At 41.2% G+C, this 144,179-nt stretch overlaps 3 protein-coding genes across 9 annotated transcripts; 1 reads left to right on the top strand and 2 right to left on the bottom strand.

Annotated features, from left to right (window-relative positions):
- The first annotated feature begins 27,361 nt into the window (after window positions 1–27,361).
- Window positions 27,362–91,152, top strand: PAFAH1B1 (platelet activating factor acetylhydrolase 1b regulatory subunit 1). 5 transcript variants are annotated; one of them, XM_031685408.2, is made up of 12 exons: window positions 27,362–27,740; window positions 43,833–43,990; window positions 60,184–60,404; window positions 76,220–76,304; window positions 76,499–76,573; window positions 77,376–77,582; window positions 83,166–83,334; window positions 85,062–85,164; window positions 85,889–86,117; window positions 87,449–87,550; window positions 89,646–89,802; window positions 90,778–91,152. In XM_031685408.2, the coding sequence occupies exons 3-12, from the start codon at window positions 60,373–60,375 to the stop codon at window positions 90,849–90,851; spliced, it is 1,233 nt and encodes a 410-aa protein (XP_031541268.1). In that variant the 5' UTR covers window positions 27,362–27,740; window positions 43,833–43,990; window positions 60,184–60,372; the 3' UTR covers window positions 90,852–91,152. The 5 variants fall into 5 exon arrangements, with proteins under 5 accessions (XP_031541268.1, XP_006219126.1, XP_072795124.1 ...); XM_006219064.3 differs by lacking the exon at window positions 43,833–43,990; XM_072939023.1 differs by lacking the exons at window positions 27,362–27,740; window positions 43,833–43,990 and adding an exon at window positions 27,916–28,569.
- An 11,805-nt stretch (window positions 91,153–102,957) lies between these two features.
- CLUH (clustered mitochondria homolog) lies at window positions 102,958–122,893 on the bottom strand. 3 transcript variants are annotated; one of them, XM_072939020.1, is made up of 26 exons: window positions 122,664–122,893; window positions 115,790–115,992; window positions 114,788–114,959; window positions 113,635–113,778; window positions 113,322–113,446; window positions 113,081–113,235; window positions 112,874–112,999; window positions 112,460–112,607; window positions 112,191–112,283; window positions 110,793–111,487; window positions 109,863–110,086; window positions 109,652–109,756; window positions 109,435–109,535; window positions 108,536–108,688; window positions 108,385–108,447; window positions 108,058–108,302; window positions 107,742–107,826; window positions 107,475–107,628; window positions 107,259–107,398; window positions 106,391–106,471; window positions 106,186–106,311; window positions 105,982–106,103; window positions 105,663–105,756; window positions 105,447–105,581; window positions 105,297–105,370; window positions 102,958–104,448 (listed from the first exon to the last, which is right to left on the bottom strand). In XM_072939020.1, exons 1-26 carry the CDS (start codon window positions 122,761–122,763, stop codon window positions 104,265–104,267), a joined length of 4,047 nt encoding a protein of 1,348 aa, XP_072795121.1. In that variant the 5' UTR covers window positions 122,764–122,893; the 3' UTR covers window positions 102,958–104,264. The 3 variants fall into 3 exon arrangements, with proteins under 3 accessions (XP_072795121.1, XP_072795122.1, XP_072795123.1); XM_072939021.1 differs by having other exon boundaries at window positions 109,652–109,753; XM_072939022.1 differs by lacking the exon at window positions 122,664–122,893 and adding an exon at window positions 120,206–120,339.
- Window positions 122,894–129,109: 6,216 nt separating this feature from the next.
- Window positions 129,110–139,602, bottom strand: CCDC92B (coiled-coil domain containing 92B). The gene is made up of 3 exons (XM_072940045.1): window positions 139,473–139,602; window positions 135,330–135,377; window positions 129,110–132,972 (listed from the first exon to the last, which is right to left on the bottom strand). The coding sequence occupies exons 1-3, from the start codon at window positions 139,600–139,602 to the stop codon at window positions 132,380–132,382; spliced, it is 771 nt and encodes a 256-aa protein (XP_072796146.1). The 3' UTR covers window positions 129,110–132,379.
- Window positions 139,603–144,179: the final 4,577 nt, after the last annotated feature.

Genomic DNA, 144,179 nt, shown 5'->3' with positions numbered 1-144,179 from the left:
CAAGCCTTATGCTTACAGAGTTTCTGATGACCTTTTCTCTGCCTCACTCTTAGAAATAAATGGATAGATAAGGATCAGACATTTGATGGAGCTCAGGTGAAACAGAGACAACGCAGAGAAGATACTAAGGAAAAAAAACCCCCCAAAACCCAACTCTGATTAATATTCCCAGAGTACTTGGAGAGGCATCACATTTATGAAATAAGAACAGGATGATTTTTTATAAGAACATTTAGCAATAAGAAGTATCCCTTTGAAATTAAAAATATGTAAACAAAAAGCAATGGAAGGTAAGGTTAAAGAAATCTCCTAAAATGGAAGAGAGGAGGAGGAGAGAGAGAAAAGATTGCTTGTTTAGAGGGTCTAACAACTAAATAATAGGAGTTTCAGGAAATAAGAGAACAGAGGAAAATAATTGGGAGGAAAGCATTAAAGAACAAGATAATTTCCCAGAATTAAGGGATGAGTTTTCAAATAGAAAGGACCCACCAGTTGCCCAGCATGGTTATTAAGGAAAGACTTGCACCCAAGCCAATCTCTGTGACATTTTAGAACACTGGAAACAATGGAAATCTGAAGAGAAATAAAGCAGGTCACGCATAAAGAGCCAGGAATCAGAATAATGCTGGATTTATCACCATAAATATTGGCAGTTAGAAGGCAATGGAGAAATGCCTTCAAAATTCTGAGGAAAAATTAATTTCCAACCTAAAAGTCTAGTCAAACCATAATTCAAATGTGAAGTGATAATAAATACATATTTTAACATGCATAGTCTCCAAAAATCTTATGTCCCATGCATAGTAAATTTCCCCATAAGCTCCAGAAGGATGATCTCCACCACAACGAGGGTAACACAGGTCCACGTAACAAGGAGTTCCAACATAAAGTGGGGATCAAGGATGGACATGCAAGGAAGTCTAGTTTTTCAGTGGAGCTTAGGAGTGACTAATCTATTTTGGAGCAGGAGGATGGAAAGCTTCCGAGGCAACATCCCCAAGGCAGCTGGGTCTGACTATGCTGAGAGCAGTTTTGGAAGTGATGCTGCAGACTTTGAGCATGTGATAGGTACAAAGAAAACCAACCAATGAACAAAAGCAAGGTCGTTCTCAATGTCAGGGAAAACGGTTGTTGTTAAAGAAAGGACATATAAACGTGGCATATGACTACATGACTCAGCTGTGAACGATATTACAGGGTTAGAACAAGTTAAGCACTGAGTATCAATTTTTAAAAATTGTAATGAAACTATATTGGGAGGATGAAAAAGAATGTGTCTGTAGGTCTACATCTGCTGTAAAATAGAGCAAAATCCTCTTTCTATAGTGAGAAGTCAATGGATAATATCTAAAATAGGAACATTTAAAAATGATAGAGTAAGTGTCTTGTTTAGAGATATGGAGAGAAATGCCTGAAAGAAGAGCTAAGAGGTAGCTTCTGGGGAGTGGGGCTTGGGATCAGAGGATGGAGCAAGGGATTGCTGAACTTTATTATAAGCCTCATAGTTCTATTTTATTTTTAAATTTATGCACGTATATTACTTTAAAAAGTCAATTCTCCCCAACATCTATCTATAAATTAAATGCAATTCCAGCCAAAATGCCATCAGGATTTTTTGAGAAATTGGACAAATTTATTCTTCTTAGAATAACTAAATTTATTTTGGAAACAGAGGAACAAGAGGGGATTAGCTACATCAGATTTTATACTAGAATTTAAAGCCATAGTCATAAAACCGGAATGGTGTTGCTGCAGGAATAGACACATAAACCAGAGGAACAGAACAGAGCTCAGAAATAGACCCATACATCTACGGGAACTTGATACAAGATGAAGATGACACCACAAGTCAATATGGAAAGGACGAATTATTCAATAGATGATGTCAGGGAACTTGTCTCACTATTTAGAGAAAAATAAAGTATGATTCTTATCACCTCCTATACACTAATCTGCACTCCAGGGGAATCAAATACTTCTATGTGAAAGATTAAAAGACCACAGGAAAAAAGACAAGAAACAAACTAGAAAAATGGGCAAAGGCTGTCAATAGGTAATTCCCAGAACGGGAAATGCAAATGACTCACAAGGGAAAAAAAGAGATGTTCAAGCTCACTGGTAATCAATGAAATACAAATTAAAGCAATGAGATACCATTTTATACCTATCAGAGGACAAAAATGAGAGTTAGAAAATAGCAAGTGATTATGAGAATCAGAGAAATGAAAATCCTTTGGTCGTTATGGGGGTGCAAACTGGTACAGATGTTCTGGAAAGAAATCTGGCATAAGTGGGGACATCGAGGATGCAAAGACTCAACAACCAGCAATCCTAATCTAGGGTAGGTACTCTAGAGAGTTTTCAGGTCCATAAGGAACCAGGTACAAGGATGTTACTGCAGCTCTGTTGTGAAAATGTGGAGTTGGGAACATTCGTGGTATCCATCACTAGTGGAATATTTAGGAGTAGCCTGTTTAATACTCCTCAGCAGGTGGACCTCTGAGCTAGATGTACATGCAGCAGCATATGTTGAGTACAGAAACAAAAGAAGCAGAAAAGGATCCTTAGACCAATACAATTATGTAAATTTAAGACACACGAACAGAGCACCATTTTTTACAAGCATATGTTACAAGAATACATACATATCCAAGGGCACATTTCAAACAGATAACAGTGGGTGTTTCTGTGGGAGGGGAAGGAGAATGTTTACCAAAGATAAGGGAGGAGTTAAAAATAAGCAAAGGTCCTTATACAGAAGTTCACACATGTTCACTCTGAACTGAGGAATCTAAGGAACTCAATAACTCATTAGACTGTTGCAAGGCATCCTCAGCCCCCAACGTTTCAGCAAAAATCTCAGTGGAAAGTTTTGGGGACTTTGCTACATAATTCTAAGTTTTTCTGGAGGAATAAATAATGAAGGACAGATAAGAAAACTTTGAAAACGAAGAGCATCTAGAGATGACTTGACCTACCAGATAACAGAATGTATAAATAATGCAGCAGTCACAAGAACAGTATGTTACTGGCAGAGGAACAGACAGAAGAATCAATAGAACAGAAAAGGAAGGGCAGAAATAGACTCAAAACTTAGAAAAAACTACTAGATGGTAAGAATAGTATTTCAGTCAGTGAGGGAAATGCTCGACTTTATAATAAATGCTATTCAAAAATTGACTAATGATTTTTGGAGGAAGTGAGAAATACACACAGCAATAATTAAGACCTCTGAAAGTAAATAGACAGGGCTTGAATGCCAGTTTTGCCACTGATTACCTGTGTAACTGCAGGTAAGATACTTAACCTCCCTAAGCCTCATTTCTCCCATATTTAAAAATGAACTAATAAAAGCGATTACTTCATATGATTATGAGGATTAAAAGGGATAATAGGTGTTAAAAAATAAAAACATGGTGCCTATCACACAACACGTGGCTCATAAATGTTAGCTATTATTATTTCTACCCTACAACACATGCAAAGTAATGTACAAAATGAAACCATAAACATTCCATGAAGAAAACAAATGAGTATTATTAAAATCTTGGGGAGCAGAAGGACTTTCTAAATATGACCCTAAGGGTGGAAAACATAAGGGAAAAGGTAACAGTTGTGACTACACAAAGAAAAAAGCAACAAAAATTTCTTTATGCCAAATTCCACCACAAAATTAAAACACGACTGGGGCAAACTGGGGGAAATAGTTGCAATATACGTAATTAGACAAATGGTTAATAGTCTTACTAATCAACAAGGGAAGGATGGGAACAGCAATTTAAGAATACACTAAGGACATTAAAAATCAACAAGCAAAAAGATTGCAAATGCATAAATAGAAGGGAAAATGTTCAATCATCCTAATAAAAATGCAAATGAAAATGGAATCTGATTTTTCATATATCAAATTAACATGATAGATTTTCATGATAATATTCATTTTGACCAACCAGGAAATGTGAGGGACTGAGATTGGTCAAGGGATAGACACCTAATCTGAAAGGAGCCAATCCACCAATACATCAGCTATTTGTGATTTACGTGGCTAAGATGGAAAAGACGAGCTTGACCTAACATAGTCTTCCCTCAGGAATTAACACAGAGGGAAGTTGTTCATCCAAGGTAGCCAATTGAATGGAAACGCCATGTAGAATCAAAGATGGAGCAGCATGTTTGCGGGCACGTGTGAGCCAGAGTCGGGAAGAAACAGGACCCAGAGGAAGACGGTTCCCAGGGAGCTGTAAGAAGCCTGAGCATATGCACCCATGGCAGCAGATTAACCATCACAGCGGGGTTGAGAGGGTCACTGGTCTCCAAATGACTGCCTCCTCCCCTTCCTGAGGCTCCTGGCTCATTTTTGCTTTTCTCCGATTTATTTTTACGTGAAACCTTCATTTACCTTGAGCTGTTTCTTTTTCTTACCACCAAAAGAGCTCTGACTGGAACCCAGCACCGGCAAGATAGAGGAAAACAGTTGCTTTCATACACACAGAAGTCAATATCAGATGTCTTGAAAAGCAGATCCAGTAATTCCACATCTTGTTCTTGATCCTCAGGATAAAATCAGGGAACTGGATGGACCATAACACTTTCTTAAAAAATTTAGATATAATTGACATATAACACTGTATAAGTTTAAGGTGTACGGCATATTGATCTCATGTTTATATTGCAATTCGATTGCCATTGTTAGCTAACACCTCTATTGCATCACATAATTGTCATTTCTTCTAGTGGCGGGAACAATTAAGCTCTAGTCTCTTAGCAAGTTCAATGTTTATAGTACAGCTTTGTTGTCTATAATTCTCATATTGTGTATTAGATCACTAGAACTTATGTATCTACCTGATATAAGTATGTACCTTTAAACAACATCTTTCCCGTTTTCCTACCTCCCAGCCTTTGGTAACTATCATTTCACTCTCTGTTTTTTCAAGTTTGTTGGGGTTTTTGTGTGTATGTGTGTGTTTTTAAGATTCCACATACAAGGGATATCATACAGTATTTGTCTTTCACTGTCTGATTTATCTCATTTAGCATAGCGTCCTCAAGGTCCATCCATGTTTTGCAAATAGCAAGACTTCCTTTTTTCTCCTGGCTGTATATTATTTTGTTGTGTGTATGCACCACATCTTCTTGATCCATTCATCCACTGATGGACACCTAGGTTGTTTCCTTATCTTGGTTATTGTGAATAATGCTGCAGTAAACATGGGAGTGCAGATATCTCTTCAATAACTTCTTTTCATTTCCTTTGGATATATACCCAGAAATGGGACTGCTGGATCATATGGTAGTACTATTTTTAATTTTTTGAAACATCACACTTCATCAAGTGTTCACTATGTGTCCTAAATGCTTTGCTTATATCATTTTATCCTTATAACAACCAGAGATTTAAAATTTCCTATGCTTATTTTTAAAAATTTATTCTTTTTTTGTTTCTGTTTTTGAGGGGGGTAGGTAATTAGGTTTGTTTGCTTGTTTGTTTGTTTAAATTGAAGTACTGAGGATTGAACCCAGGACCTCGTACATGTTAAGCATGCACTCTACCATTGAGCTACACCCTCCCCCACCTCATGCTTATTTTCTAGATGAAGACATTGAGTCATTGAGAAGTATGGCAGAGTGCGTGTTGCTCCAACATCCCAATTGCAGTTGGGTGGGGCCAGATGTGCTGGCAGAATAAAGCCTCTGCATAATTCTCCAGCTCTTCTCTTTCCCAGCATGTTGCCCAGAAGAGCGATGTCCAGATGGGTGGTGGAGCCAGCATCAGTCTTGTACTTTGAGTGTCTTTTGGAGCAGAGCCCTCCACTTCTTTCACCAACCCATACTGCATGTCAGATATTCACTGTAAATAAGCCATAAATCTTTGTTTGCTGTGCTACCAGGATTTCAGTGTTTGTTCTGTTGTTTGGTTTTAACTGCAGCACAACTTAGCCACTCTAACATATCCAAGAGGGTCTGGGTAACTTACCCAAGGGCACGCAGCTAGTAAACAGCAGAGCCAGGATGCAAACCCAAGTCCGCTTGTGTTATTTTTTAAAACTCATGGTAAAATACACATAACATAAAATTTACCATTTAAAGCATTTTGGGGGAGAGGTAATTATGTTCATTTATTTATTATTGTTATTATTATTTTTTCTTTATTTTATTTTACTTTGTAGCTTTATTTTTTAACACTTTTTATTGATTTGTAATCATTTTACAATGTTGTGTCAAATTCCAGTGTATAGCACAATTTTTCAGTTATACATGAACATATATATATATATTCATTGTCACATTTTTTTCTCTGTGAGCTAACATAAGATCTTGTGTATATTTCCCTGTGCTATACAGTATAATCTTGTTTATCTATTCTACAATTTTGAAATCCCGTCTATCCCCTCCCACCCTCCGCACCCTTGGCAACCACAAGTTTGTATTCTATGTCTATGAGTCTGTTTTCGTTTTGTATTTATGCTTTGTTTTGGGTTTTTTTTTTTTTAGATTCCACATATGAGTGATCTCATATGGTATTTTTCTCTCTCCTTCTAGCTTACTTCTCTTAGAATGACATTCTCCAGGAGCATCCATGTTGCTGCAAATGGCATTATGTTGTTGGTTTTTATGGCTGAGTAGTATTCCATTGTATAAATATACCACACCTTCTTTATCCACTCATCTGTCGATGGACATTTAGGCTGTCTCCATGTCTTGGCTACTGTAAATAGTGCTGCTGTGAACATTGGGGTGCAGGTGTCATCCTGAAGTAGGGTTCCTTCTGGATATATGCCCAGGAGTGGGATTCCTGGGTCATATGGTAAGTCTATTCCTACTCTTTTGAGGAATCTCCATACTGTTTTCCACAGTGGCTGCACCAAACTGCATTCCCACCAGCAGTGTAGGAGGGTTCCCCTTTCTCCACAGCCTCTCCAGCATTTGTCATTTGTGGACTTTTGAATGATGGCCATTCTGACTGGTGTGAAGTGATACCTCATTGTAGTTTTGATTTGCATTTCTCTGTTAATTAGTGATACTGAGCATTTTTTCATGTGCCTATTGATCATTTGTATTTCTTCCTCAGAGAATTGCTTGTTTAGGTCTTTTGCCCATTTTTGGATTGGGTTGTTTATTTTTTCTTATTAAGTCATATGAGCTGCTTATATATTCTGGAGATCAAGCCTTTGTCAGTTTCATTTGCAAAGATTTTCTCCCATTCTGTAGGTTGTCTTTTTGTTTTATTTATGGTTTCCTTTGCTGTGCAGAAGCTTGTAAGTTTCATTAGGTCCCATTTGTAATTATGTTCATTTATTTATTATTGTTATTATTATTTTTTAATGGAAGTACCAGGAATTGAATCTAGGACCTTGTGCAAGCTAAGTACTGCACTCTACCACTGAGCTATACCCTCTCCCCTAAGGCATTTTTAAGTGTACAATTTTAAGTGGCATTAAGTACATTCAGAATATTGTGCAGTCATCACGACTTTCCATATCCAGAATTTTTTCATTGCTCCAAGCAGAAATTCTGTACCCAGTAAATAATACCTCCTCGTTCTTTTTTCCCTCATCTCCGAGAGACGACTCTTCTACTTCCTGTCTCTGTGTATTTTGCCTTCATGTAAGTGGAATTATACAACATTTGTTCTTGTGTGTGTGGCTTACTTCACTTAGCATAATGTTTTCAAGGTTCATTCATGGTTGGAACATGGATCAGAATTTCATTCCTTTTTATGGTGAAATAAGATTCCATTGTTAGTATATACCACGTTTTGTTTATTTGTTCATCTCTTGATGGACATTTGGGTTGTCTCCACTTTTTGGCTATTGTGAATAATGCTGCTATGTCCGTTTTAGTCCCTGCTTTCATTTCTTTTGGGTATATACTTAGGGGTGGAATTGCTGGCTCACATACTAATTCTATGTTTAGCTTTTTGAGGCGCTGACAAACTTTTTTTTTCTTAAGTCAGGTTTATTAAGGAATACTTTACATAACTCACTTTTTAGGTGTACAGTTCTATGAGTTTTGTCCAACACATGCAGTCATGTAACTATCACCACAATCAAGATATAGAGCAGTTCCATCACCCCAAAAAGTCCCCTTGTGCTCCTTTGCAGTCCATCAAAACCCTTACCCCAGCCCTTGGCAACTGATGATCTGATTTCTGTCCCTATAGTTTTGACTTTTCCAGAACATCATACAAATGGAATCACTGGAGTCTGGCTTCTTTCTGTCAGCACAATTTATTCAGAATTCATCCATGTCAGCATGTTGGTAATTTGCTCCTTTTTATTGCTGAATAGTATTCCATTGATTGGCTGTATCACATGTATTTATCCATCAGGCTGTACCACATGTATTTATCCAGCACCAGTTGATGGACATTTGGTTTGTTTTCAGTTTGGGCCCATTATAAATAATACTGGTATAGGCATTTGCATATAGGTCATTATGCAGACCTGTGCTTTTATTTCTCTGGGTAGATACCTAAGAGTGGGCTTTCTAAGTTATATGGTAACTGTATGTCTAACTACTTTAAATTGCTTATCTGTTTTCCAAAGAAGCTATACCACTTTTGCATTTCCACCAGCATGCAAGAGAGCTCAGGCTGTTCTGTATCCTCTATAACACATGGTATTGTCAATTTGTTTATTTTTATTTTAGCTAGTTTAGTAAGTATGTGGTGTGGTATCTTATTATAGTTTTAATTTTCATATCTCTAATGGTTAATAATGTTGAACTTTTTTCCATATGCTACTTACCATCTTTTTCTCCTACCTGGTAAAGTGTTCAAATCTTTTGACCATTTTAAAATTGGGTTGAGGGGGAGGATACAGCTTATCTTTTCATTTTTTTAATAGTGTCTCTTTAAGAGCAGAAGTTTTCATTTTAATGTCTCAATTTATCAATTTTTTTCTTTCATAGTTTATGCTTTTGGGGTTTTATCTATGAAATTTTTACCTAACTTTAACTCACAAATATTTTCTCTATTTTATTCAAGAAGTTTTATAGTTTTAGGTTTACATTTGGTTCTCTGGTACATTTCAAGTTCACTTTTGCACATGGTTCAAGGTTCTTTTTCTTTGCATATCGATATCCAATTTTTCCAGCACCATTTGTTGAAACCACCCTGTTCTCAACTTAACTTCTGTATTATATTGTAATATAGCAGCTATTGTCTCATTTACACCAATGTCTCATGAGGCTTGGGGTTATATGTGACACCGTGGTACTATTTTTTTTATAGTTTACAAAGTGCTTTTGATTGTATAATCTCATTTGACCCCCAATCAACCCTGTGATGTAGGAATAAAAATATTATTACTCCTGTTTTACAGATGAAGAGACCCAGAGAAGCTAAGCATTTGGCAAAGATGACAAAGCTTTCAGTGCTATTTTCAATACATTATTGACCTTCAGTAAACACTGAGCTGCCTTTTCCAAGATCCAAGTTATTCCCATAAATCTGCCCAGTACTCTCTCAGGAGCACTGCAAGCAAAAGTGAATATGCACTACTTAATTTTGAGCTTACTGATCCTTGAAAACTGGAAAGACTAAGAGATTTGGTACAAGGAGGACCCAAGAGGAGAGTCATTTGGATTACCCATGAGAAGTGGTCAGATGTCTCAACCCTAATGTGTGAACTGGCCTTGGTCTTGCAAATTTCATTCTATAAAAATATAATTAGCAATCTATTCTTTAGATTATTCCTGTTTCTATAAGGAAAAATAAATCTATTACCCAAGAATCCTATATCAATGCAATAAACTGAGTTGGTTTATATTTTTGTTCATTTCTTCAGCCCTCTGGCCACCTACCCTTTTTTCCCTAGGAAGCATATCTATATACCACATCATTGAAGTGGGCCCTTAGGAACCATTTTGCTATTACCTGACTCTGTCTCCCTGGCCATGGCTGTTTGTACCAGAGAGGGACAAGCAACCCTTGTTGATGATTAGATTGTTTCTTTGGGGAATTTATGATTGGACTGGAGCAGATCATCAGTCTGCTATTGGCTGGAATTTCAACATGTAAACTGGGAGCAATACAGCAGCCATATTCTGCATGTCAAGTGGATCAGAGGAGAAAGAATAGGAGATATGCAGAGAGAAAAGGAATGAAGCAGGGAGGGAGAGATAGGGATTCAAGATTGCTTTACTGTTCTTGGTTTCACAGCCTTTCAGTGGCCTCACTGCCTATCTGTCCTTTGGTGCTGTGAAAGCACCTCTCTATCCCTGAAAACTTACCCTTTTCCCCTTAAACTAGCTCAAATGGGCTTCTGTGACTCACAACCAAGAAGTCCTAAAATGAATACAGTAGAGGTAAGTTGAGTTATCACAAGGTATAAAGACATGCCTTGAACTGTTTTATGGGGATTTTAAAAGAGAGCTGACTTTTGGGGCAATGGGTGCTAGAACCTGGAGACAAAAATATTTCTCCTTTTATTCTTTATAAAATAAATCGAATGAAAGGGTTTGGCTGACTGAGTGAACATCAGCTTATACAATGGGAACAAGGAAGAGTATTACCCAGCTTAAACCATTGTTTGTTTCCAACTAGGAAGGAGCAGGGAGGAGGAGGGAGGAAAGAAACTGGGTAGAAAGGAAGCCAATGGAGGAAGGAATGAAAAATCTGACACAGCATGATGCCCAGAAAATTTTTATACATTCACGTTTGGAAACACCTTCCCCTTTGGATGAAAAAAATACCGATGAACTGCCAAGTATTATTTCATAAATTAGATATCCTCTGTGAAATTAGCCTTTTGACAAATTTCCAGCCATTTCTCTGAAGCAGCCCCTGTGAAATCCTGACACTCTTTACAAGCAGAATTCAATACTGAGGCTTCGTGTTCTCTTTGCCCAGAGTCTCATTTTCTTTGCCATGTTCCTGCTTTTACCATGAGCTGTGATGAACAGAATGAGTGATGCACAGAGATGGGGTGGGACAATGGGGCTGATTCATGGTTTGGGAAAACAGGGAATCGTCACAGAGCAAACACTGGCCCTCCTTTTTGCTGGGGACATTGCAGTGTTTAGCTGAAAGCATCTTGTTTGGATTCTTCCAACCAGTGGATAAGCTTCTAAATGACAGGCGCAGTGTCGGGTCCCCAGGGTCCCCAGGGGTGCTTTAAACAATCCTGAGATATGCTGGCAGAGCTTGTGCTCTTTGTAAACAAACAGAGAGAGGTTATTCAAACAGCTGTTAATTTCATTAAGAAGCCTCATTTTAAGGTCCCAGAACAGGCATTTCTTTTCATGTCAGGATTATCTGTGAGTTTTATATTTGCATCCACTCCTGGTAGCTTAGCTGGAATGTCAGGTGCTAAGCTTTCATTTGGATTGGTGTTTCGGCTTGAGCTTCAAAGGAGTTTACCTTTAGAGCAGAGTAAATGTGAGCAAAATTAATTTGGTAGGTAATACAGAACTATATATATATACACATGTTTATTGGTATCATACTGTACATTTTGTTTTGTGATCTTTTTCATTAAGCACTATAACATGAAAATATTAATTTGTCAACACATTTTAATCTACAGTATCATTTTTAATGGATGTGTTGTGTGTGATTGTATGAATGAACCATCATTTATTTAATCTGTCCCTTGTTGGACATTTAGGCTGCTTTCAATTTTTCATAGCTATAAACCATGCTTCATTAAAAATTATTGTTGCTAAGTCTTCATATATTTCCTTATTTCCCTAGGAAAAAAAAATCCTGGATTTTGATTACTGGGTCAGAAGAGATACACATTTTTAATATTTTTTACTCATACTGAGAAATTGCCCTCCAGAGTACAATTTATACTTCCTCCAGGTATGAAGTACTTTCCTTTACAAATATCTGGCTCTCTAGTCTAAATTTTATTTAGTTAATTTTCTTGGTTTTTCCAGGTAAAGGTTCATCTAATCTGTAAATAATAACTTTGAGGGGTTTCATTTACCAGATGGGCAAAAGGGACAAGAATTATAATATTTCATTGTTGATGAGAATGTGGATAAATGGTTGTTTTCAAACCCTATGAGTGTAAGTTGATAAATATTTTGAAGGATAATTTGAGAGTATCTCTGAAAGTTTTAAAATTGCATATCCTTCGACTTAGCAATTTCAATTCTGAAAGACTATCCTTCACAAATGAACAAAGACATGTGCGTAAAGGTATTCACTGAAGCATTTTTTAATAGCAAAAAATTTCACATCTTAAAATTCATCAGTAGGGTATGGTTAAGTAAATTGTACATTTATACTATGAAATACTGTGAAGCTGTCTCTCCAATAAGTGTGATGGGAAAATTAGAAAGCTACCTGTAAGAGAATGAAATTAGAACATTCTCTAACACCATATACAAAAATAAACTCAAAATGGATTAAAAACCTAAATGTAAGACCAGATACTCTCAAACTCCTAGAGAAAAACATAGGCAGACACCCCTTGACATAAATCACAGCAATATTTTTTTGGATCCATCTCCTACAATAATGGAAATAAAAGCAAAAATAAACAAATGGGACCTAATTAAACTTAAAAGCTTTCGCACAGCAAAGGAAACCATAAACAAAATGAAAAGACAATCTACAGAAGGGGAGAAAATATTTGCAAACAATGAGACTGATGAGGGATTAACTTCTCAAATATGGGGGGAAGGGTATATATAGCTCAGTGGTAAGCACATACCTATCATGCATGATGTCCTGGGTTCAATCCCCAGTACCTCCATCAAAGATAAATGAAAACCTTACTACTTCCCCACCAAATTAAAAAATATATATATACAAACAGCTTATACAGCTTAATAACAACAACAAAAACCAAACAAACCAATCCAAAAACGGGCAAAGAACCTAAATAGACATTTCTCCAAAGAAGACATACAAGTGGCCAACAGGCCCATGAAAAGATGCTCAACATCACTACGTATTAGAGAAATGCAAATCAAAACTACAATGAGTTATCACCTCACACCAGTCAGAATGACCATCGTCAAAAAGTCTACAAATAATAAATGCTGGGGAGGGTGTGGAAAAAAGGAACCTTCCTACACTGTTGGTGGGGATGTAAATTGGTGCAGCCACTATGGAAAACAGTATGAAGATTCCCTAAAAAACTAACAATAGAGTTACCATATGATCCAGCAACCCTACTCCTGGGCATGTATCCAAAGAAAATTCTATTTTGAAAAGATACATGCACCCAATGCTCATAGCAGCACTATTTACAACAGCCAAAACATGGAAGCAACCTAAATGTCCATTGACAGATGACTGGATAAAGAAGCTGTGATATATATGAATAAACAATGGAATATTACTCAGCCATAAAAAGAATGAAATAATATCATTTGCAGCAACAATGATGGACCTAGAGATTATCATTCTAAGTGAAGTAAGTCAGAAAGAGAAGGACAAACACTATATGATAACACTTATATGTGAAATCTAAAATATGACACAAATGAATTTATTTACAAACCAGAAATAGATTCATAGACATAGAAAACAAATTTATGGTTACCAAAGGGGGAAGTGGGGGGGAGATAAATAGGAGTTTGGGATTAACATATACACACTACTATATATAAAATAAATAAACAACAAGGACATACTGTATAGCACAGGGAACTATATTCAATATCTTGTAGTAACCTATGATGGAAAAGAATCTGAAAAAGAAGACATATATATATATATACATATATATAATATATATAAAACTGAAAAAAAAAGATTCTACTAAAAAAAAAGTCACTTTACTATACACTTGAAACTAATACAACATTGCAAATAATTATACTTCAAAAAAAAAAATACTGTGAAGCCATTAAAGAGAAAAGGTAAATCTCTAGTACCAACCTGGAAATCAGTCCATGCTATTTTGTTAAGTTTAGAAACTATGTTGCAGTATAACACATTATGATCCCAATTTTATTTTTCAAAATCTGTGTGCCTCAGAAATATTCATATTAGGGGAAGGGTATAACTCAAGTGGCAGAGTGCATGCTTAGCATACACAAGGTCCTGGGTTCAATCCACAGTACTTCTAAAATTAAAAAAAAAACACCTAATTACCTACCCCCACCAAAAATCAATCAATCAATTAAAATTTTTAAAAAAGAAATATTCATATTAGAGAGTCTGTTGAAGGTAATCACCTCTAAGTAATGGAATTGATAGAATGATGAGAAATGTTTACTTTTTATATTATGTGTTGTTTTAATATTTTAATGAATATTTCTTCTTCTAAAAAAGGGGAAAATTAATTTGTCTTCTCTTTCCTAATTTTTATACATTGATTTTCTTATTGCATTAGCTTATAATTTTAAGAAAAAGTGTAACTAAGAGTAGCAACAGATGACATCTTTGTCTCGTTCCTAAAATAATAATAATGTCTTTAATATTTTGCAATTAATATTGGCTATTGGTTTCTGACATTCTTCATGATGGTAAGAAAGTACCCTGCTATTCTTCAGAGGGAGATTTTTATCACGTAAGTTTTTTGAATTTTATTAAAGGCTGTTTTGTCATCCATTAGGACGATTATGTAGTTTTTCTCCTTAGTTTAATTAGTGTGATGAATTATATTAATACATTTTCAAATGTGGATTAATCCTAACATCCCTAGAATAAATTATTCTTGGTCAAAGTGTTATTTTTTTAATGTACTTGCTAGATTTTGTATGTTAATATCTTTTATTATGCTAAAAAACACATATCAAAATTTCCATCTTAATGGTTTTAAAGTATGTATTCAAAAGTGTTAAGTATATTCACATTGTTGTGAAACAGAACTCCAGAACTTTTCCATCTTGCAAAATTGAAACTCAGTATACTCTTTGAAGAACTATTCTCCTTCTCTCCTTCCCTCTAGTGCCTGGTAACCACCATGCTATTTTCTGTTTTTATGAATTTGACTACTTTGGATAGCTCATATAAATGGAATCATACAGTATTTGTGTTCTTGTGGTTGGCTTATTTCACTTAGCACAGTGTCCTCAAGGTTCATCCATATTGTAACATGTGACAGGATTTCTTTCCTTTTTTAAGCTTGAATAAATTTGCCATTGTATGTGTATATCACTTTTCTTTAACTTTTTTTTTTTTTTTTTGCAGGGGTTAGGTAATTAGGTTTATTTATTTATTTATTTGGTTTTTCAATGAAAGTACTGGGGATTGAACCCAAGACCTCGTGCATGCTAAGCGGGTACTCTACCACTTGAGCTATACCCTCCCCTCTAAATTAAAAAAAAAAATTCTTTTTTGCAGGGGGACACATTTTCCTTTATTCATTCATTTGTCTATGGACATTTGGGTTGCTTCCACCTCTTGGCTATTGTAAATAGTTCTGCTATGAATATGAATATGCAAATATCTCTTTGAGATCCTGAATTCAATTCTTTTGGATGCCCAGAAATAGGATTGCTGGATTATATGAAAGTTATAAGTTCTATTTTTAATTTTTTAGGAACCACTAAACTCTTTTCTATAGTGGTTGCACCATTTTACAATTCCACCAACAAAGCACAAAGGTTCCAGATTCCAGTTTCTCCACATTCTTGCCAAACTTACTATTTCCTTTTTTTAAATAGCAGCTATCCTAATAATATCTCATTGAGCTTTTCACTTGCATTTCTTTGATGATTAGTGATATTGTCTATCGTTTCATATGCTTCTTGGCCCTTTGCATGTCATCTTTGAAGAAATGTCTATGCAAGTCCTTTGTCCATTTTTAAATCAAATTATTTGATTTTTGTTGTTGAATTATAGCAGATCTTCATATATCTGGATATTAACCCCCTATCAAATATATGATTGGTAAATATTTTCTCCCATTTCAGAGGTTAATTTTTTATTATACATTTACTATTTTCTAACTGTATTTCTATGTGGTATTGGCCTGTTTGGGGTTTTTTTAATGCTGTTTTTGACAAGCTTATCTACTACTGTGGTTATATTAACAACATTGATATCTTTCCTTACTCCCACTTGCAATTCTTTCAATTGCAAGTCAAATCCAAACTAACTTAAGAAAAAATGAGGGAAAGGAGAGGATTTAGTGGCTCATACTTCTAAATATTAAAAAGGGAAGAGGTGGAAGTGGTCTTAGGCATGACTGGAGCCAGGGTGTAGAGCCCATCAGTTTCTTCTCTTCATTTCTTGTCTCTGCCATTTTTCCTATGTGAGGCTCATTTTATAATATTGGCATTTGTCTTGGACTGGAGCCACAGGCAGCTCTGGCCTCAATCAGCGTAGAGAGTGTAAGAATACATTCTCCTTGTAACAAAATTCAGATGACAAAGAAGTAATTGGAGGAGGGAAGATGTAGCTCAGTGGTAGAGTGTGTGCTTAGCTTGCACGAGGTCCTGGGTTCAATCCCTGGTATCTCCATTAAATAAATAAATAAATAAACTTAATTATCCCTCCAAAACAAACAAACCAAAGTATTTGGGATTTGCAGATACCAACTACTATATATACAATAGAAAAGCAACACGGTCCTACTGTATAGTACAGGGAACTATATTCAATAACTTGCAATGACCTATAATGAAAAAGAATGTGTAAATGTGTGTATAACAGAACCACCATGTTATACAGCAGAGACTAACACAACATTGTAAATCAACTATGATTCAATAAAAAATGACTTGATCCACCGGAAGAAAAAAAGATAATAGTATAAATCTCTTTTCCACTGCAGCTGAATTGCACAAATTCAGAGGGTGCCATTTCATGGCTGTGCAGTTTATGTGAAATACAGAAAAAAGTGTGTATTTGTATACCAAAGATCATCTTGGTTTTGCCTGCACAAATAGCCCTTGAATTTTACCATCCATATTAGACATAGTCTTTCTCTTGCGTTGTCAGCCAAAGAGTGGGCCCATCATGACCCTCAAGCAAGGCCAATCAAAATCTCTTTCCCTGTAATTTGAATATTGGTTTGGAAAATGAAAACACCTATTGAAGTGTGTTCATTCTAAGAGAAGTAACACAAGAAACCTACCACTGGTTGCTTCTCAACAGCTCCCTAGGGCTGACAATTTCTGTTCTTTCCAAGACCCGATTCTTCACATTTTCCTTAAGTCTCTGGGGAACCTCTAATTACTCAATAAATTCTTTCTGCTGTTGTATTCTTAAATTAGCCAATCAGTTTGTTGATTTCTTACCAGCAAAGAACCCTGACACACAAAAACCATATGTATATATACAATATATTTTTTGTTTTTGTTTTGCTGTAAATGGGATATTTTGTGTATTTTTCTGCAACTTGATTTTTTTCACTTAATTATATGTCTTAGAGATTGCTCCGTATCCATACTTCTATTGATCTACCTCATTCTTCTGAATCTCTTTCTGGTGTGCGTGTGTGTGTGTGTGTGTGTGTGTGTGTGTGTGTTTAAAAACTGGGATCGCTCTACACATATGGTTTGTTACCTGCTTTTTAAATTTGATAAACTAACTCATATGTCTACGCTTATATAGGGATATAATTTGAATTTTAATGGCTGACTATTATTTCATTGTCTGATATAAATTAATATATTTACCACTTCCTTAATGGTGCTATTTGAGTTGTTTATAATTCTTTTTTAAATGTAGGTACTGGGGATTGAAACCAGGACCTCCTGCATGCTAAGCACGTGCTCTATCACTGAGCTATACCAAGCCCCCTGCAAAATTTTTTTGATATTACAAACAAATGTAACAATGATCATCTTTATATAGACACGTTAGTGCATTTGTCCCATTTTTTCATGAGCCTTCTGTTCATCTCCCCTGTCAGAGTGCTCCCACTAACCTGTCTGCAATCTTAAAAGATGCACAGGTGTTTAAAACTAACCCAAATTTTACAAGGAAGTAGTTTGGAACAAAATTTTACATACTTTTAAATATATATGGATCCAGAGAGATTATAGGGAAAAGAATATTATTTTGTTTATCTAAGTACTATACACTGTAGTCCAAGAGGAAATAGAAAATTCTGGATATGCAACCATAATCGACTTACCTTTAAAAAAGGATAGAGTTAGTGTACAAAATTTTTTTTTAATGAAGAAATGAATCTAGTGTGAATTCTGTATACTGTCAAAGATGCACAGTGAAATGATAGACATTTCCTCCTGTCGGTGTCGTAAGGCGAAGGCGGTGTCAGTTTGTGCCTCCAAAACCCTATTTCAAACAGGGAAGTCTGTTTTTGTTTGGTTATATGCATACGGGTATTATGTACAATTTTTTTTTGGAAAAATAAACTTTGGAAAAAGGAAAAGTATAAAAACCATGATGTCTGGACATAATTTAGCATTAGTGTTTTTTTTCTGGACCATCATTTGGAGACCTGGAATTTATTCCTTCCTTTCCCTGCACAGTCAGTAGTGGAAGGAGGGACAGTAGAAATAGTAAGTGGGAGGGGGAAAGAGGGCGCTATTGAAGGGAGGTAGAAAAGTTCTCTTTGGAAGATGCAAGTTATTGGTTTATGGTCTTTTTTAAAATTGATGTATAGTCAATTTACAATGTTGTGTGAGTTTCTGGTATAGAGCATAGTGATTCAGTTGTACTTATGTATATTCCTTTTCATATCCTTTTTCATTATGGGTTATTACAAGCAACTGAATATGGTTCCCTGTGCTATACGGTAGGACCTTGTTGTTTATCTATTTTATATATAGTAGTTATGGTGTTTGGTCTTACACAAAGACAGCATATGCAGCCCCAAGCAAACAGGAAAGACTAGCTATCAAGATATTTAAAACTTTCTAGCCCAGATTATCTCTCCAGTCTTACATCCCATATATTTCTCCCTTCTTCCCTCTCCAACATGTCACCTACCTCCCATCCCTCTCTCACATTCGTGTACTCTCCTTTTCAGCAACACAGGAACCACTTCTTGTTTCCAGAACTTGCCTTCCACATTTATAACTCCACATCTTTGCTTAAACCACTCTTTCTACATGTGTCGCCTTTCCTCCAGACCTGTCCTGTCTAGTATGACAGCCACTAGCCATATGGGCTACTAAACCCTTGAAATGTGGCTAATGCAGATTGAGATAGCTATAAGTGTAACATACACACTGGATTTCAAAGAGTACAAAGAAAAGACAAAAATTAATTTCACCTCTTTTTATTTTTTCTAATGTGACTACTACAAAATTTAAAAATACAGATATGGATAAGGACATGTTACCTCAGCATTTGTGAATCCTAGTGTTTTAATCAGATTTATATCAACTTCAGCACATTTTATAGTTATCTTTATTATAATTCATGAATACATTAGAAACTGATATGGATCTCTTTAAGAAGACATCTAGGTTCTCATGGGCATTAGTTTTCCACTCACTGTTAGAAAATCCAGTTTACTTGAGAATGGTTAAAGAAAAAAAAGGCCAAATAATATCTTAGTATTATTATGACAAGTTTCCACATCATAGGAAATCTGAAAGGGTCTCTGGGCCTCCCAGGTCAAGCAACTATACTTTCTTAACAGATCTGCCCACACTCAAGTGTCTTCTGGAATTCCTTATAAATTTCAGTGGGTACCTGGGCAACAGAATATTCTATTACTCTGCTGATTTTTAAGGTGCTGTTCCAGGGTTAAATATTGTGCCCAAACTTGACATTTTCTTTTTTTTTAATTGAAGTATAGTCAGTTACAATGTGTCAATTTGTGATATACAGCATAATGTCCCAGTCATGCGTATATATACATGTATTTGTTTTCATATTTTTTTCTTTAAAGGTTATTACAAGATATTGAATATAGTTCCCTGTGCTATACAGAAGAAATTTGTTTTTTTATCTATTTTTATATACAATGGTTAACATTTACAAATCTCAAACTCCCAAATTTATCCCTTCCCACCCACCTTCCCTTGGTAATATAAGATTGTTTACTGTGCCTGTGAGTCTGTTTCTGTTTTGTGGATGAATTCATTAGTGTCCTCTTTTTTTCTTTTCTTTTCTTTTCTTTTAGGTTCCACATATGAGTGATAACATATGGTATTTTTCTTTCTCCTTCTGGCTTACTTCACTTAGAATGATGATTTCCAGGTCCATCCATGTTGCTGCAAATGGCACTATTTTATTCTCTTTTTGTGGCTGAGTAGTATTCCATTGAATAAATATACCACAGCTTCTTTATCCTGTCATCTGCCAATGGACATTTAGTTTGCTTCCATGCCTTGGCTATTGCATATAGTGCTGCTATGAAGGTTGGGGTATGTGTATCTTCAAATTAGAGTTCCCTCTGGATATATGCCCAGGAGTGGGATTGCTGGATTGTATGGAAAGTCTATTTTTAGTTTTTTGAGGAATCTCCATACTATTTTCCATAATGGCTGCACCACACTACATTCTCACCAGCAGTGTAGGAGGATTCCCTTTTCTCCACAGTCTCTCCAGCATTTATCGTTTGTGGACTTTTGAATGATGGCCATTCTGACTGGTGTGAGGTGATAGCACACTGCAGTTTTGATTTACATTTCTCTGCTAATTAGCGATATTGAGCATCTTTTCATGTGCCTATTGGCCATTTGTATATCTTCATTGGAGAATAGCTTGTTTAGGTCTTCTGCTCATTTTTGGACTGGGCTGTTTGGTTTTTTGTTATTAAGTTGTATAAGCTGTTTATATATTCTGGAAATTAAACCTTTGTCAGTTACATCATTTGCAAATATTTTCTCCCATTCTGTAGGTTGTTGTTTTGTTTTGCTTATGGTTTCCTTTGCTGTGCAAAAGCTTTTAAGTTTAGTTAGGTCCCATTTGTTAATTTTTGCTTATATTTCTATTGCCTGGATAGACTGTCCTAGGAGAACATTGCTAAAATTTATGTCAGAGAATCAAACTTAAAATTTTCAAACTGTCCAGGCTTATCTTTCAAAAATAGTGTATTACTCACTTTACCAATTTTCCTTGCCAATTAAAAGCATTAAGTGTTAACTGCAAAGGAGTTAGGTGATGCTCCTCTTTGCTCCCCAAATCAAGTTATTTGGAATCCCGAGTGAATGCAAGTACCACAAACTTAAGGCAACAGTCCTTCCCGAAAAAAGCAATGTCAGTATGTTTTTAAGGAAAATGTGTTCATCAGGACAAATTCTATTTAGTCAAATGAATTATATGATCAATTCTCTAGTTAGCAGAGTTAAACCACTTCCAATTTTTCTATTTTCATTTTTATTTTAATGAAATTATTTTCACTGGGAAGAAGTTCTTTTCTTAATAATTTTACAAGTGAAATTTAACTTACTTATCAGGGTTTTTCTTTTAGTCTCTTTTTTATGTTTTCTATTACTGAGTATCCTTTTGTGGCCATAATTTTGACCACATGCAATTTTCCCAGGTCAGACTTTGCAGATAAAAATTTCATTGTGTTAGCCATTGCCACTTACAAATCATTTCTGCTAGTAACAGTCATTTAATTGTATAAAAACCAATTGTTTATATTAATTTTTAAATTTATCCATAAGAAATCTGTAGGGAAATCTCAAGTAATTCAGAATAGTTCTATCATCCAAAGTTGCTTAACTGTATTGTTTGTCTAATTTCTCCATATCTTCTTATCACTCCATGGCTTTGGTGAGGCAAAAATCAAGGGTAAGTTCAAAATATCCTAAGAAGTTACTATTATTCTTTTAGGTGTAATAATAGTATTGTGATTATGTTTTTAAAAAGAGGTTTTTTTTTCCTTTTAAAGATATATACAAAACTATTAATGAGTGAAATGATACGATATTTAGAATGTGCTTCAAGGGAGAAATGAGAGTGTAAGTGAAACAAGACTAACCTTGAGTTTGTAATTGTCAAACCTGTTGATGGTTACATGAGAGTTCATTATATCGTTCTGTTTTTTGTATATGTTTGAAATTTTACATAGTCAGAAGGTAAAATAATAGACCAATTATCTTTTTAAAGTCCTTAAGATCAAAAGGCAGAGTCAAAATGTGCCCCTTTTTGGTCCTGTCCTTTATCTGCAGCTACTAAAGTAAAATCTAAACTCCCTATTATGGTCTCAAGGCCCTGCACTGATTCCTACCTGTCTCTCTGATCATCTCTCCTGCTACTTTCCTCTCTGGGCTATTCAGGGAATAAAATGTGAATGGTGTCCTTTGGCCCAGTGCAATTACGAGGCCTCCTTCCTCATCATTTCACTTCATCTGCCTGGACCCTCTTTAATTACCTGGGACATAACAATAATTTCCCTGCCGCAGGGCCTTTGTACTTGTTCCTTAATATGGAATCCCCTGGCTGTTCAAGTCTCAGCTTAAATGTCACTCAATCCTCAGAAGTGTCTTCTTGGGGGGAGGGTATATCTCAGTGGTAGAGTGTATGCTTAGCATGCACGAGGTCCTGGGTTCAATCCCCAGTACCTCCATTAAAATAAATAAATAAATGAAATAAGAAAATCTGAAAATTATTTTTAAAAATGTCTTCTCTTAGCACCCTCACTCGTGTGGTTCTTCCAAATTTTCTCTGCCTCAGTCCTGTTTTTTGCCTTCATGGCTTTGTCCCTTTTTTTCTGTGTCTTCTACCAGAATATAAACCCCATGAGCTCAGGGGTTCTGTTTGTTTTGTTCACTGTGTATACTCAGTGCCCAGCACAGGGTCTGGTACTTAGAAGGTACTCAAATAAATATTTGTTGAATGAATGAATAAAAATTCTAGCCATTTAAAAAAGTCTGCTTTAAATCACCTCCTTCATAAAGCCTTGAGTCCTCTAGGTGAGAATTAGTCTTTTACTCTACTAGGGGTACAAACAGGCATAAGGGGAAAGAAAGCTTGTTTTACTCTTTGTCTGGTCTACTGTGGTGACATCTAGAATGAATCTGATACATCCTTTTGTATTCTTTATGTTAGCACTTTACAAATTATTTATATATATAAGGTTTAAGGTTTCAGATTACAAAGTGCTGCTTCTAAATATTTCTCTTTTTATTGATTTGTTTTGGCTTTTTTTATTGAAGTATAGTTGATTTACAATGTTTCAGGTGTACAGCTAAATATTTCTTCTATATCCAGACTGAGAGTTTCACTTCTTTTAATAATCTTTAATCTGCTTCTATGGCCTCCCAGTGTTCATGACACATGAGCGTGTCATGATGATGAGATGAAGAATGACTGGTTTAGTTGGATTTGCCCTCATTGACATGTCTATGCTGTGTGGAAATGAAGGTACACAAATTAAAGTAGCTAAAATCTCCTGGAGCGAGTCTCTTGCCAGATGGGTCATGGTTTTCTTTCAAATGGGACATTGATACACATAACTTGTATGTCTGAGAGCTACCTCCTCACCATTTGCTAATTGCTTTCTATCAAGTCCGCAAATATAACAATGTATAAATGGGACAGCTTCATTCTCAAAATAATGGTTTAACATTTGTGCTTATTTGTAAACAGATTTTTGCTCTGGAGCTACTTACAGAAGACATTTTGTCCTCTCCCCAACAGCGGTATTTTTAGAGCATTTCTTCCAGTCAGTTTATTTGCAGTATTGTTTAAACTAACAGTAATTTTACTGCAACAACTGAAACAAGTGTTTCCATTTTGAAAATATGGGCTGGAAAAAATAAAGATTTGCAATTCAAATGAAGGGGGAAGATTGTTAGATTGTGGTAAGTAAAATGGATGTTTATGCTTAATTTTTTTCAAGAAACATCATCCAAAATATTCATTATTAAGTGTTTCCTGGATGGATATAGGAGGTTCTGTATAAGTCCTTATGAATTAAGATTGATAGCACAGATGTCCTGATTCTCCATTCTCAATAGACAAGTGTTTATTAAGATGGATCTATCATTTTAGCAACTGAAAAGAAAGTGTACAGAATCATAACACATCACTCCATACCAAGTTAAGCACATAGCACAATTTTATTGCTTTTCAGAAGAATTATAATCCAGGGAGAAAGTTTTTATGCATTCCTCCTAAGGGAGTCTATTGTGTTTTGAAATATTGCTAGAGAAATAAAACCTGATCTCAAGTTAATTCATAATTACATGCTACAGATTTGCTTTGTTTTGTTTGGGGGGAGGTAATCAAGTTTATTTATTTATTTTGAATGGAAGTACTGGAGATTGAACCCAGGACCTTGTGCATGCTAAGCATATACTCTACCACTGAGCTATAACCTCCCCATGACGTACTACAGATTTTAAAGTATTCTGACTACCTGAGTCTATGAGCTCAAGCCTAATGGGGGTTAGTGCTACCTATGTGTATTAAATCAGCGTATTTGTATTGTATTTGTATTAAATCAGTGTTTATCTATGTGATTCTGATTTCTGGGCAATTTTGTTCCCTTTTAGAATATTCATTTGAGGAATAAAGAACTGATTTACTCAGCTGATTAAATATTAATAGTGTGATATCAGGCAATAATAAATATTTTAATTCAACAAAGGAGGCAAGAATATACAGTGGAATAAAGACAGTCTCTTCAGCAAATGGTGTTGGGAAAACTGGACAGCAGCATGTAAAACAATGAAGCTAGAGCACACCTTTACACCATATACAAAAATCAACTCAAAATGGATTAAAGACTTAAACATAAGACAAGATACAATAAACCTCCTAGAGGAAAACATAGGCAAAACATTATCTGACATACATTTCAAAAATTTTCTCCTAGAAGAAATAAAAGCAAGAATAAACAAATGGGACCTAATGAAACTTACAAGCTTCTGCAGAGCAAAGGAAACCAGAAATAAAACAAGAAGAAAACCTACGGAATGGGAGAAAATTTTTGCAAGTGAAACCGACAAAGGCTTGATCTCCAAAATATATAAGCAGCTCATACGACTCAATAAGAAAAAAATAAACAACCCAATCCAAAAATGGGCAGAAGACCTAAACAAGCAATTCTCCAAGGAAGACATACAAATGATCAAAAAGCACATGAAAAAATGTTCAATATCACTAATTATCAGAGAAATGCAAATCAAAACTACAATGAGGTATCACCTCACACCAGTCAGAATGGCCATCATTCAAAAATCCAAAAATGACAAATGCTGGAGAGGCTGTGGAGAAAAGGGAACCCTCCTACACTGCTGGTGGGAATGCAGTTTGGTGCAGCCACTATGGAAAACAGTGTGGAGATTCCTCAAAAGACTAGGAATAGACTTACCATATGACCCAGGAATCCCACTCCTGGGCTTGTACCCAGAAGGAAATCTACTTCAGGATGACACCTGCACCCCAGTGTTCATAGCAGCACTATTTACAATAGCCAAAACATGGAAACAGCCTAAATGTCCATCAACAGGTGACTGGATAAAGAAGGTGTGGTATATTTATACAATGGAATACTACTCAGCCATAAAAACCGACAACATAATGCCATTTGTAGCAACATGGATGCTCCTAGAGAATGTCATTCTAAGTGAAGTAAGCCAGAAAGAGAAAGAAAAATACCATATGAGATCGCTCATACGTGGAATCTAAAAAACAAAAACAAACAAACAAACAAAAACAAAGCATAAATACAGGACAGAAATAGACTCATGGACAGAGAATACAGACTTGTGGTTACCGGGGTGGGGGTAGAGGGTGGGAAGGGATAGACTGGGATTTCAAAATTGTAGAATAGATTAACAAGATTACACTGTATAGCACAGGGAAATATACACAAAATGTTATGATAAATCACAGAGAAAAAAATGTGACAATGAGTGTGTATATGTCCATGAATGACTGAAAAATTGTGAACACTGGAATTTGACACAACACTGTAAAATGATTATAAATCAATAAAAAATGTTAAAAAAATATTTTAAAAGGTAAAAATGAACCCAAGGTGAATTCTTCAACAAGGCGTGTTAATTCATTTCATGTTTATTGACTGTTACTGAACGTGGCACAGACCAAACCTCTGTGTCTCATCTTGCTGCCCTTATCCAGCCAGAGAATCCCAGAACTGTGAACCTGGCAAAGTCATTGCAGAGACCACTTGATTTTCTTCCCTACCTTCATGAAAGAGAGAACCCAAGCACTCCAGCTAATTAGCTTGTGTTTCTCTTGAACACCTCCAGGGATAGAGACTTTTAACCTTTCTTGATAGGTTACTTGTTTTGGTATCAAGCCACAGGAATAGTTATGTGAGTTACCTATGACTCCCATGTATCCAGTATATGGACTACTAAGGCCATATACTGTGCACATGCAGCACTTCCTCTCTAATTCTCACAAAGGCGTTACAAGTCAGTTATTTATTAGCTCTATTTTATAGAGAAACTGAGGCCAGAGAGAGTAATTTGGCAAAGTCACACTCATAAGTGGCTGATCCAGGATTCACACTCAAGTTCTCTCTCATTAGCCCAGTTGCTTCTCAAAGGCATTATATGTATTTACCTACATAAAGGAAAGCAATAAAATCAATAAACACAAGCCTAAACCTACGTTTCAGGAAAAGAATTCCCTTGGACAATACAAATTAGTGATGAGATAATCACACGAGTTAACTCTTACTAAAAAATATTCCATATTGAATAATTCAGAACCTCAAACCTGGCCTCTTTTAAATCAAATGTCTCTGTGTGGAATACACTGACTACAAATCCCCAAGACTTGTCTGATGTATTTCAAGTCATAAGTTAGCAAAGACACACACACACACACACACACACACACCCCCCTTGTAGGGATAAAGTTCCAGGTCTTTCTTTGGGCATTAGTTTCAGAGTCGCAGATATGTGTGTGTGTGTGTGTGTGGGGGTGTGGGTGTGTGCATATGTGTGACTAAGGAATAGAACAGCTGAATCACACCTAAAAGCGAATCCTCCCAATTAAAAATCTATCATAAAAATGAAGACAGTTAGGCATTCCATCAGCCTTTCAACCACAACAGCTCTTCTCCCCAAGCCAACCCAACCAACTCCCCTCTCCTTCCCCCGACCCCCGGGAAATCAACCCGAAGGTTGGAAGTGGAAGAGGCGACAGCCTGGCCCAGGCTCCGCTTTCTGAAGCCTTTTGGGGCCCAGAATCCACGGTGCCAGCTGGTCCCTGCTGTTGGTCGCTATTAGCGGGGAGAGCGCCGTTTGTGGGCAAGAGCACGGCGGGGAAGTGAAGAGAGCCGGAGTTCTTGAGGGGCCAGAACAGTCAGACGAGAGTCTAGGAAAAGGGAATGGGGAGCCTTTTCCCAGGTTACAGAGGCGTGCGGAGCGCGAGAAGCGCCTTGGGGCGCAAACTCGCCCGCCGCCCCTTGGGTACCGCCAAACCGCACCAGCCGCCCGCCCACTAAGCGGAAGGCACCAAGGCTCAGGGCCCGACCCTGAGCTTTTCGCTGGCGCATGCGCCGCAGTCCCTCCTCCGCTCCCGGCCCCCTCCCCTCCCTCTTCCCCGCGGGTCTGGGGCGGCGGCGGCGGCGGCGCGGTGACGTCAGGGCGTTGGGGCAGCTCCTGTGACAGACGGAGCTGGAGCGGCGGGGCGGCGGCGGAGTCCGGCGGCCGAGATAGCGAGTGAACGAGCGAACGAGCAGCGACCCCGGGGTCCAGGGAGCGAGAAGGAGAAGGAGGGGAGCGCTTGGGCGCGAGCGAGAGAAACCGCGAGCGCTGGGCTTGAGCTCGAGCCCCGGAACGGCTGAGGAGCCCGCCTGCTCCCCTCCCCTCCCCCTCCCCAGGACCGGGCCCAGCGCGCCATCCTCCCCCTCCCTCCTTCCCTCCCTCCCTCCTTCCTCCCTTCCCTCTCCCTCTCCCCCTCCCCCGCCGGTGGATGGGAGTGAAGGAAGGAAGAGGCCCTGCGGAGGCGGCGGTGCAGCGCTCCGGTAAGGCGGCGAGGGTCTGCGCCCTGTCTTCTGTCTTCTCCACAGCGCTCGGGCAGCTGCGGGCCGGGCCCGGCAGCCTGACGATGTGGCTGCGCCGGTCCCCTCCCTCCCATTCTCCCCTCCCCCTGCCGCCGCCTCCTCCTTCTTCTTCTCTCCTCGCTCTCAAAATGGCGGCCGCGACGGCCGTTGAGTGAGAGGCGCGAGAGGAGGGGGGACAGGCCGGGGAGGGCGCTGCCCTCGCTCCCCTCCTCCCCGGCCCGGGTTTGAGGGGTGCCAGGGCCGCCGCGACTCCACCCGCGGCCGTCCTCGGTAAGGGATCGCCCTCCTCCTTCGGTGACTTAGCAAGAAAAGTATTCTTCGGTAGGAAGGGCGTGGAGAGTAGGTCGCTCTCTGATCTTGGGGAAAAGGTTCGGCCCTCCGCTCTCCGGCTGCGGAAGGCGAGCTCTGCAGTCCCCACCCCACCCGCGGTTGACGCTCAGGGACCGGGCTCAGCCTAGAGCCATCTCGGCACCCATAGGCCTTCAGGCGTTCCGTCCCCCACCTGTCCTTAGGATGGGGTTGACCTGAGAATGATGGCCCAACCCTTCCCTGGCCTCTCTGCGGTGGTCCAGCCTCTGCACCCACTAAGGAGGCGCGGCCCGAACCACCGAACCATCCGCAGCGCCCACCCACCAAATCAGGCAGGATTTTCTTTCTGCCACCGGCTCCTTAAACGGGAGTTGCCTTTTGACGTTGTAACACCGAGCTTCGAGGCCCTTAGCCTTTCTCCTTCATCTGATTTAATCTCCCCACTCATTTAGGAAACGCAGTGCTTTCCTTAACCTCCCAGGTGAGAAAATGTCTTTGAGGTGGTGGGCAAATTTTAACTCCACTTCTCTAAACAGAAGAGTGGAGAGGAGGAGAAGGTTTTTCAATGTCTGAAATGAGAGAGCGAGGTGTCTTGGCTTTATTTGTTATCCTGCTTGTCTTCGGTGACTTAGCAAGAAACTCCTTGGGAGGAGGGCAGGAGATTTTCTTTGGGGGTTGGGGTTTGGATCCAATTTATGTCAATCCTTGGTTAAGAGATTGTGCTTTGGAAGGGAAGAACCAGATTTGTGGTCTCCTTCTCAATGGGCGATGTCATGCCAAGGTCCCCTCCTCCCCCTTTGCTTAAGAGGCAACCGGGAGAGAATAAAGATTTTAGTGTTATTCCGACCTCTCCTTTAACACACAGTCTTTGAAATTCATAACGTTTTAAAGGCTAAACAAAAAAACTGTGCCATTTTTGGTAATTCTGTTTTTGTTGAAAGGTGAGTTGTTTTGTGTGAATTCCATTTTGAGGCTAGGGCGGAGGAGACAGTGCTTGGGCCTTTCATACCAGAAATGTCATCCCTCCCCTTTTGCCAGGGTAGTGTTTGCTTGAATTTTCTTTCTCTTTCTCTTTTTCTTTTTCTTTCTTTCTTTTTTTTTTATTTTTTTGGGGGTGGGGTGCAGCAGGGTTTGATTGCTGCAAGATCCAGTCATTTAATCAGGAAAATTTCCTGCTTGGGTATGTTGGTAGTGATACGATTTTGAATATATTAAAAGCTTTCACTTAAAAAATTCTGATTTGGGTCTAAGGCATTAACTACCTTTTAATCTCTCATGGGTATCTTTCAGGACACAGTTTTGCAGAATAATTGGCAGTTGCAAATTGCAGTTTTTATTAAGGCAGAAGAGTAATCTGTATTTAGGGTGATTTATTCTTTCTTGTTCTCTTATAAATGATCATTGTTTGTATTGTTCACAAGGGGAGGATCTCCTAAAACAAATATGAAGTGTTATTTTTATAAATCAGAGAATGGAACCCAATTTTTTACAAAATATTTCTGTATATATTGATTTTGATGTAGCTAGCCTATTTCGGTGCCTCTCCTCCACCTCCGTTTTAAAAAATGGGCTAATATTTGTGGATGCTGTGAACAGCCATTGAGCCGAAGAGACTGGGTGGAGTAAGAGCAGAAGCTGTGAAATGCTAGATTGCCCTTTCACAGCGTTTTTCTCTTGCTTATGTTTTGTTAGGTTATTTGATGCTAATTGGTGCTACAACAAAGGCATTTCTCTGTAGTAAATCTTAAAACCTCATGTTTTTAGTTTCCACCTTTTTTGCAAGGTGGGTATTAAATGATTGGGATAAAAAGCAATGTCTCTGCCCTAAGCAGATACTTATTGTCATACACACCCTTCTTTTTTTTTTTAATCGTTTTAGTCAAGTAAGTATAAATTAATGAATGCCAGAAATATTTGGCAAGAAATAGTAGAAATATTGCAAAACTCTAGTAAGAACATTACAGATGTTTTCTTTAACTTTAGTTTGCATTAGACAGTAAATCTGTGATTTTTAAATAATGAACATCAAAGTGAGTAAGAAAGGATAAGATAATTTGTTAAATGCTTTTTATATAGACCTTTTCTCTTGTGTTGTCCCTTGAAAGAGACCTTTTAGTAGGATACTAATATAAGAGAGGGTATGTCACTCTTATGTCTTGTATCAGCATTCATGTGAATAGATGCCCTCAGAAAAACGTCAGATTCATGTGGTAAATGATGAGTCTGATGACTTTTTGTCAATGTATGATATGTTTTTACATTTTTGTTATTTTTAATGTGATTAAAAAGTAGAAGGGTTCATATGGTGAGGAATGAGGTTAGGAATGATAATCCACTGTGCTATGTATCTGACATATCCCCATCCCTAGTATTTGTAGCTATAAAAGTACACTAAGAGCCATGATTTTTCAGTAGATTATTAGTTAATTAGGAGTTTAAAATAATTTGACTTAAGCTAAGAGAGCTTTTAGTTTCAAATGTGTATCTTTGTATGTGGCTGATACATATGGTGGAATCTTTTGCTTAATTTGGAGATCAATTTTTAAAATTCTTCAAATCATATATTTATGAAACTTCTAATGAGATTGGGATGGGATGTATTCACTTTTTAGTAGAATTACTTGGTATCTGTTTTTCCAGATACAGTTACTCCAGTATGTAGAAGATTTAGAGATGTTTCTAGAAGGGAAGAATCAGTATCGTAATTTTTGGTTTTCCAGCCAGACCATCCATGTTTCATTGTATTTTTTCAATGTAAATGTTTCTCTCTTATGCAATAAATAATGCTATGTATATGACTTTACCTTATGGCTCATATTTTCAGTGTCCAAGAAAAAAATAGGACCTTAACTTTTTGTTTACATGTGATTCATACTATTCACAATTTGTCATCTTAATAGATAAGCCATAGAAACTATGAAAATTGTCAGCATTAGGATGGAGATATCTCAAAAAACAAACCCAAAGCAAAATCTTAGGGCAATCAGAGTGAATTTTCCAATTCTTCCCATTGAGTTCTAAAGCAGTGTGTCATTCACTCTTTTGCCAAAGGGACTTGAGGCTCAGTTGGTTTTAAACCACGCCTGCCATGTCTGCTGTGGTCCTTTTTTTTTTTTTTTCCCTGTAAGTTTCTGTTGTGAAAATATTTAATTATAACAGGTAATCTGTTTGCATACACTTTGGAAAGAGAGAAATTAAGTTTAAAGTGGGAATTTTTGGCCACTTTACAACTATTTTTTTAACTTAAGTTGCTCTGTTTAAAGTAAAATAGTGGTATATGACTTCTGAAAAGATAAAGTAACCTTTTCTCCTGAAGATGCTTAACTGTAATGTGAACCCTAGTTGCTGAAGGCCAGATGTTTTGAGAAATCTGCATTTCATGAAGAAAGATGCTTAATAGTTAACTGCAGTGAAGGCTTTTTGAATTGTTTTAACTTTGTTGCTGGTTTGATATGACACTTTGGCTAGTCATTTAAGTGGAACCTTAGTTTAACTTTTGCTGTGTGTATAATTTTTACTCTTGCCATAGCAGTTAAAAATTTTAATTGATATTTGTGAAATGCTTTATAGTCAGTCATTGGGTCCAAGTATCATAAGGGCTTATTATTTTGATTTATTGTTTTCGCTTTAAAAGAAGGTGGCTTTTAGTTGAAACTTACCTAGTTAGGATTGATATGTGATTTATTAAGGATACTTCTGGAACAGTATCCTTTAAAGTTATTGTCATTTAACATCGTTGCAAACATTTCCCTAGAACTTTATAAATATATTGAAGGTGGCATTTCATTTATTCTGTCAGCTAAGAATGGCATTTTTATGGATATGAGAACTAAAATTCGGAAAATTTATTTTCCTAAGGTCACATGTTAGGTTAGTAGCTAGAATGAGGTCAATATTGTAGTCACTGAACCATTTGGGTTATTTCCTTGCATGATCAATCATTCCTTTCTCTTTTGACAAAATGGACTTTTCATATGTTTGTTAATTTCTTTTCTAAAATGGTGAAAACTGGTGGCATTTATTGCCTGCATCATTAAAATTGGCACTTACTAGCATGATCTTGTATTGTTAACTATTTTACTTGTATTAGACATTTGAGTAGGGACTCCCAGAAAATACCTAGTACTGTTTTATAGTAGTATTAATAAGTAAATACTTGCTGCATGCATATAGGTAGTATTGATAATTAAATATTAGTAAATTAATATTAAATATTAAATTAATATTTCAATAAATACTTCTTGCATTTGATTGAATACAGGGTTATATGAAAGGAAATGCTATCCTATAGTTCTTTGTAATGGCTAACTTCCAGTGATCTCTTGGGAATTAAGGTGAAGGAGGGAAAAGTGTTCACCCTTCCTTTACAGAGATTTTATGTTGTCGCAGGCACAGGGTCATACTTCTGACATAGTTGTACCAGGACTACAAAACTCTCACCTGTAAGAAGTGAATTAACCTGACTGGACAAATTACATTTGCATTTTGTAATTATCTACTCTTTGCATTTTGATTATCTGCTCCTTGAGCTCTTATGTGTTGACAAGAATCATTGACAGCTGAGGCTGTTAAGAAATTTTCTAATGAAAACAAACATGTATGTATATGTAAGACTGAAACATTATACTGTACACCAGAAATTGACACGTTGTAAACTATTTCAATTAAAAAATTTACAAATAAATTTAAAAAAGAAATTTTTGAGAGACTGTCTTTTGATAACAGTGAAATTAAGAATCTGGGAAATGAAGGATTTTAATTTTTGAAAGCTTACGTTATTAAAATTTTGCATGTTGATTAATCCACATTTAATCTATGGCAAAGATGAAAGGATATGTTCTTTGATAATTGCCTTTTATATGCATAAGGCATATATTTTGTCTATTTTTCCCTTCCATATTTCTTTATTTTATCAAAAATATTCTGACTGCAAAAGAAGGGAAAGTAAAGAGTCATTTGTATTGATTATTTGGTATTTTTGTTAACTTAATTTTTTACCCCTGTTATCTTTATTGAAACATAACTGGCATATAACATTGTATTAGTTTTAAGTGTACAACATAATGATTTGATATATGTATGTATTGCAAAATGATTACCACAATAAGTTTAGTTAACAATCATCACCACTCTTAGGTACAGTTGTCAAACTTTTAAGGTCTCTTCCTTAGCGGATTTCAGATATTACAATATAGTATTGCTAACTGTAGTCACTTTGCTGTACATTACAGCCACAAGACTTATTTATCTTATAACCGAAAGTTTGTACCTTTGACCATGTTTGCTCATATCCCCATCCTCCCACCTCTACTCCCACTCCCTACTTCTGGCAACTGCCAATCTGTTCTCTGTATCTATGAGTTGAGTTTTTTTGTTTGTTTGTTTATATTCCACATGTAAGTTTGAGATCAAACAGTATTTGTCTATCTGACGATTTCACTTAGCAGAATGCCCTCAGTGTTCATTTGTGTTGTCATAAATGGCAATATTTCATTCTTTTTTATAGCTAAATAATATTTCATTATAATATATATAGCACATCTTCTTTATCAGTTCATTTATCAATGGACTTAGGTGGTTTCCAGGTTCTTAGCTGTTATAAGTAATGCTGCAGTGAACATGGAGATTCAGATGTCTTTTCAAGTTAGTATTTTCATTTCCTTTAGATATATACCCAGAAGTGAAGTTCCTGAATCATATGGTGGTTCTATTTTTAATTTTGGGGGGAACCTCCATATTGTTTTCCAAAATCACTGCATTCTGATCAGTGCACAAGGGTTCATTTTCTCCACATGCTTGCCAACACTTGTTTTTTCTCGTCATTTTGATAATAGCTCTCTTAACAGGTATGAGGTCATTGTGGTTTTGATTCATATTTCCCTGATGATTAAGGATGTTGAGCACCTTTTCCTGTATCTTTTGGGTGCTTGTATGTCTTTTTCCTGTTATCTTTTTTTTTTTTAATGGTGTTTCTATTTCATTTTTTTATTAGGATGATTTACATTTTAAGGGTAGGAGAAAGCTATGCATTTAGCATTATCAGAGAAAATTAATGAAGCTGTTGGCTAAAACCATATATGAATATTTTAGATTCTAATCCTGACTCCACAATTTATCAGTTATGAGCCTTGAGGAGTAGCCTCAGTTTCCTTATTTATAAATGGATGATGTTGAAAGTGCTTAACTGATAGGGTGATTGCTCTTATTGAATGATACAAGGCCTGTAGATCCTTCGTAGATGTTTTTTATTGTTGGAGACTTTTTTAAGGAAGAGAATTAACATACAGTTTAATCATATAAATAAGCAGTCATTAATATGTTAATATAGTTCTCAGAGTTTTAAGTATATTTCTTAAGAATTAGTACTGGGGATTCTTTCCCATTTGATATCTATTATGTGTATCTGAAACCAGTGATGGCTTCAGTGTCTCTTAGTAGGCAAGAAGTGCTATATAAATCAATGCCAAATGGAAAAATTCAGTTTTTTTAATATAAAATTATGTTGCTAATAAATATTTAAACTGTGAAGTACATTTATGTCTTTATTTTAACAAACAAAAATTTTGTTTGTAATTTTAAATATTAATTTAAATCCACATTTTTCCCATTTTTCTTTTTAAATAAACTTTATTTTGGAAAAATTTTGAATTTGTAGACAAGTTGTAAAGATAGTGCAGAGAGTTCTTGTATATATCCTGCGCCCAATATTCCCTATTGTTACCATCTTACATTTCTGTGATACATTTGTCTATCTTGGTATTTACTATTAGCTAAACTCCAGGCTTTATTTGGATTTCACTGGGTTTTCTATTCCATTCCTTTCCATTTCCTCTTTCTGTTCCAAATTTAAGCCAGGGTACCACATTGCATTTGGTTTTCATATCTCCTCAGTCTCCTTGGTGTGTGACAGTTTCTCAGTCTTTCCTTGTTTTTTCATGATCTTGACAATCTTTGAGTAGCCCAAAGTCAGGTATCCTGTAAAATGACCCGCAAACTGGTTTTTAATTTTTTTCCATAATTAGATGATTTATGGGTTTTGGGGGCAAAAATTTCCACAGAGGTGAAGTGCACTTCTCATCACATCATGTCAGAGGCTTCATGATTCCTACAAAACATCAATGGTTATGCTAACTTTTATCACTTGGTTAGTGTAGTGTTTGCCAATTTTCTTGGAAAATTATTATACTTTCTTTCTCTTACTTTTATCCTTTGGAAGTGAGTCAAGTTCCACGTCCTGGAGGAGGGGATGTGGTCTGTTTACATATGTTATTTGGAATTGTTTTGTAAGGCAGATTTGCCTCCTCTCCCCCACTTATTAAAACAAATTTACATCTTTATTTTAACTATCAGGAAAATTTTGTTTAGAATTTTTAATATTATTATTTAAATAACCCCCAATTTCCCCTCATTAAAAAAAATAAAATATTTCAACAATAGTTTGGAGAATAAAGATCACAGAAACTCTTTGAAGAAGCTACATTTGAGTGAATTATATATTCCTCTAGAAATTACTCTGAGAATAAAATTCAGTGTTGGGATTTAGAGAAGAAGTGTGCATTTTGGGGCTCCTTTAGTGAGAGACTGCTGTTACCTGAGAAGCAAAGCAAATAGAGTATCTTATTCATTGGTTCTATGCTAGTATTTGAATCCTCCTTGTTCTTTTTCCTCAAAAACATTTTAAGTCCTGCAGCAGGAAACAAAATATTTTTGAGTGATTGGACTCTTACTTTAAAACCAAAACTGGTGGATCTATGTCCTGAAAGATACTTATTTTACATTAAGGAGAATTTGTAATTTAAGATCGAGATAATTCTTGAGAATTGCAATTATTACAGTTTTGCAGTTTTATATCTTGCCCTTCTGTTGTATCACTTGTACAGAGAATCTTGTAGGGCTTCTGCTTTTAAAAAAATTATTCAACACTACTACATATTTTTGTTTCTCTTCAAAATTTTCACTAATTTTTCTGTCCAGCAAACATTTATTTAGATATATTGCATTCCAAGCATTGGGGATACAAGCATGATTGTCAGCCCTTGCCCTCAAAGATCTTAAAATTTATAAACATATTTAACATGCAAAGGTAGTGCAATAATCAAAATATGTACTTGGTGAGATGAGGGCCCAAAGTTTTCAGGGAGGTCTTCACAAAGATGTTAAACATTTTTGAAGACATCTTACTACTTTGTTTGGGGAGTAGTTTGTACCAAATCTCATAAGTACACCTTGGTTGGTGAGGAAGTTCCATGTAGTTTAGTATGGCTGGAGTGATAGGTGAGTATAGAGTGAGTACATTGTCATGATCTGTCCTGTAAAGCAGGGTTGCACATGGGCCATCTTCATCAGATGTAGATTTTTACCTGTTAAAAATATAAATTTCCAGGCTCTATCTTATAGACTTATGTAATAAAAATTCCCTGTTTGGGGGGCACCTGGGATAGCTGCATTATCAATAAGCTCCCTAGTTGATTGTTTTTGAGAACTACTGTTTTTGCCCTTGAGGTGCCAGAGGATGATTTTAAGTTATGATAAGTGACATCACTAGATTTCTTTTTTAAAAAGGCAGCTGTCAGCATTGTGGAAAATGTAGCTGTGGAGTGGGTGAAGGGAGATAGCCCTGTGGAATCTATTTAAGTGGCAATGCAGGTTGAAAGAATGGATTTGAGAGAGACTGAATATGTATAATTGGTAAACAGTTTGATACAGGAAGTGAGAGAAATGAAGAAAGTGAGGAATTGAGGTATTTTTTTGTTTTAGTTTGGGCTGTTGAGCGAAGTGTAAATGAACACTGCTAAAACACTTAAAGCAATGACTAGCATATAGTAAGTGCTATTTAAATATTTGTTAAATAAAAAATAGGGAACCAGTGACGGGTTATTTTTAAGTAAAGAAGGGATTGGGTTAGATTATATTTTAAATAGATGATTCTGGGGCTGAGTACAAGATAGGTATTAATAGGCCAAGACTATATTTACGAGGACATTTTGAAATTAGTCCAGGTGAGAGATGATGGTGTGAACTATGGTATTAGTGGTAAGGGTAGACAGAGAATTGAGGCAGTAAACTTGGCAGATCCAGGTAATTGATTGCATATAGAGGAAAGAAGAGTCAGGGTTGACTCCCACATAAGATATTCTTGCTGGGGAGTAGGTATAGTGCATGCTTAGCTTGCACGAGGTCCCCACTACATCCATTAAAACAAACAAAAAGATGTTATTTCTAACATTTTTAAAGCAATATCCTTTTTTAAAAAATTGAAATATAGTTACAGTGTGTCAGTTTCTGGTGTACAGCACAATACTTCAGTCATATAGGAACATATATTCTTTTTCACCATAAGTTACTGTAAGTTACTGAATAAAGTTCCCTGTGTTATACAATATAAACTTGTTGTTTATCTATTATGTATATATATTAGTTAGTTTCTGCAAATCTTGAACTCCATTTTATTCCTTCCCACCCTCTCCCCTCCAACCATAAGTTTGTTTTATCTGTGAGTCTGTTTCTGTTTTGTAAATAAGTTTATTTGTCTTTTTTTTTTTAGATTCCACATATGAGTGATACCATATGGTATTTTTCTATCTCTTTCTGGCTTAATTCATTCAGAATGATGATCTCTAGGTATATCTATGTTCCTGCAAATAGCACTATGTTACTCTTTTTTATGACTGAGTAGTATTCCGTTGAATAAATATACCACAGCTTGTTTATCTAGTCATTTGTCAATGGACATTTAGGTGGCTTCCATGCCTTGGCTATTGTATATAGTGCTGCTATGAACATTGGGGTGCATGTATCTTTTCAAATTAGAGTTCCTCCGGATACATGCCCAGGAGTAGGATTGCTGGATCATATGATAAGTCTATTTTTAGTTTTTTGAGGAATCTCCATACTGTTTTCCATAATGGCTGCACCACACTACATTCCCACCAGCAGTGTAGGAGGATTCCCTTTTCTCCACAGTCTCTCCAGCATTTATCATTTGTGGACTTTTGAATGATGGCCATTCTGACTGATGTGAGGTAATAGCTCATTGTAGTTTTGATTTGCATTCCTCTGATAATTAGCATTATTGAACATTTTTTCATGCGCCTGTTGGCCGTTTGTACATCTTCATTGGAGAATTGCTTGTTTAAGTCATCTGCCCATTTTTGGATTGGGCTGGGTATTTTTTGTTATTAAGTTGTATGAGCTGTTTACATATTCTGGAAATTAAACCTTTGTCAGTCTCACCGTTTGCGAATATTTTCTCCTGTTCCATAGGTTGTCATTTTGTTTTACTTATGGTTTCCTTTGCTTTGCAGAAGCTTGTAAGTTTAATCAGGTCCCATTTGTTAATTTTTGCTTTTATTTCTATTGCCTGGATAGACTGCCCTAGGAGAACATTGCTAAGATTTATGTCAGAGAATGTTTTGCCTATGTTTTCTCCTAGGAGGTTTATAGTGTCTTGTCTTATATTTAAATGTTTAAGCCATTTTAAGTTTATTTTTGTGTATGGTATTAGAACCTGTGTATGGTTCTAACTTCTTTTGATTTACATGCTGCTGTCCAGTTTTCCCAACACCACTTGCTGAAAGGACTGTCTTTTCTCCATTGTATATTCTTGCCTCCTTTGTCAAAGTTTAATTGACCGTAGGTCTGTGGGTTTATTTCTGGGCTTTCTATTCTGTTCCATTGATCGATGTATCTGTTTTTATGCCAATACCACACTGTTTGATTACTGTAGCGCTAATGCAATATCCTTTTAAAGTACTTTGGATCTTAGCTGTTCTCTATGCTAGTGATATTTGAGGCTTTGGAGGTATATTATGTTACTTCCATAAAAAATGAGAACTAATGGCCTGAGATAGTTTTTAATTTCTCTAAATATGTAGGCTTATATATTTTTCTTAGTAGGTGGAGAGAAATTTCTCTCTAAACATAATACACTATTGTGTGGAAAACACATTTAGCCCAAGTCCAAAGAGCTAGAAAGCTTAAATAATGATTTTATTATGTTGTTTTTATGTTAAGGCTTGAGATTTTATGTATATGTATCTCCCTATTTCTAGATTAGTCAAATTTTAAGAATTTTTTTTTCCTCCCATTCAGTGTTATTAAAGGGTGAGGGGAAACTTGCTTGAAATTAGAACTTTCTTTAATTTGAATTTCCTCTAGATTCGTAATGAAATAATTAAATGGGTAGAAAATTCAGTGTCCTTATAGTATTTTAAGTCTGGATCCTGGTGGGGAGGGTATAGCTCAAGTGGTAGAGTGCATGCTTAGCATTCATGAGGTCCTGGGTTCAATCCCCAGTACCTCCTCTAAAAATGAATAAATAAGCAAACTTGATTTCCACCCCCCCCCCAAAAAATCTGGATCCTGGATTGTGTGGTGTACATTGTGTATGATATCCGTCACTTAGGCTGTTCCAGGGCTCATTAAATCTCCCCGCTAAAGACAGCTGAGAAAGATGATAAAGTAAATATTGAATGAATAATTGGAGTGGACATGGGAGAAGGTCATTTTAGGTATAGAGAACAGCACCATACACAGGTACAAAAGCATGAAAAACTTATGTGTATGCTGGAAAGTGGTTTGGCAGAGGTGATTGTAGGGCACATGTGAATATGAGACTGGAAAAATATGTATGAGCCAGATTGTTAGAATTTATAAGTTCTATGTAGTTTGTAGGCAATTTGGATGACACAATTTCAAGCAAAAGTGAGCATTATGATCAGATGTATAAGTAGGTTGTTCATGTAGGTGTCAGTGAGGAATATGGATTGGAGTTGGAAGGTCACTTAGGCTTTTTTAGGAAAGAATGATTAGTGCTTGAAATAAGATAGTGACAAGGAAAGTTGCTGACTGGAGAAAGCTTTAGGAGGTAGAATTGTGAATGAGTAGTGTGTGATGGGTAGAGGAAAGTATCAGAAGACATCTCAGATTTGTGGAATTGAGAAACTGGGTGTCATTAGCCATTTGTAGTAGAGTAAGAGGAGGAATTATGTGGGATATTACATAGAGCAGCCAGATTAATTTTCCTGAACCACAGTTCTCAAGTCACTTTCTTGCCAAAAACCCAGTGCCAGCTTTTTACTGTATTTATTCAGCCTTGTATATGAAAATGCAAAGGGCACATTGCTAGAAACATGGTATTTAATAGGTGTTAGTTTAATCCTAAATTGGCACACAAGGACTTTTCTTTTGTGTCCTGGCTCACTTTTTTATCCTTTTTCTTATTGCCTGCCATGTATCTGGTGATTCAGCCTTATGAAGATACTTTCTTCCTTATGATGTTTTCACTCTTTACCACTCCCTCCCTTCTCTTTTCCTCTGTGTACCCTCTGACCTATATATATCCTTCAAATCTATATACCAGGTTCTCCATTTCTGGCAACCTTCCATAATTTTTTTCACCTAAAAGAAATTTTCTTTTTCTCTGAATTCATAATCTTAAAGTATCTAATACTTTTTTTTCTTGTTATAGCTTATATAAAATTTTCTGATGTATCGAATGAGTTAATGCATTTAAGGAACCTAGAACAGTACCTTGCACTTAGTTAAGTATTCGGTAAATGTTGGTTGTTACTATGGTGATGATTAAGATGAGTTGATATAATGGTATTAGGGCAATCTCCCTTTACTTTCTGCTTTTTTGTGATGGTAAAACCAATTTGTTCTCTGTCCTTGGACACCAGGAAGACAGTATCTCTTTTACATTGCTAATGTACGTATAAGTAAGTGCAAAAGATACTGTGCCATATGATCATCTTCAAAGTGAAATTATTTTCTTTATACATCTTCACTATTTTAGAACTCTATTGAGGGAAATAAAATGGTAGACAAGCCCTTGACACTCACTGATTATCTCATTAAGTTTCACACAGTTGTTTGAGGAAGTGATAGAATTAGCTCCATTTATACATGGGCAAATAGGCTTAGGTAGTTTGAAAATTTGCCCAAGGTCACTTTGTAAGTGGCCCAGTTGATATTTGAGTCTCCACTATTTGACTCCAAAATTCTATGCAGTAGGACCTTAAAAGTGTAGAATTTATTCCTTCTGTCCCTTCATATCACATTTAGCTTGCTGTCAGAGGGCCTGTCATGGGACCTATACTCAGAAAAGTGCTTTTTGTTTTTTCTTCTTTTAAATTTTATTTTACATATTTACAGTTAATTTTTAATTTTTATTATGGAATATGTCAAATATGCAGGAAAAGTATCTGCAGTAATACAAGAACATATCCACCTAACTACTGTCTTAACTGACAGACTTTAACTTTTGTCATATTTGCTTTGGAGGTTGGGTTTGGTTTTTTTTTGTTTTTTTGTTTTTTGTTTTTAAGAAATCAGGTGTTATTGGAGATACAGTTGATATCCTCTTTTCAGTCCTATTTCCCCTCCCTTCCTCCTCTTAGTGGGAAAGTTCCTCCTCAAGTTTTTATATATTCTTTTGTTCTGTTTTTGTACTTTTAGTATACATATATGTATCTATAAACAATGTATATTAATGCTTAGAATTTACATGAATGTTACACTGTGTATTATTCTACAACTTGTTTTTTACCTAATAAAATGTTTTCTAGATGTATTGATATATGTAGGTCTCATTTATTGTGTTACATAACTTCTTAGATATGATTTACTATAGTTTCTTTATATCTGCACTACAGAAATAGATATTTAGATTGTTTCCAAATTTTTACTATTACAGACAGTGCTGCAGTGACATGAGGAAGTTGTCTGCAGATAAGATGATAAAATTTGATTTTTGTTATTGCATTGCAGAATTTATCTTAAGGTTAATTAAATACTTGTTCTTTAGTAATTTTATGCTTTGAATTGAATAAACAGAATGACTAATACTGTGACATTGATTTTAGACCATAAATTCCTAAATTTTGTTCCATTTGCTTCAGTCTCTTCAGCTGTTCCAAAAATCTTTGTTTAATTCAGCATTGAGCCAGGAGTTTGTTTACACACTGGTGGCCTGTAGGCCGAACTAAGTGCAATGTGTTTCTCCAGGCTTTGTATAGTTAAATTTTTTTTTGAGTCAATATTTTAGAATTAGGTATTTTGCATAAAGTCTTTATTTTTGGATTATCCTGAAAAATTAGAAGCTCTGACAACAATGGGGCCCACCTTTCCCTTGACAATCGCTGGCCTAAGTCACAGCTGCGCTCCTTTAGATGGGCATAAGCTCTCCAGTGAAACAAGTTCCTACCACTTCCTTACTGTTTATTATTGCCCTTGCTTTGTTGGGTTTTTTGTTTTTGTTTTTGTTTTTGTTGTGTGGTGGGAGATAATTAGGTTTATTTTTTATTGTTATTTATTTAATGGAGGTACTGAGGATCGAACCCATGACCTCATGTATGCTAATCATGCACTCTGCTACTAAGCTGGACCCTCCCCCTGCCCTTGAACTGTTGTTGATAGTGAAGAAATACTTGTCTATTGATGTTTCTATAAAAAATGGAGGAAAAGTATAGCTAGACAACTGCAATATTCAAAAAAAAGTAGAACAGCATATTTCTCTGGAAGTGAAGAATTTTGTACTCTGATCAGTATGTGAACAAAATAAGTCTTGAATGGAAAGATCACAACCTTACCTGCTTCACTCATTTATGTTAACTGCATTGTTCTCTGTAGACATGAGGTGATCTCAGAATTTTGTGCAGGTAGCTGTGAAGGCTGCCACACAGTGCAGTTGAAGATCAAAAAGATATGAAGATGGTTTATAGATCATGAACTTCTATGGGAATGCCAGATATTTACCTGTTCTTTTAGCTGTTCTGGAACAGTTTTAAGCAGAGGGTTTGAAACTGGCTTAATCTTCTCAACCATTATATCTTTCAATATTGTATTTATTAAGTACCTTATTCAGGGGCTACAAAAGGATGGTCCAGAATTCAGATCGAAAATGTGTTTTGTCTGCTCAGTGTTTTTATTTTTATATTTATTTTTATTTTTTGGTGGGGAGAGGTAATTAGGTTTATTTATTATTTATACATTCTTAGATGAGGTACTGGGGATTGAACCCAGGACCTCGTGCATTCTAAGCATGTGCTCTACCACTTGAGCTATATCCCCCTCCCCCGAATGTTTTTTGTTTTTAATTGGACTTACTTTAAAACTCCATTCTACCACTGTTGTCTTATTTCTAGCTGATTCTCACTTTTACCTTCCTAGTTAGTCTTTGTGTTTGATTTATAACCTATTTAAGGCAATTTATAAAGATACATAAACTACAAAATTCTGCAAATTAAACGTGAAAAAGGAAACAAAAACAAAGGGTAAGGATAAAATGGAATCAGAATCTAGGCCACAAAGGTCTATCAAAATGGTCTTGCTATAGAGTCAGATTTGACTGCACTTTCTATGAGTTGGCAAGAGGAAAAAAAAACCTGTTAGGTTATTTTTCACAATGTCCTTAAGATAAAAATAAACCAGTTAAGTCAGAAAGATAACTAACACTTAGCACTATCAGAATGTAATTTCTCATAGGGGTCCTCATAAAGAGGATTATGTGTAGTTATCATTTCTCTCATCAACATCTAAGATAAGTGGATGTCTGGTATTTAACACTCAGCATGGGAAGACCAGCCACGTCACGTGAGAGTCAGCCTGAATGAGTGGGTAGATTGTCCTTTGGTGTCTGACCAGTGGACATAGTTTCCCTCAATCCAGTTTTTAAAAAAGTTTTTTTTAATTCTTGTGGGGGGTGGTAATTAGGTTTATTTATTTATTTATTTTTTAATGCAGGTACTGAGCATTGAACCCAGGACCTTGTGCATGCTAAGCGCACACTCTACCACTGAGCTATACCCTCCCTGCCAGTTTTTGATATGTTTTGAGATCAAGCTCCTTGGCAAGTACCTGAAGTGTGGGTGTTCCTTACATCAAATACAGACTACAATCAAGTATGATGGATTTAAATATTTTTGTGAAAATAATTTTGGATCTGCTGCATCCCTGTCTTCTTGTTTGAAGGTAGACAGAGCAGTATTCTTTCAGAGTGTTCAGAACTGGTAAAGTCATTAAGAAACAGTTTTAAAGAAAAAGGGGGCCAGTATACAATCCTGTTTTTATGTTGCTGGAAATTGCTTCATCAGACCATTCCTATGAAAATGGACTCCCAGCAGTGTTCAGCATGGATTAAATGTAAGGAGGTGTTGTTTTTATTTATGTCTGTAATAGATATGGTCTCTCCCCTCAAGAAACATACTAATATGTGACTGTGCCCCTTCTCCACATGTGCTAGACTCCTCAAGTAAGATTTTTTTTTTCTTCAGCCCTACTGGAACTACGGTTCAGTATCTTACCTTCATTGCTGAATCTCTTGAATTTAGGGTTGAAATTACTGTTTTCTTACTGTTGACTACCTTTTGTTTTTCCTAGTTTGCCATATTTAGCCTCAGTTTTTTAGCAGTTTCCAACTATTTCCAACTGCTTAAAATAATTTTGCATTTGGTTATTTTGTTTCATGTTCTATTCAACATATTATTTTTCCTTCTTCTAAAACCTGCCTCAAAACACTGCCAATCATTTCCATCTTTAGTCTTTCAGTTCATAAAGGTGACTCAGTTAGTCCTTTGCTCACGTTATGTACTTTATTACCTCCTTTTTTGTCTCCACCCTCCCACCTTACTCTAGCTATGATTGTACATCCTCTTAGGGGTGGATTACATTTTATTCACCTTTATCGTAAAACCTCATATCACAGAGCCTAGCAGAATAGTCAATGAAAAGTAAATAGATATGTATGTATAGCTCACATCTTTATGTTGTAAGTTTCTTTGGGGCAGTGCAGGGACTATCTCTTAGCATTGCTTTTGAGTCACATATAGTATTCCCATAGATGAGGCACATAAGTTACGTGGGACACAGATAAGTGTTTGGTTTGAATGCTGGGTACCTGGTAGATCCTCAGTAAATAAGTTGAATAACTGACACAATATAGTTATTTCTCAGTTATTTGTTTTAGTGGAGGCAAACATTGGTGTGGATAATAGTAAACTAGAAATCACTTCGGTTGAGAGACAAAAAATGCCAAGTTTTCTGAGTTGAGTTGTCACAGTATCTGGGCAAATTGTCCTTGGTTGTAAACAGGGGATCCACCTTTAGAACCAAGATCATATGCTTGAGAAGGTCATCTTTAAGACCAGGAGCAAGTAGTAGACTGGGTCAAAAAAAATTACTTTTGCATAATTGCTGTTTGACCATAAAGCTCTTTTTTTTCCAAATTATTCTCACGCCTTCCATCCTATTCCAGGCCTCTGTTATCTTCTACTTCTAGCCTTCTCTTGCTCTAGTATCTCCTATATATTATCTCCAAAACAATCACCATGAAACACTAACTTTAGAACATTACTCTCTTGCTTAAAAATGCAGTGATTTCTGCATCATCATATCTTAGGGCTGTCTGCATTAGCATTCACCATACCTTGTACTTAAAAAAAAATCACACAAAACAATACGTCTTCTATTGTTTATATGCTTAGAAGTGTTAGTAAGCTTTTTTCTTCTGGTTTTTATAGCAGTGGATTTTTGTGTATATGTGACTTAGTTTTGACTTTCTGTTGTAATTTTGTCTAATTGTCACTTGAAAATGTAGCATTTGTAAGCAGAAATCAGAAGAGTAATACACATGTTCGAAGGTTAAAAGGTCTTTAACTTTTAAAGTTTTTGTATAAAGTTAAGATAGCCAGTTGATTTTCTTTAGGATTTTTTAATTGTTATACTTTTTCTGATATATATTAATTAGTGTTAAATCTTTAAAAAGGGGGGGAAAATACATCAAATCCAGCTCCAAGCAGCTGGACTTTGAATGTATCTTATTGCTCATATTTCAGAATTTGATTTTTTGGAATTTTAGAAAAGAAAGATGAGAATAAAGTGATGCAGTGCATCTTTAGTTCTGAGAACATGGTAAACTTTTATCTCAATTTTACTGTGATTCCTGTAGTAGTTATTTAGAAACACTAGTTACCTACTGTGTTAATTCCATGGTATTTGGTAGAGATGTAATGAAGAATATGTCAAAGTTGCAGCTTTAGAGGAGTGTTGTTGAGGAGTCAACATCAAGGCAGATAATTATGGTGGAGTGTGAGAAGTGTTAAATATGTGTATGTGCAACGGACTATGAAATCACAGAGAGAAGGCAGTTACTCTGCTTATTTATTATTTACTTTTTGGTCAAAACTATGTAAATAAATCCCTCAGGTTCTGCTATTTATACTAGCTGCTGAGAGCTTTGCTAATAGTGTTTAAATACCATTGATAAGCATTAAGTTGAACCTGTGTAATTGCCATTATTGGCAGTTTTTAAATAGTTTCACCCTAATAGTATTTCAGTATGTCAGTTAAGACAAAGTAAAACATGGTGAATATCTTTTGCTAATACTGTTTTGACAGTTGTTAGATAATTGATATTTTATTAAAATAAAGCTTTAAATATTGAATAAATTTGCTATCTTTGGAAAACATTTTTAAAAGCTCACTTGGTTTCTCTTAAGATAATATGTGAAAGAATTTTATTAAATATAAATTGCTGTGCAGTTTATAAGTTATTTTAATTGCTCGTAACCATGGAAATATAGTTGATTTGGAAAGATACGCTTTTCAAAGCTTCATTGCATACAAATGTTTGTTAGTTGCCAGATACTGTGCCTGGCCCTAGAGAGGCAAAGAAATCAGTTCAGTGTTTGTTCCTAAGGAGATCAGTCTGGTGCTAGAGATAGCATGTATATAGTTACAAAGAATGTGGGAGGCAGCACAAGGTAGAATTGATGATTTTTCAAATTTATTTAACAGTGGAAAACTTCTCCAAAAAACTTCTATGCAGAAACCCAGTATATAAACAGATTAAAAAAAACCAGAATCCTGCCTACTTGGCTTCCATCTGTCCTCATTCCTGCTATTTGAAGCTATTGGTATGGAAGTCAAAAACAAACCTGGTTTGAATCCTGTCCCTGCCACTGTCTAGCTGTCTAACCTTGAATACAGGCTCTAACCTTAGTGAACTTGTTTCTGCATCTGCTAAATAAGTACATTGGGGGTTTTGTTTTGTTGTTGGCTTTGTTTTGTTTTGTTTTGCTGGGTGTTGTAAGAATTAAACATTGCAGGAAAAGAGCCTAGCATAGAAAGTCATTCAGTAAATGGTAGCTATTAGGATTTATATGTACATGACACTTGAAGCTAAAGAAAAGGGTGCCTACTGCTGCTAAGGGAGAGTATGCTGGCCAAGGAGGGCTTCACAGAGGTGGTGATTGGCTACCTTCAGGCTGAATCGTGAAGGGGAATGGAAAATTGCACGACACATGGGTGAGGAGCATGTACCCAAAATAAAACATTTCAATAATAAAGACTTGAGCATATGGAATGCTGCTTCATTATACCTTTCTGGAGATAAATGGCCTCACCTGAGTTCTACACAGTTTTTCCTTACATTCTTTAACTCACACTTTAGTGTTCGGCTGGGCTAAACCAAGGGTGAGAGTCATTGACTTTCCTTGGCTAATTAAGTTGACTACTTAACTAAAGGAAAAAGTACTCTAAACCTGAACTTGTAAGCCATGCCTGGTTATAATGTAATATGTGCATTTTATAGACAAGTCCTTCCTGACTGCAATTGCAGTAGTGTATCGAAAATTAGGATCCCATGTCCTCCTCTGAGATCTTAGTAGATCTTTGTAAATATTTACCTTAGTAGGTAGGTAAGGTATTTTTGGCCTGAGATTCAGGTTAATGAGACTACTGCTGTAGATAAATTGCAGGTGGATATATTTACTTTGGATTTTTGAGAAAGAGAACTAGGAATTAGTTTCTAGGAAAAGCTGATGAAACATAATTTGATACTTTTTCTACCACAACAGCGATTGCTTTTTCCTTTTTATAACAATCAGATTTTAGGCAAAACGGTTCAGTGTGATAGGCGAACAAATGAAAAAGGTATTAAGCAAAATAGAGGAAATATTTCAGAAATACCTAAGTTTCTATATCTCCTCTTATGAGTGTGGGTAAAGTCATATAGCACTTAACTATGTGCCAGGCTCTGTTGTAAGCCCTTTACATGTATCAACTCATTTAATCTGCCTGACAACCCTATGAAGGAGATACTACTATTATTAAAAGTAGCCCATATCAGATAACTTCATTTGCCTAGATAAGGGGGTTTGCAGACTATGGCTGGCAAGCTAAATCCTGCCTCTACTTATTTTTATATAGCCTTCGAGCTAAGAATGAATTTTATGGTTTTTAGTGGTTGGAAAAAGCAAAATAATATTTTGTTAATTTTTTATACAATTTATTTTGTAAAATTTAAATTTAATTTTATAAATTAATAATAATTTGGTTAAAAATTATATGAAATTCAAATTTCAGTGTCCATAACATTTTATTGGAACAGAGACACACCTGTTCATTGTTGCTTTCTTGCTACAAAAACCACAAGGTCTGCAAAATTTAAAATATTTATTATCTGGCCCATTATAGAAAGTTTGCAGACCTTTGGTCTACCAAGGGGAGAAGATACAATCAAGATAAAAAGCAACAGAGTAATATAGTTACAAAGGAATGTGTCTTTATTAGAACATACCAGGAAGAGGAGGACTAGATAGAGTTGTATAATGAACAAGCCAGCAGTATTTTCTTCTTGAAGGTTTTTTATTAAGTCTTTAGTAATAGCTTAACTATAATGAAGGATGCTTAGTTATTTCAGAATGTTGGGTTGACCTCTTTCTCCTGTTAATATAAAATATCTCTTCAAGATATATTTGAAGGACTTTGTAAATATTTCTTCCAATTTGGGTGACAGTTTTGCAGTTACCATTGAAACCTGAGTACTTTGGCCTCCCAATTTGATTTTTTGCCCTTGGAATCCAGATGGTATTTTCTGACACTGATGATTTCTCTATTTCCTCTTCTTCATAATTTTGCTTTTGGCCCTTTAAGACTAGATACAGTTTGTAATGTTGAGTGTGTAGTTCTTTACTGAAGATGTACATGAAAATTATCTGGAGAAATTTTAAAATTCAGATGCCTCCTCAGAATCTCTGAGGATAAAGCCAGCTGTAATTAGCTTCAGGAAGTTACTCAGGTGGTTCTAATGCACACTTCTAGTTAAAATCCATAGTTAATTCCTTGAACTATTTTATTAGTAAATCCAATTTGAAAAAAATACATATGTGGCATTTACTGTTTGTAAAAACATACCCAGAAGTGTTTTTCAGCCTAAAGAATTATTGCCTAAATTTATGTAAACTCACAGAGGTCATCAGCATCCGTTTGATTAATTTATTTTCTCTTTTGATGTCACTCAATAGAACAGTAGAACCCAAGTAGGAATTTACATTAGAGAGCAAGTAGTATGATTTAGTGTTCATTTTTATGAGATATTTATTTGGCATCATTGAATTCCAGTGAATCTGGAAATAATGGATTTAATAAGGTAGAACATAATTCATAGGAAGCTCGATTATTTTCTGGAGGGATGGTTTACATTCTAGAACCATTTTGTCAATGTTTCTATCAGGCTGTATGTCTATAAAACAGTAAATAGTAGATCTTTTCCTCTTGTTTTCATTTAAATGTATATTGATGCCAGAGTGAATTTAAAAGGAAAAAGTGACCCATACTCTCTGAAATCATATTAAAACAACAAATGTTTGTCTTTTTCACATTCTGTTTCCCTTTTTATAGGCATACGCACTTGTATCACACAGAAAACTGATTTGAGATAAAAAAGCACTAGAAAGAATTCAGTTCCTTTGGAACTATCAGATTTTCAAAGTGGCTTCATGCCTTAAATCAAAGAAGAGAGGGATTTTAATCAACAAAGAAGCAGTCTCTGAGCACCCATCAATAGGTGAACACTTCTGGGACAGAGATTATATATAGCATGTATTTGATGGGCGTGCCATGAGAACAAAGAGGCACCCTGATTAATGTCAATAAAAAGAAAACTAAGAAGTATGAGGTAGACAGGCCAAGGAAAAAGAAACAAGGAGAGAAAAGAGAAGAGTGGGAATATCAGTAGTAATGAGATGGTGCTTCTAAGTTGCAATGGCAGTGAATACCACAAACTCTTAGTGAAGAGAGTGATGAAGAAACAGGATAGGAGTGTTCTTAGTTATCTGTTTTGCACCTCAGTAGCCCTTTGTTCAGGACGTTTCTTATAACTCCGTTTCTTACATTCGATAATCCTTGATGGCATTGATTTGCCTGGAGAGTATCCAGGGAGTAGTTTATGCAATATGAGGGGTGAAGAGTATTCATTCCAGTATGGTTTAGTGACAGACTAAAGCTGTAATAATAAAGACTGCTTATAGCACTGTTTACAGTAGCAAAGACATGGGAGCAACCTAAATGTTCATTGGCAGATGAATGTGATGTGTGTGTGTGTGTGTAAAATAGAATATATAATAGAATATTACTCAACAGTAAAAAAGAATGAAACAATGTCATTTGCAGCAACATAGATGGACCTGGAGATTGTCATTCTAAGTAAGTCAGAGAAAGACAAACATCATACGATATCTCTTATGTGTGGAATCTAAAAAAATGTGTGTGTAAAATAGAATATATAATACAATATTACTCAACAGTAAAAAAGAATGAAACAATGCCATTTGCAGCAACATAGATGGACCTGGAGATTGTCATTCTAAGTAAGTCAGAGAAAGACAAACATCATATGATACCTCTTATGTGTGGAATCTAAAAAAATACAAATTTTATTTATAAACCAGAGATAGATTAATGGACATAGAAAACAAACTATCGGTTACTAAAGGAGAAGGGGGGAGATACATTAAGAGTTTGGGATTAACAGATACACATTACTGTTTATCAAATACATAAACAGCAAGTACCTACTGTATAGCATGGGGGAGGTGTATTAAATTTCTTGTAATAAACTGTATTAGAAAAGAATTTGAAAATATGTATATATATATGCATATGTATAACTGAATTGCTTTGTTGTACACCAGCAACTAACATTGTAAATCAAATACACTTCAATAAAAAATTAAATTTTAAATAAAGTAAAATAAATGTCTTCAACAACTCACAGCCTTTAAAGGAAGACAGTATAATCCAGCCTCCCTAAAAGGTATCACCCACAATATCCAGCATACAATAAAACATTACTAGGCAAGCAAAGCAGGAAAATATGACCGCTAATCAAGAAAATAATAGTCAAATAATACTGTATTGTATATTTGAAAGTTGGCAAGAGAGTAGATCTCAAAAGTTCTCATCATGAGGAAAAACAATGTTAACTATGAGAGGTGTGATGGATGTTAACTAAACTTATTGGGGTGATAATTTTATAATGTATATGTATGTCAAATCATTATATTGTATGCTTTAAACTTACACAATGTAATATATAAATTATATTAATAAACCTGGGGAAAAGAAATTGGTAATCAATAGAAACAGACTTAAATTTAAATGGCAGAGGTATTGAAATTAACAAAAGGACTCTAACCCATTTATTATAAATATTTTCAAACACTCAAAAGAACCAATGGATATAATGAACAAAGAAATGGAGAATTTCAGCATAGAAATGATAACTATTTCAAATCAAATAGAAATTATAAAACTGAAAATTACAGTATTTGTCATGAAAAATTCCCTAGATGAAATTAACAGCAGATTGGCAGCTACAGAATAAAGGGTCATGGAAGATGAGGCTAGATCAATAGAAATTATTCAGTGTGAAGAACAGAGAGTAAAAGGAGTGTTTTAAAAGTGAACAACCACCACTTATACAGTCAGTTCCCTTGAGAGAAATGTGTCAAGATACGCAGTGGGGAAAGAAAATCTTGTCAGCAAACAGTATTGAAACAACTGAATAGCAGTATGGCGGGAAAAGAACCCTGCACCATATACAAAAATCAACTCGAGATGAATGATATTTAAACATAAAATCTAGCACCGGAAAGAAAACATGACTGGGAAGCTAAGATTTCTCAAGTGATACACAAACAGCAAACAACAATAATTTTAAAAGAAAAATGATAAATTCTGTGTCATCCATATTAAAACCTTTTGTTCCTCAAAAGACACCATTAAATAAATGAATAGCAAGACACAGATTTGGAAAAAAATATTCTCAAAACATCGATTTCACAAAAGACTGGTATCCAAAATAGAAAAAAAACCATACAACTTAATTATTTTTTAAAAAACATAAAATTTTAGAAGTAAGCAAAGTATTTGAACAGCCATTTCATGAAAGGAGACACATAACTGGCTAATCAGCACATAAAAATGTACATTGTTCGTTATCGGGGAAATGAAAATTAAAACCAGAATGTATAAAAAAAAAATACAATAAGGTGGCTAAAATTTAAGAGTGACAACCACTCGGTGTTGGAAAACATTGCACAATCAGGACTCATACACTTGATAGGAATATAGAATAGCACAACCACTTTGAAAAACATTCTGGCAGTTTCTTAGAAAATTAAACAGTATGAGCAAATAATTCTATTCCTGGTTATTTACCCAAGAGAAAGAAAAATATTTGTTCACACATACACATACACAAAGACTTGTATAAGAAAGTTCATAGCAGCCTTATTCATAATACCTAAAAACTGGAAAACAATCCAGGTGTCTGTTAATAGTAGAATGGCTAAAAATACTGTGGTATTTTCAACAATGGAATAAAAAAAATAAAGGCTGCTGTATTATTATAACAGAACTGGGGGCTTGGGGGCACATTAGGGTTCTACAGCAACCACAGAACCAAAAAGATGTATGTATATATTTAAAAGAAAAAAGTGGCCCACAATCAGTCAACCTCCCTCACCTCCCTCTCTGGGAGAGGGAGAGGACGGTGAGGGAGAGACTTTAAGGGATTGGCTCATATTACTGTGAAGGTTGGCTAGTCCAAAATTTGCAGATTAGGCTCACTGTCTGGTGACCCGGGAAGAGTTAACGTTGCAGCTCCAAGTCCAAAGGTAGTCTGCTGGCCTTGCACGTCTCAGGGGGATGTGTAAATCTTTTCTCTTGAGACCTTCAACAGATTGGACGAGGCCCACCCACAATATGGAGGGTCATCTGCTTTACTAGAAGTCTGCTGATTTAAGTGTTAATCTCATCTTTAAAAATACTATTTCTTTAGATTCGTAATCTAAAGCTATGGAGCATCTATTTGCAGCACTTGGCCTTTAATATTAAGAGTTACTAGACTTGAGATTAATAGGGGTAATTCTCAATGAAAAAGGTGATATCTTAATCATTGGTCCAAGGCTAATTGAAAAATGCAAAATATTTTTAATGTAAATTTTGGATGAGTGATTTAAATTTTGTAAAATTAAATATGGTGGTTAGCTGTAACTAATAGGAAAGTGAGGAAATTGTGCGGCTCTTGGAAGAATTGTACTTTTTCAGAAAGTGGACTGTGTCTGAGCTTAGTCCAACATTCAGTGATGAACCAGCTTGGCCTTTTTTTGCTTTTGTTTTTACTATTGCCTGCAAACACCAAATCTTTTTTTATTTTTTGCCAACACCAAGTCTTAATGGATTGTGGACCTCTAAACTGAAGCAGAGTTAGAACAAATAGACACTAAAGCTTTAGTATTTAATTAAAAACTTTCAGTGATCTAACATTTTCAAATTGTGGGGCTGGAGAAAATTAACTTTTTCTTATTATTTACACAGAACACAAGATACTGCAAGAACAATTAATGTTTTACTTCTGCCATTTTATTTTTATTAGAAAACAACTTCAGAACTTGAAGCTTGTCTCTAGGTGGGAGAGTGAGGAGATCACAGAGATTGATTTAAGGAAGTAAAAGTAAATCTGGGGTGGCGGGTGTTGTCCTATGTAATCAATTCAGCTGTAAATTTAAAATTTTAAATTTGAGTCAGGTATTTTTCAGAATATACAGTGCATTGACCTCATAGGTCAGTATACCTTCCCCCCCCATTATATGACTGCATTGCACTATAACACTAATGATGCAGTTTTAAACATTGTTTTATTGAGAACTTAGAGAAAACTGTAACGTCATATCTGATGCCATGATAAGGAATGTCATCTGATGAAGTGATGAAGAATTTGCAGGCACACCCAAAATACCCACCACTATTTAAATGGATGAAAGATGGTCCTCCTTTTTACTTCTTTAGTGAGGACTGTGCAAATCAAACACATATGTATACGTTCTGTTGGGTTGGTTATTCAGAAATCAGAATGATTTGGATGGTGCAAACAATTTGGGGTGGTGAAGGGAAGAGAAGACAGCACAAGTGAAAAAACATTTCTTATCCGGGGGCAGGACCTTGTTTTGGGAGATGATTGCTTTAGTTTTCATTTCTCATGAAGCACATAGTTCATCAGGAAACAACAGATTTTATTCTTCAACTCTTGAAAACTAGTCTGAAAAGGTACTTAATAATTCTTGGTTGACAGTAGCTTCTGCCTTGCTTCATTGCTGTATCTGGAAAATATTTGGATTAAGGATGTGCTATTCAAGGAATGTAGATTAGATAATCTGCTGACCTTCTTTAAAGCATTGTTGAATGACAATTTCATGAGAGCAGGTTTTGATAATCAACTGCTGTAAAAGTCTTAAGTGGCTCTCTTAAACTCTTCTAAATCTAATAATAAGTAATTCTGATGATTTCCATTTTTTTATCAGTACTCCTCTACTATTACCATATAATTGTTTCTTTATTTTTCCTTTCACATACATCCTTTATTTTTTGTGCTGTTTTCCCCTATTTCATAAACTCCTGGTTAGCAAGGAACAGTGTACAAAATACATTATTAATGAAGTGATATTTTATAAAGATTGTTTTCGTAAGTGTGAAACCTGTGTTAACACATTGAAACTTAAAATGAGAGGAACTTGATTCAGTCACCATCCTGATTTATAGTCACCATCCAATTTATAGGATTGTTTTATTAATGCTCTCCTATTTCTTTTCTGTTTTCTTTTTTACTTTTCCCCTTTCTCTTTCTGTGGCAAGGTACTTAACCAAGTTGTAAACATTGTTGTCTAGGAGAGCTGCATTGGTGTAGCAGATAAGTGGATATAACATTAGCGTATAGAGAATCCTGCATTTGAAAAAGCATATTGAATAGCCTCTGTTTCTAGTGCTTAGGCAACAACACACATTTGACCTCTGAGAATGTCTAGACATTGACATGCAAATGAATATACCAAACTCTTTGAAATATGTTTCTAATATATACAAGTAGCTTAGACTATTGAAATACTGCCAAAATACATTTCAAAAATGATAAGTCGTTTTATTCGTGATGTTGACTTTGGAAGGATTTGTGAACCACCTTAAAATATATGTATGTAATTTTGTTTATCTTCATATGTGCTTTTTTGAAGGAAGAGATCTTGGCTTTCATCATGTTCTCAAAGGAATCCAGTGACCCTCAAAGATTTAGAACTTCTCCACTAGGTGGTATGAAAATACTGCCTGGTTTATTTGTACTGTTGGTTAAATATAGATTGTTCAATGTAAAATACTTTAAACTCTCTCCTTTGCTCCATTTGAGAACTATTTATTTTTGTTATGGGATATTTTGCAATTACATGTTAAAATATTAAGCTAGAAGGTAACTGGAAGGTAAATCTGAGAAATACTATTCATTGCCTGTATTATATTGTTAAGTATGATACCTGTGCTTTCTGATAGCCAAAATATATATACTGAAGATAGGAAAGTTTAAAGGTAAGAAGTTAATAGAAAATGAAATAATCTGAGTTAAAAAGAACCTTAGATACTATCTCTTTTCCAGAAAAGTTAGATGAATTACTCAGGGTTATAGAATTGATGACAGTCTTGAACCCACATCTTCTTTCTTAATTTGCATCTAGGGCTCATCATACCTATTGTCTCTGTCTACCATATGTCATCAATACGTAGCTGGTTGTAATAAAAACAATGTTAACCTTTTGTGGTAATTAATAACATAATTAATAATAGCCAACAAATTGATAGGTCTTAATTATCTCACTCTCTGACTTCAGCCTTTCAACTGTACATATACACTTGGTGTAAAGACACATAAGTCTTTAACATATTCTTCTGCCCTCTAGTTTCTTGCAAATTGATAGTTGGAACCAGAGACTTGAACAGATTCAGATTTGATTTTGTGGCAAGAATGCTTTCTAAGTGATGTGGTGTTACTCTATCAAGGGATACATCATGTCAGGCTGTTTCTTTGTTTGCCTTTGGTTAATTAGGGGGTAAAAATGGTGATACTAAAATTCTTCATTCTTCATTTCTCCTATGTCTTTTCCTCCACCATTAGCACTTAAGCATTTCGCTTGGTTGAGAAAGACAACCCAGAAAAACTGCTTTCCAACATTTCCATTTATTTCTAAGATATTTATTTATGGTATCATTTTTACTTCGTCATCCTGCACTCATCAGCCTATTTAAATATGATTTTTGCAATGTGAAACCATGTCCTTAACATTCTACTGAAACCATTGTCATCATGTTTATACATGAGCTCTGCACTGAATGAACCAGACCCATTTTAGACCTTACTTTGCTTGATAGCTGAGTGACTTCGGGCATTATTGGTTGTGTCTCCTTGAAATACTCCCTTGGCTTGCGACATGCTCTCTTTTGTTTTTACTTTTACCCTTTTAAATTCTTCCTCTCAGCCTCAGTTGTAGACACTTCTTAGGTGTTGATGTTGCTCTGCATGACTCTAGCCTTGGCCTTCTGCTCATCTTACTCTACACATTCTCCCTGGTCATCTCATCCTTTGTCATGGCTTCAGTTACACGATCTCTAAGCTGGTAAGTACCAAACTTTTGTTTGTTTGTTTGGTAGATAGGTTCTTTTCAGAGCTGACTTGTTTGTACAGCTTCCTACTGGAAATCTCTTAGTCACCTTGGAATCAGCATATCTAAAAATGGAATGAATTATGATTACTTCTTCACCCCCTCACACATAGTTCTGCTTAGTTCAGTTTAGTTCTGATTCAGAAATCTAGAAGTTTTGACTTGACTCCTTGACTGACGTTTCTCTATCATCTTTCTAATTCTGTTCATTTACTCCTGCTATTCTAGTGTAGATTCCCCGTTTCCTTTACTCAGACCTTCTACCAGGTTTCTTTCTTTCCCATCTTTCTGGTCCATTCTTCACATAAAAGTGAGAGTGATTTTTCTAAAAATTAAACTTGTCTAATGGCTCCCCATTGTCCCTGGGGTAGATTGTAAACAACAGAGCTTGTTTTGTGACCTAGCCCATGCTTACCTCTTCAGCTTCATCTTGAACCATCTCTGCCTCTGTGGTAATACTTGTTGCATTTTCCACACTGTTTCTTGGCTGACTCTTCCAGTAGACTGTAACTTCTTCAGTGTAAAAACCAAAACTTTTCTTTTCCCTCATTAAACCTGGTGCCTGGCTCATAGTGTTTTCTGTGTGTTTGTTGAATGAATTAATTTGTACAGCCTGGTATATTATATATTCAGTGATTTGTTTATGTCTTGGTTTTATCATTATCATGCTAGTATTCGAGTACTATTGTAATTCTTATACATTAATTTGCTTTTTTGTCTAGAGGCAGTCTCTCCATAATTAAATTGCACCCTATAATGTGCATAATATAGTGGAGTTTTTTTCCTGATTAAAACAGGCGTTTTTGCTGTTGTGTTTTTCACTCTGATTTATATGATTAATCCTCTGATTACCATTGTCCTAGGTAATAGAAATCTATAGACAGTTCAGATAGTGACCAACATCAGATAATCCCTACCCTACTGTAATCTTTGTCAGAGTATGTAAGTTCATAGATGGTTTGGCTTGATACAACAATTAAGACTTAGAAAAGTGAGGCTTAAATAATTAGGAGATGTTAAATACCAAAGATGGTTGGTTTTCTGGATTGTCCATTGTGTTTGGTTCTCAGTCTGCTATTGCTGACATTAGTCATATTTCTTTGGATTTAGACATAGTGGTAGTGACGACTTTCAGCTCTTATTTGGGGGTAGCTGGATTCCAGGCCTGAGGAATCATTAGAGATTATAAAATAAATCCCTGATTATATTTACTCAATCAAGAAGGATCTCTTGAAATCAGCATCTGCCATTGGGAACATATGAGCACTTAACTTTTTGACTCAGGGCTCATATTGAAAACCAGAGTTTCCTCTCTAATTTTTCCTTCTTGACTGGCTTATTCACCACTGTATCCCTAGTGCCTGGCATAGCATGAAAAGGATACTCAAGAAATGGTCTTTGATAGAGGTAGTGGTTCTGGAGGGGAAGGAGTGGGAGGGCAGAATGAGTAGAGGATCAACTGTATGGTGACGGATTGAACCTAAACTTTTGCTGATGAGAACGTAGAGTATATAGAAGTAGAAATATAGTGGTGTACACATGAAACTAAAATAATGTTATAAACCAGTGTTACCTCAGTAAAAAATAAAGCTAAAATTTGAAAAAAGGTACAAACTTGCAATGACTAGTAAAGAAGTCTTAGAAATCTAAGGCACAGTACAGTGACTATAGACAGTAGTATTGTATTATAATCATCAAACTTGCTAAACAAACGACTAGAACTTAATTATTCAACCTACTTCTTCAAAAATTATGTAACATAATAGAGGTACTAATTATCACTATAAGGTAATCAAAATATGTAAAATATCAAATTAACATGTTGTATGTCTTAAATTTACACAGTATTATCTGTCAGATATATTTCAACTTTAAAATGTGATATATTTAAAACAAAAGGAAATAGTCTTTGTTTCCTTTGTCATTGATGTGTCTCTTGATAGGTGGTCCTATGGGCCCTTCATTAAAAGTTAATTTCACTTGAGAGATGATTTCCTGTTTCTTTGAAGTGTCCCATCCAATTGAATTTTGTAGGTACCAGTCTGCATTTTAAGTAAGATGTATCTCAGATATATAATTGACCTTTGAACAGAGCAAGGCTTAGGGGCATCAAACCTCCACACAGGTGAAAGCCTGAGTATAATTTTACAGTTAGCTGACTCTTTGGATCATGTAGTCCGTATGTATCTATTGAAAAAAATCTGTGTTTAAGTGGATGCGTGCAATTCAAACCCATGGTGTTCAAGGGTCAATTGAATTTCCTAATTACTATGGAAATTCTATTTTTATACAATGTGATAAAGACAAACTGTACTTAAACTTTTGTAAAATAGGAGATTTGAAGAATAATTCTTTAAGAAACAACTTGATTGTTCTTACTTTTATCTACATTTACTCTCATTGAGCTGATCACAGTACCTTTTAGATATTGTATAGAAATTGATTTTATAGTGTTGCAAGTATAAAGAAAAGACTGAAACATTAAGTAGTAATCAGAAACTAGGTTAGAGAATTAGATTACTATGTAAGCACAAAGAAGTTTGTACTCCATTCAGTTTAAAAATTTTTTTAACACATATATCTTAAGGACAAAACTAATTGAAACTCAATACTGAATTATTTCCTTTAAAAAATTTTTTTTGTTATTTTTTAATGAGATTACTGGAGATCGAACTCAGGACCTTGTGCATGCTAAGCATGCACTCTACCACTGAGCTGTTTCCCTCCCCACCCCCTCCAGATTATTTCTTGATTCATAAATGCATTGGTTAAGAGGCATGAGATTGCTAAATAGTTTACTTACATTATAAATAATATCAGCTAGTCTAAGATTATTGGTGACTAATACTCAGTCTTGAACATTACTTTAGTTATAGTTGGAATCTTTGGCTTGTGGACAGCTTGTGAAATACTTAATCCTTCTTTTTTCAGATTATACCCCTTTTTGTAAATTAGAAAACGATTTCTTTAGCCATTAAGGGGCAGTTATCATCTCTGAAGTTATGTTAATGTTTGGGATTTATTAAAATTGATATTTAGCAGGTGACATGATTGTTAGTGGGTAAAAATAGCGCTGTTTGGCTCAGTAAACTGTTAATTTAAAAATACATTAAATGACTATATTTTGGCATTGATTTAGTAGGTTAAAAACATCTGATATTCATATTAGCATCGAAGTTAGCTTCATCTTTGAAAGTATATACTACAGATAATAATTTAGAAATAATTTAAATTCTAAGTGAAAGGAATAATCTTTCTCTCTTTCTCCTTAGGTGGAATGAACCTTCCTTGTTGAATATCTCCTGGTTACCGGTTGGATTCACTCGTGAAAGAATTGTTTTCCTTTGTGTGGAAGCCACTTAGTGGAATATTTAATTATAAGTCCAGGGATTGCAAAGCTTTTTGATTTCCCAAAGGAGGAACATACCACTATATCAAATAAGCTTGACATTACAGCCAAAATGGTGCTGTCCCAGAGACAACGAGATGAACTGTAAGTTTCTCTGTTCTGTTTTTTGTTTTTAATCTTCTCATAAAGGGCAAAGTAGTAAATTAAAATACAGCTTTGGGAGATGTATTCTAAACTAAAACTATTGTTATGATATTGGCTTGAGCTGTTTGGTCTGATTTTAAAACTAGGTTTCATTTTGACAAAGTGTTACTTACCCTTGAGACTTTACTATGTGTACATTTAGAGCAGAACAAACAAGTTGGAATGAATTAAGCTTGTCTTAAATCTCTTATGTTCACTAGGAAGGTAGGGCTTCAGAGCTCTTCTAAATTTTTTGTCTGGAATCCATGTACTAGCAGAATGAAAGCTTTTATGCTGCTATAGTTAATGCCTTTACTTTTTGTCTTACTGTGTTTTTTACCTTTTATCATCCAATGGCTTTTGTAGGATTTGAACTTTATGAGTTGACTGACATAATTAATGCAAGTACATTAATGAAAGAAGCATGAAATGATTTGACCACTGCTATTTTATAGTATCTTACAGCATCCCATATTTATAGCATTCTGTTTTCATAGGTGAAGATTATGAACATTTAATTTAACTTCATGTTCTAGGTATTTTTAAAATTTCCAAAAAGCTCTGTTTATTTGGAAATAATTTCAAATTTATGGAAAAGTTGTAAGATTAATACAGAGAGTTCTTACTGTACATTTTATCAAAATTTGCTTATTGTGATTTTTTACATTTGCTCTATCATTTGCACTCTGTAGCCCAGGGTGAGGGTACATACCATGTTTTTTTTTAAACTATTTGAGAGTAATTTGCATGCCTGAAGGACTCCCCCCATCATATACTTCACTGTGTGGTTTCTGAGAATAACTATTCTTCTATGAAACCAAAGTACAGTTAGCAGTTTCAGTAAAATTTAACATTGTCACAATACTTCTATTTAATCTACTTCAGTTTTGTTAATCAACCCAGTAATGTCCTTTATAGCATTTTTTCCCCCCTCTCTGGTACACTACCAAAACCAGTCCAGGATTAGGTTTTATATTTAGTTGTCATGCCTCTTTAGTCTCATTTAATCTGGAACATTTCCTCAACTTTTCTTTGTCTTTTATGACACTGATGTTTTTGAAATAGTCTTTTTCTTAAATTTTTTAATTGAATGAACAATTCTTTAAATTCTGTAGTGCTTTACAATTTTCTGAAGTTTCACATGCATGATGTCATATATAATACCATAATTACTCCTTTTTTCCCCCTATCCCTGTATTGCCCATCTCCTCACTGGTAACCAACCACTGATTTATTCTCTTTATCTATGAGTCTGCTTCTTTTTTGTTTTATTCACTAGTTTGTTGTATTTTTCAGATTCCACACATAACTGATATCATACAGTGTTTGACTTTCTCTGTCTGACTTATTTCACTTAGCATAATGCCCTCCAAGTCCATCCATGTTGCTGCAGATGGCAAAATTTCACCCTCTTTGATGGCTGAGTAATATTCCATAGCATATATATACACACCACATCTTTTGTATCCATTCATCTCTTGATCGACACTTAGATTGCTTCCATACCTTGGCAGTTGTAAATAATACTGCTGTGAACATTGGGGTGCATGTATCTTTTCAAATCAGTGTTTTTGTTTCTTTCAAATATGTAACCAGGAGTGGAATTGCTGGATCATATGGTAGCTCTGTTTTTAGTGTTTTGAGAAACCTCCGTAGTGTTTTCTACAGTGACTGCACCAATTTACAGTCCCAAGAGTGTAGGAGGATCCCTTTTCTCTACATCCTCACCAACATTTGTTATTTGTGAGTTTTTTTTTTTTTTTTGGTCTTAATAGAGTGTTCATTTTCCATTAGGCTGTCTGTTTCCTCATGATTAGATCCAGGTTATTCATTCTTGGCCAGGATATTATATCTAAAGATACATAATGTCCATCTGCCCCTCGATGATGTTAATTTTGATCCTTCAGTATAAATGCCTGATATCTCTGCTATATGGTTATTGTTACTTTCTTTGCAACAAATAAGTGGGAAGACACTTTAAGATCGTGCAGACATTCTTCCTTCTCATTGATATTTCTCCCCTAGATTTAACACTGATGATTCTTACTGAATGATTCTTTACTGCAATGGTTGCAAAATGATTTTCTGGCACTACTATTCATTCTTTATTTATTAGTCAGCACTCAGCATTTTACTGTAATCAGTGGACCTTCTTTTTCTCCTTTTTATATACTTGTTTTTTGATTTTTGGTATGAACTCATGGATTCTTACATTTTCAATTGTTTATCATTCATTACTATTCTTTCTTGTTTTAGTGCTTGAATTGTCCCAGATTTTCCCATAGGAGCCTTTCCGGTTGGCTCTTTTGTTTGCCCCTGTCATTTTTAGGAGCACTTCCTTATTTTCTAGGATAACAAGATGTTCTAAGCTTATTGTTTACCATCCTGCCTTAACCCTAGAATCAGCCATTGCTCCAAAAAGTTCTGGTTCCTCTTAGTCAGGAGTGGTATTAGAGATCAGTATATGGTCAGTAAGTGTACACATTGCTGCTGGGATGTCTTTGCTTCTGGGCCCTTTAAGCAGACAGAACTAGGAAATACATGTATGTATAAACACATATACAGACACCCTGCCTCATGTATGTACTAAGGTTTCTTGGTCCTGGCACAATTGGCATTTTGGGCTGAGTAATTATTGGCTGTGGGGGCTGTCCTGTACACACTTGGTGGTTTAGCAGCATCCCTAGCCTCTACCCACCAGATGCCATAATCAAAAATGTCTCCAGATACTGCCAGTCTCCTCTGGGGGGCTATAATACTTCTAAAATAGTTTCAGAATTGTTATGCTCATACCATTACGAAAAACAAATCTCCTGGAAAGGGTTCAGAATTTGTATGCAATTCTCCCCACATCCATCCTGCCAGAGACTGAGAGTACATAATCAAATACTGTGTAAGTTATGTGGATTAGTTTTTTTTTCTCCCTCTCCCTCTTCATGTAGTTACTATTCATTTGAAATACTGTTGGGTTCATCTATTTCTAGTTTTTCAGTTTTCTGTTTTTGCATTCCACCCCCTTCCCATTTTTGTTAATTTTATTTAATATTTTGAATATGTAGAACACCATCTATACAAAAATGTATACTCAGAAGTGTTACTGTCTTCTGAATCCTTTGCACTAAGTTACCCCTCCTTACTCTTTAGAAGAACCAACATCATTGTTTTGTAAAGATAGGCAAGAGATATGTTTTCTTGTTTCTCCCTTCTTTCTTAGATAAAAGTTAGCATGCTATGTGTTCTCTTTTGCACTTAGCTTTTTTTCTCTTAACAATATCTCTTAGAACTCACTACATATCAGTTCATAGAAATTCTCTTCTTTTTAACAGCTGAATACTACCCCGCTATGTATACACCATGGATTGTTCAACCATTCTCCCAAATTTGAACATCTAAGTAGTTTCCACTGTTTTGTAATTACAAATAATATTGTAATGAATAACTCTGCATATGTGCATGTATATTGTTGAAGGCACATCTGGTTTTTAATCATTCTTGTTTCTAAATCACTTCAGAATTCTTTTCTTCTCGATGCCTTGTGTGAGCTGACTGCAAGTCATGCTTATTACCCTCATAATCAGGATGAATATTTAAACATTAAGGCCAAGTATAGAGCTTTTAATTTGAATAAAAATCAGTTGAGAAGGGGAGAACCTAATTTCATGTGGCTAGGTTTTTATATAGTTTGAGATAAGAATTGACTTAACTGTGCTCATCAAGCAAAGAAAATTTGTCTTATAGATATAAATTAAATTTGGGAAATAGATTTAGTGTCTTACAGGTTTTAGTAAGGAAATAAAATGAAGTTCTTTGATCTAACAGTTTTCTTTATAAAGAGCTTAATTTTCTTTTTAACACATGTTGCAAGTATTTCTGTAGGGATAGCTGTGTAAAATTATGGATGTTTATTGCATTTTTTTTAGTGATAAGAAACTGGTAACAACCTAGAATGGTCCATTATTAGGGGAATGTTAAATATGGTACATTCATTCTATGGGTTACTGAATAGCAGTTTAAAAAGTGGTTTATTTATGTATATCTACATGGAAAGAGCCCTAAGAGCTATTGTTAATCAGATAATCAGGTTGCTAAATAAGATGATATGATACATTCATGTTAAACACCCACACACACAACTATGCATTTCTTTTGTGCCTGTATCTGTGTCTGTGCACACATAGAGCCCTGAAAGGATATATACTAAACTGAAATTGGATAAAAGTGGAAGAAAGAAGATATGTGACAGTACTGTTTCAGTATTTTATAAGGCAAATATATTTATTTTTTGTGTAAATAAGAGTAATTTTAATAGATTTTCTTTTAAACAAAGAAACTAGAGCTAATTTTCTCTGGCATTATAGGTTGCAGTGGAGAAGTTTAGGTCAGCCTGTTTCTCCTGCTCTTCTGCCTAGGTATCCATACTATTTGTATTTGTCACTTATCTTCATGTTCACCAAGCTAGATTTTGGATAGTTCTGTATTTTAAGGATATTTTCTTATTATAGTTGGTTACATTGTATCATGTTTTTTTGGATTCTTTTTATTTTGCTCTGTTTTTAGTTTTAAGTTACTTCAGATTTTTTTGAAAGTATAGTGTGTTCATCTGTAATTTTCTGCTGCTTTTGGGAGTAGTTCTTCCTCTCTAAAGCATACTTTCCTCTCTGTTTTGCTTGCTGTGCTACTTTTCCTTTTCTCCTCTTAAAAAAAATTGCATGGGTCCTATGTGACATTTTTCCTTCTTATTAACCATCTTTGAGGATAGTTCTGGTTATGGGAAAGAGTGACTGAGCTGGACATAGCTTGTAATTAAGTATGCTGTCTTAGAACACCTTTCTGCCATATTAGTACAGTCCTCTGCCCTGGGGCATTTTACCTCTTAGCTTCCCAGGTCCTCCTCAAGTAAGCTAACGTTCCTCAAGTGTGACCTGAAGACTTTTTTGGGGGATAATTTATTGTTTGTCTATTAGCTCATTCTGGCTGGCACATGTAAAGCTAATTCTCTTTACCCTTCTCTTAAATCCTGCTTTACCTGTATACAGCTTCACTACCCTAAAAATCCCCTGTACTTCGCCTATTTGTCCATCCCTTTCTCTCACCAAACCCCTGGCAATCACTGATCTTTTTACTCTCTCTATAGTTTTGCCATATCCAGAAAGTTGAACTCACAGTATGTTGCCTTTTCGGAATGACTTCTTTCACTTAGCAATATGCAATTAAGTTTCCTCTATATCTTTTCATTACTATAATGTATTTGTAAGCTGTGTTTTGCTTTACAAAATTTAACATCTTCAGTTGAGGTGTTCAAGATTCTCCTGTGCATATGTTTGAACATTGTATATGTTTATTATCTATTAGAAAGTGATTCTGTCCTGATCTTAGTAAAAATCTGCACTTCCCTACACACTTAAAATTGTACATGAGAATACACTACAGCTATAGCATCTCATGTTCATGTTCATGTTCATGGAGTTAGATACCAGGCTCTGGCATATATGTTACCATGTGGTGAATACTTGTAAAGACAGGTATGGGCATAACACCTTGCATTATGGCAGTATCCTGTTACAAATAGTTCTAGGGCTTAAAGTTTTGGACAATTATTGTCTGGCTTTAGAATCTATAATAAGAAATGGGAACAGTGTTTAGATTTTGATGGTGATTCAGCTTTCAGATGGGTATTTCTCTTTGTAAGCCTTCTGGCTCAGTTTAATTGAAGAATATTGTGAGACTATAAATTGAACTGTAGAAGTGCAGTTACTTTTACTTACCTGTTACTTACCTGTGTGAATTAGTTTTCTTAATACTGGACAACAGAAGCAAAATACATGAACTGGATACTGGAACTGAAATGAGACTGTAATTGTAATTCATATCGTCTCAGTTTCAAATTTTTATTTTAAAAAACGATGTATTTTCATTGACTGTAACAGTAAGTATGTATTAAAACACAGACTTAATATATTGCTTTTATCTAGCTTATGTTTTGAGGTTCTGCTGCTTTTTAAAGTTTAAAAGTTGATAATTGTAGAACCTGTAACTATATTGTCTTAGGGTAAAAAATTTTAAGAGGCCTGAGTCTTCAGAGGAAGATTAAAGTATTCTCAGTTTATGTTATGGTTAATCTTCTTATTCTTTGAAAGTTTTTTAATTGAAATACTTCATTCACTGGAATGCATCGTATTCTGATCATTCCAGATAACAAATAATGACTTCCTGTACTGTAGGAGTACTGATATTTTCTTCTGTTGTTGATATTAGACTTGTCAAAACAATAAACAAGTAAACAAAACCCCATACTTCATTTGTGAAATTGAACCAAAATTATAAAATTACTGAATGTTCAAAAAACTGCATTCAACATTTGTTGACAAGGGTGAAAATATAGGCATCTCTAAAGATAATCAAGATGTGGACATCAGTATCAAATTTGCTGATTTTCTGTAGAATTCATACAAAGCTTGTGTGTGTGTGTGTCATACAAAACTTTTATTCCATACAAAACTTTTATTGTGTCATATGACATTTCATTTCACTGAAATATTTGATTTTATTCTAGAGGATTGTATTAGAAGAAAAGTCATACTGTAGAAGAGAGAGGAAGGCAGTGCCACAAATACCATTAAGGAAGTTGAGAAGGTTATATACTGAGCAGCTCCTATTTTCTGTGTGAGGTTGAAGGTCAGCTGAAGGCTGGGATGCAGTTAGGTATTTGAGAATGAAAAAGGGGACTAGGGACAAGTGAATGATTCATTAGGCAGTACTGGAATGACAATCATAATATCATGCATGACTTGATCCATACCAATTCTAAAAATATAAGTCCATTATTAGCAGTATTGTAGATTATCGACTATCCTGCTGTTCAATGCAGGATTAGAACTTTGTTCCATCAACAAATGGAACTTATATTTAGCCAGGTAATTCTGAGGATGGTTATTGTGAATATGACCTGATTTTAAGGGATTTTCACTGTTACTCTTCAGAGTTTGGCTTACTGTATGATACTCTTATTTTATTTAATTGCTATTCCATTTAATCTGTCTGTATGCTTCTAAGAAGTAAGTCTTAAAAATACCATTTACATTAAACCTTTTCTTGTCTTGCATGTCCTTCATAATCTGTTTCTGTCCTGTCTTTGAGCCATTTCTCTCATATCTTAATCTCACTTTTAATATTTATTTTGATTATTTAGATTGACCACTTTTAGAGTAACTATTTTTTAATTTTATTACTTTTTTTTTAAATATTTCTTTCTCTTGGAAAGTTGTTTTTTTTGTGGGTTTTTTTTTTTTTGGTCTTGTTTTTTGTTGTTGTTGTTATATTAATGGTGGTAATGGGGAATTGAATCCAGGGCCTCATTCATGCTAAGCATATGCTCTATCACTGAACTATTACCCCCCCACCTGCCCCCTCACCCTTTTTAAAGTTTAATGGAGGTACTGGGGATTGAACCCAGGACCTGGTGCATGCTAGGCACACTCTACCACTGAGCTGTACCCACACCCTCTGGAGCAACTTTAAATAATAGTGATTATAAATAATAGTGATTATCCTTGTTTTGTTCTTAACTTTAATGCAACTGTTTCTGGTGTTGTACCATTAACTGTAATATTTATTGGTTGAAGGTTTGAGGGGTTTCTTTTTAAAATATTAGTGAAGAGGTCTCTTTTTTAACGTTTAATGGCCTTTCCATTGTTAAGGATTTTTTGGGGGGGTGGTAATTAGGTTTATGTATTTATTTTTAGAGGAGGTACTAGGGATTGAACCCAGGACCCCATGCATGCTAAGCATGCGCTCTACCACTTGAGCTGTACCCTCCCCACCTCCCGTTAAGGAATGCTTTAAAATCAAGAATGTTGGAGAATTTGATCAGATATAAATTGAGATCTTCATTGTGTACCATTCTTGTTCCCTTTCTCTTGCTCAATCCCCTGCCTATAATGCTTAACTGTTTCTTTTTCATTTAAGGCCCAGTTCACATCTTGCCTTTATAAAAAGATTCTTGCATTCAATCTCATTTCTTTTTTGAATTGTTTTCATACCCTTCGGTACCTTTGGTTTTCCTCCTCGAATAGATTTACAAGCTCTTGGAAGGCAAGGTACAATAATCTAATCCTTTTTTATAGTCCCTAGTATGAAGTTGGGAATATAACAGACACTTATCCCTTCCAGCATCACCTTGTTTCTTTCCTTCCTTGTTTTATAGTGAAAATTTGCTTTACGTTTAAAGATTGTAAATGTTTCAAACTTTTAAACGCGTGCGAGTTACATTGGCTATTCTTATGGTACAACCTGACTTTTCTGAATAAGTTTCTTAAGTATGCAGAATTATTTTTTAAAGGAATATATTCTAAGTGGATCTCAGAGTTAAATAAATAACTATCTGCAATTACTATAGACATATTAAAGTTAGAAGAAAAGGGAGAAAATGTTTTTAAAGTTGCAAGTTGTACTGAGGAACCAAGATGAAATGTCCCCCGCTCTGGAGACATTGCTGACCTCTGACTTATACTAGGCCATGTAGCTTATATGTCAGTCATTAATACACTATGTATCACTAACTTGAAACAACATAACTAGAAGTCTAACCCTTCTGGTGTGAAGTGATATCATGATCATACCTTCATTTACTTTTTGTAAAGTTATTTTTCTTAACAGATTAAAAGGGTAAAGAAAACAGAAGGGGGAGGATCAAAACTGAACTGTTCAGTGGTGCCTTCTGTTTTGTGGTTCCATTACTCAAAAAATTTCATCTAAATATGAGAATGAACAACGATAATGCATATTTTTGAGTTCTTTTTTTTTTTTTTTTTTTGGTTTTGCCTTTTTAAAAGTCCAACGTGATGTGCTTATTTTGGTATACAGTGTTATAGCTGCTGTGGTATGGGGAGTGAGGGCTGGATGACCTCAGACCCAGATCTCTTCTGCCGAGAAATGATAACTAACAGGCACACATTCTTTGGCTTAATGAAGAAGATCCACTCACCCTGGCTCACCCCAGTTTTATTTTCTTTGCTTCATCACTGCCCACATGAGGTCTCATTGTTACTCTTGCTGTGTTTGTACTTGTCCCAAGACTGGTAGTAGTTGAATCCTGGATTACGAAGTAGGTATCTTCAAGTGTGATGATGAAGGATGATCATTGTAACCCTCTGTCAAGGCACATGATGTTGGAGAGGTATAAGACCTATGAGACCTATGGCCAAGAACTCATCATTTCAGTACTGCACTTTCCCCAAAGACTCAGTGGGTAGTTTAGCATATTTAAGAAGTCATATTACCTACCTGTCTGAGACTTGGTTAATGTCCTGTGGCAGCAGCGTATGGAATAACCCTCAGTAGTGTCTCTGCACTTGAAACTGAACTTTAGTCACATCTTCCCCAGGACAGTTCATCTTGGTGTTTGTCTAAGGGGTGTTGTGAGGGTTGTCTTCTGGAGCATGGCACGAAAGATGACGATGTGGTCCCAGTGATGTGAACTTGCATACCTGATCCTGCTGGGTCTTCTCATTATCTTAATGGTGTGCCCTGCTATCTCTGCAGACATCCCAGATTCATTGGGCCGCTGCAGCCTTTTAGAACAATGCATATTAACTCCATTGCTTTCCTAATTCCTGAGTATGTGAGATTGGTGCATCCTTTTTAATGGACCTCATAAGAAAACATCTCTTCGTCAGCATTTGACTTAACCTTGTTTTTCCTCATATAAACAATAAAATTTTAAATTTTATAAAATTCTTAGAACATTTTTATTCAGCTTTAGAGTGCTACAGTATACAGTTTGAAGAAATACTGTTAACACATTGGTTTCAGAAGACCCAGATTTTGATTTTCTGCTTCACCATTTATCAGCCAAAAAAGTCAGTTAAGCTTTGTGAGCCTCAGTTTCTTTACTTGTGAAAAACAGCTTCACTTCATTCTCCTCTAGATGCATGCTCTGTAACTCCCTCTGCTTCAATTAATATTTGTAAGAGTTGATGGGGACCCTGAAGTATTCTGTTTTTATTGTTAGTGCTATCCAATCTTTTTAGAGTTGTTACTGTGTAACGTTCGTGACACTTAGAGTAACTTTTACAAATCTTACCTCTCTTTATAAGAGTGTAAAGGTGTATATGGTTTGGTAATGGTGTTATGACTGGTATTACAGCTACAAAAATTATCCTGGGGGATATGAGAACAACTAAGAGAGTAGGAAGTCGGCTAAAATGCTTAAAATCTAATCTGGCATGCATTTATTTATTTATTTATCTATTTATCTATTTATTTATTTATTTATTTATTTATTTTTAAATATGTATTTATTTTGTTTTGGGGGGAGGTAATTAGGTTTGTTTGTTTGTTTTTAGAGGAGGTACTGGGGATTGAACCCAGGACCTTATGCATGCTAAGCATGCACTCTACTACTTGAGCTATACCCTCCCCCCTGGCATTTTAATAACTTGGGAATAGGTTAGAAAAACAGCTTCATTTGTTGTAATGGTTTCAGAGAACAGCAGTAGAATAATTTCATTGTGCTACTATTCCATGTGTAAGCCTAAACTCTGTCTAACCAATTATTTGTTCATAGGTAGAATTCCTTCATCTCAGGTTGTTCTTTTGATTTTAATCATTTTCTCTGATTCTACATGGGGTTTCTGGTTTTAGTCTACTCAGAATGACCTATTACACTTTTGCATGAAGTTTTCCTTGATTATTCTAGTGATTGGTTATTTTCTTCATCTTCTGAGACTTAATAGATTTATTTAATTAATGTGTATGAAGTTTCTTTGAGAGATTATTATAAACTTGTGCTTTGATGTCCACTTATTTCCAAAGGGATAAATCTTCCATCCCTAATAAAACTGATGTAAATCAACTCTAGGTCAACCGCTGAAATTAGTAGCAAACCCTAGAAGCACCTTTTAGGCTGTTAGAACCAAGAGATTCTTCAGTTTTATTTATTCTTACTTTGACAGTGGTACACCTTGGCTGAGTTAGAGGATCCACATTCACTGGATCAGATAGATATTGAGTGGTAAAGTAACAGGGGCAGTGGTGCCGAAGTTATCTGGCCATGGGAACCTGAATTATGCTTCTTGACTGTCAACACCACTCACCTGACATTGTGGTTAGAAGTATGACTAAGAAATCTGACTAAATTGTATCTGACTAAATTGTATTTGATGTGGAAGTAGAATTGACTAGACTCCTCTGGGACTGGATTGTAGATTTTGTACATTATCAGTATGTTGTATAATTCCTAATGGTATCAGACTCATTTAAACTTGAGTTTTATTTGCTGTGTTTTTGTATATATCTCTTGCTCTTTGGTAGTTCAGTATTATATTTTAATGCCATGTAATATCACTTTCTTTTTCTAAACTCTTGCATGTAAAACTTGTATTAACTAAACATTCACCCTTCATTAGATAGAGAATGCATCCCTGATAGTCTCAAAACTCACGCTCTTTCCCAACTCCAGTATTTTACAGTGCTCATTTGAAGACTTACTGTGGAGCGGAAGACTGAGGCTGCTTTAAGTTGTGCAACTACACTTGCTCAAGTCAGCGGGGACGTCTTCTTAGCCAGATTGCTTGGGCACTTTTTAGACTTACTTTATTTGACCCCTCTCAGAACTTTGTTGCCATTAGTCATTTTCATTTTATTGAAAATCCCTTTTCCATTGACTTACCGACATCTTTCTTAATTCTCTTAGTAGGCTCCTTCACTCCCTAATGGCTTCTTAAATATTGGTATCTGTCAAGGTTCCATTATTTACATTCTAGTCTCCTTTTTTCTTCCCATTATATACCTTCTTCCAAAGTGTCTTTCACCACTTAAGTGGTGTTAATTTTCCCAAATCCTTTCCTTACATCAGACCTATTTCTTAAGCTTCTGACCTTTATGTTCAGTTACCTCCTGTATTCTTTACTTAAATATCTTATAGCTACTTCCAGTCAAAAGGTTTAAAACTAAACTAACTATATTCCTACCTCTTTTCCTGTGTTTCCTGTCCAAGTAAATTTACTACCATCTACCAGAAGCTTTTGAAACTGTTTTCACCCATCACGCACATCTAATCAGTTATCAAAACAAAAGCACTAGTGGTTGAAAGTGTGAGTCATCCTTGGTTTCAAGCATCTGTGTGTAGGACTTTTTAAAGAGCAGTATAAATCCTACTTTTAAAATATTTATGAAGAAATACAGTATATGGAAATATGTAACAATGGAACAACTAGAGGGGGAGGGTATAACTCAGTGGTAGAGCTAGTGCTTAGCATGCACAAGGTCCTGGGTTCAATCCCCAGTAACTCCATTAAAATAAGTAAATAAAAACCTAATTACCTCTCACTCGCCCCCCAAATAAACAAAAAGATGGAACTAGTTAAAGGAGGGAGATGTAGCATTCCATCTGCTTAGCCAGTTTCTTCCCCACCTACTCAATAAATGTTGATTGGAATTATTATCCTAAATTATTTCACTGTTGTTACTTTTGTGACCTTAGATGAGTCAGGCTACCAATATATAATATAGAGGTAATATACTTTTCTACCTAATTTACAGAATGGTTTTAGAATCAAAAGAGAACAGTGTTTTTTTTTAAGTTGGATTTAACATTTTATTAAAAATGTAAATGTGACATACAGCTATTTTGAGGTGCTGTTTAATGCATATTTGGAATTACCTATATCTTTCTAATTAATTGCATTTGCCACATAGCATCTTTTTAAAATATAGATGGTGGGTTAAGCCACAAAGTATTTGGAAATCTTGCAGAAGTTTTCAAAGTTTAACATCTAGTACACTTTCATAAAAGCTATATATGCAGAATCAAAGGGTGTCAACTTTGTTTTAAGTCAGTAAATGCTAACCCAAATGTTTAAAAAGTAAAGGTGGTAAAGGGATGACATTCATAACGACTGGTAGGAATATAAATTAGTTACAACTCTGGGGAGCAGTTTGGCAGTAGCTTTCAGAATGTCCTAAAAACATATAAATTTTTTTGTCTTAGTCTATTCTAAGACTGCAGTAACAAAATATAAGCTGGGTGGCTTATAAACAACAGATTTATTTCCTACTGTTGCAGAGGCTAGGAAGTTCAAGGTCAAGGTACTGGCAGATTTGTGTCTGGTGAGGGCTCATTTCCCAGTTCGTAGTCTCTTTATAAGGGCATTAACCTGTTCATGACTTCCTCCTATAGTCACCCACTTCCAGATACCATCATTTTGGGGATTAGGTTTCAATATAAGAATTTTGGGGGGATACAGACATTCAATTATAGCATCTTTTGACTTAAAGTGAAGATGTTTGAAAAGCTTTGAGTGTACAAATGCTTATTTGTGACATTATTTTTAGTGGTAAAAAATTAGAAACAACCTGAAAGTCTAGCAATCAGTGATTGCTTAAATAAAATTTGGTACATCTATATAGTGGAATATTGTTTGAATATTAATAACTGATGTCATAAATGAATATATACTGACAAGGAAGGATCTTCACTGTGTTGAATGAAATTAGCAGATTAAGTTGATTAAAAGCATACATAGTGATGTGAATGAATGGGCAGAAGCACATGGTATGAGTGGGCTATTCTGAAAGGTTAGTGGTAATCTCAAAATACTGAAATTTTTTTTTAAATAAGGAGAAAAATATAATCATTTTGCATTTTTCTTTTAATATTCTTACCTGGAAAAATATCACCACATATCTATCTGTCTTTTCATTTGCCAAAATTAGTCCATTTAAGATCATAATAGTTATAATTTGTACATATGTTACATATACATATTTGTTTATGAACTTCAGAGTTATAAGCTGTGTGTGTAGTGTGTTCAGGCGAAGTTAAGGCATTAGGGCTTGACCCTGAGGTAGGAGTGGAGCTAGGTAGGAACATTAAATATTTACAAATACAAATACTACATATGATTTTATTATTACTTTTTTAAGTATAGCACTTTTATTTAAACCCTTGACATTTCCCCCTTTATTTGCTTGAAGAAGGAAATAAAGTTAAGAAATAGATGTCTTTTAGCTTCTTCATTTCCCTTAACTATTTGGGATCTTTCTTTCTTCCTTTCTTTTCCTTTTTTTAATGGAAGTACTGGGGATTGAACCCAGGACCAGGTACATGCTAATAAGCATGTGCTCTGCCACTGAGCTATAACCACCCCCCTATTTGGAATAGTCTAACCAAAGGGTAATTTATTTTTGTTGAACATTTGTAATACAGGCTTTGACAACACAGTATTTGATGGAATATTTTGAGAGAGCTGTTGCTTTCGTAGTCTGTATTGTTTCGGAAGGCCCAAGTAGAACTATTTGGAAGTTAAAAAGTAGATAATTATCTTCATGTAAAGAATATACTTTGTAATGAATCAAGTTACCCATTAGTGGAGCAGGCCAGAAGTACAGGCTGTGATATGAGCAACACACAAACACAGACTTACAGTAAGACTAAGAATTTACCTTCTTCCCTCAATCCCCATATCCACAAATACGGTGTGCTGACCTTGTCTTCCACTAGTTATACTTTAATCTTTGTACTACTACTACTTTTTACTACTTTATAGTAGTAAAAGCATGTCTCTAATGGAGTACAGTATTTTTTAAAAAGAGGCAGATTTATATCTAATAATGATTGCTAAGATTAAGTGAGTTTATATGACATTGTATGTAAGACATCTGTAGTATACTGCAGTTTGTTTTAAAAACAAGTATTGATTATGTCTAGACTATGTAGGGGTAGACAGGGAGACCATCTCTGAAAGAATACACAAAACCCTGGTAAAGTGGTTGCCTCTGGGGTGGAATATTAAGGGTTAGTGGTGGAAAGGACACTTTATTGTGTCCTTATATATTTAAAGTTTGTTTAACCTTGTGTATATATTAACTTTTAAAATTTTTAAATTAATTTAAAATGTTAAAGGCAATACCAAGCACACAACTATTTCTGTCACAGTGGTACCTAACGCTCAAAAAAATTAAAGAGACATTGGAACAGATTGCCTTAGGAGACAGGTAGCTTGTTTTCTCTTTCAAAGAATTAAAAGGAAAGCATGAAATTCAGCTTCTCTAACCTTAGAGTTCTTTCCAATTCTAAATGAAGTCTCAATTTATGATAGTACCCTAAGTTTATAGCTTGTGCCTTTTTTTTCCCTATCTACTCTCATGTTTAAGTTGTCTCTAATATTAAAGTACTTATTAAAATTTTATCAGAATAATTCTCCCTGCAATACTAAGTTTCACTTGCTAGTCCTTGAGTGTCTATTAGAATAACAAGGGAAGGCTGAATGTAAACTGTAAACATGAACAGAAATGATCATTACTGTCACAAAGTGATATCTAATTGTATAAGCAAGCTATATCTTGATCTATAGAGTACCCACAGCTTGTAAGGTAAACAACACATTAGAAACATAACTAAAAGCTCAGGAATAATGTTATAAAATCTTATGGATGTACTATGACAGGGCTAAATGTTTTAGGGGTTTTTTGGGGGGGAGTAGTTCCTTTTTTTGTGAAATACTTGTATGATTTGGAAGATAATACTCTTAAAAGAGTATCTTAAGGGGAGAGGGTATAACTCAATGGCAGAGTGTATGCCTAGCACTAGGCACAAGGTGCTGGGTTCAATCTCCAGTACTTCCATTAAAGATAAAAGAATAAACAAGCCTAATTACCTCTCCCCACCCCCCCCAAAAAAGAGTATTTTAAGATTTATGAGATTTTAAATAAAATATTATTTCTTGAAAATAGAAGTGAGAACTTGCTAGGAGTCACTTGAATTTGTTTTCTTTCAGAAATCGAGCTATAGCAGATTATCTTCGTTCAAATGGCTATGAAGAGGCATACTCAGTTTTTAAAAAGGAAGCTGAATTAGATATGGTATGTTTGACTTTTTACAGTTATTTACAGTATAATTAATGAATGGATTTTACTCAAGTACCAGTAGTTAACAATCACATTAGTTACTCACAAGTCTTACCACTTGTTATTGTGGTTTACTTGGCACTAAACTTGGTATTCACCAGAGCCTTCCAGGTGTTTTTTTAAAGTTCTAACCTTTTTTTTTTCTCTAGAATGAAGAATTAGATAAGAAATATGCTGGTCTTTTGGAAAAAAAATGGACATCTGTTATTAGATTACAAAAGAAGGTAACTAAGTCTTTTAAGTTAGTTGTATTCAGAGTATTATACAAACTTTGAAAGTGTCAACATAATTATTCTGCACTAATATAGTAATGGAAAGGCAAATAAAAATATATTTCTGTGCATTAAAAAAAAAAGGTTTTGACCTGTATTAGGTCATTGCTGATACATGCTAACTTATGCAGCCCAGGGTACTGGCTGGATTGAATCTACACAGCCCTGACTTCAAGGAATTGATACTGAAGAACTTATTTATGCATTTAGTTGGGAAGAACACATGGAGCCAATGGGATACAGGGAAAAGAGCACTATGTGCTCTTAAACAAATCATTTTCATCTCTGAGCTTTTATTTTTATCTGTAAAGTGGGAAGGCAATAAATAATATTCTGGTCCTAAATTTATACTTTCAGTAGGCAAAGTTAGAACAAATAATACTGTTATAACATGAGTTAATTCATAATATGCCTTAGAAAACTGTCTAGCACACAGATGCTCCATAATGTTAGCTTTCATTATGTATGTTACGATTGACATGTATAATGTAAACTGGTTTGGCACCTTCCGAAATTTTGAGTTAAGTAGTTACAGCACAATGGTACTGAATTTTTCTCAGTTTTCAGTTTTTCATACCACTAAAATTTTGGTGATATAGATCATTTTCAATTAAATCTAACATGCTTTGTAAATTACTGAAATTTTATTCTTCATCTGCATGTATGGATGCAAATTAAAGACAGTTTTTTAAAATATCAAATATACTCTTTTTATCAGAACCTATCTGTACATAACTGTTTGTTCCTTCTCAAGGTTATGGAATTAGAATCAAAACTAAATGAAGCAAAAGAAGAATTTACGTCGGGTGGACCTCTTGGTCAGAAGCGAGACCCAAAGGAATGGATTCCCCGCCCACCAGAAAAATATGCATTGAGTGGTCATAGGAGTCCAGTCACACGAGTCATTTTCCATCCTGTGTTCAGTGTTATGGTCTCTGCTTCAGAAGATGCTACAATTAAGGTAGTTCTTTCAAAATTGAAAGCTGTGCAATAGGATAATTGTTAGAAGCAGATTTAATGTTAACTGAGTGCAAGAAATCAAAAGATCCTGAACTGAGGATGACCTAAGCAGGGGGACAGGAGAAACTTTTTTCACTCTGAAAACTGTGTGATTGGTTTTAAACCTTAAAAGATGGAAGTAGAAAAAAATTTCATTTTATCTTCTGAGAGACAAGCTGCCAAATAACTTCACTGATGAATTTGAGATAATTGAGTGTCACTAATTTAGCATTGGACAATAGGTCACCTAATGCTTGTATGATTTTTATTCTTGGAGAATAAAAATATAAGTATGTACCGTACTTATAGCAGAGGTGATAGTTGAAAATACAGGATTATGAAACTATAATTCAGGGGTGAATATATTCTGCAGAAAATTTCAGTAAAGGATTTGTTTAAATTGCATTCTCCTTGATGTATTTAATATTTGTTTTGATTCCAAACTAAACAGTAGTTCTCTCCAGGGGTGTGGGGATATAGGAGCTTTTCACTTTGTAAGTTGTGTATTTCTGTTATTTTTGTATTTTTCACAATAAGCATTTACATTTTAATATTTTATCTTTTAATCAGAAAAAAGTTTTTGAAATTCCCTTTGATCGAGACACAATACAGTGACAGTTGTATAAACCATCTACAGGAAGATAAGTAATATATAGTTTTAAAAATTTATGTATGTGTCTCTGTTCCAAAGCTAATTTCAAATTAAGTTCTAGATTTTACGTTTGATTTGTAGAGGTATAACTAAGAAAATGTGAGTAGGTTGCCAAGATTGTGTTTATCACATAGTAGCAGTCAGCATAAAATGCAGGCATTACTTAACCTGTTCTTCAAATTAAACATGGTTTTATGCTTTCCTTTTATGGTTTCTTTACTTTCTAAATCAGTGGCTTCCTTTAATCCTGTGGGCTGGTGATCCAAGGGGTGGGCTGCAAAGTAATTGGAAGAGAGTCTTAAATTCATATGTGCTTCACATATTTCTATAGGCTGAGATGATTACATACCAGATACAGTAATATATTAGTATTTTTCAAATTACATAGACATGTCATTAAGTTTTTTGATTTCATGATAGTCTTGTCTACTAAATCTGCACTGCTATCATGAAGCATAGGGATAAAGGCAGACATTATTTAAATAGATGGAAAACCCCAGTCTTAACTGTTGATTTTGCAGCAGTGGTATAAAAGCATAAACAAAACTGCTGATGTGCCATCTTAACATGTACTCTATTGAGTCAACTTTAAAATATTACAAATGGAAGTTTTACAAATTTTATCTATAATCATATCACATATCTCAACAACTACTAAAAGTTCTTCCTTCTGTTTAGTCTTTATAGTGTGCACAACCGGTAGTTGCACTGATGAAAAGCATTTAGGGGTTTGCATTTCATTGTTGTTGTTTTCTACCTTTTAAAAAGCTTTATTATATATTTCAGGGAGGTAATTAGACTTATTTATTTAATTTTTAATAGAGGGACTGGAAATTGAACCCAGAACCTCGTGCATGCTAGGCATGCACTCTACCACTGGGCTATCCCCTCCCCCTTTGTTTCCTTTTTTGATTAAACTTACTTTAGAAATAACTTTCTTTTTTCTAATGAAATCTCTTTTAATGATTTTTAAACTGATCTTTTTACTTATATTTGGAGATTTTATTGGGTAGTGAATGGTCAGGAGCACAGGCTCTGGATTCAAGTTCTGACCCCGCCAGTTTAATAATTTATGTGGTATGAGCAATTAACTCTTTGTGCTTCCCTTTTCTCATCTGTAAAATGAGGGTAATTAATACCTGTGTCACAGGGCTTTGGGAAGGATTAAATGAGTTAATACATGGAAACTGCTTTAAAAAGTGCTAGCCAGAATACTAAAGGAGTACTCAGTGTCAAACAGTTTCTCAGCATCGTTAAGAAGTCTTCCTTTGAATTTTTATTTCCAGCCATCTACTATCATAAGTAATATTGTTCTATTCATTTTTATACATAAATCTTTCTTTCTCAAATTATTTCCTTGGATATTTTGTGGAATGGAAAAAAACACTTGTTTCTACTCTAGCAATTTTTCTTTCTTCAATTCTGGTAAAGCTAAGTGATTTCTAAATGATGATTGTGATAAAACTACTTTAGAAAAAACTCCAAGAAGCGCAGAGAATTTTTTGTAATTTTGTGACTATCTTGGGCAAAGTGCTTAAAGCCTTAAAGCTAAGGCTTAAATTTCTCATTTGTTAGAAGGAGGATTAAAAATATCTGTATCATAAGAGTCTTTGGCTTAAAATCAAGTAATGTAACATATTGCATATGTATAGTGTCTGGTGGATAGACAGCTAATGTTACAGTTATTGATAAAAAATTAAAATTTTATTATATTAAGTAATGTCTTATGCATCTGGTAAATAGGACAGGTTCCTTTTCGAGCCATTTATTTACATCATCAATATTTGAACTAATGATTTAAGAAAAGTGGTAGAGGATGGATATTTGATACAGTTTGTGACAGTATTTTTAATTGTGTTAAATTTTGAAACATCATTTCTGGTTGTCATTTAGAACTAATTCTTAAATATTAAGAAAAATGAATAGCAGACAACTGAAAAGTACATTAAGCTAATAAAACAGATGAATGATTGCCAACTTGAATATTTAGAGTTGAAACAAGTGTGGAAAACAGTAACATCTCAATAGAAAATGGACTGTAGGACATGAACAGACAATTTATAGAAGAAAAAATGGCTAACCAACAGCAACAGAACTTTGGCCTCACTACTGATAGTAGAAGAAATGAAAATTAAAATGACAGTAGATATCAAATCTGCCAAGATATCTTACTTTTTAAATGAGAATTCCCGGTGGTGATAAGAATTTGATGAAGCAGGCATTCTCATTACATTTGATACAATCTTATCAGAGAACAATTTAGCAGAATATATGAAAGACTAAAAAGCTTATACTTCTTGCCTCTCAGTTCTTTTTCTCCATCACTGTCTGATCTAAGTATTGCAAAATGAGGCAGATATTTTTCAATAGTCAAAGATTTCACTATAATGTTTTCTATAATAATGAAAAAATGTTCTTATTGTTTAGGAAACAATAAGAATTCTTTTTGAATAATGTTTGCTAATAAGTTTTTAATGGCATGGAAAAATCCTTATGATAAGAAGTTAAAGGGAAAATAGGATGATGAAATATATACAGTCACTATTACGAAAAAGAGCATAGAAAAATGGAAAAACCATGCATTAGTAGGATAATGGATATTTTTATTACCTTTATATTAGTACATTATAGATTTTTTTTACCATGAGCATTTATTATTTTTATAATCATACAAAAGGTAAATATCAAGTAAAGAAAAAATAAAATCAATTCTCATTAATTCTTGACATTTATAAACTAGCACCAAAATGCCCTGTTTGCTTACCGTTTATGAAAAGACCCAGTTCATATTCTGGGTATATTTATTTTAGAGGAAATGCTTTAGTGTTCTTTAATGAATACATATAACGTTATCTGAAATGGAAGTGAATTTCAAGATCACACCTTATTTATTTTCAGTATGTAGAATATTCATCTCAAGTCTTGGTGTCAAAATTAAACAGATATCAAAATGAGTAAAGATATTACACACAAAAAAAGAAAACTATAGACCAGTATAATACCATTCATGAACGTATGCAAAGTCCTTCATACATTATAGGTAAATTGAATCCAGCCATTCACAAAAAGAATAATTAATATGTCATAACTGAGGAGGGTTTATTCCAGAATGCAAGATTGGTTCCATATGTGAAAATCAACCAATGTAGATGGTTCGACAAAAAAAAATAATAGGCTCAGGAAAAGCATTTGACAGAATTGCAACATCCATTCATAATAGAAACTCCCAACAAGCTAGGACAGAGCTTCCTGAACTTGGTAAAAGTCATGGAAAACCTTCAGTGGTTGTAACGGAAAAAAACAATGCTTTTCCCCTGAGATCAGGAACCAGGGCCAGGATGACCAGTCTCAACCACTTATATTCATCTTTGTACTGTGTGTCTAGCCAGTGCAGTAAAGAAGAAATAAAAGGCATAAGATTGGGAAGGAAGAAACAGAACCGTCTGTTTACAGACAGCATGATCCTCTATGTAGAAAATCCCAAACAATCTACTAAAAAACTGCTAGAACTATGACTGAACTGAATAAAATCACAGGGTACAAGGTCAATATATAAAAAAAAGGGTGAGGGTATAGCTCAGGCTGGTAGAGCGCATGCTTAGCATACATAAGGTCCTGGGTTCAATCCCTAACACCTCCTCTAAAAATAAATATATAAGTAAACCTAATTACCCCCTCTCCAAAATAAATAATAAATAAATACATAGTAATTGACTTCTACAAACTAGTAATGAATAATTGAAAATTGAAATTAAAAAATGCCACTCACAGTAGCATCAAAAAACCCCAAAATACTTAAGGATGAATCTAGCAAAATATGAACAAAATTAAACTTAATAGTAATCACTTTCATGTAGAAGTACCTGAACATTTAAATGGTAAAATTTTTATTTGTTTATATTAGGAAGGGTACTTAACTTTTCTGTAAAAGAAATCTTTTGATAGCTTATTTTTCTTAATGTGTTTTTTATGTAGTTGTAATCACGTGTAGTTTTGTGTTTTTACATAATATTACTGTATCGATGCTATAAATTCCTTACTGTTGCAAATTTTATGTCTATGTCACTATTTCCCTGATATTGGATATTTAGATTGTTTTTAAGTTTATAAAATGCATTTTGTGAGTTTCTCTAAATTGGTTGACGTATACCCTACCACAGATACATTTGAACTTACAGGAAGATAAGTTGATTTTAGAGCAGTCATTTGATTTTAGAGCATGTAATTAGTGTTGGTTAAAGATTGAACTTCAGACTGGCATTTGGCCCCTGGAGTAGAAGTTATAGTATGTCCTTGAGATCTGTTTCTAATAATATTTATTCTTGATAACTCATTATTTTTATTTTTTTAGAAAAATTATCTTTAAAAATGTGACTGGCTTGGTGTTTTAACATCAAAATGACATATGCTTTTGTTAATCTGTTATTTATGGACAGTTACAGCTTATGAAGTCTTTCCTTGGCCTCTTAGATGTCTGATCTCTGCTTGTCTAGTAGAATTGAGTACTCCTTTATCGTCCTCCTAATATAATTACCTATCAAGGCCCCTGAAACTTTTTTTTTTTTTTTTGGTATTTATATTTATTTTTTAACATGTCTGTTGGCTATCAGACTGGGATGGGACTCTGTGTTATGGCATTATATACCTAATCAGTAATATGGTTTGGTATATGGTAGATGTTTAATGAATGTGGTACTAGAGGTCTATTTTAATAGTTGCAACATTGATTTTCTCTACAGAGAAAAAAACCAATTTATACTTGGTATGCTATTTCTAAGACAGTTACCCTTTGTCACTTGCTCAGTTAGTCAATAAAGTGCAGACTGGCCTTATTACTTTAAATAAGAAGGGAGTGATGGATTGATGTTAACCAATTTTCTATTCACTTGACAGGTGTGGGATTATGAGACTGGAGATTTTGAACGAACTCTTAAGGGGCATACAGACTCCGTACAGGATATTTCATTTGACCACAGTGGCAAGCTTCTGGCTTCCTGTTCTGCAGATATGACCATTAAACTTTGGGATTTTCAAGGCTTTGAATGCATCAGAACCATGCATGGTAAGGGGTGGAGGATAGCATTTTGATAACTGGTCCCCGACATAGCATTCCATAGAAAAGGATATTTTCTAACGGTGTATAAGCTCCCTGCATTCAGTTCTTAATTGTCTGTATTGGTGGAGGAGCATATGATATAGATGGTCCAAGGATAAGTCATGGTAATTAAGAGATTTTAAGTATCTCTTAATGGTTGTAAAAGATTTCATTTTCATGAATATTTTTGAGTAAGAAAAACTGCTAGGGCATTTATCTGTCCTTGAGAAAAAGAAAATGAAGTTACTGGGGCTTTGGGAGGGTTTTTGTTTTTGTTTTATTTTGTTTTTTTCATTTTTCTCAGTTGGGAAACTGAAGTCAGAGAGAGGAGATACAGTAAAAACTGGAACCCAGACTCACTTTGCTCACTTTAAAATGTACCTCATAGGGGAAGTGTCTAGCTCAATGATAAAGTGTGTGCTTAGTGTGCATGAGGTCCTGGGTTCAATCCCCAGTACCTCCATTAAAAATAAACAACAAACCAACCTAATCCCCCCCCCCCAAAGAAAAAAACCATAAAGCAAACAATGTTCCATATATACTACAGTCTCATTAAGTTGTTTTCCCGGGCCTTGTCATGGAGACTATTTTCTGAAGGAGTTTGGCTTTGTAGAAAGAGCTTGGGCTTTTGAGTCAGATATCTGGGTTCAGATTCCTATTTGTTTACTTACGGCATTAGGAAATTTTAATCTGTTTAATCTGTGAGATGAATAATACTTAAGTATTGAATAATACGTAAGTAGTAGGGTTAATGTGAGGATAAAATAAGATCGTATACTCAGATCATCTGGTTTAGTACCTAGTACAGAGGAGGTGCTCACTAAGTAAGGATTTTTGTTGTTTCTTTAAACATGATTAAATATGAATGTTTGAATTTTATATATGGAACACATACTATGCAACTTAAAAAAAATTTAATAGATTATCCAGTGATATTAGCACATGAGCTATGATTACATAGAGAGTATAATTTGAAGGATATGATCTCCTCCTCCCCCAAATTAAATGCATTAGAGAAACTTTACAATTAAAGGAATTTTACTGAATTCCTTTGTAAAATCTTTGTTTCTTTAAGTAGCCTGTATCTTATTGCAAAAGATAAAAAGAGTTCTTTCCAGCTATTGTATATTCCTTAAAATAACATGACATTTATGAGGATTCTCTGGGGTTTCTTTTACAAAGGATACCTAATTAATTAGCATTGTGAATAATACACATCTTTACCCCATGAACATCAACCAAAAAGAAAAAGATAATTTTCAGTCAGTGTTTTAAATATAGAACCAAATGCCCATTTTTCTTATCCATTCTATTTTATCTTTGTAAATCTTATTTCTGTCTTAAATCAGACTAGCAACCATGGAAAATTTTGTGTTTTTCTAGTGTTCATAAACATTCAGCATGTTAATATATTCAAATGCTGATTGATGATACCAATCCCTTGTGATTTTAAAACAGTTGTACAGGTTGACATTTAATTGTAAATTGATCTGGCTACTTCATTGTAGATTATTTTATTAAGTTGCTAATTCCTTAACTTTTTTGTGTAAATCCAACTTTACCAAATTTATATAAAGTTTATAGTATTTGAAGTTGCTGTGATATTTGAAATCCCATAGTGAAACCTCATGGTAAACTGAGGTTTAATTGCTCTAGGTGATATATCGCTTAATGCATTGCTGTTTTTATTTTAGGCCATGACCACAATGTTTCTTCAGTAGCCATCATGCCCAATGGAGATCATATAGTGTCTGCCTCAAGGGATAAAACTATAAAAATGTGGGAAGTGCAAACTGGGTAAGTGGATTTACTTGAAGAGGCTTCAGCTCAAAGAGATAATATTAAACAAACAAACTAAAAAAAAATTGTGTTCTGAATGTTCCAGTAATTTTGACTGTAACCCAGAATGATTACTGTGACAATTATGTAATACACTGTAAAACTAAGTTTTGATTTCTAAATGTTTACCCCGAAGAAACAACAGATACTATGAAAGAGACTCCATGTCCTTGAGAGCCATTTTCTATGTAATGGCTTATTTTCTCTGTGGTCTTCTTTTAGGTGATCTGTGTATTGAATTAAAATGTAAATAACATTTGTGCAGGTATGCCCCTATTAGGCTTAATTTGGTTGTGCTTAGAATTACATGATTATTATAATAAAACCTTAACCTACTGGTTTTGCCCAGATTAGTAAGAGCATGCCTTTTCCCCAACATGGCTAGAAATATTTTTGTTAGGTTTATTGTGTGTGCTTAGTTAAAAGGTTTTATTTCTGTTTTTTCCTTCTAGATTTTGTTGATTTGGTTAGCTCCTTAATGATGCTCCCATCAGCTTATTTTAACCGATGTTTGACTTTCCAGCCTGTTCTCATCTTGTATTAACCAGGAATGTACCTGTATTCTGTTGACTTGCACATGATGCCATTCTCTTCATTGCAGTGCATAGCTAGTTTTGTATCGCTTCTGAGAAGTGTCCCAGCCATTGCTGTTTACGGTGCAAATTATTACTTATTTTGACAGCTACTGTGTGAAGACATTCACAGGACACAGAGAATGGGTACGTATGGTGCGGCCAAATCAGGACGGCACTCTGATAGCCAGCTGTTCCAATGACCAGACTGTGCGCGTATGGGTCGTAGCAACAAAGGAATGCAAGGCTGAGCTTCGAGAACACGAGCATGTGGTAGAATGCATTTCCTGGGCCCCAGAAAGCTCGTATTCTTCCATCTCTGAAGCAACAGGATCTGAGGTACTGATGATTTATGTGTTATTTCATGATTTTGTTGCTGTTTTCCCAGAACCTTAAATAACCTTCCTGATTCTCAATTTCAGAGCCATTAATGTATTTAAAAATCTGCATCCCAGATTCTGATCTTGAAACTCTTTACTCTTTCCAACTTGCAAGTGTGTTTATATTTTTTAACCAGTGATTGTCGCTGTCAGCTGAGCCTTGACGTAGGCTGGGATGGGGCTTCTCTTGAGAAGTAAAAGTGGTCATTTAAAGTTATCAGAAATGTCATTGCTGTAAGAGTATACCAATGCAAAATAAAACTTATGGAGAGGTTAATGTCATATTTTAGAAGAATAGACTTCATTAATGAACATAATTTATTTATAAATTTACGGTGAAATGCAATTCACTAAATGTTTGTTTTTAAATGGATATTTCGTATGAAAGCCTCTGATATTCTTAATCATTAGAAACACTAGTTGAGTCTGTTTTACTGGTTTTTTATGATTCTTAAATTATGCTCTTCATGATTTTATTCTTTATGATTAATACCTTAAAATCAGAATTATTTCTGTGAATAAGTCATATGAGCCATAATTGACCACATTTCTTTATTATAGAGACATTTATATCATGGATTTTTTAAAATTACATTTTAATAGATGAAGGAGAATCTCCCACCCTCCCCAGTTTCTAAATGAAGCTTCTATTGTAATCTCTCTAATTTGGCTGGCTCGTTGCAGTTCAGATTCTTTTTACTGCCACCTGGTGGTGATTACTTACCATATATCATAAATTTCATTCTGGCTGAACTTTATAATGAAGGCTGGATTAAGTAGTTTTAAAATTTTTGATTATATAAGTCTTGAGCAGTAAATTTGTCATCCGTTGATTGGTATTATACAAACTGAATCTTAACTTAAGTGGTAATTTTCTATTTTTATATTATATGGGTCTTTCCTGTGTAGCCTAGGTATGTCAAAAGACTTCTGTATTTCAAAAGAGAAAACCATGATAAAGTTATAGATTTCTAATGTACAGCATGGTGACTAGAGTTAACAATACTATATTGTTTACTTGAAATTTGCTAAGAGGATAGACTTTTAGTGTTCTTATCACCCCCCAAAAAAAGTAGTTATGGTTATGTTAATTAGCTTGACTGTAGTAATCATTTTACAATACATACGAATCTCAAAACATCAAGTTGTATACCTTAAATATACACAATTTTTACTTGTCAAAAAATACATTTTTATAATGTGAGAAACAGAGCATTTCTAGGTAGATATCATTTAAAGTATGCTTAGCTAAATTCTTGCCTGGGAAACTTACTTTCATGTTTTCTATAGACTAAAAAAAGTGGCAAGCCTGGGCCATTCTTACTGTCTGGATCCAGAGACAAGACTATTAAGATGTGGGACGTCAGTACTGGCATGTGCCTTATGACCCTTGTAAGTTTGCATAACCTCACTGCTGCTTTTGCATTTTTACTATGTTTGTATCTTTTTAGGTTAAGTGCCCTGTGATATCTTATTAAATAATCTGAATTATTTCAGGTTTTAAAATAACTTCTTATAAAAATATTTTTCTTATTAATTATTGTTTTAGTGATATGGAAGTTAATAGTATGTTATACAAAGATCTGCAAAGCCAGTCAATGCTGGGAGTGGGATCCTAGCCACTGTATCTCTAAAAGTTACATAACATCTCCTGTGGAGGGGAAACAGTATTATTACAGACTCATTCATTTTTGAAGCTGTTTGCTTCTTGATTTTATTATATTTAATTTTAATATGAATTATTTTAACTATTACATATTTGTTCACATGTTCCAGTTTATTTGACTTATTTTACTGTTCTGAAATTAATGGTATTAGCTTTATGACTTGAAAAGGCTTATGAGGATACATAAACAATAGTATGGGATTGTGGACGTTCTTGTTTGCCTTCAGGAGTTCTAAAGGGATCTGTTGACATTAATCCAGTAGCAGTTTTTATAATTTGGTATCGATGTTGGTTTAGAGATCTTTAGGATGTGGTAGACACATGAAATTAAACTCTCCTCTTAGTAGTATTCTGAGCTGAGTTCAGATGTACTATTATTGCTGTGAGGAAATTTTAAAATTGGAAAGCATGTGCTCTCTTCTGTAACAACGCAGGTCACCATTAATTTCCCTGGAGATTTCTGGCTCCTATTTTTCAACTAAAGGAAGGTTCTTTTTTCCTCCTTTATTTTGGTGTGGCCACCACAAATGTGATTTGACTTTTATTGAGACTTCTACAGCTATAGTGATTGGTAACTTTTATAGGTCATTATAATATAACACAGTATTTTAAATAAGGTCAAAGGCCAAAAAGTAAACCCAGGCAAAAGATATGTCATCTTGGTTGTCTGTCTTTTTTTTTTTTTTAATTAAAAAAACTCTTTTGGGGGCTTCTTTTACAAGGGCAACATAGTTATTTACATTGTAGAAAATTTGAGAAATATACAGAAAAACTAAAAGAAAATAAAAATCACTTTCACATCACTCCACCATACCTGATAGTACCTACCAAGTGTGTTTTTCTAGACTAGAGCTATCCAGTAGAACTTTCTGTGATGATGCTCTGTGTCTGCACTGGCTGGTACGGTAGCCCCTAGCCACAAGCAGCTATTGAGCTCTCAAAATGTGGCCGATGAGACTGAAGAACTGAATTGTTGGTTGTATTTAATTTTATTTAGTTTATATTTAAATAGCCACATGTGACTAATGGCTATCCTATTTGACTGTGTATTTCTAAACCTTTTTCTTAAATTACTATGTAGATGAATATGATGGATTGTTTTGTTTTTTAATTATACATGCTACTTTGCAGCAGACTTAATTTAGAAGATTTGTGACACTTAGTTATGTCGTTAGATACACTGCTAACATACAGTGCTTTGATGAACATCTTTGTTAACTAAGTCACCTACCTGAATACATTCTTAATTATTTCTTAGGGTACATTGCAAGAAATAGAGCTGCTGGACAGGGGATATAGATGGATTGATGAATAAAGATATGCAGTAAATAATTGTGTATCTGTCACCTAGAGTCACCAGTTAATGTTTTCTTTATGTGTGTGTGTACATTTTATTGAACAATTTGAAAGTTACTTATAGACATCATGACACTTGACCCCAGATATTTTAACGTGTGCCTCCTAAAAACAAGAGTATTCTACATAACCATAATAAAATTAATCACATTAAAGAAAGTTAACATTAATACATACTCAAATTTTCTCCAATTATCCCAGTAGTGTCCTTTATCATTTTACTTTAGCCTGTATCCAGGAGCCAATCTAGTTTGACATATTGCATTTACTGGTCATATCTTGTTGGTTTCTAGTTTACTTTAATCTGGAAGAATTCCCTAAACTTTTTTTCTTTTGTCTTTTTTGACATTGACATTTTTGGTGCATGTAGTTTCAGTGCACTTTGAGTAATGGCTTAACTGTTTTCATAGATGCTATTTAAACTATTTATCCCTTTATTAATTCAAATACCCTTTTGAATTATAGGTAGGTCATGATAACTGGGTACGTGGAGTTCTGTTCCATTCTGGGGGGAAGTTTATTTTGAGTTGCGCTGATGACAAGACTCTGCGTGTGTGGGATTACAAGAACAAGCGATGCATGAAGACTCTCAATGCGCATGAACACTTTGTTACCTCCTTGGGTATGTACAAGGTTTCTGAGCAGTTAGGTTTTGGAGTGCCAGACCTAACAGTTTTATGTAACCATGTGGACCTTTCCAGGTAAGAAATGACCATGTGCTTTCAGAGCAGAATAGAAAAAACAAGTTTAAAACTTTATGGATTCCTATGATTTGTTTTAAATTCTCCTTTCCTTAACTCTCCATCATCAGCCTTGTAATTAAAAAATTACTTTCTCCATTGCACAACATTGGTTTTGGAAACTAGAATTATGAAGAGGATGCTTTATTGACCACTGTGATAGGTAATTTTTCTCCCCTACTAGTTTGTAAGTTTCTCAAAGGAAATTTCATTCAACTTCTTTCCTCTGGCAGGTATATACTATCATGTGTTGGAATAATACTTACACTTAATAAACTTCCTTACTGTCATCTGGACCTGAATCTAGAATTTAAGATAGAGGAGGGAGGGTATAGTTCAGTGGTAGAGTGTGTGCTTCTTAGCAGGCATGAGGTCCTGGGTTCAATCCCTAGTATCTCCATTAAAAAAAGAATTGAAGATAGTGAATATAATAAAATACAATACACTGTGGTATGATGGATCTGATGACAGTAAAGCCTCATCAAAAAGAATTGGGCTAATGCTTAACCTTACAGGATCATTAGAAGGATGAGTCGTGAATATGGAGCATCAGCACTAAGTCTGAAACATAGTAAGTGTGCAGTAAATGGACACACGGAGGCTATCCTTATTGTTAGAGTGTTCGGGATGGAGATAGTGGAGGTGGTATTTTTGTCGGGTATTAAAGGATCTAATCATTAAGTCTCAGCTTCCCTAACCTAGTTGGTAATCTTGATATACCTTCTAGGGGTAGGTGTGAGGGTATATAGAGAGAAAAATGAGTATTCCTGGCACTTGGACGTGCTTATTTTGTGGCTTGTTACAAATTGCATCTGGCTCAGTCAGATTTTAAAATCATCCTTTTCTTTTTCTTTCAGATTTCCATAAGACGGCACCATATGTGGTTACTGGCAGTGTAGATCAAACAGTAAAGGTGTGGGAGTGCCGTTGATTGAGTCTCACTTGGCCCCTCCTCCCTTTTTTCCTCTGGATGCACTCTGATGATACCATGGTTACCCCATCGAGCTCTGTTTAAATAAATATTGTCCTTTCATGTAAATTATTCTGGATGTAGATTGAGCTTATTAAATGTTACACACAAAGTATTCATGCATGGTGAATCCAAATTGTATACTGTAAATTTACATACGTTGTCTAGAAGTACATAGGGTTTAAAAACCTGGGCTGGCATTGGTCACACCAGGCCTAAGAAGGCAGAAGTTGAATAAATTGAACTAGGGCACTAAACTGAATAGTTGACAGTGTCATTTTATGTTGGATTATTAATTCTTGTTTTTCTTTCTGCTATCTGTTGGTGCCTGACTTGATGGCCTCATTTGGGGGAAAGTGGTGGTTATTAGGGCTTTTTCTGAAATGTGTATCTATGTAACATCACTTAAGTGTGCTTAATAAATCTTCTTTAAGGATGTTATATAATAAGGCTACAATTCAAAATCTTCTGAACCATCTATGTAATTAATGGGGATTACACATTGGAATTTTTGTCATGACACATTTGCCAAATCAATAGGATGCATTTGTTTGGCAGCCGATCAAGCAAAGGCTAGTGGTATATTTATGTAAGAAAATGACTGTAAATCTGAAATAAGAAAAATCTCAGCAGCTAATAATAGCAAGTCATTTATTTCATTTGGGTCTTAATACTTTGTAAACAGGTTAAAGAAACACTGTAATACTCTTAAGCTTCTGTTTTCCACACTAGACACACTTCTAGTTGTATCCTCCATAACTGTTAGACTGTATAGTGATGTGACTTCCAAGTAGAATTTAATCTTCCCATTGAGTGTGTCATGGTACAAATCACTATTTGTTTTTGATGTTTTTTAGGGATGTGCAATGTGCATTACATGATGACAAAGAAATACTGAAAAGGTTATGTTTGCCCATTTTAAGGGAGTGGGAGAAATATAGCAGTTTTTCAACATGAATCTGATATCGATTTCAACTGTGTTTAACTTAACCAGTTTATAAAAAGACAGGGTTTAATGGAGCGTGCATAAAAATGTACTGTTTTCACCTTCTGTTTATATATAAATGTTTGAGTATATGGGCCTATCTATAAGTGGATAAGTCTGTATATGTGTATCACACACATACAACCTCCATGTCCTTGGGTCCTGGGTTTTTGAAGAAGTGCTAAAACATATTAATAGAATAAATCTTGCTGTGGAATACCATGCTTTAGAACAAATCCTTTTCCTAACGCTTCTGAAAACTAGGTCTGACTCTGTGGCAATTTTTCCTGGCTAAGGGAAAATCACTTCCATTATCCCCACCCCCAAATTGGCTGTTGAGCATTTTACACATCCCTGATATTGTATGTTGTGATCCAAAGTTACTACAACTAAATTGAAGAGAATTTTTATTTATGACTTTGGAAACAATATTCCATTGCAGATTATTAATAAATAATTCCATTGCTTAGCTAACCAACTTTTTTTTATTTTGAGGTCATTTGAAAAGTTAACAGAACAATGAAATAACAGTTTAACGAGGAAATTTATTCTGGATTGCATTTATTCATTTGTGTAATGTAAGTTTTTTTAATGGCCCTTTTAGTATTAAGTGGCAGTTTGGTTCCTGAAAAAGACAAAGGGTTAGCGTTAACGTCCTGTAGATACACAGAGAATAGGCCATATATTTACTAGAAGCAGCTTTGTGTCTAGCTTGTGTCTTTTTGTTTGCTTGTTTGTTTTTAATAATTCCTGAGAGATATCTCTGGAAGGCAAAGTGTTTTGAAAACTAATGGCTATTTTTGAGGACAAGAATTACAACTTAAGCTAATTTCTTAAATACATTAGAGTAACTTTCAGGACAATATTGCCTCACAACCCTGCTCTCATTGAGAAGTCTTTTTATTTCCCCTTAGCTGTTCTGACTGGATTTTTCTACAAAAGCTATGGAAGATATCTTTGTTCTCATTTGCTGCTATTTCCTGTCCTATTTTAAGAAATATAAATACATAGAAATGGTGCATCTTAACATTTGTACATGTATAAATGTCTTGTATTTTAATTCATTTTAGCATGTAGCAACACGAATTGTTTAAGGGTAAGCCACAACATCTAGAAATCACTCCTAGATACGAACAATAAAGGAAAAAATGGTACCGATTTAGGAGGAAACAAAGCCGCCGTCCGCTGGGTTTTCCCTGCAGCCTGCAGTGACTTTTCACTGACAAACGAGGAGAAACTATCACTCCGTAAACAAAGTCATCCTCATTGGGAGATTGCCACGGCTTGCTGCTTAGTTGAGTTACCAGGCATCCTCCATTTGCGAAGCAGCGAACATTGAATCTCAGGGATGGTCCTCAACTGGATCCAAGTGTAAGGAGCCCTGTTTGAATAACGAAGGGGGTGGGGAGGGTGGTCCATCCACAATCCGGAATCAGATGTGCAGAGGTTTCCTGCGCTGTTGTTTGACACTGCCCTGTTGATGCCCTTTCTTCCTGTTTCCTCCGTTTTCTCTGTCTGCTGTCTAACCCTGTGCCTTGCCTGGGATAAGTACAATGAGGTTACTGGTTTGGATTGTAAGTAGAGGAATTTTATTAATTGGTTTAGAGGTTCACTGCTGCTTTGTCACTTTCTCAATCAAATTGGCCACTTATTTAAGAAATAAAAAGCTGGTAGAACTGCATCCTCAGCTGATTATTGACCTTTTGTGTGTGTGAAAACAGACATTCCAGTGCCACCCTAATGTAATGTGCCCAAGAAGTCCTAGCTGCGCTCTTGAGAGTGTGAGCCACAGAAACTGGTTTAGACACAGCTTGGAGAATAGTTGCTTTTTGACATGGCATCTTGCACTTTAGGAGACTGAGACCGTCCAGTTTTGTCCGTGTGTGTGGTGTGACCAATGGTGTGCCCAGAGCACTGCTCTAAAACTCACTAGTGTTAGCACGTCGTCCGGCTGTGGGCGCTCGCTGTAGCCTTGGAAGCTTTGGCTCTAGATCACCAAGCCCAGTCTCCTTACTGTCAGTGCCCTGCTCTCCTGTCTGCCTCTTTCCGTTTCTATGTGAACTTCCAGATAATATCACTCATTAAATAGGTTTTTTTTTAAATTCATTTAAAGAAAAACTATTTAGAGGTAAAGGATATTTTGTTTTGTTGACAGTGGTGGCTTGATAATCCTTAAGCAACTGAAGTTAAAATTGTTAAATTGAAGGAAAAGGCACTTAAAATGGTTACTCTTACTGTCCAGCTGTATATAAGTCCAATGTGTTAACTAACCTAGATGATGCAAAGAAGAATCTCCTGGTAGAGAAGCGACATGTACAAAAAAGGTTTCGGTTTTTTCAGTGGTGGGGCGGGGGGAGGGCAAGCTGGATTTGCAAGTCACGACTGGACTGAACTGGCCTTTTTATCTTTCCACTATATCATGTAAGTAGCTGCTTTCTTGTCCTGCCGATCCTTCAGGCATCCCCAAAGCTCACTCTGAAGATGGTAGAAACAAAATCTTCGAGTTAGAAGTTGATCCTGACACTGACATGAAGGCGAGCATTGATTTCATACGAAGTTGCAGAGGTGGTGATGGGAGAAAACAGTTCCCCAGATTGTAAGAGTTAACTGAAGATATTGACACAATTAAAAAAAAAATCAGTAAAGGAATGTATATAATATTGCTCTTGTGTTTTACAGTAAGATTTGTTGCTCTCAGACTGTGTAAAACAAAATTTATTCATGTTTTCTGCATATTAAAAAATCTTATTGTACCAATTGGTAAACTATTAAATGCCTATAAAACTAGATGTGGGTTTTTTTTTTTTTTGTCTTTCTGTGCACAGATTTAAAGCCTTTTAAATTGTATCCTAATAGAAGGTGGGGTTGTTATCAGCACCAGTCATAGGAAGACTAAGATGCAGATTGGTGGCAAGGAAGCAGGGCTTGGGTGGAAGGCCTTTCTTCGGGGCAGTGCCAGCACTGCCTTTGCTGTCTGCTTCACCCTTGTTGCTGGGAGCGCAGCTGCAAGGGCTCCTGCTGTGGTGGTCTCCCACAGACCACTGGGTCTGGCTGCTTCAGGCTGTTCTCTGAGGCCCTGCCCTCCCCTCCAGCAGCCCTTTCTGGTAGTGACTAGAGATGAGGCCGGTAATGACCTGTTAAAAGATTTGGCCCTCCGTGGTGGTCAGGGAGTAGGGGGACCCTACCTGCTTTGTTCTATTAATGAGCCTCTTTATTCCACCCAGTGGCCTTGGCTTCTTGAAAATTCTTGATACTGTTTTAAATTTTGGTTGAAATGTACAGCCTTCTGCCTTGCCCCAGAAGCCCCATGGCTTTCTATGTGCTTTCCACACGTCGGCAAGGTCCTGCCTCTCATTTGCTGGCTGCTGCTCAGCTAGCATCTGCGATGTCTAGGGCACCCTTGAAGTTGCCGGCCTTTTTCATGTATAAAAGGCAAATTGAATGATGTAATGGCTCTTTTCTTACACCCAGTTGTCTTCCTGCCTCTTACTCAGAGTAGCTTCTCTCTGCCCCCAACATCCCACACCTGCAAATGGGAAGCTGGTCCGAAGCACCAAAGTAATCTGCTTGAAGTTAGTTTCCTACATTTGCAACATTTTCAGTTCTGTTTAGGGTTCCTCTTTTCCCCTAGGCTGAAATCCAGGTGATGAGCCTGACCACTTTCCCTAGAGGTGGGCTTCTAGATTTAGCGTCACTGTCTTGAAGTGCGGTTGTTCACCTGTCCGATGCGCAGTGAGGCTGAACAAACCGAGAGAGTTTAGAGCAGAGGAAGGTTTATTGCTGGGCCAATAAATGGGTGGCTCCATGCCTTAAAAGAAAAAGAAGCTCCCCAGAGGGTTTCAGCTGAGCATTTTTAAAAGGCCAGCTGAGGGAGGGGCATCCCTGGGTATGTGATAGCTATGCACAATTCTGATTGGCTAATAATGGTGATCAATCCTTCTGAGCCAGAAGGTCTGGGGGCTGTGGGCTCAAGATCATCAAGTTAATTTCTAACATTGGTTAGAAATCTGCAGGAGGTACTATGATCTGGGTACTTCAGAGAGGAGCTACAGCAGAGGACATGGGGGAAGGCTGCATAGGGTGCTGCTCAGTGACAACTCTTTTCTTTGATTCTCCTGAATCTAGAGAACAGGTGTTGGACAAGAAGGGGAATCATATTTTGGATAGAGGGGTTAATTAAACTCAACAGGAACTCGGTTTCCATCTCCAATCCTGTTCCATCCTTCCTCAGATCTTTCGGAATGAGGCAACAACCTGAAACTTGCTGAAACGGGGTGTATTCCTACCTCGATTTGGGAAATGGACACCCAGTTGGAAATATTCCCGAGTTCCAAGTCCTGGATCTGACTTTTGTGTGATTAAGATCTCATTCCCTGAGGAATTCAAGAGAATAAGCCTGAAGACCAGTTTGGCCCCCTGGGGGTGACTCATAGGCAGGTAGCCAGTTGTCTTTTGTATGAGGAGGTTTTTGTGTGTGTGTGTGTTTTTAATCTGAGTAGGTTTTAACTTTTGATGTGGTATTACTATATACATAACAACAGCTATTGGCCACTACACATGTCTCTTACTAAACATCTGATCTAAAGCAATTTTATTGTCTAAAAATTTGTTACAAGAGGAAACCTTGAGGTCATAAGGTTGCAGCTGCCATCTGCCAGCAGACACTGCTTTGAGACTAGCTGGTGGCATCCCAAGTATGACAGCTCAGAAAATTCAAGTTCTGAACAATACAGGAACGTGTCTGAAATCATGCCCACGATGGCCACCAGTTTTACCTTAGATGCCTGAACCACCGCTACTCCGTTTTGACTTTCAAATATGTTCCTCTCAAAGCCAAAGCAGAGGTATAACCCATGTCCAAAAGGCCGTAAAAGAGGCCACCTTGGTCAGTAAAGAATCCTGACCGATAACATTATATCAGGATGTATCTAAATTTTAGAAAATTTATGTAATTACCTATATTAATAACATCCATACCATAATCTCAAGAGGCTTATCACATTTGATAATGTTTCCTGTGTAATTTAATATACCAACCAATCCTAATTTAATATTTTTCTCTGAGGTGTCTTAGGAGCCCTCTAAAGCATCCCAAAGTTAGCAGAAGTCAAAAGAACTTTAATTAGAATTGGTAGGAATTTTGTCAAAAATATCGAAAAGTTTCACACAATCTTATCAGAAACATTCTAAATAAAATTGTTCGCTTAACAGAGGAATCAAATCTAGTCCTGCACCTAGCCTACTTCTAATAAATCCATTTACCTAATTAAGTTTAATCTCATCCCACCATGCACAAAACTCCTTTTTATAGGGCTCCCTTTCTGCAAACTTTCCACAACCTTGTGTATCCACTGGCCCATCATGTCCCCCAACACATTAGTTTGTCCCTTATTTTTTTCCATATTTAGAAACGACCTGCTCTAGGGCCAAAATGCTTTCTTTTTCCTTTAATAACATGCAATTCCATTCCTCATACCTTTTTTTCCCCACTCAAAACATATCCTACTTTCCTACTGTATACTGAAATGTTTCCTTTATTATTTTTAGAAGCCTTAATTACATATTTAAATAAGAATCCTAAACTCTTAAAAAAGTCAATTTCTAGTGAATGTTTCAGTATCTTGTTTTGTTTGGGAATGACCTGGCTATCCAACTATTCAGTAAGTTTCCATCATTTAACTTAGTTTTCTACAACTGTAAAATTTCAAGTTTTACTGGAGGGATCGTTTTAAAGTAGACATTCCTAAAACATAATTATTTGTAAAGAGTTCACCCAAAAGCTCTTATTTTATTTGCATATAATTCACTAATAAGAATTTCATCATAATGAATTAAATTTTTCTTTCTCCTAACAACTCTGCAGCAGAAACAAACTTACTGACCTTCAGTAAACCTAGGTATGATGAAAGATATGTCTGTATTGATTATACTAACAAACCTGAGCTAGCTTTAATATATCAATTTAATATTGAATATTTCCCAGATCACATGAACCTGAAATTTGTTCTATCTAGCTTGTTATACTCAAATATTTAATTTGTAAGCACTTACTTTTAATTAAGTAGAACTCCTTTACCAGTTAGTTTTTGTTATATAAAGACGGAACCAGAGATCTCAGTTTTCCCACCTGGGTTTAAAAAAAAAAAAAGACAAAACCTCTTTTTTTCCTTGAGAGCTGAGTTAGATCATCTACATCTCAAAGGCACAGAAAGAGAAATGCAAATTCCTTCTCTGACGACTTTTACAAAACCCTACCATCTTGGCTATTTTCAGGGATTTTTTTTTTCCAGTCTCCAAATATCCACTGGACAATAATGTATACCATTCGCTCACATTCACATGCCTGCCTTTCAGCAAAACCAGGAAAAGAACAGGATTTGGACTCAGGTACAGAGACACACACAGCCACCCACCCAAGATAAAAGCTGAAGCTATTGCAAAAGGCCCACTTTGATATAACAGAGCCGTTAGGCGCCATTTTTCTTCAGGTCTCAGGTGTACTGAGCTCACACAGTGCTACAATAAAAACAATTTTATTTAATTTATGGGAGCATAGCTGAAGATCTCCCAGTTTTGCAAAATACACTCTAGGAGGACTGTAAGATGTTAACAGAGCTCTGATCATCCGTACTTAAATATTCATGGCCGATGTCATCAAACATCAAGCAAATGACAATTCAAAATGGTCTCTCAGGGTCACAATTCCCTAGCCCCAAAAGGGGAGAACCCCAACCAATGTCCCATTCAGAAATGAAGCTGAATGAATGACCAAAGGTAGTCCTAAAAGAGAAAATTCAACCAAAGCTCCACCTCAGGCGTAGCCAATGCAGTAGGGAAGGACACCCAGTCAATGCAAGTACTGATACACATACGCACATGGGCCCACGAACAAAAAATCAGATGAATTATAGCCCAAAATTCTACTCCCACCCCGAGACGGAGGCTTCCAGAGTGGCCTGGCTCCTGAACAATGATGTACCCACAGTGACTCCCAAGGAGCCCAGAATGGCTCACTTCCCAGAAGGGAATGAGCCCAGGTGGAGCAGATAGAATTTTCCCACCCTTCACAAGTCAGAGTTGGTCACCCTAAAACCATACACACAAAAACACAAAGATGTGGTTGCACAAACAATCAGAGGAGGTGTAGTCTAAAAATTCCACTTTCACTCTCAGAGGCCTCCAAAGAGATTGGCCCAGCTCTCAAAAGAGTGGTTTGCAATGAGCCCAGATGGAGTGGACAGAAGTCCCAGCCTGCGAAAGCTGAAGCAACTCACCCCCAAGCAACATCAAATGTGGACCGTAGCTCTGGACATTTCTCGGCTCCAGTCTCGTGCTGTCAGGCAGCCACACCTGTCAGGCAGAGTCCTTGCCAAGTTCCCCTGAGCAAAGTGAGCCCCAGCAGCTGCTGGGGATCCGGGGAAGGGCTGCCCCTGGCTGGGTTCAACGTGCCACAGGTACAGACTCCTGGGCTGGAGTCACAAAAGTTTTTACCGAATGCAAGTTTGGGTGTCTGATGCACAGTGAGGCCAAACAGAAATGTTGGGGTTTGGAGTAGAGGAAAGTTTCCTGCTGGGCTGAGCAAGGAGACCGCATGACTCACACCCAGAAAACCCCAAACTCCGGGAAGGGTTTTTGCTGAGCATTTCTAAAGGCCGCTGAGGGAGGGGCGTCCCAGCATATGTGAGCAGCTGTGCACAATTCTCTGACTGGTTGATGGTGATCAATCCATAAACTACGTGCTCATGATCATCAAGTAGTTAATTTCTTCCATTTGGTGGTGGTTTTTCGCATCTGAAAAACAACTCAGGAAATCTGCAGGAGCTACTATGATCTGGTTACTTTAGAAAGGCGCTACAGCAGAGGATATGGGGAGGGGTCTGTCCCTGTAAGGTCCCACAGGTCCTGCTGTTCAAAACGTATTGAGGGACAAGGGTATAGCTCAGTGGTAGACTGTGTGCTTAGCATCTGCGAGGTTTTGGGTTCAATCCCCAGTACCTCCATTAAACATAAACAAACAAACAAATCTAATTACCTTCTCCTCCAAAAATTGATTAAAATAATAATTTAAAGAAAAAAACAACGTACTGAATAATTCACTGGTATGTCACACACCTCAGGCTTCCTTCCAAGACTCATGGTTGTGCCTATTCCTGGTGTAGGATGCGGGATAGGAATGTGAAAGACTTGGTGGCAAAAGGGTGCTGCATTCTGGGTGTGGCCGCTCTGTCCCTGTTAGTCTTTGGTGAGACTTGTCTTCAGTGTAGACTAACAGTTCTCAACTGCTGACATAGTGGACCTGGCTAGGAAAGTGATTCTCCATGTGTCCCCATGCCTACAGCAGCAGCAGCTCTTGGGAACTCATTAGAAATGAAAGTTCTTGGGCCCCAGCTCAGGCCTATTGTATCCAAAACAGGGGTTGGGGGGACCCAGCAAATCTATTTTAATAAACCATCAAACAGGGGAGGGTATAGCTCAATTGGTCCTGGGCTCAATCCCCAGTACCTCCATTAAGTAAATAAATAAACCTAATTACCTATCCCCCTCAAAAGATTAAAAAAAAAAAAAACCCAGACGATTCTGATTGCAGGCTCAAGTTTAAGAACCACTGATCTAAATGACTGAACTAATTTTTCACTAAAGAAAAAATGTAGACAAAAGTCACTGGTCCCTGGGTCCCACAGCTGGGGTTTGAACTCAGATCCCTTTCCTCTTTTTCACTGTCATGCTGACACATGGAGTTTTGTTCCTTTGTGAATATTGTGCAGGGTTGTCATTCCCACTTAGTCGTGAGGGTTCCTTCCGAGTAAGGGTGGCAGTAGAGGGACTAAGGGAAGGGGAATACCTGCCGTCTGAATGCCTGTCCGGTGCCAACACTTACCCCGATTCCCAGCACACCCTCAGCCTCACGTATAGCCCCTGCTCGTGGATACTAGCACATTTTTATGGAGTGATTATTTTAATCAGTGGATTTGTTTAATGGGGGTATTTCAGTTTCCATTTGAGGAGGGCCACCTGTCCTCCGTAGGTCCTGACCATGGCGCCCTGTCTGACTGGTACTGTAGACTCTGGAAGTCGGGGTGAAGAAATCCTTGGGCCACATCTGGATACCTTATTCTCAGCCTCAGGATATACAGGAATTCCTCAACAAGGTCTAACAGTTTTCTCAATGTTCATCCTTAACAATGGTAGTCTGGGGGACAGGAGCGAAAGGAGACGACACAACTTAAGTTTAATTTGGGCCTAACACTTCTTGTTAAAACATGTGTTAAGCTGTAAAAGTAATATGCAAGTTAGAAGAGATGCAAACATGGAAGAAAAATAGTTAGGGCGGAAGCTGAAAGCCCAGGTTAGGGTGACAGGGACAGAGGTGGGTGTGGCACACACGACTTAGTGAGACTTGATTTCCGACTGAAACAAGCTGCCCATCCACACGGACCTAACACGTGCCAGCTCTCACACTAACCCTTCCTGGACACCACTGCTCACCCTTGTTAAAATACTGGAATCTGTCAACTAAGGGAAGAGGAGAAAGGGTGGATTTCACACCTCTGTGTCCTTTATAAAACAACAGCCCCCCTGTTATTTGGGTTCTCAAAAGACACCTGACCACACTAATACGCTTAAAGGATTGACCATGAAAAACAGGCCCCTTGGGTGACTAGTAGGTACAATGGTAATTGGACTTCATCCCTTCGAAGCTTTACAAGATAGATGGTGCCATTTCTAGAAGGGCTGTGAAACACGATAGGATATAGGCTATAGGAAGGCATGCATCTATAGAACACAACCAGGGAGAAAAAAAAGCAGGGGGAGGTTATAACTCAGTGGTAGAGTGCATACCTAGCATGCATGAGGTCCTGGGTTCAATCCCCAGTACCTCCATCAAAAATAAGTAAATCTAATTATTCCTGCCCCCCCCCCCACCAAAAAACTATAGAACACAACCAGGAGACTGTACAGAGGTGGGGATGGGAAACAAACATTAAGGCACCCATGGTGATCCTTAGGCATCACTTAAAAGAAAAACTCAAGGAGGAAGCCAGGGGAAGCCATAGCTTAGCAGTAGAGGGCCTGCTTAGCAGGCACCAGGTCCTGGGATGAGGTCCTGGGTTCAACCCCCAGCACCTCCACTAAAAAAGAAAAACTAGAGGTCAGGGTGTCTGGGGAACCACCTCTGCCCATCCTCAGCACGGGCCAGGCCCAATTTTCCAATTGACTCAGGAAACAGACATTAGGGTTGGAATTTTGTTTTCTTTTCATAATGTTAGACACAAAGAACTCCCCAAGTATTCAAAAAGGCATTGAAATATGCATGAGGTTGAGGGCCCGCCTGCTCAGAATGGCTGAGAGCAGCCCCAGCTGTAGACGCTTGCTTCTCCTAAGAGAGACAGGCCTTTGGGGGTGGAGGTCGGGGTAGGAGGGATAAACTGGGATTTGCAGATACTAACTATATAAAATAAACAAGGTCCTACTGTAGAGCAGAGGGAACTATATTCAATACCTCATAATGACCTACAATGAAATGAAAGCTGTACACTGGAAATTAACACAACACTGTAAATTGACTATACATCAATTAAAAAAAAATTTAAAGAGGACTTCTCCTCACAACCCTCCCATTGCACAGGTCCTGCCCCTCAAGGCCACCTAGGTGGGCTCCCCTCCCCTCAGCTCTTTAGAGCTCCAGGAAGCAGAAAGACCCATGCTAGGATGGCAAGCTGGAGACCCCTCCTGACCCCACCCCCATTCTAGCTCTCCCAATCCTCCTGACAAGCAAATCCAGGCACATAACACAAGCTCTACAGAGCAGCAATTCTCAGCCTTTGCTTCTCCTGTGACCGACAGGTGACTTGCATCTGTGAGCCACTCCCAGGGGCCTAGTGACTGTGAAACCCTAGCTGGGTGCCTGTGACTCCACCCCCTTTCCTCCCACTTAAATGACAGTATAAGGATAACCTTGAATTTGGCCTAATTTTACACATTCATGTGCTTTAAACATTTTTTTTTTTACTAGCACCGTATCTGGCAAAAGACCTCACAATTGAATGAGTCTGGTACAGAACACACAGGAGAGGCTGGGGCAGCAGGTTTCAAAAACTCACTTTATTCCAATGTGAAATGAAGACGTGATGGTTTAAAAACAAGAAAAAAGTTCTTGATCAGCTGTGGGGATGCTTCGCTTGCTAGCTCACACCCACTCCCTTTGAAACAAGGTGTCTGGACAGACCATACCCATAAGCAGCTCCCTGCAAAGCCACCAGGCAGAGGCCCTAGGCTGGGGACAGATTCCTCCGGCTCAGGAGGGTGGCATTTTCCCCCAACCCGTCAGGGCTCCCACAGACAGTAGGCACCCAGCAGGGGGACAGGCAGGTGGGGGAGGGGGAGCCAGGGCCACCACCTTCCACAGCCCCCTCCCTGTCACCCCCAGAGCTCCTCTCTGGAGGTGCTCGGGTAGCCAAGAACCAGGTAGGGAGCTGGGCTCCGCAAACAAGTGACAATCACTCCTGTATCTGTAACTTCTCCCCTAGGATCCATGATTCAGTTCCCCAAGCCCCCCACCCCACCCCCACTGTGCGTTAGGCAGCTGAGGTTCAAGGGGAGAAGGATACATTCAGACTAGACCCCCAAAGTCATCCCCAGATCGGGTGCGGGGAGTGGGGAGGCAGCACCTCCTGCTGGGCCCAGGGGAGCCAGGGCTGGGGCTGGGCACAGGGGTGTCTGGGGAACCACCTCTGCCCATCCCCAGCACAGCTGGGCCAGGCCCAAGCATGGGAGCAGAGCCGCTGCGGCTCTCAGCCCGCCACGAAGCTAAAGTGCACCCCAACCCTCCAGCCCTGCACAGAGCTCTGGCTCCCCATCCCAGGACACAGGAAAGCTCCCCCCGTCGGCTTCAAACCTGGACTTTCAGCCAGGTGGGGCCATGGGGTAGTGGCAGCAGAAGCAGCAGCCATAACGTCAAACATACAAATGACCTGAGAAATCTCATCTGCACGTCACCCGCTCAGAACCGGCTCGGGGCTATGTACACGTCGGGACGGACGGGGCAGGGCGCGTGGACACACTCGCACACACTCGCACACACTTGCTGGAGAATGGGGGCCGAGAGGGCACCTCCCCCACCACGTCCCGCTGGGAACGGATGCCCGCACACTCCATCCATGTCTCCGGTGAGGCCTCTGCATCGTATATTCACTGAACTGGTGCAGGAACATCTTTCAGGGGGGCAGGCAGGCCAGGGTCCCAGGAGGATGCAGGGGGTGGGGGTGGGGTTGGAAACGTGGAAGAAAAGGGACTTGCTTCCTTTCTCCACGTGCAGGGCGCGCCCCCTTCTCCTGGAGTCTGGAGCACTGGGTAACGGGGCAGCTGACTGTCCGTCTGTCTCTCCCTTTCTACCCCTGCAAGCTCGAGGAAGGGTCCCTGGCAGCCGGGGGCTGGGAGGCCGCGTCCTCTGGGACCCCCGGTGGCTCCGGCTCAGTGGCCATGGGCTCCTCGGCCTTATCCCTGTTCTTGTTGGCCTCCTGGAGCTGGTGCCGCCGCGCCACCTCAGCTTTCAGATTCTCCAAGTCTTTTTGGCTGAGTAGGACGAGGGTGAGGATAGGTGTTAAGAGTAGGCCTGGGCCCTCTGTCACCTTACTGGCTTTGCTTAAACGTGGGACAAGATCAGGCTCTGTGCTTTGTGCAGCGAGAGACATGTGTGGAACAAGTCCTTCCCTCCCCAAAGCTGAAGGGGCCACGAATGCAGGGAAAGCAAGAAGTACAGGCTCCCAAAAGCCTCCAGGTAAGGCCTGGCTCCCACTCCGCCTTCACACCCCATTCAAACCCGCAGCACTCTGGCCGCTCCTGCAGCTGGTTATACCCAGAAAATGGGCATGGATGCGACGCACAGCAGGTAGGCTGTGAATCAAACACTGAGCTGACCAAGCCCGAGCCCCACAAGGCGGGCAGGGACCCAGGACGAGGGCTCACGAAGGTAGCATTGTTTTTGTCAGAGTCGCACGGGGACCCTCAGGGCCTGCCCAAAGGCATGTCCCCGCACTGGAAAGAATGAAGCCACACTTTCTGTTGACGTGGACTGATGACCAAGATAGATTAAGCACAGGAAAAAATATCTATGTGCATGGTTTGCTACAATTTTGTGCCAACCTCCCCCCAAAATACCCAGGGGAACATTATAGATCCATATCTACCCAATTATGCAGAGTATTTCTCAAAGGATTCACAAGGAACTTCTCATCACTGACTGTACTTCAGTTTTTTGGGGTTTTTTTTGGGGGGGGAATATTTGGCTATACTTTTTATTGTTTTTGAGTGGGAGGTAATTCGGTGGCTGTACTTTTCAATTTCGAGCCGTGTCAATATATTATATATTTAAAAAACAAAACACTAAAGGCCGACTTCCAAACGGGGGCGGGGCAGCTCACCTGAGAGGAATGAAGAGGATGCCGTTGATGACGTTGAGCTGCTCCAGGACGCTGGCCATGCTGGGGGCTGTGAACTGAGGGTGCCGGGAAGGTGAGCCCCCGCGGGCGCAGGGAGGCAGGGGCCCCACCCAGACCCGCCCGGGGACCTACCTTGAGGGGCGGGATGTTGGCACTGGAACCATTGCGGTAGATCTCGTTCATGGTGCGCTGCAGGGCCACGGCTTGCTGGGTCAGGCACTTGAGGTACTCGGAGCTCTCCTTGGTCTTCTCGTGGTCCTCGCCCAGCTGCCGGGGTGGGAGGGGTCAGCACCGCCCACGGGCCCCGCCCCACCCACGGGCCCCGCCCCGCCCCCCAAAGCCGCCCACCTGGGTCTTATAGATGGTGTAGCCTTCCTTCTCATGCTGCAGGGCTGACCGGAACTCGGCTTTGCTCTCATAGACCCGAGCGACGAGGTGGTGGCTGCGGGGAGGGGGTGCGGGAGCGGGGGAAGGGCATGAATGGGCCAGCGGGGCCTGATGGGGGTGTGCAGGCCACCCTAGGTCCCGCTCTGGAGTCTATCCTAGGGGAAGGTGCAAGCCCAGGGCTCAAAGAAGAGATGGAAGTTGAGAGAAATCTCAGGAGTCAGATGGAAGTCAGAATGCTGGATCCCAGGCCCACCCAGCCCCTAACCCAGCACAGCCTCACCTGAGGGCCACCTTGAGGGACTTGGGCCCGTGGTACTTAGTGCTGACGGCCAGCGCATTCTCCAGGAAGCGCAGCGATAGGTCATACTCCATCACTCCGTGCAGCACCAGCCCGATGTTGTTCTGGGGGCAGTCGGGAGGGCCCTGGTCAGCTCCCACTCCCCTGGAACGGAGGCTAGTCCCGCTGCCCCTCCCCAGGACTCACGTCCAGCAGTGCCATCTCAGGGTGGTCCTCCCCGAACACAAGCAGCATGAGGTAGCGGGCACGGTACAGCAGGCTCAGGGCCGTGGACAGCTGGCTGCTGGCAAAGCAGTACAGGGCCAGGTGCATCTGCAGGGGCAGCAGGGTCAGGCCAGGGCAGCTACGGCCCCACGCCCCTGTGCAGGCCCCGCCCCTGGCAGCCACTCACATATTCCTGGATGGTGTTGGGGTGCTCGATGCCCATCACTCGCTCACTCATCAGCACAGCCTTCTGTTGGTTACTGAGGGCCTGGGAGAGGTGGGGGGCTGTCATCCCTGGGTAGCACCATCCCACACCCAGTCTGCCTGGCCCATGAGCCTCCACAGCAGCTCAGCCTGTGGCTGCAATTTCTACTTTTACTTTGCACAAAGGCAGTGGAAAAGTGGTCAAAATTCAACTGTTGTGACCGTGGAAGTCTATGCCCCACTCTGAGACTGCTTCATTTTTTAAAAACACTCATCTTAAGCCCTTTACCCTCCACCAAAACTTATGCAAATATATACATACACATCTAATAAAACTGTGCAACAAAAGAAGTATGCGTCATAAGAAAAGGCACACGCAGACGAAAAGAAACAAGAGTCTGTGGCTGGAAGGAGAGTGGGGCACCAACAGCGCGCCTGGCACAAGACACAGCCTCTTGAAGCCCCAGGATGGTTACAGGCAACGGCAGAAGCTTCCAGCAGCTTCATGTGGTGCTTACGAGTGCTCTGTACTAGAATTAGAATTTATCGTTCCCTCCTCCCTGTGAAGGGAGGTCCTGGCATCACCCTGATGCTGTCCATGGGCTCTGTAGCTCTCCCTAGGAAACAGCCCTCAGGCGGGGGCTGAGGGAGGTCACACAAGCAGGGCAAGCTCTTCCTTGTCTCCACGTTCCTCTGAGGGCCCCAAGATAAGCAGAACCCCAGGCCCTAGACAGGGGCCGGCCTGGACTCCCACTTCCCACTACCCTAGGGGGTGAGAACACAGCCCCAGTTCCCTCGCTCGCCTCCCTCAATGAAAGCCAGGCCAGGCCCCGAGGGTACGCGAGGCCTACCTCGGCGTAGTCGCCCATGATGTAGTGGAGGCGGGCGAGGAGGCGCAGGCAGGCGCAGATCTCCACGTGCATGGCGCCGTACACATTGTTAAAGAGGTTCAGGGCCTCGTTGATGAGCTCGCAGCCCTCCTTCAGGAAGCCTGCAGGCACCCCAAGGGTGGAAGGTCAGGGCCAGCCCGGGAGTCCCTCTCTCCCCCGGCCACACTTAGCACGCACCCTGCTGTACTTTGGCCTGCCCGCTCTGGAAGAAGTGGAAGGCGTCTGAGGCCTTGGGGTTGACGTGCTTGACCACGGGGAAGATGTTGAGCACGTCCTCCTCTGTGAACGCGGGTTTGTGGCGGCTGTCGAAGCTGTACTCCTTCAGCAGGATCTGGGGGCGCAGCCCAACACCACAGGCAGCCTCAGCCCTGGCTCCAGTGGCTGGCACAGCCCCACCCACCTCCCCCAGGGGCCCTGAGACCCTGTGGGACCCTGTGAACCCACCTGGATGCCAGTTTTTAGGGAGATCTCCCGCAGCAGCGTGATCTTCTGCAGGCCGTACGTCTCCACAGCCTGGTCCACCGTCTCACTGGGAAGGCGTGGTGGGTGGGTCGGGGCAGCCCAGCACCCATCTACCCCTTTTCCACAGCTGCCTTTCCACCCGAGCGCCCCCTCCCAACTCTGCTCCCCACTTCTCCAAACAAATGGTCCCCCAAGGCTGCCCTCTTTTTCCTCCCCTGTTCACCACTGGAGATCACGGAGGACCTGGACACTGTCCAGGAGCCCAGCGCCCCTATGCCCGCCCCAGCCGCGCACGCACCATTCAAGGCTGAAGTCAAAGTAGTTCTTGGCCTCCTGGCAGATGTTCTTCCAAAGCTCCTGGGGGGTCATGACAGCCCAGGCTGTGTTATCTGCTGCCCCTGGGGGCCGGTTTCTCCTCCTCCTGTTTCTCTTCTTGGAAACCAGCTCGTCAGCGGGCAGGTGAGCCACAGGGTTGGGGTAGGAGCTCAGGAAGCAGTTCAGGAAGTGGCTGATGGCGGCCGAGAGCCCTGAGAGCTCAACCCCCTGCGAGGGAGGTTGGACTAAGGTCACCACCCAGGCTCCCCCGACACCCCCACAACCCGGGTTGGGGAGCGGGTGGCAGTACCTGTAAGTATGTCTTAAAGATGTGCTTGGCAGACCGGGTGATGAGCTCTCCGATGCCGATTTTCTATAAGGTTTCAGAGAGGGGAGTCTTGGTCAGGCCCCAGACCTCCATCCAGGCCCCCCATCTCACAGCTGCCCTGGGCACCACTCACGTAGATGTGGTCCAGCTGGTCACGGGCCGGGCTCCGCAGCACCAGGTCCAGCACCTTGCCCAGGTAGCGCATGTTGATGCCTCGCTGGCGCATCACCTCAGCCAGAGTGGCCCCGTCCATGGGCAGCACCGCGTGGTCTGCACAGTCTTTCACCTGCGGGCTGCAGCACGTCAGGCCCCCCCAGCCAGCCCAGGCCCTCTTCCTCCTGCTACCCTGGGTCTTTCTGGGGAGCCTACACCATCATGGGGCCCTGAAGGAAGGAGGGGACTAAGACCCCAACCCCCAGTTGGGAAGAGGGAAGGAGATGAAGCAGCCGCAAGACGTGAGACCTTGTCCCCAGTCTTCTGCATAGGCCACCATCACCCCTGTGACTGTTGGGCCCACCCTTCAGGGAGGCAGGGATGAGGGAGCCCCACAGGTGACAAGCCCCGTGGAGCAGCACAGGCTTCCCTCTGATAGCAGGGGTCTGGAGCAGCTGGCACAGCAGACTCGGCTCAAAGACTGGGGGACAAGCACGGCTCCTGAGCTCAGGGCTGCTTTAGCAGGAAGCAGCTCCCGTCATCCACAGGGCCTATGTACAAAGCTTGTGAGGGCGAACAGGACAGCGCTCCCACCCCCTGCAACCACCAGTCACAAGGGGACTCGGAGGACAAGACCCCTAGCTGCCAGCCCACAAAGGTGGGCGTGCAGAGCATCACCCTTGGCTCTGCGCCTGCCATCTCCCTTGGCTCCTCTGGGTTGGCAGCCTCATCTGGGCAGTGGGAACAAGGACTTCACCCTGCCTGCCTCACTAGTCACTCCTGTGAAGGGCCCACCAGCTTCCAGAGCAGAGATGGATGAGGCCCCAAGGTCTGTAACAGCACCCTCTGTGCAGCTCCCTGCCCTGCCCCTGCCCTCACCAAGCCGGGGATCTGGCAGGAGAGCAGGAAGGCAGCGGCATCTTTCAGCAGCTGCTTCTGGTCCCGGACCTCCTCCTGGCAAGACTCGGGGAAGCGAACCCCTGCAGGAGGGAGAGCAGAGGCTTGAGCTGGGCGGAAGGGAGGCAGGGGCCGGACAGATGGCAGCACTGGAGTGCGAGCAGGCCCACCAGCACTGGGAGCTGAGAGGACCACTCGCCTGGTGAGAAGATGTCAGGGTTGAAGCGGACGTCGAAGGCTGTGCTGCTGATGGAGCCCACCGCCTTGCACGCATTGCGGATCACCTCCCGGCTCCGAGGGTCTGCTGTGGAGACACGGCCCGCTGGGTGGCAGCCCCCTTCCTCCACCACTGGGGTGGTGGCCCAAGCCTCCCCTGGCCTGGGGCTCCCCCGGCAGCCACAGCGCCCGACCTGTCCCATCGTCCGAGGCGATGGTCTCTGCCAGCTCCTTCACCTTGGCCAGGCCACTAGCACTGCTGCCTTCTTCCTCGCCTCCCACCTCAGGTGCCAGGGGGTCTTCAGGCTTGGACATCGAGTCCTGGGGGCTGCCATTTTCCAGTGACGTGGGGTTCTCCATCTTACTGGCTTTCTGCTGCATCAGCTGCAGGGCCGCAAGCTTCATAAAGAGTAGGTACCTAGAGCACAGCGGATGGGGCAGAGCAGGGGATGGGAAAGGGGTATCTAGAAATTTCACTGGCCCGGCAGCTTCCTGCTCGCTGTGGGCACCAGAGCTGGTCCCCAGCTCCTGCACTGTGGAGGTTAAGTAATGTTGGGGCTGGACACCCTGCCGGCCCGGGGACACATCCTGCCCAGTGTGTGACTGCCCACAGATACATGCACGTGACACCCAGTGACTCTACCAGGTGGTGGCAGGTCACAGCAAAAACGGGGATCTTCCCAGACAGGAAGAGGACAGCTGGGAGTGGCTTAACAAGCAGGCCAGGGCTCTTGAGAATGACAGGAACCCCAATGGCACTTAGAGTGCGAGAATTACTTGGAACCCCGGACTTCTGATGGGCTGACTCCTAGCACTAAGTGCCAGCAGTAGGGACGCCGCCTGCCCTTCCTCCAGGCCCCTTGCATTGGGAGGTTCAAAAACACCATGTACTCCTTAAGTGAATGGCACTGCTTCTGTTGAAAGCCACTTGGCTAGACACATGCTAGTTTTTAATCCCACAAAGTTCCTAGATGCCTGTGCTGGGGAGCCTGATGCCAGTGGGTGGGGCTGGGGCTGGGATGACCAAGGCCAGAGCTCCTCTTCACTTTCTAAAGCCTCTACCATCAAGGATCAGGCCCTGGACCACCCCCCAGCAGATGCAGCCGGCCATGCTCGCTCCCTACCTGTGCTCCACGAAGGCGTCCACCAGCTCCTGGCGCAGGCAGCAGAGCTTGTGGCGGTGGGCACGGGGGAAGCCGGCGCGGGTGCACTCCTCGGGCAGCACCTCCCCGGGCACGGGCAGGAAGTTGAGGTCGGGGGGGAAGGTGCGCAGCAGGTCGAGGATGTAGTGGCGCCCGTCGTTGCCAATGATGCCCTTGCACTCCACGGAGGAGCAAAGCTCCACCTCCTCGTCCCGGTCGTTGAGCACCCGGTGCCTCAGGATCTTCAGGGGCCGGCTGGTGCGTTCCAGAAGCTCCAGGTACCGTGGGTGCGACACCACCGTCTTGCCAAAGTCAATGGAGCCGTAGATGACGCTCTGCTCCTGGTCCCGCTCCAGGATGCCGGGGATGATGGACTGGGCCGTGACGCGGTAGCCACGGTAATCCACCACCACCGTGCCCAGAGTGTACAGCCCCTCCACATCCACCGCGTTGTACGTGCGCACGCCATTCAGGTCATTGGTGGGCGCCACATAGGCCGCCACGTCCCCGCCAAAGTCCTTGTAGTGGTCACGGACATCAAAGCCTAGGCTGAAGAAGATGTTGTTCCAGATGAACATCTGCATCTTGGTCTCCTCACTGGGGTTGATGGCCATCACGTTGCCATCAATGACCGCCATGGCGCCCCGGGTGGCTGCCGCCGTGAAGTCGCTGTGCACCTAGGGGGACCGAGAGGCCAGAGGGTGAGAGAGCCGCCTGGTCAAGCTCACCCAGAGCTGGCAGAGGTAAGCAGGACAAAGTTCCCTTGCCTTAGGAAAAGGGCAAGAAATCCACATTTTGAAGAAATACTTAACTGCGAGACAACAAAGCTTAGTGATTAACAGGGAGTTTGAGGACTGGGGCGGGTCTGGGATCCACCAATTATGTGCCAGGTACACTTGGCAAGGTCACCTCCCAGACTTGTTTTCTGTCTATAACACAACAGTGATAAAAGTATCAACCTTTCTGAGGTGTCCGAAAGACTAGAGGAGGTAAATATTGCAGCCCCCAGCACAGCCCCCAGCAAAGTCTGTACCCAGAACATTTGAATCTAATTTTTACCATTATCATCTCTAGGCAGTAAGACTAGAAGATTTTTAACCTTTTTTGAAAGCACTATTTTTTCATCTCTCTGTTACAGCAGAAGTGCTAATGACATCAAATTAGGGCAAGTGTGCCCAGGTGAGGGTCCCACTGAGGGTGTTTTGGGAGGAAAGCTGGAATGGACCTTGTCACCCAGCCCACCCTGTAGGCAGGACTCTATATCTCAGAGGCCAGAAAAAGGAGTTGGGGGTGCTGGCTGGGAGGCAGGAGGCTGGCAGAATGCCCTACAGGGCTTCCTCCTGTCCACAGGAAACCAGCAGACTGGAGGCTGGCGGGCACCTTGAATATTGCTCTTTCTCGCAGGAGCCGCTCAGGCAGGTTCTTCCGGGGCAGCTCTCGTGTCGTCTGCAGCTCCTCGTTCCAGTCCCGGGTCTGCAGAGGGACCAGGGAGGGAGATGCCCGGTCAGCCTGAGCCCCACGCTCTGCTCAGGGTAGTCCCTTCTCCTACCTCCCCCTAGACAGCCCCACAGGTGCCCAGAGCCGGCCTGGCCCCGCCCCTACCAGGGGAACGGAGGGGGGTGCCTAGGGTGGGCGGCTGTCGCAGGCACCTGTCCGGGAATGTGCTCCTCGTAGCCTAACCGGGAGGTGTAGGCATCTTCCGCACGCACACAGTCCATGGCATGCTCCGCCTGGGGCGCCGTCCAGCTGTACACCTGGAATGGGGTGGCGATCCTCTCGAATGGATGGCGCTGTACCCTGTGACAAGAGGAGGGGAAATGGGGCAGCCCGCTGAGCCCAGAGCCCTGCCCTGGGCCCCTTCTCCTCCAAGACCCTACTGGCTCCAGCATCTCCCCACTGAGGCCCTGCCCTAGAGAGTCCGGCACCTGTCGGAGGGCTGCTGTCTCCCACTAACTAACCACTGTCTGGAAGGCAGCTCCGGGTGCTGGGGCACAGCTCTGGACTGGCCAGTTCACCCACCCTCCGTGGGATGTGAGATGAGGGATGGACAGGTGAGGCACTACCTTTTCTTCTGCAGTGCAGCAAAGTTTTTTTTGAAGGTCGGGCTGATCTGGTTGAGCAGCTCCACTAGGGAATGGCTGAGGAAGCGGGGGCTGGCAGGCTTGGGGTTGAAGTGGTACGCTGTGGATCTGCAGGGAGAGGGTGACCACTGCACAGGGTGGCCCAAGAGGCTGCCCACCGCCCCAGAGCGGGCCCACAGAGATACTCACTGGTTCAGGTAAAAGCCCCGAGTGGATGCCGTGATGCTGACTTGCCGGTCCTCGGCTGTGATCACAAACAGGTACATGAGGTCTCCGTGCATCTTGCGGTTCCCAGGGGGTGGGTTCCAGCCGCTCATGGTGAGCACTTTCAGGCACTGCAGGGGCTACAGGAATGGCCAAGTATGAGTGGGCCAGGCCTCCTGGTGTGGCAATCCCCTGCCCCACCAGGGATCTGCTCCAGGAGTCCCACCTTCCAATCACGGTTCTGGGGCTGCAGGGGACACAACGGCCGCTCCCGGCTCCCTGGAACAATGTACTCGGGTGGTGTGCAGTCGATGGGGTCCATCTCCAAGCCCTTCTTCCGCTTCCCGCTGTCTGAGGGACCAGAGGCTGGTGGTCAGCACAGAGTCAACCACCTCCCTGCCTAAAGTGGCCCCAGGCTGGGTGCCTCCAACCCCGCTTCCCCCCACGTGGTAAGGCTCAGCCCTCAGTCCCTTTACTAGGCCCTGGCCAACTTGCTCCCGGCCCCTCTGCCCAACCACCAGCCCCAGTGCCTCCTGCACCTCCCAGGTCGCCATCAGTAAAGACGCTTAGGAAGGACAGGGAGTTGCAGTCAACCCCATTGAAGGCATCAGACGGGTCCAGGCTCTTGAGCAGGTCTCGAACATGGCGCACATGGATGCGGGCCTCTCTTACCGTGTATGGCTCTGTTGGAGAGGCAGAAGCAGGGCGTTAGGGCCTTGTTCCTTGCAATGACCTGCCCAGCAGACAGAAGTCCGCCATGGCACCACCATGGGTGGCCTTGATTTTCAATTTTAGGCTTTCACAAAGAATTTCCACTATGAACACATAAGCTGAAATTCTGCTTTCAATACACACACCTGCCTGCTGGTGGCAGGGATCCTTGTTTGTAAAGAACTTTCTGCCAAAGGGCACAAGAAATGTCTCTGGAAGTGCACACAGGCCCTGAGGAGCTCGCAGAGCCCCCTGCTCTCTGGCCATGAATGTCACGAGTGGGCAGGCCAGCAGGGTGGCTGGCCCCCTCAGCCTCAGTCCCACTCTTCCAGGGCAGCCCTCACCTGGGCAGCCTGAAGACTTATAGGACCCCAAACTACAACACTGCCCGCCAACATGCATTTTGAGAAATTTTAATAAGGGCTCTTTGGGGGAAGGAGGGAGGTTCTGTGATCAGGTAAGTCTGAGCACAGTCGGGCTACATCTTCCCCACATTTGCTCTTTAGCTGACAGGCCTGGAAACTCTGAGCTTGGTCTCCTAGGAGACCCAAGTTCTTGGGGTCTTTTATTTTGCAAACAAACCAGCCTCACCATGCCAGCTGACTGGGCCTGACTTCCCTAGTCCTGAGGTGTGAAACTTTAGTTTCCTTAAGAGATTGAACTTTTATCTCTGTAGAATTTGACAGGGCTGATTTCAAGCCCTTGCTTGGTACTATTCGTGTGTGTGTGTGAGTGTTTTTAAGTCACGACTCTGATATTTAACCCATGAAGTTGAAGGGTGCGCTTGAGAGAGCCTAAGAAGCAGAACTGTGCCCTAATCCTGCCTATACAAGTTCAATGCTGCCCTGAGCCTCCACATGCTCATCTGTGACACAGATACCAAGATACCAGCAGGAGGGGTGGGGTGGGGGTGAGGAGGAGCATGGGGGTGGGTGCTGCCTGGCCCCGCTCCTTGGCAGGCTGCCCAACTTCCGGACAAACCTTCAACCACACGTAGCACTGAGCCCTCCTGCAGCCCCTCCACGCTGCGCAGCTCTGAGAAGTGGTCCAGCATGTTGCCATCCAGGTGCAGCGAGAAGCAGGTGCGGTGACACGTGTCTTCACGGTCCATGAGCACTTGGTGGATCTCCTGTACCATCTCTTGTGGGGACACCTGCCAGGGAGAAGGCCCCACCCACCCAAGTGAAAACACTGCCTTCCCCAGTCCAAAGGACCTGTGTCCCTAAAATCAATGTCCCAAATACTATTTCCCCTTTTTTGGCTTTTATTTTAAATTGTAGGCCCTGCCCACACATCTCATGCCCACCTGCACCTTTGTGTGTGCGTGCAGGGAATACACATGTGTGCAGGACAGCCTGGGCATGTTACCCGCAGGCCTAAACCATTCCTGCAGACCAAAAGCAAGCCCTGAGCTGAGCAGCAGGAAGTGTAAGGACAAGGAAAAGAAAACAGCAATCTTGCCTCCTCCCTTGTCTAATGCCAAAGTTCCCAAGGCAAAGGGCTTCCCTGTTCCAGAAGGTGTACTCTGGGGCTCAAGTCTGTGGGTCCAGATGACTTAAGAAGACCTGGCTTGGTTCCCCAGTGAGTAACCAGTTGGCAAGACCTGTAAGTTAGCTCTGTCCTTGGAGACCACCAATACCACTCTCCTCTCAGGAAAATGGTAAAACCACAGCCAGGAAGGTGACTTACCTGGGGGCACAGAGCAGAAGGCTGGGGAGCCCTGGGACCCTAACAGTACCCAGCCACTACCATGTGGCTCCCCATACAGGCTAGCGGCCCCAGTTGGCACCTGTCCCCTAGTAATGGGGCAATGGCCAGAGCCTGGACTCCCATGTCCAACATGCCAAGTGACCTTGGGCAAGGCACAGGACCTCAGTTTCCTGCTTGTAACATGGAGCCAGGATGAACAAGGGCAAAGCTGGGCTTTCCAGCCTCGTCCTCCCTGACAGGCTTGGGCTCTGGTCCCTGGCACCACCGTCTCACCTGGAGGGAAAAGGGCTCAATCCCAGGAGCCAGGATCTTCACAGAAAAACCCGTGTCCTGAATGACAATGACTTCCTGTCCAGTGGTCTCCTCTCCCGGCTCAGCCTCATCCAGCCCATTTTCCCGGGGGGGTTCGGCAGCCCCCTCTTCCTTCTTCAGGCTCTCGGGGCAGTCTCCATTTAATAGCATGACTGATGGTAGCTCTGAGGGAGACAAGGAGCTGAATCAGATGGGCCTCGTTGGTGAGGTGGGGCCATCTGCCTCACCTACCGGATGGGCACAAGCCCTAACAGAATGGCGTCTGCATGTCCTCCCGAGACTCAGCCCTACCCCAGACTCCAGTCCCACAATACCTGGGCACACAACTTCCCTCAGCCCTGGCCACTCCCTGTGCCCCTCCACACCCCAGGCCCTCCCGGCCCATCTGCTCCTAAGCCCACCAGTCTGGCATCTGAGCAGGCCACCCAGACCACTCTCCCCAGAGTCACCAACACCACCCTGAGGACCAAACCCAAGGGTCTGCTCTGGCCTTATGCACCTGGCTTCTCTGCAGCACCGCCATCACTGCTCACTTCCTCCTCCTCCCTGACGGACGCTGACACTTGTGGTCCTCCCCTCCAGCTCTCCCTTCTCCCAGCAGCCCAAGCTGCAGGTGTCCCTGGGCCCAGCCTCTCCTGTTCCCGTCTCACCCTCACCCATGACTTCAAACGCCCTCCTGCCTCACAGCTCACATGACCAATCCAGGCCTCGCTCCAGCTTTTCAACGTTTGCCATTGCTTAGGCCTCACCAAAGACTCATCTTGTCAGCATGGAATTTATCTTCCTCCACAAACTAGCCCCTGCTATGTGAACACCCTCCCTCCATCTAGTCACCCAATCTAATCTCCAAACTGGTCGCAGGACCCAGACTCTGCAGCCACGGCCCTGCTGCAGGCCACTTTCCCTACTTCTAAGCACCGCTTAGAACCTTCTAATACTCTCCACTGCTCACCAGATCCAAGCATCTTAGGCCAATACTCTCAGGCACCAGCTGAAAGCCATCTCAGCTCCTGCTAGTTCTGGTCAAGGTGCACTACACCAAAATGACTCAGAAGCCTGAGAACAGGCCACTCACATTCCCTCCTGCCTGTGCTTTTGTTTACGCTGGCCCCCACTTACCATTCCATCAAACTCTTCTCATCCATCAAGACCTAGGTGAAATAAACCATCCTGTCTGAGTTCTGACTAAAGTTCTGCTGACCCCAGACAGCTGAAGGACCACGTCCCCACTGTACCCAGAGCACGTGTCCTGCTGCACTTGGGGGGGCTGTTCACACCAGCAGCTCTATTTCCTTCCTTCTGTCTTAGCAGCATTCAACAGAAAGGCACTGAATTAATGAATTAATTACTGTAAATGTGTCATTGAGCCTAACATTTGTGAACTGCAACCAATTCACATGCTGTGGGGGACAGAGAAGCAGCAGCTTTCCTTTGTCCCCAGGCACTTAGGGGGAAGAGAGAAGCGCCTCCCCCAACCCGGGGGAACAGAGAATGATCTCACATTAAACCCTCCAGCAAAACAGGCCTGCCTGGTGCTCACCTGGCCCACAGGGCCTTCCCACCCAGGGTCAACCTGGCAGCCAAACTGGCCCCTTGCTTTTCTGGGAGGTCCAGACAGGTCAGCCCCCCTAGCTCTGTTCCAGACCCCAGCCCATCCCCTCCAGCCTTGCCACCTCTTCCCAACCCAGCTGTGAGGAGTGGGGATGAGGAACATTTCTCCAGACCTGTGTGGGCTCTACTCAGACCCACCAGAAACATGGAGCAGGGGCCTCAGGAAAGGGGAGAAGCCCAGATAAGCACTGCACGAAGGGCACAGGGGGAGCCATGCCCTCTTCCCGTGTCCCCTCAACTTAGTGATAAACAGAACCACCAGGAGCTCAGATAGTCTCCTCCTTCCCCCAAATGAGGATGTCTGAGGCCCAAGAGTTCAGAGCCTTTGTCCAAGGGTGACAGCCAAGAGCAGACCTCAGATTCCCATCAAGAGCCCCACCACCACCATGTGGCTGCACTGTCCTCAGTCCCGGCCACTGTGGACCTGCAATGACTGCAGTTACCCCCGCCCCACACCTCTCTTCCCCAGCACACTTCTCCAAACCTGAGGTTAATCTCCCAAGAACCACAAGGACCTCTCCTTCCAGTGAGCCCACAGCCCCAGGCAGGGTGATCCGAAGCCCCTGAAAAGTGAGCCCCAAAGGGAGAACTTGGCCGACTCCATGACATAGAGGACGGGGACAGGAGGGTGGGAGAAGGGCGGTGGGTGGTCGGCTTTCAAAATGCAGCAAAAGAAATGAGTCCTTGAGAAAGGCTTTGCTGGCTGGCAAGCCCTCAGGATGAGGGGAGACGCAGTAAGGGGCCTCCACCCAATATGGAACAGCAGCTTTGAGGTCTGAGACCCCAGAAGTGGGAGGTCAGAGACCTGGACTCAGACAGGTGGCCTGCACTCCCTGAGTCTGGGTCAGGGGGATGGAGAGAAGGGCAAGGGTGGCCACAGCTCCTGCTCCCTCCCCAGCCCAGGGAGCCTGTCCAGAAGGCACCTCAGCAACAGGTTCCCACCCCAGGGGGTACCCAATCCCCGATCAGATTTCAAAGGAATATGGCTGGTTCCTAGGAGCTCCCAGTCCTCCAGGACAGCCCGCCTTGCCCCTCCTCTTTCCTCCAGAGGACCCTGAAGGTCTCCCTACTGCTGGAGCAAGGCCAAGTGATCTCCCCACAAGTGGCCAGCCACCTGGCTCACTGCCCCCACAGCCCACCTGATGTGGTCGGTGGCTGCCCTCTCCTGGGTTCTGGAGTCATAGGACTTCCATGGCAGCGAGGCATCCCGCTCTCCGGCTCAGGCCCGGCACTGCCTGTGTCCCTCGTTCTGGCCTCTGCCTCCACCCTTACCCCCATGCAGCTGGTCGGCCCAGGGCTGGAGATCCAGCTGGCTTCGGGTTTCAGTGGGGCCAGGCCTGCCGGGGTGGCCCTGGGAAGGGCACACTCCCTCTGCCTTGCATCCTGCTCAAGGTCGGCCAGAAGGACGGCTGTGGGCCAGGAGGCCCCGGTGGCTCCAGAACCCCAGGTGGAGCTGCCACCAGTGCTCAGGCCCACCTCCCTGTATCCCCCCAAAAGGGGGTCACTGCTGGTGAAGCCGTTAGGGGAGCAGAATCCAGCATTTGGTGTACCTGGGCCCCTCAGGATTGAGGGCCCCAGGGACTGGCTGGTAGGGGTGGAGTCCAGCAAGGGGGTCCTCTCCTCAGCCCCGACCCCAGTATGGGTGGGCAGGACAGCTTCAGCCAGTTGCCGGCAACAGCTGGCGCAGACCCGGGCCCAGGCCATGAGGTGACCCGCCCCCTGTCCATCCGCTGCACTGAGCACCCTGCCGGCCTCCTGGGTCAAGTGGCTGGCTGGGGCCTCTGGCACGTGCTGCCCCCTGCAGGTGACCTGGCAGCTCTCCCCTTCATGAGAGTCACTAGTTCTGGTGGGAAGGGGGATGGGGCCCCAGACTACCAGAGGACAACTGCACCCGTGCCCCAGGCCTCCAGCACCACCAAGAAGCTGGCAGGCTCGTCTTCCCTTCCCAGCAGCCCATGCGCTGCAAGGAGAAAACCAAGTCTCTCCCCTGGGAAAACAGAGCTGGCAGTAGGAGGCCAAAGGCCGCGCGGTGGTGGAGAACATGCCCAGCCTCGCCAGGGCGCCTTCCCAGAGCCTCTGACTTGTTGCCAGGGCCCAGTAAGGGCTGTTTCGGCGTCCATACTAACCAGGGTGGGGGCAGGGAGCCAGGCTCCCTCCAGGTCCCCTCCCATCCCAGGCAGCCCTGAAGGGCTGGGACCCAGCTGGCCCTCAGCACCTCCACAGCCCCCACCAAGGGTTCCGGCCAGCACACGGTGAACAGACAGAACAAGGCCCAAGCCCAGGCAGAGCCCCTCTCCTCCCACCTCCCTCCCCAAACACACCCTAACCCTCTGGAGAAGGGGGTGGGGCAGGGCAGCCCGGCAAAGACAACTTCCATTCTGGTTATCACAAATCCTATGCTGCTCTAGGCCCAGCCCATAGTAGGTCCCTCCATCAGCTCCAACAGCCCATCTCACTTTAGGAAACTGAGGCTCCAGGAGGCTTGTAAGCAAGCTTCCCAAGGTTGCAGGGGCAACAGGCAGCCAAGCCAGGTCAAAGAAAAACCAGATTCATCGGATGCTCAGGCCTCTGAGTGCCACTCCCCAGACTGCAGCACTCACTGGGTCAACAGTACCCCCTTCCTCTACACCCCCTGAGCCTCCACACCCCTGGGCTGGTACCCTTCTCTTATCCTAGGTGGCACCCTGAGAATCTGGGCTTTAGGGGAGGAGAAAGGCAAGCCTCTCAGAATGGGAAAGGGTCACCCAAACAGCATGGCATACACACCCCTAGTCTTCACTGGCCAGACCAGAATGAAGAGGTAAAGCATAGTCCGGCCCTGGCAGGGAGCACAGGGACCCCAGGAAAAGCAGAAAAAAAGGAGTTAGAAAAGAAACGGAGGCCATCCCAGGTGGCCCCTGTGTGCATTCCTCAGCCTGGCATGGCCTCACTCAGCAGACTGTGCCAGGGCCAGGCCCCGCCCCAGCCAAAACCTCAGCAGGTGAGGCTCCAGCAGGAAGTAAGGCCCCAGAAGACATATCACCCCAGCCCAGGAGCCCAGGGCTTCAAGAGAAAGGAGTAGGGGCAGGCAGCCTAAGGAAGACTCCAAGGAGGTGGGCATCTCTTGTTTGTTTCCTTCCTGTCCCTACCTAGGCCAGAAGCAGGTCTACAGGGTCTGGGGAGAGTCCAGTGTTCCCTGAGCTGCTCTGGTCAGACCTACCCAAAAGAAGAGCTTTGGGGTCCTGTCCAGGGGCTCCCTTAAACCCCCAAGCTACTCTCCAGACTGTCAGCCCCATTCCCCTCTGCTCTGGACTTCAACTCCAAGAAGCACTCCCCTAGGCAGAAGGAACTTGACGCACCACCGTGAACTTGAAAAACCTGATCTTTCTCTTAACTCTTAAAAGCAGCTTTATTCCCAAGAAGGTAACTGACCCTTGGTCTCCCCACAAAAGGCCTTGATCACCTCCTCAAGAGGACTGGAGAGCATTCTAGAGTTGGGTTCTGAGGTCAGAAGTCTGGTGAGAGCCTGCTGGGGGTCTCCATCAAGGCCTCCTCCTTCTTTGGCTAGATTCAGGCTGGCTGTGATTCAAATCCAAGCTCTATGCTAGTTTCCCAGAGACTTAAGGAGCCAACGTTCCACCTGCTAGCATGCTTCCAGTTTCCCCTAAAAGAACAGCTATGCCCTCCCCTGACCCAGGCTGCCCCAGACAGAGCACCTCAGCACAGAGGCCCTCAGAGAAATCCTCCAACAGACTCTCCCCCTACCTCAGCCCCTTAACGTTCATCAGCATATGATCCCAGCCAATGTGCCTCCCCCAGTTTCCTCTGGGACAAGCCGGGGCAGCCTTGGCAGTCTGGCCAAGAGCTGGAAATCCAAATGCTTCCCTCAACAGCTAAATCGCTGTGTGACCTTGGGCAAGTCGCTTCATCTCCAGGTCTCTTGGATAGAGGGGAAATCAGCCAGCCCCGACCTCTACTTATCTAGCTTGCTCCACTGATTCAGAGCCTCATCAGGGTGAAGCTTGGTAAGCTGGAGTCGTCAGCATTTGTCATTCTGCCCAAACCTTGGCCTTCTCCAGGCAATCAGCAAAGCTGCTACAGTTCCTATCCTCCACAGTTCCTATTCTCCCACCAGCTAACTCTGCTGTGATCAGTTACAGGGTCAGAGAGCCCACCTAACACTGTTCTCATCCTGCCTCACCCAAGCTGGGAAGGGAGATGAAGATGAGAAGTCCCTTTTGTGGAGAGTTGTGTGGAGTGAGGGGCAGGGGTAGGTCTGCACTCCTACTGCCACCCAGGGCCTAGAGGGACACAGCCCAGCCCTTGGGCTCTGAGGAAGGGGCTTCCAGCCTCAAGGCTGAAGTCAAAGATGTGACAGAAGGAAAAGAGAAAACAGAGAAGGACCAGGAGAAATGCAGGCAGGCTCCACCCAGGAAAAGCTGCAGCCACTCCCAAAGGCAATGCCACACAGCCCCAAGGGGGGAGAGCTGGGAGCTTGACTCTATGCTGATGACCTTTGCCTTAAAAACAGCAATTCTGGGCTGACCCACTTTTCGCAATAAGGCGGGTTAATGATCAAGTTCTGGCACAAACACCACCTCCTGCCAAGGAGTTTGGCTTTGCCCCCGTACACGGGCAGACCCCTAGGTCTGCGTATCAGGCCCACACCTAACAGGACGGCGATCAGAGCCTGCAAACTTGGAGTTAAAGCCTTGCTTCTAGGAATCAACCACAGAAGCCCCCACGGGATGCACATACACCAACTCGCACTCTTCCCACAGACCAAGCCTTAGAAGTCGCAAGCTGAGCTTAATTCGCAGGGCTGCAGCCTTGTGCACAGGGAATGCTTGGGATCCTGACGCGAAGGGGGTGCCTGAGCAAGTGTCAAGTGACCCCAGCAGGGAGAGTTCCCCATGCCCGGGCACGGAGGGGGTGGGGCCGTGGAGTCCGTCCGTCTGCGGCGCACCCCGAAACCGCGTGTGCGCGCACGTGTCCCCGCGATCCGGCGCGCGTGTGCCCGTCGCCACTGCCCTCCCCGGGACCCCACGTGCGAAGCCCAGGCCGTAGCCGGGGGCAACAGTGAAGGTGACCTTCAGAGCAGGGGCGTCTGGTGGAGGGCCCGGTGAGATGCAACCCGCCGGGCGCGGAGGGAAGGCGGCGGTCCCCACGCAACGCAGAACCCACCCGCCCGTTTGGCCTGGTCCAGCCTCCCGCCGGGCTGCCCACTAGTCCCGGCCCCACTCACCGGCCGCGCCTGGCCGCCCCTTTCCACTGGCCTGCGAGCTGGGCTCCCGGGCGCTATCGGCCGGGGCGGCCGCCGGCAACTCGTCCGTCTTGATGACCATGGCGGCGGGAGCGGGCGTCCAACTCGGCTGTCTGCGCCGCCCGCCGCGCCACTAACCCAGGTGCCCTGCGCGCCGCTGCCGCTGCGGGAAGGACGGAGTCACCGGCCCACGTGGTGCGCGCTGTGGCCTTTGACCCCACCGCCGCTCCCTTGCCCCGCCCTCGCACCCGGCCCTGCCCACAGGGGCCCGCGAGGGACAAAATGAGCTGCGCCTCTTTCGCCGTCTACAAACGCGGTAACTTTTCCAAACGCCTTAAAGGGAACGTACCCTGGCTCCGGCGAGAGCGTGGCTTCGGACTCCCTCGAGGGGCGGAGCTACGGAGAAACGCTTTTGCTATTCGCCGCCCGTCGGGCGGGCGCCTTGACCTTGGGTGGAGACTCGTCTAGGACTCCTATTGCTTACCGTCCCTTCCCCCAATGGCTTCTATTGCAAATCTGCCAAATTACCATGCGGTCTCTAATCCGTTGCCTTGACCCCCAGTGCCCTCCTAACCTAGCTTGCGGTTTCCCTACGAATGGCTGGGGCTGGGGTGCGTCTGGCTCTTGAGGAGGTGGTGGAGAGTAGCCTGGGTCATGGTCACGGTGGGGAAGTGGGGGGAGGGGGCGGTGGTGGCGGGTGGCTAATAGGGATGAAGTGTCAGAGGCGGACCCACCAAACTTTGTCCTGAGCCAAAACGGGCACCTCTCTGCCAGCAGCCTCGACACCTCCCACCAAATGAGTCCTCACGTCCGGGCTGATACATTATCCCCATTTTAGAAAGGAGGAAGCTAAGACCAAGGTCACACAGAGAGCAAGAATTTAGCTGGGCCAGGCTGAATCCACAGCCTTAACAGTTTACCATAGTTCCTGTTTTCAGATGTTTGGGGCCTGGTGGGGACTGAGAAGTGAAGTCAGAGAATGCTGCCCAGGTGACATTTTACTAGGTCTTGCCAGTGAGCTGAAGTTCTCCAAGCGAAGAGAATGGGAGGCTCTTCCGTGCAGGCCCAGGAAGCCATTGGGAAGCACTCAAGGCCTATTCCAGGAACTAATGGAAATTGGGAAGCTGAAGCTGCAGAGGTGGGCTGGGGCGAGCCTAGGACCTCATAAAAATTGCAAAGGAAAGTGGACTTTGTCCTGGAGTACAGGTAATGAGAAGGGAAACCAGTGAATGGCTTTAATTAAGCATTAAGGCAGGAGGAAGGGAGGTGAAAAATGCTCTGTCTACTGTGTGGGGAATAAGAAGGACTGAGTTAGACTAGGGGGAGCTGAGTATGGACTATTGCGCAAGAAGGCTGGAAATAAAAGTGAGACCTGACTACAGCCCACCACAGGGAAGATGGATAGTCGGGTGTTACATGAACCTAAAGTGAATTGGATTGGAAATCTGCATCCTACAACCTCTACCTTGTCCCTTTGTAACCTTGATCAAGTCACTTGACTTTCACTCCACTGAAATAAAAACACCTGTCTAGCCTGTCACCTACCTGTTGGGAGGAGACAGTGTAACACTCACTCAGTGATTCACGCAGGCTTTAAGAGAAGCTCTCAAGAGCTCAGTGCAGCAGGAAGATCAGAGATGAACCAGACCCAGTCCCCACCAGGAGGTTTCAATCTGGTAGATGAAGAAAGATGCACAGAACAATCTCTTGTCTAAGGCTGCAGAATAAAAGCCTTAAAGAAGGCTGTTCTGAGTCTACCAGGAAGGCAGTCAGGGAGGACTTCTGGGAATAGGCTACATTGAAGCTCTGAAGGATAAGGATTTTAATAAGCGAGTCAGAGGAATCATATGGGAAGACACAGGAGGGACTCTGGGAATTTATTCACTCATTTATTTAATTTTTAAACCTTTTAATTTTATTTAGAGTTTTGAATATAATCACGTTCAAATTTCAAAAAGCATAAAAGGGTGTACAATGAATCTCTCACCTGCCCCCAGCCACCTAGTTTCCCTTCCCAGGGAGTTTCTCTTCCCACCAAGATTACCAGTACTTTTATATTCTTCTAGAGATAACCTTTGCATATAAGAGAGTGTGTATATATATATATATTTACAGTTACAAAATAGTAACACACTGTACCTGCTATTTTTTACCCTGATTTTTTTACTTACCAGTATATTCTGGAGATTGTTCCATGTCAGTACACAAAGAGCTTTCTCATTCCATTTTATGACTGGATATATTCCATCGTGTTGTTGTGCCATAATGCTTTGAACCAGTCTCTCAAACTGATGGGTACTTAGTATGTATCCATGAAAATCAAGGAATTTGGAGAATTGCACCCAGTCCAGTGTAGCTGAAGTTGGAAGCCCCCTCCATGTTGGTACCACTGTTCAAAACCAGACGCATAGCTCAGTTTTAACACTGTGAACAGCAAGCTGGGGGGTGGGGAAATAGATACAGACAAAAAGCATCCTCCTTTGACCATTTTCTCTATAGTCTGGTGGTCCAATCACATATTAAGCAGACTATTTCTTACTTTTAAGCTGCCTCCACCAATGTCTTTTCACCATAGTCTTAACAGCAACTACTTCCACCACTTTCCCCAACTGTTTACACCATTACCTCTATGTTGTGCTGTGGTTAAGGTGACCGTATGATTTATCATGCAAATCAGGACACTTTTGAGAGTGAAAGTTGGCACTATTTATAATGACATTGGGACAATAGGCATAAACCGAGACTGTCTGGGCCAAATGGGGATGTCTGGTTCTCAGGTGAGGAGTATAGCAGCTAAACTGGGGGACTTCCTGAAGGCGAGGACCATACCTTATTTATCTGGACATCCCCAGCATCTCCCCAGAGCCTGATGCATTGCAGGTGCTTAATGCCCATCAGTTGGTTGAATGGATGACCCGAGTGTAGGCAGAGCCAAGCAGTCCTTTTGAGGCTTCCACAGGGTTTCACCTTCGACCTCCATTGTTATATACAATACCTGGTCTTTCCTTGCAGATACTCCTTTCGTGTACTGTATGCTTTGACCTTTGTATCCAGAGCTTCAGATCATTTCCATGATGCCTGGCTGAGACCCACCAGATTGAGCCCTGGAGAGGTACCAGCCTGTACCATGCCCTGCGTTCCTCCTATATCCTCCTCATGGTCAGGGTCTGTGAGTGCCTACTGATCATTCAGGGTGCAGGTGACCAGTCTGTCCAGGGGCCTAGTGACTATGCAGTCCCAGCAGCAGCCTGAGAACCTGCAACTTGGCTTCTGTGGATCCCCTCCCCGTTCCCCAGCAGGCTTCTGTCACGCAGTCCCTATCCTCGGGGCTGTCTGGGTGGCACTCCCCATCTTTACGGGCCCTGGGGAACGATGCTAAATAAGTATAAAGGGAAGTTTATCAAGGCTGAGACCTAACCTACATAATTAGCCTGCTTAAAGCCTCCCACCTCCCTAATTATTGTTATGGTGGATGCACCCACTCAGCTGGGCATTCCTATTTCCCCCCTCCTTTTCAGAGTTCCCTGGGGTAGGAGAGGTGAGTGGGAACCCAAACCCCCTGGATGGTAGGAGGGAGTCCCCTACCTCAGTGGCCTGACTGGAGGAGCCCATAAGAGAGTAAATGCTCCACCTCTTTCAATCTAAATTTGTGTAGACAGAACTGCCAGGAGAGAAGGGGTGACAGCGAGACTCCCTGGGCCTCAGCCTCCCTGGGCCTCAGCCTCCCCATCTATAAAATGAAGAGGTTGCACAAATGATCTCTGAGTTTTCTTGTGCTTGGCATGCACAAGGCCCTGCACTGTGACTCTGGGCTGGGCCCAGCTGGGACCCCAGGGTCTGTGGGAGGACCCTCAGGCAAATCCCTCTCTCTCTTCCCCTTTTTCTCTCCTTTTTCTTGACTTGAACATGAAACCCCAGAGTCCTGGGTAGATGTTTACCCAGGGCTGGGCCTTCCCTTCCCTAACTGCCTGGCGAGATAGAAGGCCAGGAACAAGCAGAGGCCAGGGCCATACTTCCTGGGCCAGTTACCGGTCTGGTCCCAGCTCATCCTGGGCTCAAACCTGATCCTCAGAAGCTGGAGCAAGGGACTGAGATGGGACGGTGAAGGCCTGCCTATCTCCTCTATCTGGACACACCTGGGTAGGAATCAATATGCAGGTTAAACCAACCAGGGATTATAAAACCAAAAAATCCAGAAAGTTCCAAAAAGCAAAACTTGAATTTGCAACACTGGCAACTATTTATATATCATTTACATTGTATTTGCAGATATTTACATAACATTTACATTGTATTTACAACTATTTACATGGCATTCACATTGTATTAGGAAAGTTTAGTAATCTAGAGAAGATTTAAAGTATACAGGAGAGTGTACATAGGTTATATGCAAATACTATGCCATTTTATATAAGGGACTTGAGCATTGGATTTTAATATCTGTGTGGGTGGGTGGGGTGTGGAGGGGTCTTGGAACCAATCCCCCACAGATACCAAAGGACAACTGTATGTGACTTCAAGTCTATCTCCATTCTTGACTCCTTCACTATGTGACCTTGAACAAGTCACTTACCTTTTCTCAATGCCAACTTCTGTGGGAGAAGCATCTTGGGAAAAGAGGCGGGAGCCATCCCAGGTCTACAAAATCAAGCTCAGATACCATTGTGTCTGTTCAACTGCTTCCTAGTCCTGGCAGCTGGAAGTGGTCACTCTTTCCCTTGAGCTCTGCAAATATTTTAGTCAATGTACATTATTAGTTGGGGCCCACTTGTTTCTTCCCCACTGACTGTTTTCTCTTGGACATTGTCAGGACTTGTGGGGTTAGCAAGGCACTAAAACCCACTCAAAATGGCTTTTAAAAGTATGTCATGGAGAGAGGGTATAGCTCAAGTGGTAGAGTGCATGCTTAACATGCACGAAGTCCTGGGTTCAATTCCCAGTACCTCCTCCAAATAAAAATAAATAAACCTCCTCCTCATAAAAAAAAAAAAGAAATAAAGAAAAAAAAGTGTGTCACAGATTGGAAGAGACGAATGAAAAATAACTAAATGCATTGGGACCCTGGATAGGCTCCTGGAAGGACCCTAGTGGAAAACCTGATGAAATTCAAATAAGGTCTGTGGTTTAGTTAACAGCCATGTACGAATGTTCATTTCTTGGTTTGGATAATTGTACTATGATAAATTCAGATGTTAACATAGGAGAAGCTGGGTGAGAGAACTCTGTATTATTATTACAACTTTCCTTCAAATCTAAATTTAGTTAAAAAATTAAAGTAGAAAAGCCCCACAAATTAATGCTGACCATTTAAAAACAAAAGTGGGAGAGGGGCTTATTGGCTTGAAAAGGGCAAAGGTATATGGGCTACAGGTATAGCTAGATCCAGGCAGCTTAATTATCTGGAGCTGTCTCCATCTCTCCTGGTTTTGCTTCTTTTGTAGCGCTTCATACTCAGGCATCCCCATCCCTAGTGGTAGCAAAAGTCCTGCTAGATCTCCAGGCTGATATTCTGCCATTTTAGCAACCTAAGAATTTGTCCTTCAATAGTCCTGGTTGGTTCTCTGCTGTATCTCTAGCACCTAAGTTGGTCTGTTAAATGAATAGTTCCAGTAAAAGTGCTGACATGGATTCTCATTGAGTCAGGCTGAGTCACATACCCATCTCCACCCCAATCAGTGTGACCTGCCTTACCTAGGTCACAAGGGCAGGGTCAACTCCCCCAACACATGGACTGAGATGGAGAAGGCTGTTGCCCAAAAGGAAGTGATGGGTCCTATTATCAGAAGAAATGTTGCAGGCAGAACCAATCTATCCCCTGCATCCTTAGAATGCAGAGCTGCGGCTTTTTCTCCTAGAGCCATCCACAACACAGACCTACACCGAAAATGTATAAGCTTGAAGGTGCTGGGTATGCTGAGCTCCCAAACTGCAGTCCCAGCCCTCATTAGTAGAAGATAAGATTAGGGCTCTTCTCTGATGGAGGTGGGTGTCAGAGAAGGAGAACCAGCATGGCCAAAGATGCCCAGAATCCCAGATTCCTTCTGGGCCAGAACAATGGGCAATTTCAGGCATGGAGTCCTTCCAATCCATCCCTGCCAACCATAGCCAGAAGCCTTTGATCCAAGGTTTTGTTTGTTCATTTGCGTTTTGGTGGCAGGGAGTGAGGGGTAGGGCTAGCCTGAGCCTCAGGACATCTCAGATGAAAGCCTTGTGCCTTATGTGAGGAATAGCGACTGAGGGGACTCCAGAGTATCAGCTCCCAGTCTCACCCAACCCACTGGCTAACTCCCAAACCATTCTCAGTCTCCTCCACATCCTCTTCACGGACCTGCAGGGATGGAGGGTGAGGGCAGGGCGGGTGGGGGACAGAGTGCCCACAGAGAAAAAGTCTGACTTGTGTTTTTCGATATTTTATTAAGAATAAGGCATATGACAGTCACCCCTAAAGCACAGGGCTCTATTTCTGTGGGTGAGTGAATACACTCTGAAAAGCATTGGATTAAAAAGCACAGCCAACAGAGAACTTGGAGCAGAATTCCTCTGCCGTGCCCGTGGGGCTCCTGCCAGGTGCTTCTGCAGCCTTGCATGTCCCACATTCAAGGTTGGCACCTCAGCAAGAGGATGCTGAGAGATCCCCAGCTCCCCACAATGAGGAGATGCTGCTCCACCCCCTCTTGGCCTCCTTCTTTTCCACCAGGGAGGCCTCTCTTCTGCTGCTTGTTTGGGGAAGGGCTACCCCCATTTCAGCCCTGCGCTGGTTCCCCAAGCTGCCAGCCACTGTGGGTGGGATATGGGGGAGCAGGGTAGAGAGCCTCATGCTGCATTGCCTGTGGGTCCCTGGCTGGCTTCTGGAACCTGGAGAGGTCGCCACTTGAAGCTCTCCTTCTTGACTCCAACTAGGGCCCCTGAGTGTCCATGTCAACCCGCCCCTCTCCCCATAGGGATTCTGCAGCAGAGGAGGGGAGAGGCGGGGAGGAGAAACAATCCTTTCCCTTCTAGTCACCCAAAGGTTTCAGGGGCTCATGGGAAGGGGTCTTTCCTTTGGCAGGGTGGAGCCCCCACGCCAGGAAAGGGGGAGGGCCAGAAGCTGAGGGTAAGGCTGAGGAGTTTTGGAGCACTGAGGTCAAGGGCAGGCTGCTGACTCCCAGTCTCAGTCTGCTGCACTGAGGGTTCTGTTCCAAACCCAGGGGCAGATGGAAGGAGGGAAGTCTCTTGTCCATTATTTCCAGGAGAGGCATGGGGAAGGGGAATTAGAACCCTGTATCTGCTTTGGCCCCCTCCTCCAGCTTGGGGGAGGGCTGGCTGCCTTACTTCCTTTCCCAGACACCCCAACAACTTAGCTGAGAGTCAGCAAGTCAGCACTCAGGACCTTTCATCTGGAGGATCTCCAAGCACACCCCACAAACAATTAAGTGTCATCATCTCTGTTTGCTGGAAGAGAACCAGGAGGTGGGAGGTGTTGATAGGGTCACTTAGGGAGAGACAGGCAGACCACTGGAGGATATATGGGGTCTGCGGGGGGCAGGGGGGGCCCAGTCAGACACCTTAGGTACTCAGGAGGAAAGAGGGAAGAGGGCTATTGCTATAGAGCTGGGGGAGGCCAGGCAGGCATAGCTATGGCTTTTAGTGGGTGGGTGGGTGGATAAAGTACTTCACCATCTCTTTAGAAGAACCGACGTAACAAAGTCACCCTGTTCACCCCAAAAGTATGGTTGCAGAAGATAAGGGTCTGGGTGGGTGCCTCCAGAAAGACCGCCTTTCCCTCCTTCCCACAGTCCTCTGGGCCCCTTCAAGTGAGTGCAACCAAGAATGGACAGAGGCCTCCTCACTCAGACACGTTCTGAAAGGGAGGGCGATAGGTTGAGGGGTACAGTGAGTCACCCACATTTGAGGGGAGACAGAGGGCAGAGGCACAACCACAGAGACTGGGTGGGTGGGGAGGGCAGAGGCGGGAGCAGGCAGAGCAAGGATCCTAGGCCACTACTGTGGCCCAAGTGAAGCTGGACAGCACTGTCTGTCCCAAGGATGCCCACACCTTGGCTGCTGGCCTTCCAGTGGCTGCACACCTAGAACAGGCCTGGTTATTGCTCAGTGGTCCCAGGGGTTCTGGGTGCGGTCAGCTGGGAGGGCCCTGCATGTTTGGGTGGGTGGGGAGTGTGCTCGCCAGTTTCCTGCTCCCTCTAACATACACAGTGAAAGAGGGTAAAATTAGGTATCTATCCGCCCTCTTCTTCGTGGGGCCATGATGGGAAAAGGGTTCATCACCCCTAAAGACCTCCGGGATCCCTGGGTGACAAACAGAAGGCTTGGCCTCAGCCAAGGTCAGGACCTGCCAGGATGGGGTGTTTTGGAGTGAGGTAAAGGCCTCTCCCTGCCCCATGTCCTCCCTCGGCAGCCCCTGGAAGACCTCACAGGCACTTAGGACTTGATGCAGGACCAACAGAGGAGGGATGGCATGAGGCGGCAGGCTTCTAGGGGTTTGTCTTTCTTTCTAGGCTAGAGTCCGAAGTTGAACTTCCTGCCTTTGGTCGTGAGAGGGAGCTAGGGAGAAACGCGTTAGGAGGTGGGGTGGTCCTCTTCATTTCAACCCTCCCCAACCTAGACAGAGGGCACTGAGCACCCCGCCACTGTTAGGTCTGATAGGATTGGGGGTCTAACCTGGGTTCTCACCGTCCCCAGAGCTGAGTTTGATAGAGAGCAAACAACTCTCTATCAACAACCGCCACTTCCAAGAAGCCGGGCCCTTCTTCCCGCCTCTGGGTGCAGCCAGCTAATTAGGAAGCTGGGCAAAATTAGCACCAATAAACAGAACTAGGAAAACTCCCAGGGCAGCCTTCAAATTCCCAGCTACCTCCTGAAGGCAGTTTCTGCCTTTCCATAAGCCTGACCGGGCAGTCCGACTCTGGAGTGTCCCAGGAGTCTAAATACCTAGGTCGGCATCCTGGGGAAGAACTGAGCTGGAGACAGCTCAAGACGAGGATCTGCCACCAAACCCATTCTATAACCCTCTCCTAAGGGTCTATGGGTGCTAACCTCTAGAAATTCAAACTTTCGTCAGTCCACACTTTCCCCACCAGAGGCTCTGGAGGAGGCGTCTTCTAAAGTGTTCCGTGCACACCAGTAAGGACCTATCAGTGGGATGGGGGAAAGAAGCGGCTTCCGAGGAAATGGTCCAGCCTCTAGTCCCCAGCCTGAGCCTTCCCTCGGAGGAAGGCTCGGCGGGAAGGGCAGCCGTGCGGGGCTGAGGGAGGCCGCAGCGGGAAGCTGGAAGGCCTAAGGATGCTAAGCGCCACTCTGGTTTCTTTCCGTAGGCCAGTCCAGCCTTCCCCCTCCTGCCAAACGATTGTCGGCTTTCCTGGGGCAGGGCGTGACCTTCGCCCCTTCCCCTCCCAGTGGCAGGGTGGGGACCTGAAAAGGATCAGTACTGCGAGTCCTATCCCTGAAAAACCGTGCATTCGCTGGGCCCCGGGGAGGAGCTCCTCGGAGGCGGAAGGGGAGAACTCGAAGCTTCGGCCACGTCGGGAAATATAAAAGGAGGGGGCGGCTGAAAGGGACGAGGGAGCAGAGGCCGCCCCCGCCCCCCCCGGGGGAGGGGCCTGCTCCCTTGGACCCCGGGTCCCGCCAGGGCGGCCCGAACTGTGTCCCAAGCCCGGGGCCGGGCCGGTCTTCCCCCGCTTTCCGCCCCGCCGGCCCCGCACCTACTCGGGGTCCGCGGGCGCACTGGGCGGGCTGGGCGCGGCCGTAGGGTCGGCTTGGTCCGGGGGCTCCTGGGGAGGCGGCTGGCGCGGGCTGCGGCCGCTGGGCCGCGGGGGCCTCCGGGCGTAGAGGAAGAGCGCAGGGTCGGGCATGGCGTCGGGGTCGTCCGGGGCGCCGGCCGCGCGCTCCCAGGCGGCCCAGTCCCGGCCCGGGCCCTTGGCGGCGGCCTCGGCGGCAGGCGGGCGGCGGGCTCGCTGTGCACGCCGGCGGATCCGGGGCTCGGCGGCCGCGGCAGCGCCAGGTCCCGGTCGCGGAGTCTGCAGTTTCTGGCGCGCCGCGTGCAGCTGGCAGGAGAGGTAGGCGGCCGCCTCGGTGTGCTTCTGCAGCTCGGTGCCCAGCACGGTGGCGCGGTGGCTGCGGCGACGCAGCTCCTCCAGGAAGCGGCGCTCCTCCGCGCGGAGGCTGCAGCGCAGCGCCGACACCAGCGCCTCGCGCTGCGCCACCTCCCGCCGCAGCTCCGCGTTGGCCGCCGCCCGCGCCGCCAACTGCGACTCCAGCGCGCGGCACTTGCTCTCCAGCTCCCGGGATTCCAACTCTGGGAAGGGGAGAGGCGGGGAGAGTGAGGGTCCCCGCCTGGCCGGACCTGCAAAGCTCTTGGATCTTCGGGGCGAAGCCCCGCACCTCCTCGACTGCATGTCCTGCTGTGCCCGCCCTCACTCCCCACGCGCCGGCTACGCGGCCTGCCTTTTCCCTCCTGGGGCCCTGGCGCCTGTCCTACTCTCTGCTTGGCCACTCCTCTAACTCTTCAGTGCGAAGCCTTCCTTGACGATTTATTCACTCTACGACTTTTTGTTGTTGCTGTTGAGCCCTATGTGCACTGTGTTAGGCATTGTGGGTATGGTGGATACTAAAACATTTCTCCCAAAGCTCACAGCAACATAGTGGGAGAGGTATGGTACATAATTAGTAAAGAATGTGAGGCTGCATCTGTGACACGTGCCAATAGGACACTGTAACAAGAGACTGACCTAATCAGGGGAGGCTTCTCAGCAGAGGAGAGACTTGGGTAATGATCTAACAGATGAATAGGAGTTTAGTAGTGAACAGGGTAGAGAAGGGTGCTTTGGACAGAGGGTAGGACTTGTGCAAAAGCCTTGTGGCAGGAGAGACATACAAGAACAAAGGACTGGAAACTAGAAGTGTGGGGAGGAAAGGGGAGTTAGTGTGCTGTGAACCTAGTTTCTTTCACAGAGAGAGCATTTATTACATTTTGTGATTTTTTTTCTTTTTAATTGTTTATTGTTTGCCTTTGCCCACTGCTTTGGGTTTCAACCCTGGATGTACATTGAGATCACCAAGAGAACTTTAAAAAATAGTTTCCTAGACCGTACCGAAGACCAACTAAATCAGAGTCTCTGGGATTGGACCTGGAAACTGGTACTTCTTAAATCTTCCCTGGTGATTTTATTTTTCTTTCTTTTTTCCTTTTTTTCTTTCCCTGGTGATTCTAATGCACCCCCAGAGCTGAGGACCTCTGCCTCCTGGATTATATGCTCCATTTCAGAAGGGATCGTACCCCAGGATTGGCACATGTGAGTGAGTATGGGGACACCGGTAGCACAAAGGTGGCAAAGGGCAGGTAAAAGGTGACTCTGGAAAGGATATGAAAAGAAAAAGAGGACAAAGAAAGAGAGCTCTTAAGCCCACTGAGAGAGAAGATAAAATCCAGGACACTGGGGTAGTATCTTGAGCCCAAATGACCCCAAAAACCCTTTCAGAGGAAGAATAGTCGGTGGAATAAAAGCTACTATTGTCACAGAATGCTTCTGGCCTGGGGTCTGGGGTGTGTGTCCCCCTCCTCCAAGCACCTAGGCACCAAGAGGTTGCCCATGATCACCACTTAAAGAAGTGGGCAGTATTAGGTCCAAGTCCATAAGGATCTTTATGCATGAATATACAAAGCAATTTGCAGGGCTCCTAACATTTTACCTTAACCTTAAACTTCCAGCCTTTCCCATGCCTAGCTCTTGGTCATGTAGCTGTTGATTATAAGCAGCACATCAGTATCTGGGAGTCCTTTCTTAAACCCTCCTGACCAAGAAAGACTATTTTTGTGATTCATTTTAATTCAAGCATTTCCAGAGTCCCTCTCCATGTCAGGTAACATGTCTTGCACTGGGAGACAATGGGTAATACCCAGTCCTAGTTCTGAGAGATTGTATAATCTGGAGATTAAGATCTCAACCATGCAACCCCCTGATCTGAAAAAATTAATTATGGCAAGAAGCCAAATAACCAAATTTACCATCTTAACAAGTTTTAAGTGTACGGTAGTGTCAATAAACTCATTTTTGTGCAACAGATCTCTAGAAATTTTTCATCTTGCAAAACTGAAACCCTCTACCCATTGAACACCGTCTCCCCACCCCACTCCCCATTTTATGGGTGAAGTAATAATCTGTAAACAAATGCTTTAGAATTGTTACAATGGCAAGAAGTCATGCTTATGTAAAATGAAGAATTTGCTTATGTGCACGTGGCTCTTTTCTTCTCCTCTAGGCTAAGTTCCTTGGAGTCAAGGACCCCATAGTGCCATCTTGTTGCATCTTGACACTCACAGTGACCATGAGAAGGATAAGAAGTACTGGGGAGGTGGGCCACAGAAAGGAATGAAGTCAACCACATGGACTTTCTGGACACCTCTCCTTCCTGCTTTCATTTTCCCACTTTGGACAGAGACATGGATACAGGGCACTATGTATGGTGGCACAGGTTGTTCACTGCACAAGGTCACCTAGCTGAGTGGGCAAGTGGGGCTGATATCCTGTACTCACTCAACAAGCTGAGGAGTGGTTGCCCCAAGTCAGGGCTAGGTATGGAGAAGGCTTGGGTCCTGCTAAGTGGTGGGGAAAAGGTGACCTGTGGGTGCTTCCCCACCAGTTGTCCTCTTACCTTGCTGGTGAGATTGGGCCTCTCTTATCTCCAGGTCATGGGTCAATTCTGGAGGGAGAGATAAGAAAAGGCAATTCTGTGTACATTAGAGACAGAGAGAGTGAGAGAGTGTATGTGTGAAATCAGGCAATCACAGGCCAGTAAAAGTGACAATAAGGATCCTTAGAAACTGTCTAAACCACCCCCCATACCTGTTTTACTGCAGCCCAGAGAGGGGAAGAGACAAAAGGAGGTGTCAGAGACAGCCTGAACTTGATCTGCCTGATTCAAAGCCCAGAGATCTTCCCAGTGTAAGCTCTGTGGCCTGGATTTGGAGGTTAGTTCAACCCGTGTAGGACTGGGGAGCCTGGCTTGCTTTGGGGGCCCAGGGCACAGACCCTTCAGTTGTTCAGTTGATGGATCTGGGAAGTCTGGCGTGTCCTGGGCTGCTTGGGGGCACTAAAGGAGGATTCAGGGAGATGGCTATTTACCGATAGGACATGTGCGTTTCACTGCTTCCACAGGCAGTAATTCTGTGCCTGTGCTCTTTTCTGAATAACAGCCCTGTCCCTTTCTTTTTTGTTTTTTGTTTTTTTTTCCCAGGGGAAGATGTTAACCACCATCCCCCACTACCACACATTATGCAGTCAGGTTTCCCACATTTGGGGAAATAGCACATCTGGAGTAAAATGGATAAGATTTACTTTGTGATCATGGTATCTCCCCTGTCAGGTAAGTGCAGCTCTGTCCCTTTCTAAACCCTGGTTCTGCTGCATTCTACAGGGCAGGGAGAGGGGCTTCAAGGAGGACAGCGCCACCTGGTGCAGCCAAGCCTGCAAGGCTCTCGGCTTGGCGCTGAGGGGGTGGGGTGGGGCAGCCAAGGGGTCTGCCAAGGGCACTGGGGCAGGAGCAGTTTCCTCCTGTGCTGGCAGCCCTGTCCCCACCCTCTGCCTGCCCACCCTCCCAGACTCCACCCTTTAGAGCCCCACCCCTCAGCCAGCTGGATTTGATCATTTTTCCAACCCCATTCCCCCAACTCCAGCGTGGCTCAAGGGCTGGGAGAGGGCAAGGAAAGAGCCCAGGAGCCACAGCTGCCTATGCCAGAGGGGACCTGCTCAGGGGCACCTGTGTGTACCTGCAGGGATGCAGTCTGGGGCCCAAAGGGAGAGGGTGTGAACCTGGGGTGGGGGAAGGTAGCAGATCTCTGAGTCCACTGCCCAGTAGCGCCAACAGAGAGAGACTCACCTGTGGTCCCTCTGCCTGCCCCTCCTCACTGCCCTCACTGGCCTCTTCTGGAGACTTGGGGCTTTGCTGAAGGTGCCTTCCCTGGGGAGACCAACTGTTGCCAGGAGACAGAAAGCCCAGAGTGCCTGGGCCTTTTGCTGTGACCAGAGCCTGAACCTCTTCCCTGGGGCCCCTGGGAGGACTCTGATGCCTCTACCCCACAAGGCTTCCTGGGGCCAACTTGGCCCCTCCTCCAAGGCCCTGTGATGTAGCCCAAGGGGCCCTTGACTCAGTTGGGGGATGTAGCCAAAGGGACTTTGGCTCTGTCACTAACTGCCTATGGGCTTGTTTCTCCTTAGCCCTTAACCCCAGGAGTTGGGGGCAGGTGGGGGACACACAGTCCTAGCTAGGCTCCACTCCTCCGTCCATCAAATCTCCCTGCCCATATTCTGGCCAGAGTCCCCACAGTTTAGATGAGTATGCTGTCAGGTCAGATACACTGTGTGACCTTGGGCCAGAGACAGCACCTCTCTGAGCCTCAGCATCTCATTTGTGAAATGGGAACAAGGTTGCATTTGCCTCACAAGGGGTTGTTGCTAAGATTAAATGAGAGAAAATAAATAAGGGCTCTGTCTAGGGTTGAGTCAGTGCTGAACACGTGTAGGCAGCTCTTGTTTTCATCCCAGCCACCTCCCCAACCAGAACACAGCCACCCACCTTTTAAGCCTTTCATTTTGAATTGTCACCACTTTGTTGGCAGGCTCCTCCTGAAGCCCTGCCCCCTTGGTTTCTATACCTACCCTTCCCCTTTCTCATCCCCTTCCTAGCCTTTGGGTCCCTCTTTAATTTCTCTCTCTTTTTTGTTTGTTTGGTGGGGAAGTAATTAGGTTTATTTATTTATGTATTCATTTTAATTGAACCCAGGACCTCATGCATGCTAAGCATGCACTCTACCACTGAGCTATACCCACCCTCCTTGTTTTTTTAAATTGACATATAGTTGATTTTCAATGTTGTGTTAGTTTCTGGTGTACAGCATAGTGATTCAGTCATATAATATATACACACACATATTCTTTTTCATTGATTTAAAAGAAAATCTTCTCCTTTGTTCTGCTCTCTTTTCCTCCTCACTCCCCCACCCCTTGGAGACAGGGCCTTATTCAGTCATTTTAGCCCCAAGAGAGGCTGTTCCAGGCCAGCCCAGAGTTATTTTTATCTCCTTAATCAATAACCAAGAGGCTGCAGGCCCAGATCAGTCTGAGAAAGGTGGTGGGAGCTGAGGGCCCTGTGCTCCTGCCTCTTACACTTTCTTGGGATCCTAGCCTGTGTCCTGAGTGGAAGAACCCAGGTCTTCAGAATTCAGGTGAAGCAAAAAGAAATTAGAGGAAGAGATATAGGGCCTTAGAGTTCACTCGTCTCAATTTCCCATTAATGTTGTTGTTGCAATGAAGAAGTGGCATCAGGCAGGGGTGAGTCAGTATGGGCCATCCCTGCCCCACCCCCCTGCCCCGGCTGGCCTCTGCTGCCAGCCAGGCTCTGGGGAAGATGGCAGGGAGCCTGGCCTTGGAATGTGGCAGCTGAACTTGTGTATGGAGCCGGAGAGGGCTGAGAGCCAGGACTGCCAGCATCTTGTGCTATAGAATGAGAAGCCAGGCAGGTCACTCAAACCCTCTGAGTGGCCTCAGAAAACTCAGTTTTTCTCTGGGGAATGGGGAGAATTCCATGAACAGGGGATGGAAGAGAGGTAGCAACCTGAGCATACTGGGGAGAGAATACACATGTGCAAAGGGGAGTGTGGTGCTCTGGATTCTAATCCTGGCTGTGATGCTAACATTATGACTCTCTCTCTCTCTCTCTGGGCCTCAGTTTACCTACTTGTACAATGAAGGAGTTGAGCCATTTCAGCTGAGACATTGAATGAATCATTGGCTCTAAAGCCTACACTGAGGTTCAGCTGGGGTAAGCATTTGGTCCAGAGCCAAGCTCTGAGAGGGCCACACAGCAGAGGCCTGAGGTCCAAGAGGGGAGATCAGAAATGTGATTTACATCATCCTTGGGGCTTCTCTCTGTCCTAATTACAGATCCAATTGGTTGCCAGGTACTTTCCTTCAGTCTGCCTTCCACTGGTCCTCCCTTTTCCATCTGCCTTCATTTCTCCCCAGACCTGTCACTAGTCTCCCTGCTTCCCTCTCCCACCAATTCATCTGGCATACAACTGCCAGATAGAGTTTCTTAATGTAGCACAATGCTGCTCAAAACCTATCAGTGGGCTCCACTACCCACTGAGGACAGGCCAGACTTCCCAGCTGTCCTGGTATTGGTCAAGGTCTTCCATGGTCTGGCTCCAGCTGTTTCCCACCAGCGTTATCCAGTCAAATAGAATTTTTCATGAGCTTTTAGTTTCCTACCTTCTGAATGTTGCCATTCTGTTCCTATCATTTGGAAAGCTTTCTCCACCCTCATTGCCCTGTAATATCTCAGCAGGTCTAAATCTTACTTAGTGCTCAGGGAGTGGAAATGCTCCTACCTCTGGCAAGCGTGGGATGCCTGGTCCCCTCCTCCATCACCCACGCCTCAAGCTGGACATGATGTCAGCCCTCTTTATTTTTTGTGTGTCTTTATATTACCTGTTGATGTGTCTTCCCCTTAGACTGAGGGCTTCTTAAAGCTAGGAGCTGCCTGATGAACATTTAGCAGAAAAGGACAGGAATCCCCAGAAATGGTTCCCAAGTGTCCCTCCGCTGCTGAACCAGAGCCCTTTGCCCTGAAACTTGTATTTCATTTCCCCAAGACTCAGTTTCCTCACCAAGAAAAAGGGGTGATAAACACCTGCCTGTTGGGAGGCTCAGAGAGGCTCCTCGTGGGCACGCGTCAGAGATGTGCTAATGATGATGACAGTCGGCCCTTCCCCGTCCTTCCCATCCATCCCGGCCTCACCTGAGCAGCGTTTCTGCAGCCTCAGGATTTCCAGGTGCAGGTCTCGCAGCAAGGCCATCTGCTCTTTTTTCAGGAAGCTGATGTGGCGTTGCACACTCTGGATCTGATGCTCCAGGGACACGGTATCCATGGCAACCCAAGCCTGGGCCCCACCTGCGGAGGATGACAAGGTGAACCCACATCTTCTAGGTCCATCTGCCCTGCCCATCTTCAGATTCCTTCAGTGGTCTCCTTCGGTCTGGGGTCTTGTTGTAGCAGGTAGGCGATTCCGCCACTGCAGTCATTTCCCCTGTATTTACTCACCAAAGCTTCGGGAACAAGCAGGTATATTGACAAGAAGTATAATTATTCCCATTTAACAGATGATGAACCAGAGGCCCAGAGGGAAACGGCTTCTGTCCCTTGCCCCCATGTAATTTTAGCCTCTTCTGTTTCTCAGAGAAGAGAACAAATGGAGCAGCAAAGTCAGCAAAGAGAGACAGAGATTTGGGTTCTAGCCTGGTTCTTAACCAATATTCCTGCTCTCTGCTCCTGTGGAGCTCAGAGGGTGAAGAGGAGAGAATCAAACACATAAATAGGTGCATCAAACAAACAAACAACTAAGTTTACAGTTACTATCTATGATAAGTGCCGTGAAATAAACCTGCATGATAATGTGAAAGAATATAAGATGGGACCTATTTTAAATGTGAGATTGGGGAAGGTCTCCTTGTGGACATGATTTTAGGCTGAGACTTTGTGGCAAGCAGAATTCCAAGGTGGTCCCTAAGATCCCCAACCCCTGATGTACATGCCCTCCTATATCACTCCCCCCTCCCGCACCCTGCCCTGCCTTGGATGTAGATGGGATTGCAAGTACTATGGATTTCACTCCTGTGATTAGGTTAAATGACAAAGGTGAAGGATTTTGCAGATGCAACTAAGGTCTCCAATGAGTTGACTTTGAGTTCATCAAAAGGGAGATTCTGGGTGGGTCAGTTCAAAGGGCCCTTGCCGTAGGAAGAGCTCTGAAGCCTGAGAGAAATTTGGTTGCTGGCCCAGAAGGGGTAAACTGTCATACGGGGAGAGCCTGTGGGTAAAGCCACAGGCAAGGACCTGAGCGAGGCCTCTAGTAGCTGAGAATGGTCCCTGATTGACAGCTAGCAAGAAAATGGGGGCTCCAGTCCTACAGCTGCAAGGAAGCAAATTCTACCAACAACTTAGGGGATCTTGGAAGTGGCTCTTTCCCTAGTCTAGCTTTCAGAGGAGGATGCAGCCCTGCTTTGATTTTAGCCTTGTGAGACCCTGAGTGGAGGACCCAAGCAAAATGTGCCTGACTCCTGAGCCTTGGAAACTGAGATAATAAATTTATGTTGTTAGCCACTTAGTTTGTAGTAGTTTGTTATGCAGCAATAGAAAACTAATGCAAGAGGGGGAGGGTATAGCTGAATGGTAGAGTGCGTGCTTAGCATGCACAAGGTCCTGGGTTCAATCCCCAGTACCTCCATTAAAATAAATAAATAAACCTAATTGCCCTTTCAAAAAAAACCCCAAAACAAAACAAAACAAAAAAAGAAAACTAATACAGACTTGAAGGAGGGGTAGGAGTTAGTCAGAAGAGTAAAGGGAGGGGCATCCCAAACAAGAAATAGCATCTGTGAAGGCTCAGAGGTAGTGTAATCATGATAGCTTACATTTATTGAGTGCCCATGATGTGCCAAGCTTCGTACTAAGTGCTTAACGTGGTTTTTTTGAGGAACGGAGACCCTGCCACTGCTGGCGAAGGCTGAAGTGTAAGGTATTAGGGGAGAGTTGCAGGAAGTGAGGTTAGCAAGTGAAAAATCACACAGGGACCTGTAAACCATGTTAATAATTTTGGATTAATACTAAATGAATTGGGAAGTTATTCAAGGCTTTTAAGCTGGAGATTGACATGAAATAATTTGCATTTTTAAAAGATCACTAGTTGTTGTGGGGAGGGCAGATTGGACGGGGCAGAGTGGATGCGGGGAGGTCAGCTGGGAGAGTGTGGCAGTGGTCAAGGTGAGCGATGATGAAGGCCTGGACCAGATGATAGAGGTGTAGATGGAAAGAAGTTCCAGGTGTATTTGGGGGGTAGAATTAGCAGGATGGGGGATGGGTTGGACTGGATCATGATGATGGGGAGGGGCATGTCTAGGATGTCTCCCAGTTTTCCAGCTTGGGAAACTCAAGTATGAAGGCACATTTTCTGGATCTTTCCTCATTTCTTCATCATTCACACTGGACCTCTTTCACATTGGCTGTCCTCTATAATCACTCCCTACATGATCTCATCCAGTCCCATGGCTGTAAATACTACTGATACTCTGATCCCTAAACTCATTCTCCTAACACCTCCACTTGGATGTCTAATAGGTCCCTCAAACTTATAAGTCTCAATAATGAATTCTTACGATCCCTCCTACAAATCTGTTCATGCCCAGTGTTTTCCATCTTGATAAAGGGTACCTGGTTGCTCAGGCCAAAAACTTAGGAGTCATCTTTGATTCCATTCTTCATATTCCACAGCCAACCTGGCTGCAAATCCTTCTGTCTCTACCTTCAAAAAAAATATCCTAAATCCAGTCATTCTCATTATCTCCATTGCAGTCACCCTAGTCCCAGCCACTAACATCCCTCTGGGGTAGCCCTGCAGTGGCCTACTCACTGGCTTCTCACTTCCACTTTTGCCCCTCAACTTTCCACACAACCCCCAGAGTTCCTTTAGCAAATCTGATCCCATCTCCCTGCCCTCCCACTCAAAACCCTCCCATCACCCTTAAAACCAAATCCGAAATTCTTATCAGACCCTACCCAATCGCCCCTGGCTCTGTCTGCCCTCAGCTCCCACTGTTCTCCCGTTGCTGGCTCCACTCTGGCCTCTGCTTTCCCCTGAACTTTCCAAGCACGCTCTAGCCTCAGGGACTTTGTTTGTGCTGTTCCCTCTGCTAGGAATGTCCTCCTGGATACCCTCAGGGCACATTCCCTCCCTTCTTTCAAGATCCTTCTCTGATTACCTGATTTAAAATAGAACCCTCTGTCACTCTCCACTCCCTTAATCTGCATTGTTTTTTTTCCCTGTGAATTTATCACCACAAGAATATATTGCATTGTTGTTAATTGTCTGTTTCCCCTGCCAGATGGTTGGCAACAGAAGATGGACTCTGTTTTGTTTCCTCCTGTTCCCTAGTACCTAGCACAGTATCTGGCAAATAGGAGCTACTCAGTAAATATCTGGAAGATGTACGAGTGAGTGACTATCTGGAGCTGGGGCAGACTGATGGAGAAGCAGATTTACAGAGAAGGTTAAGTTGTAGCCTGAGACATGTTAGATTTGACATGCTCAGGAAACCTCAAACAAGGAGAAATAGATGTCAAGCAGACAGTCAGCATCCTGGTGCATAACTTGGGAGAAACAGGTTAGCTACCTCTATGCTGTTGTATATCTATGTTGGGATGTGTGTACCTGTGCACCTGTATGTATACTTGAGCCTGTGTGCATGCCTCAAGGAGTGCACATATGTGTGAGTGTGTGTGTTGGGTGGGGGTGGGATGTGTTCCTGGCTTCTGTTACATCTATGTGTGTGCTGTGCGTACACCTGGAGGATAAAGTCGTGTGGGCCTATGCTTAGGATGAGTAGAAAAAATGTCTGTTACCTAGCTGCCGAAATGCAAATGTTTCTGAAGAGTAAAGGCCCTTTACACATAGCCCTGGAGACTGGACCCTGGCCACAGTAAGAAGCTGAACCTACCAGCTGTTTCTGTGCCTTCCCAGAAGGACCTGAGTATTTGCTTCCAACTAGGCAGGCTGTTCTTCTCAGGGCAGAAATTTGGGTCATAAATGATCTTGGCAAATATTATTTCTTAGATGTTATTGTTTAGTTTGTCTGGGGGAGTGTGGGGGATGGCATGGGGAAGGGAGAACCAGGGACAACACAGATCTCTTTGTGTGGCTGGTGAATCACAGGCACCTCAGAGGACAAAGCCAGGAAAATGTTAGGTTTTTGCATAGAAATGCAGTCCTTGAAGCTACAGGCTTCACAAGATGCTCATGCCTGAGGACTTGGTCCAGGCCAGTGGCAACAGATGAAGGATTAGAGCTGTCAGTGCCATCTTCTTCCCATGCCCAGCCCGAGATACCCAAACTCACAGGTTGAAGTGCTTGGTGAGTAGAGTCCCTTGCCTCTGTCCACTGTCCTGACCACCTCAGGGCCTCAGGGCTTGCATTGTTTCTGTTGCCCACCTTCTCCTTGTGCTCCTAGTTCTTCTTTCTTTGAATTTTCTAGCTTGATAAAAAAAAATGTTCATTTAAAAAAAATTGTCATCAGGAATAAAAAGGGACCTATAACACAGGCTTCACAATTTATAGAGTTAATTCCAAATACTTTTGACATGCCTCTCATGGGTTGAAAGTTACAAATCTTTTTTCCTCTTGGGGAAGTTGGTGGGAGAAACCTATGCTCAGGTCCCCAACCATCAACAAAGTGTCAGGCCTAGGAACACTGTGACCCCGGCACAATTCTGACTCTCTAAGGCCTGGGCTACTGATCTCTGAAAATGACCTCATCTTCTGCTTGTCTCTGTGGGGCTTGTGGGTACCCACTTCCTTCCCCAGCTATCTACCTGCCACTGATGGGCAAGTAGGAAACTGTAGTTCTCTCTCATCTCCAGTTCTTAGAGCTTATGGTTTGAAAGAAGCACAGAAAG

The sequence above is a fragment of the Vicugna pacos genome, chromosome 16 (assembly GCF_048564905.1).
Source record: "Vicugna pacos chromosome 16, VicPac4, whole genome shotgun sequence".
NCBI classification, from domain to species: Eukaryota; Metazoa; Chordata; class Mammalia; order Artiodactyla; family Camelidae; genus Vicugna; species Vicugna pacos.
This window is presented reverse-complemented; position numbering and strand designations above follow the sequence as displayed.

Excerpts from the sequence above, each read along its gene's own strand:
- PAFAH1B1 (XM_006219064.3), top strand. The coding sequence starts at position 60,373 with ATGGTGCTGTCCCAGAGACAACGAGATGAACT. Across the intron at positions 76,305-76,498 it reads AGGAAGCTGAATTAGATATG|AATGAAGAATTAGATAAGAA; the intron begins GTATGTTTGACT and ends TTTTTTCTCTAG. Across the intron at positions 76,574-77,375 it reads TTATTAGATTACAAAAGAAG|GTTATGGAATTAGAATCAAA; the intron begins GTAACTAAGTCT and ends TTCCTTCTCAAG.
- CCDC92B (XM_072940045.1), bottom strand. The coding sequence starts at position 139,602 with ATGGATACCGTGTCCCTGGAGCATCAGATCCAGAGTGTGCAACGCCAC. Across the intron at positions 135,378-139,472 it reads GCTGCAGAAACGCTGCTCAG|AATTGACCCATGACCTGGAG; the intron begins GTGAGGCCGGGA and ends CTCTCCCTCCAG. Across the intron at positions 132,973-135,329 it reads GGCCCAATCTCACCAGCAAG|AGTTGGAATCCCGGGAGCTG; the intron begins GTAAGAGGACAA and ends TCCCCTTCCCAG.
- CLUH (XM_072939020.1), bottom strand. The coding sequence starts at position 122,763 with ATGGTCATCAAGACGGACGAGTTGCCGGCGGCCGCCCCGGCCGATAGC. Across the intron at positions 108,303-108,384 it reads TCTTTAAGACATACTTACAG|GGGGTTGAGCTCTCAGGGCT; the intron begins GTACTGCCACCC and ends CCTCCCTCGCAG. Across the intron at positions 105,371-105,446 it reads CCAACATCCCGCCCCTCAAG|TTCACAGCCCCCAGCATGGC; the intron begins GTAGGTCCCCGG and ends CGGCACCCTCAG.